At 40.4% G+C, this 125,969-nt stretch overlaps 5 protein-coding genes across 9 annotated transcripts; 4 read left to right on the top strand and 1 right to left on the bottom strand.

Annotated features, from left to right (window-relative positions):
- The first annotated feature begins 7,430 nt into the window (after positions 1-7,430).
- Positions 7,431-29,885, top strand: LOC137278715 (uncharacterized). The gene is made up of 24 exons (XM_067811231.1): positions 7,431-7,515; positions 7,953-8,164; positions 8,472-8,549; positions 8,933-9,182; positions 9,659-9,728; positions 10,045-10,123; positions 10,433-10,516; positions 10,760-10,896; positions 11,291-11,319; positions 15,935-16,083; positions 20,922-21,033; positions 21,309-21,520; positions 21,812-21,889; positions 22,418-22,655; positions 24,218-24,287; positions 24,578-24,656; positions 24,903-24,986; positions 25,351-25,487; positions 26,464-26,607; positions 26,900-27,058; positions 28,243-28,372; positions 28,672-28,797; positions 29,220-29,271; positions 29,695-29,885. Exons 1-24 carry the CDS (start codon positions 7,431-7,433, stop codon positions 29,883-29,885), a joined length of 2,985 nt encoding a protein of 994 aa, XP_067667332.1.
- A 10,656-nt stretch (positions 29,886-40,541) lies between these two features.
- Positions 40,542-57,813, bottom strand: LOC137279242 (uncharacterized). The gene is made up of 15 exons (XM_067811745.1): positions 57,732-57,813; positions 54,519-54,727; positions 54,140-54,217; positions 53,772-53,955; positions 53,204-53,309; positions 52,514-52,592; positions 50,255-50,332; positions 49,335-49,498; positions 49,000-49,040; positions 48,063-48,177; positions 46,290-46,448; positions 44,583-44,721; positions 42,899-43,024; positions 41,694-41,745; positions 40,542-41,191 (listed from the first exon to the last, which is right to left on the bottom strand). The coding sequence occupies exons 1-15, from the start codon at positions 57,811-57,813 to the stop codon at positions 40,668-40,670; spliced, it is 2,136 nt and encodes a 711-aa protein (XP_067667846.1). The 3' UTR covers positions 40,542-40,667.
- A 5,229-nt stretch (positions 57,814-63,042) lies between these two features.
- Positions 63,043-79,216, top strand: LOC137277502 (E3 ubiquitin-protein ligase TRIM56-like). 2 transcript variants are annotated; one of them, XM_067809257.1, is made up of 5 exons: positions 63,043-63,136; positions 66,455-66,605; positions 74,236-74,373; positions 75,919-76,290; positions 78,341-79,216. In XM_067809257.1, the coding sequence occupies exons 2-5, from the start codon at positions 66,470-66,472 to the stop codon at positions 78,898-78,900; spliced, it is 1,206 nt and encodes a 401-aa protein (XP_067665358.1). In that variant the 5' UTR covers positions 63,043-63,136; positions 66,455-66,469; the 3' UTR covers positions 78,901-79,216. The 2 variants fall into 2 exon arrangements, with proteins under 2 accessions (XP_067665358.1, XP_067665359.1); XM_067809258.1 differs by lacking the exons at positions 74,236-74,373; positions 75,919-76,290; positions 78,341-79,216 and adding exons at positions 68,169-68,543; positions 69,239-71,763.
- A 5,482-nt stretch (positions 79,217-84,698) lies between these two features.
- LOC137277501 (E3 ubiquitin-protein ligase TRIM56-like) lies at positions 84,699-103,901 on the top strand. Of its 4 annotated transcripts, none has more exons than XM_067809254.1 (4): positions 84,699-84,775; positions 85,788-85,936; positions 87,904-88,281; positions 89,636-91,678. In XM_067809254.1, the coding sequence occupies exons 2-4, from the start codon at positions 85,801-85,803 to the stop codon at positions 90,178-90,180; spliced, it is 1,059 nt and encodes a 352-aa protein (XP_067665355.1). In that variant the 5' UTR covers positions 84,699-84,775; positions 85,788-85,800; the 3' UTR covers positions 90,181-91,678. The 4 variants fall into 4 exon arrangements, with proteins under 4 accessions (XP_067665355.1, XP_067665354.1, XP_067665356.1 ...); XM_067809253.1 differs by lacking the exon at positions 89,636-91,678 and adding an exon at positions 102,660-103,289 and having other exon boundaries at positions 84,712-84,775; XM_067809255.1 differs by lacking the exons at positions 84,699-84,775; positions 85,788-85,936; positions 87,904-88,281; positions 89,636-91,678 and adding exons at positions 98,662-98,749; positions 99,952-100,097; positions 101,371-101,739; positions 102,660-103,901.
- Positions 103,902-110,256: 6,355 nt separating this feature from the next.
- Positions 110,257-115,675, top strand: LOC137279241 (E3 ubiquitin-protein ligase TRIM56-like). Its single transcript, XM_067811744.1, has 3 exons — positions 110,257-110,343; positions 112,027-113,633; positions 114,483-115,675. Exons 2-3 carry the CDS (start codon positions 113,456-113,458, stop codon positions 115,037-115,039), a joined length of 735 nt encoding a protein of 244 aa, XP_067667845.1. The 5' UTR covers positions 110,257-110,343; positions 112,027-113,455; the 3' UTR covers positions 115,040-115,675.
- The last annotated feature ends 10,294 nt before the right edge of the window (positions 115,676-125,969 follow it).

Raw genomic sequence — 125,969 nt, 5'->3', positions numbered from 1 at the left:
AATCAGGCGTTTTACTTTGAATTGGTCATTAAAATGAAACGTTTGTGTTGAGACTAGGTGATAGCTGATATTACGTCATACCCCGAGGCTTTTCTTGTTTTACAAACCTGACTATTAGGGTGTGGGTTCGAATCCCGGATGGGACTCAACTGAAAAAAGTGCGAGAATGCGTACTTTACCCAAAGTGTAATCCCAAATATAACATATGCTACATTTGACCAATTTCTAAATGGCATTGTGTAATCATTACACGAGTTGATTGACTGTAAGTACAACGATGATGCTATGAGTCCTGATAATCCGAGGTATCGCATTGATTAGTCAAGGTGCGGGCATACTTCCTAAATATTATATTTTCTTTCAACATAATGGTGTGCATGCGACCTCAACACCTATATATCTGGTACAACTCTGTCAACAAACGAGCGACGAGCAGGTCATAATGACTAATGGTGATCAGCAGTGTGCAGCACTGGTACGACTAGAAATTATTCAGAATTTAAAGATAGTCAGTTTTATATTTTTGTTTCACTTATGACTAACGTATAAAATGTGAATATTAGCAGAACATAAGTCCAGATAAAAAGACAGGTGAACATTTAGTATTTTGTCAAGTCACAATGGGTAGGAATGCAAGTTTCATTGCGGCTTGGCATACATCTGGTGAAAGAAAGTCGTGGTCCATCCTGTCCCAATAGCTGACCACCTCTTCTTTCATTTCAGCAATATTTGTCAGATTCTTCTTATTGACACTTTTCTTCATAAGTCCCCAAGTATGTTCTAGTGGATTTAGGCCAGGGATACAGCTTTGCTAATCTAACAATGTCATATTCTGGGTCCGAAGCCAGGCCTTTGAACGCATTGAACGATGTTTTGGGTCGTTGTCCTGCTGGAAATCCAAACATTGAATGGAACCAAGCACTGGATAGCTGGTCAAGGCTTTTTGCACTAGAAATACAATTAAACATACATGTATTCCTAAAATTCTCAATAATTTCTGGTCGTGCTATATACACCTATAGCTGGCTTCAGATATTGCCAGAGTAGGTAAACAGCAACCGGATATTTAAAAGAATAGTCGTGGACAAATATCAACAGAAATTGACTTCTGCAAATAATGTGAAAGCGATTTGCATCCTAAATATGATAAATATCAAAACCTTAAGCAATTAAGTCTTCAATGCGTCACTTACAGTTGTCACTTGTATTCCTACCATAACAGCAAGATTATAACAAAAGGATGGACATGACATCAAGGAATAATTGTAAGGTTTTTGTAATACTGACTTTTCCCCAATATTGCTAATTGTACTACCTGAGAGGCCTATTGCTGATACAGATGAAATGTATTTGTATAGAAACACTACTATTTGTGATTTATCTTCATAACAAACAAACACAAAAAGATCGTTGTTTGATGGAATGTTGCTCTCTGTACTTCCAGGATTCCTCGGCTTACGAGAATGGAACCAGTTCGATCTGTCATGTCATGTGGTATTGAAATCCCGTGTTTTGGGTTGATTCCTTTAGAACAGACATCATGTGGCGATAAATAGCTTAGCTTAAAATTAGCCACTGAACTGGCTGAATTTGTAATGGTTTGACATACAATGCTAACTATAGGCACGAAGATTTAATTTGAATCTATATTTCACAATTCTCGCCAACAAAAAGACATGGGATAGTGTTATTTCATCATCCATTACAATGGAGCTTCAAACGAAATGTGCATATCCTTAGATATATTTATTTAAAAACCCAAACAAACAAAACAAGAGAAAAAAATAACACATAAAAAAATAAAAATACCCCCCCCCCCCCACACACACACACAAACCAAACAACAACATAACAACAACCCCAAACCAACTCTCATGCATGCAACAAAAAGTATTTTTCGCTCTATCTTCTGTATACATTCATGCAAAATTGTATCAGACAAAACACTGATGTCGACTTTGTTGTATCGGGTACTTCCAATTTATTATGATAAAAAATACTTTACAGTGACCCCATGTAAGTAGAACATTGTCAAAACTTCCTGGTTCTCAATAATAACTCGTCATTCAAAAACAGAAAGTACAGCATCGGTTTATGCTGACAATTATTGTCCATGATTGCATGTAGGAAGCATTATATGCACAGGGGTTGACACAGAACATATGGTGCCATACAATAGTAGGTGGGAATATACAGAACTGACAAGATTCTCTCAGACTGTTTGTTTGTGTCACAAACAAGTGTTTGTTGCTGTCTGTACCCGAAGTATTTAAGAAACGATGTTCCATAAAATAAATTTATTTCATGTACATGATTCCAGCAAAATGAATAAAGATATATCAAATGAAAAGCAATATTATAACAAAAATGTATTGAAAATAATTCATTGCTGTTTCTCTGCAGACATGGAATTCTGAATTTCTTGTTCAACCCTTGTCGTGGCGATCTAAGGCGCAAGTGGACAAGTGGACCTTACATGATGATTGGCTCTTAACTACTTCCTTTGCAGTAATGTGAAGTAACGGTGTGTGTCCACAATGCTGTTGCAACAGCAAAATCAGGTAATAATCCAGTAGTGTCTGAGACGTGGTGCATTAGGATCAAATAGATTTTTGCTCTTAAAATCGCCACAAAAATCTGAGAAAATGGGGCCATTGTTTTTTTCAAAGGTTAGAAATTTTAATATATGTACAACATGTATGTTCATGATGTGAGGGATGCAACTAGCTCTTGTTACCAATCTCATTCTCTAAACCAATCCTCCTCCTCGCCCATTCTATCCCGTGGTCCACCCTCCTAAAGTTGTAGCTACCGTAAATGGTCCAAAATGTCCGCAACACTGTATTGCAGGGAGAGAGTGTAACAGGAAGATGAATAATGTGACTGGAAATGGGTTGTTTAGTTTAATATTTAATATCTGTTTTAATGACTACATAATATCGAACTGTATCGAGGAAAGCCAAAAAATGATTTCTCTGGCACATGACATGTGTCATCCATGTAAAGGAATCCCTCAAAGTGTGAAGCCCATTTGTGGTGTCCTTAGGTGTATTCATCTGTACGTCTTTGTAAATATGTTCATGGTGTGAGTATATACAGAACCTTAAAGGAATTTTAAACGCTAACCTTGTAGTGGGGTCTCTTGTCATTATTGAATATCTAAACCTTCTACTGAGTGAGTGATTATGGTTTTACGCCGTTTTCATCAATATTCCATCAATATCACAGCGGGGGACAACAGTAATAGGCTTCAAACATTGTACCCATGTGGAGAATCGACCCCGCGTCTTCGACCAGGCGATCCCACCGCCCCTTGAATATTCGAATTCATGAGTTATACTTACGTTTGTGTCCTTCCTGACACCAGAGCCTGCAATATTTCAGCTATTTGATCTGACATTATTTGAATAGAAAGAGCAAGGTGAGTGACTGAGCATAGTTGTACGCCGCACTCAGCAATATTTCAGCTATATGGATGCCTTCTGTATGCGCGCGCGCGCGTGTGTTTGTATGCATAAAACCGTAATAAATCTCACCTGTGGCAGTACGATCACGCAAATGTAGGAATCGGATGTACCGGTCTTGGGCTGCAGTGGTAACTCGAGGTCTGCTTAATCTATAATTAATATATTTTTAAAAACGTAAATCGCCTATGCCTGTCTGTTTTGGGATGGTATATTAATTCGTATAAATTCGACACGGGCAACATACACTGGAAGTAGTTTGGAAAGAATCTGCTTAACTTTAAATAGTGATAACAACCAAATGCACAACGCCAGCAATGAGTCAAGTGCATAGAATTAGTTCGGCATTTTAGTGTAACATCAGGTTGATGTCATTGCAACTCTCTACATAGTAAATTGTCATTAATTGTACAGATGATGCCCAGCAACAAGTACTGGAGTTTTAATGATAGGTAATTATAATACATAATTCACGTTCTATACAACCCTCTACAGACCCTACAACATGTTGTGCTTTTAGACACACTCTTCATTCACCTTCATTTTCATTGTGATCTCTGCATATGTTAGGTGAGTAATATCTTATATTTTTGGATGACAGATTATTAGGAAGGACAGACTGTAATACTTGTGCGTTTTGAGAACCGTCCAGGGTGATTGACGGATTAGTTCGCTAACTTTGGAGTGGACAGCATTTCGGTTGGGTATTTGAGGGTGGTAGTCCTTCTCTGGTATTTCACGCCGTGGAGGTTGAGACCGACTGAACAGTCCTTGTAAATATTTGTAAAACACATAGGACAGGTCTGTTATTGGCCACAGAGAGAGAGAGGCCTTGAATTGTTTGAGTAATTTCTGAGCACGAGTTGACTGACTCTCTTCCAAATCATGGTAAAATATGCACGCTTGAAAAGCACAACAGAAAAGAAAGTGTAAACACGCGGAGCTGTTTGAATATTGATCGATATGAAAGGAAAGTCGACTATTGTAAAAGTTGAAATTTTCTCTATGGTCATACAGCCTTGTTGAAAATGTTTGGCACCCTGAATCGTGATGCAGAGATCTAAATATGAATCAGTAGGGGCGATTTCATTTCAGGTGGAACATACTAGTAAGTGGTACGGAAATGACCATGTGATGGGTGGTGAATGATAAACTCTTCAAAGAAGAAAATATGCCCCAAATAGGAAAATTCATCATGTCAGAGTACTTAAGGCGATTAAGCTTGAACATAGATGAAGAAAGTTTGACACATGGATTAACGTTCCACTCCATGAGAACTATTTTATTCTATAGTCTTTCTATCTATTTTATTCTATCGTCAAAATTATTGACGTTTTGGTGTGGTTGGTTGAAAAGCTCTCGTTGAGCTCTACACTTTAGAATTCATACCAGCAAGATTTCCACAATACTAAAGCTATCAGACACAGAATCATTTTGTTCTGATAAAGACAATTCAACTGATTTCAGTTCTATACAATTCTATAAATTTCATAAATCAACTGGGCCAATTTGCATCATGTGATCAAAAGTTTCTTTGATGTTTTGCATGGCTCGGCACTGTGAATATTATTTCAACTCGGGCATATTTCCCGTAATCGCTCGTACCTCGTTGGTTATTCTCTAAAGTTTCGCGATGTATGTCCTTTTGATTCAGGCACTTCCGGGTGTAATGTTTAAATCTTTTTCATCAGGCCAATTAAGTTTGTGTTAATGTTCACAAGCGATGGTGTTAAAGCCTGATCTTTTAAAATGTTTTCCTGATTTTATCAATTTTGTCTGTTAAGAAATGTTCATATCAATAATGTTCATATTAATACTGCCAGCATTGGCACAGTAATTAGTTCTTAGTTCGGTTGACGACCATGTTCTTTATTGTGTAGAAATGTTTATAAGCCAAGGCTGGCTTTCAAACATTTGGCATACTTATTTTTATCCTTTCCATCGAAACGGAACCAGTTTGCTGAGGTGAGATTATTTTTATAATGACTTGTATTTGAGTTGTGTTGTTTACATAAATATTTGTTTTTATAATTAAAAGTATTCACCAAACTTGACTTACATGTTTCTCTTTTAAAAACATCTCTGGATAAAACAACAAATCCACGCAATTCTCATATTCATTATTTCGTATGCTTTCATTGTAGTCGATTGTTTCTGAATTACAGATTGCAAAGAAAATGAAGAAACAATGGGACACTATAAGACTTAAAATATGCTTTAAAAAGTATAGAATAGCATAAGACTTTAGCTCAAGCGTTCTGTCTCAGGCATAAAATCCTCATTTTCCCTTAAATGACGTTTAAATGAGGGTTTAGATGATTGGTTTTATTAAAGTCCCACGGAATATATACCAAAAGAGATATTTGCAACGAGATAATATTTCATAACACCATAATGCCAAAATTGCAAACACAAATTTCCACATCTAAAAATGTCAGATAGTACAAAATGTTTTTATGGAGTGATATTACATGTATGTACTGTTGTCATTGTCAGTGTTAATTCCGTCCACTCACTGTGTGGACACAGGGAGGCGTGCAGGTCAGTACCTGGTGACAACAATTTAGCAACTGTCACGGCTCGATACCGCCCTGGAAGGGACTGCACAAGTCAACGGATTTATAGATAAAATGAGTTTTCATTTCATGAGAAAGCGATATGAATGCAAGTATCACCCAATGTTGTTACTCGAAGGACTCTGTAAACTTAAACATGAGCTGTGTAAACATTATTATTGATTAGGGCATTCTATTTGAATAAAGTTTGTATTTCTACACAGTGATATGTGTTAGTAATTTCATTTTCTTCTTTCGGATAAAGCCAGTATGATTTTCCGTTTAAATAATTTTTTTAGCCATTCAAATGTCACATCAATGTACTGACTCATCAGCATTAAGTCAGTATCTCCACGGCAACATTTTAAGAAATGTTTTCGTGTGCAACTACTAAGCACGATTTTGCATTGACCTACCGGAAAGCGATATTTGTACAAACCGACGTTCATTAAAATACTTTGGTTGATAGTAATATATTTTGATATTATTCCTGTTACACTTTGGCGTCCCGTGACTTGGAATGGTTAGTGGCAAGCAATGATTTTAATTCATAATTTTACACAAAGACAATTGCCCAATTCATGCAGAAACGAAATCTGAATACACTGTTCGTAACGTACGAATTAATCTATGAATAACAGGGATATGGTTATTCCTTTAACACACTTGGTCATTCCAGTTGCCTTTATTTCTTTCCCATAACAAACTAAAATTGACAGTTATACATTTTGGAAAGTTGCTAGTAAGAAATAGTGATTATCATCATTCATGTTATTTGAGATAGTTTACCCAACTCAGACCGTATGGAATCTTTCAATGTAGGGACCATAAGCAGATTCAAAATGTCAAAATGTCTTCAGATTTTAAGAATTTAAGAATGACTCACGTCTCAAAAAAAATAGTTCTGACCCACATGTGTAATTTGTTAGGTGGATGTTGGGACACCCGGAAGAAATACCTTAAGCATCAAAAAACTATTTTGTTTGTTTCATCACAGCCACCATAGAAAGGCACACGTGTATACGGTCTTTTGCCTGTCACTTTGTATCAAGCGATGAGCGTATAAGATAGATTATACACTAAGTCATGTTCTTGAGCCGCCAAGATAATGCATGATAAAACTGAGGTTGATCAGGTGATACTTGATATTATCTCGTACCCCGAGGTCTTTGATATGCTGGAAGTTACTGACCGTGGTGACCAGGAAAAAAGGCCGTGAGCAAGGAAAGAACAACAAATAATGACCATCACACAAGTTGATTGGCTGGATATATCCATGATGATTATACATAGTGTCCGGTGAAACATTTATGAAAGGTCATCATGTTACAGTCACCGCACAAATAGACCTCAAATAGGTCCTTTCTCCATGGAAAGGATACAGATGTTCACCGCATCTAAATCCGCTGAGATGTTGTTGACTCTCATATTGCTTGGAATATCAACTTCGGCTGATTCACTCTCCATCATGGACGAGTCGCAATATGGCGTTTCTGGTAGGTGGTGTTTACATTTCGGTTTAACACATGTATGTATATGTTTCAGTTATTTCAGGGTTATTACGAACATCCATTTACCAAAAGTGGATTGGACCATATTCCTAATTTTACGAGGATAATTTTGTGTGGATCTTGAAGTACATTATAACAATATTGTTCATGTGATTCGAATATACCTTCTGACAGAAAAGCTGGTTCGCTCGGATGCATTGATACATTGTATAAAGCCTGCTATTTCTGTCCTTTGCTGTAATGTGACTTAATCTCGCTGAAGGAATAGAGACACATCCTCTGCTACACATCTTTAAGTTTGTACAAGTCCATATATTCTGGACTTATTATGCTACCTGGAAGCGTTCAATTATGGGTCCTTTTCATTATAAAGATAACAATACAATTTCTTGAAAATGTAGACAAGACACGTTATCTCTCAGATACGGTGGATCCAGTGTTAATCCATTCCGCTCTCAGTCGTCATGGAAGATCCGCTACGCATATGCCTGATGTTCTTCACTTCCGGTTGGAACTGTCTGGCTCAGATGTTTCACTTAATTTGACACGGAGTGAACGAGACATAGAGAGTTATCCTGTCTATGTGACTGATGAACGTGGGCCAATGCTTCAAACTGACCTCCAACAACATGAGGTAAGTAGCGCCCGAAAGTGTATGTGTTAAATAACAAAACATATTGAACAAACAGTACTGGGATTAAGGTTGCAACACTGAGATTTCTTTGTTGTTTAGAATTTCATATTATATTTCATACATAATACAAACCGTGATCCTTATGATTTATGTTCAGTACACAGCATTGTGTCACCGACAGCAGCACAGATGGATATTCGAATGTTCGATATGGTATTCGAAGACAGAAAGAAAACCCTGATTTCATACATATATTTGCCTACCACACAAAATCCTGTCTTTGACAAATTGTTATTTGTTGAAACAGAACACTGCTGTTTATCGAAACAGTGCACAGAGGTCTGCCGCCATCATTACTCGAAAAACTCAAGATGTATATCAACTGGTAAGAAAAGATCACACTAGTTATTATCTTTCGTGTGGCTCTTGTGCGTGACCTGAACTAAAGATACCCATCAAGCAACACGTGGACCTCTACAACCGATTTCCTGATCGCAGAGTATCACAAACAGATTAAAGGGTTTACAAAAGAAACAATTTCAAAACATTTCTGTCTGCACAGCTAAATCCGTGTACATTATGATCCATGGGTAAATAGTTAACTTGCGGCTTCGCTGTACAGAGTATCAGATCCGATGATCATGCATTCGAACAAAATAGTCCGTGCTGATTTGATGGTTAGTTTGGGAGCATTATACCAGTCTTCTTTGACAAAGATATAATTTAGATAATAGGTACATATATGCTGTCGATGGTATGCTTCTTTAGGCTGGGACGATCTATCTCAACAACCAGCTGTACAAGATCTGGCCAAAGAAACATCACGTGGACAAGCGCCAGACGTCAGCAATCAGCGCCAGCAATGAGCACGAACTGCGCCAGATTGTGTCCATAGATATGAATAATGACACAGTGGACCTACAGTTTGAATTTTCTTCCTTTAAACAAGCAGTTTCATCATCAAGCAATATTCAAGACATTCAGTCAAATGTACAAGGTATTCCTTCATACGTACAAGGCATTCAATCAAAATGTATAGCTGAATGAAATATGATAGCATACAAAATACATTAAATATACAAACCATTCTATCAAACCTTCCATGGACGCGCAGAGTTTGGGGGCAGCGTAGTGGTTAATGTGTCTGTTCGTTGATTCAGATGGTTCTTCTTCTAGCTTCCTCATTAGAACAATGTGGATAGAGTATGTTGTCATGGAATAATGATACGGACAATGTAGAGAAATAAACACTTACTGTGAGAATTTGCTTCGAATGAGAAGACATTAGGTGATTAGTCCAAATGAGATGAACTATTGGTGACAAATAAGGTAACACTACAAGTAATAATAATGTCATATGAGAGCAGGTGATGAACATTATTGCAGTAGGACAATGAGTGACGAAGGAAATATAATCACATATTCGCAAGGGTGTTCTATTCATGTCTCAGACAAAAATGTGATCACCTTGTAATTTTGTTCATTATGTTCCAGGCATGTCAAACGATCAGGTTCACTATACTATCGAGATGGGCTTTTTCCCTGATTTTTCTGACTACTCTGCGTAAGTCCAACTACATTGTGGTGAGGTTTAACGTGACTTTTTGTCCCATTAAAGGCTTGTATAAAGTCAGTCAGTTCCCGTTGAATCTCTTTAATACCGAGAACATGTCAGGGCACCAATTATTTGGGCCTCTTGTCTTTTCTGGTCTTTTGATATAGCACCATAACATATTTGGGCATACGTCCCATTCACTGAACCTCGGAACCGGTTGCTACTCATGTCACTTACAGGTTCTGTACACATACATTACAATTGCCTAAATGCCTACATGTGACACTTATGGTTCCATACAATTAACACGTGTCCTTTGTCACAGCTTTCGTGAGGAAGCCGAGGGTAACACTACGGTCACCATCTCCAACATGAGACTATACTATGCCTTCGTGAAGGAAATGGTAAAAGTGGCAACCAGTGGACGGATTTGTTTCTCATTATAGCATGTATGCGGGCAGCACGTTGCCATATGTTACAGAGAACAGGGCACATCATTTATCATATTTTGTATGTATAACTTGCTAAGTGCATGATCAGCTACTGTTGTTTGAATAGTTTGCAGTGCATGGAATCTTTAAACACATCGTTTAATCTGATTGCAATTAAAACTTTATGAAAGATCTGTATAAAGATCTGTATAAAAGTCTTTCTCATCACGTTGTTTGCTATTCCTAATTACCTTGATCCTAAAGCGAAACTTGACATGGCAGATGCAGATACGATATGACACAGTGAATGAACGGGACCCTTCCATCTCCATCACTATCTGGATAAAGTACATCAACATTGCCACTGTGAGCAAGAGAACAATTATATGTCTATCACTATCTGGCTAAAGTATTGTAACGTTGTAAGTGTAAATCTACAATCACAGCATGTTTAGATATAGTTAATATTATAATGATTACAGTTGGCCATAAAACATACGATATTCTGAGCAACAAATAATGACCCGACCGATAATATGAAGAGTATGCCGGGATGATTTTTTGAGGTTGAGGTTGAGTATCTTACAATAAACTGTTGTGTTACGTTAGTCCGCGTCTGAGTCTCCTTGGACTGAAACCACAAGGAACGGAACTTTGGTCCCTATACTCCCGGCTCTCCAAAGTCATGCAGATTACCTCTTTGCAAATGCTCGTAGATCAGCCGACGCCTATATGATCTTCACAAGGTAAGGTGCATGAGTTATATATGTGGATATATAAGACTTTACACACCTAGCTGATGTAACTATCAGCGAAGCGGTTTTAGAATTCATACGCCAGGTTCGCCCTTATCAATCACAGAATGGCCTGTCGCTGGACGGACGTAAATATTCTTCTTTACCCATTTTGGTCAGATGGTGGGCGAACTTTGCCACATGTAACCGGTAATGAGAAACTGGGGTAACGAATTCACGGAAACATTGGGTATTCCTACTGCGATCTTGACCAAGGGACGAAGCTCTTCCGAGAAAATGCATCTTTTATTTGTGCTCTGCAAACCTCATATTAAAAACAAAACACTGTGATCATAGGATGTATGTGCAATGTATATGATCATTGATTTCACATCTCTTGCTACAGGTACGGCTTAGGAAATGGGAGAATCGCAGGTGGGTTTACGGATCTTGGAGCTGCCTCAAAGTCTTCCTCCCCGTCTTCTCCATCATCTTAAAATTCTTTTCTTCATTCTTGTTTGGCCCTAATCTCTTCCCTCTTCCTTCTCTTCTTTAACTGTAACTTCGTTTACAAGCCTTTCCTGTCTCCAATTCTTTTCAAATCTCCTCCCTTCCGTCTTCTTCCCCGACTCATTCCTCTTCCTCTTATGCTTTTGTGATAACATATTTAGAGATCACCAATGGGGATTCACTGGCACTTGTACTCAAACAAACAAACACTCTATTCACAAAATCGATTGAGATAAATTAGAAACATTGCGTCCCTTTGTCTCTCCCGTAAGATGATAGTGATTGTATATTTTATGTATGAAGTGGTTAGATGTCAGCATTCAGAATGTGGCTATCGTATAACATGTAATCTGAATGTTGCATTTTCCACACCACTTGTTCCATGTGCTGGACCGGCCGTTATTATAATTTATATATATATAAAACGTTTCTGTTCAAGGTGTGGCCACTCTTAATACTTTGTGCACGGACATACCCGTAAGCATTACCAGAAACTTCCCTGATGGTATTGTTGGGATCATTGCTGCTCATGAGCTTGGACACATGTAAGTATTTCTGCTGTTACAAGAATATCCTTTCACCGTTCGGGATGTTTTGTTAGTACAGTTCGTTTGAGTCAGAAACGGACCGATAAATTTTATCATTGTACATTTGTCACATAAAGATAATAGTACACATGTTTATCATTTACTAATACTTAACAACTTTCTGATATATGGACATTTTCCGGACTCCACCAAAAATAGTTTAAGAAACTATCATCACTGAAAACATAATAGTTGTTATCTGTCGCGGCGGGGTGAAACCGCAGAAACGGATCAGCCACTATCTCGTCGTGCACTGGATACACCTGCCTCATGAAAAATGAAGTTAAATGCTGACGTGAAACAGTTGATGATTAAAGTGTACGATTTTTCCCGTGCTGAAGCTGAAACGGGCAAAGCATTTTATGCCATTCATGAATTCCGGAAGCGGGCATCAAAAGCTTGGGAGTATCAGCACGGGTACTGAGAAATGTTCTGGAACACAAACATTGTGAGGGTGATGCGAAGCAGGCAGAGGTCGGGTCAAAATCACACAAGTTAAATCATTTTGACAACTTTCAAAAAAAGCCTTTTAAGGCAGTCTATCAACAAGCTCTATTCTGAACACAACGTAGAGGTTTTGGTTGAGGAATCCCTTAACAAAATCACGACTGAAACTTGGCAAAACTGTGTCAACAAGGTAGCTAACGTCATTGAACAAGGTCTCGGTATGGCTTATAACAGGCAACTGTGGCACCATTGGGCATCGCTTTAAGTCGTGACTATGACACTACGACAGACGAGGAACCGACAGGCCTCCCGGAATAGATTTCAAGATGCCCCCCACCGTGACTGGGTGTTCTGTTTCTGCGGTTTCAGATAACAACTTTGGCGTTTTCAATGATGATATTTTCTTAAACAACGTTTTTGGTGGAGTCAATGCCCAGATGTAAGAAAGCTTTTGGATATTAGTAAATGATAGACATGTGTACTATTTATGTTTATGTGGCAGTATTGTACAATGATAAAATTACAATTCTTCGGTCCGTTTCTGACTCAAAAGGACTGTAGCAGAAGTGGCATGACGTTTATATTTCCTTGGGAGATAAATGAATACTTTCGCGTTGCACTGGTTTTCAGTATTTACACATAATGCATTAATTTCAGGTAATTATATCAGAACCACAATTACTAACAATAGCATATATTTTGACTTTTGTTTTAGCTTGGGTTTAAATCACGACTCCGACAGTGGCTGCAACAATACCGACCTGTTTGTAATGACATCTGCATTAGATTTCCCCTCTCCACTTGCGCCATCCAATCCCTGGACCTTCTCACCCTGTTCTGTGGCGACTTTAAAGCCTTCTCTATCTGCTCCAGAGTAAGTGTGCATGCGTATGTATCAAGTGATCAAGGAGTTGGTTTGGTGTTGTTACTTCAAAGTGAGGTTCTTGAGGGGCATGTAGAAGTTGGTATTCAGGAATGAGACAAAATTGTATGGATGTCAACCTCTTCTTAAAACTTCAAAGTGGATAACTCACCTGTGGGTCCTGAGTGAATGGATTTACTGATTTACATGTTTGGAAGATTAATTAGCAAAAAGAGTTTACAGGAAGAGAGGTATCGCAATGTGTACAAAAGGAGGATATAAGAATTTGCTTCGCGGAATATCATCTATCTATTTTAAGTTAAAGTTTTAGTCTCAACATGCACCAAACCATTTCCTCAGATCTATATCTTTACCTGGTTGATATATCGATATATGCGTTGTGCGTGATGCATGAATTCTATCACTGAAAAAAGGACTCAGGAATTACGTTGTGTTCTGGCATGGTAAAAACCCAATATGACGACGAACCTCCATATAGATATACACATGGAACTTGTCATAAAAGGAAGTTAATTGTGATCAGTTGATTTTGACTCTCCATCACATAGTGTCGAAAAGGTGAACAATGCTGTCCTGCCTAAGGTCTGACATTCTTTACGAGCACATACAAAACCAAACGTTCAGCCGACAAATACAAACACAGGAACATGTTGTCGAAATAAGGAATTCTATCGAGCATAATTTGTGTCATTGATACGAAACATTTGGAAATGCCTTCTCAGGTGTCATCTTTGAACCTTACACTGATGGCTTAAATTTTGTTGATTAAGCAATTTTGGAGCAAAAGGAAGATCAAGAAGGAGAAAAATAGAATGTACTTCAGGAAGTGTAAAAAGAAACAAAAGGCTGGAGGTGCTTGTCAGTTGCTCACAATTAGCAAATAGACTGTCAATGAAGTCATCCATCTTGTCGATTCGTCTAGTGTTTTTTTTCTGTACTGTTGCTACACAAACAAACTGGTGACCTTGATTACTGTTTCGGTAGGTAAATTAGCGTCGAGAAGTTATTTGACCGTTATTGATGGATCACTTTAACTTCTTAGCGAATGCAGACATAGTGTTCTCCTTGACATGGTAAAGGACACAACGAACATCGACGTCTTCCATTCTGTTTTTATTTGGTAGAAGGTCATGCGCTCTCAACACCACCATATCCGAATCGATTCTTTCAACAAAGGGGCAACGCGCAGGTCAGACGATTAATGGCGATCAGCAGTGTGCAGCACGATTGAGATCTGAATCGTCATTTTGCAGAGTATGTACACAGTGAACGAAAGTAAAATGAATCCTCACTGACCACCGTATTATCACATGCTGGAATTTACATATGATGTTTAAGTAAAAAGTTTCCCAAATATGATAAAAGATGAAAACTGTAATATACAACACACAAATGCTTTGTATCATTTTGTAACATTGTCAGATATTGCTGATATTGTAACTTACTTAAACGAAAAGTTGGAAACAGACTTCATAGCAGTTAGGGTGCATAAAATAGTATTTTTAAAGAATATTTCAGGTACTTCCAACATGATAACCTAACTGTTTAGATGTTAGTTGCTGATACAGATGAATTTGTACAGAAACAGGCAATGCATATTGATTCTCTATACTTCCAGGACTTTCCAACTTATGAAAATGGAACCAATTTTCAGTCGATGTGTCGGATAATGTACTGTGAGCGTAACGCAAATCAGTGCTTTAGATCGATTCCTTTAGATTACACATCATGTGGCGATAAGAAGGTGAACGTCGTTATAAGTTTTACATTAACTTCTCAACTCTATCTGAACTTTGTAATTTGTAATGCTTTGACATCCAGTGTAATAAATGTTAACTAGAATCATATATCATTCGACTGATACTGACAAAAATACTTCTGATACACGTGGACCTTATAAGTATAATCACGGACTGTTAATTATCTCTTTTGCAGTGGTGTGAACGTGGTGTGTGCGTCTACAATGATGCTGCACCAGCAAAGTCAGGTAATAACGTGATGGAGTGTAAGACATGATGTATCAGTGGACCATGACAAAACTATTCATGCTATGAATATGTAATGTCGTAGCCTTCTGATATGATGTTGATATGCTGATACTGGTTATGAGATACAAAGATATCGATGCAACTTAGGTAAGTCTTACAAACACAGGGTATTTTGATTTCATCCACGAAAACGTACGAAAATGAGCCGCAAGTTTATTTCAGTCGTTACAGATTGACTTTGCGCATTCTAAGACATACATGCACACACGCACGCACGCACACGCACTCGTGGACAAAATGCACCGATCATCACATATAAACAGGACGTATTTTATTGGGAATCGGAAATCCAGATATGTAATTTTGCACCATACACTCCTTAAAAATACAGCTAATGAGACAGGACTTGCTGACGTTATTGATGCTGAATATGGCATCCCGGTTGTTTGCAGCAGTGCTTACGTAACTCCATTGTTTGATCCCGACACGATTATTTTCAGGCCTACCACAACAATTTGTAATGTTGGCGAGTGCGGTATTAGGCAAATAAACAAATATACAACTAACAATTTCAGATGAAAACAAGAAACGTAATTGTAAGTAAACATTTGTAAGTTTCCCTGTATCATATCCAGCCGCCATGTTTCTTCCCCCAGCCAAGTGTCCACAAGGAGATGATCCGCGGTTTGGCTGTCAAGCAGCATCATGCATGACCTACTCATCATCACATCTGCTGTCGTGCTGCGCTACATGCGCTGCACAAATTCCACAGACAAAGACCACAGTGAGATTCATCGTTCTCCAAACCTTGCCTCCGTTCATATTCTTTGGATAGACAAACCAATTATCCGGGGGACATTTGCTTTGTTTTATCGACTGTATTTTCATATTGATAACTGAAACTGGTCGAGGTCAAGACATGACATTTTACCCAAAACATCTTCCCGATATTGTACAAGGAGTATATATACAGGTATTCCGATGATTATAAGCAAAGAAATAGCTTCCTGCTTCTTCCACACTTGAAATAAAACATACATTTCGGAGCTGAGATGTCTCCCTTTGGAAACGTCATAACTTTTTGCACATGTATATACATTGATATATAATGATATATAATTATATCTGAGCAGTAAAGGATCGATCATACAGCAGGAAAGTTATAACAATGGCCGTTTTGCCAAGCTAAAATTCGAAAAATACAAAGTTCAATGCCTTGGTAAATGACAATTCAATAGTTATGCTCATCTGTAAGTTTAAGAGACGTACTTTTGTAAAACCATTCGAAATAGCCTGTTGACTGACCATTAGAAGGTAAATGCTCTTACGTTTATGATCATATCTTTCAGTTTTTGTTAACATTTTAACCTCAGACCAGAAGTTTGCAAACAAAGCCATTATTTGCCCATTATCAAAATCAAACGCTCTGTACATGTAAGTCAATGAATGAGACATAAAGTTTTTGTTTATGTTTCAAGGGATATTTCTGGGCTCCATCATACGATGTAAAATGGGGCTAGTGGGAAATATTGTGGGCATCAAACCCAACTGCGGCCCAGTGTAAAAACCCTTAGAGTCAACTTTGTGAGTTGTCTTTCAGAGTTTTCAGAACACCCAGGGTACAGTGCACAACCCTGTGCACTTAACTAAATGATCAGATGGCCGTTGAGAATACGTGCAAACACCTAGTTCCGGGTACAGCAACATGCAGTAAACTTAGACAAAGTACTGCGACTATGTGCCCCAGTCCACCCAGCTGTGAATGGGTACCTTGTAAGGATGGGACAGCCACATCAATCTGGTGTGCCTAAATGGCATTTCGGCAAGAGCATGTGTCCCCTCACACTATACAACGGCTTCATATCATTCGTAAATCTTGGATACAAATATTTCCATGATGGCTGTGTTTATGATGTAGACAATCGCGTCTTAAAAGGATTAATAAATTTTATCCCTGTAGTGATATGTCTGTTGTTGGTTCAGAACAATCTTTATTGTCGTCAGTTCGTTTTGTTTATTTGTTACCTTACGCCACAATCAGCAACGTTTCTCCTATTTGAAAGTAAATTGATGGAAAATATGAGTAAGAATGAAACTGTTGGGTCTCAATATGTAACTTGATGTGTTGACTTGTTATTCTTTTATGTCTGGGCGAATATACACATTTACATATAGGCAAATGTGCTTTAGGTAATGTTACAACATTATGCTGAATTCAATAATGCAACTTCAACTCTTCACGTCTAAAATGACAAAATAAAACAACAACAACAACAAAAAAGTGTACCAGAACTGATAATTTATCAGGTGCTCATAAACAAACTAACTAACAATTGGGAACCGATGATATGTGTTAAGCAAGTCAGCAAGCCTGTCCTCCCGATCCCGTTAGTCGCCTCTTACAGCAAGCACCGTTATATGGCAAGCATGGGTTGCTGAACACCCATTCTACCCAGGATCTCCACTGATCTGTAAGATAGGTTAAGTTTGGCAGGTCTATGCAAAAGCGAACCACCATGAAGTTCATACTGGTCCTTTAATGGGCAGATAATGGCCTTTAATACTGCATAGCCCATAATAGTTCACCTCAATTAGTGGAGCGTCACTGACAAATATATGGTATGATTATTACAGCATATATGATTCACGTTTGACACAACCAGCTGGATACCCTACAACACGTTGCGCTCAATTTTCATTCACTTTCATTTACATTCTCATGCAGTTCTTCATATATCTTTCTAACTGCCTGTGACAAAGGTGGCACGTTAAGCATATTGCACACGTTTGGGTCAACGACTATACCAGTTATAAATATAAAACACCAATTTGAAAGTGGTCAACGCTGGCATGTGTTATATTTGGGATTGTATGTTTTGGGGTGAAATACAGGTTATATCACTGTCTGGGTTTGAGTCTCAAATGAAAATGACTATAAATTGGCACAACTCCCATGGTCGAAAAATATGTTTACACCATGGCATTTGTAATATAGTGAAATATAACAAGTCTTATATTTGACGATATAGAAATGTTCTGGAAATAGGTACTTTTTTCGGTTCGACCTATGATGTGAACCCACACTCTCAGACTTTCATTATGCGTGCCGCCTCAGAAGCGGATTAGATCGCTAACTCTGACGTGAAAAGCCTCTTCTTCGGTAGTTGTGTACCTGGACTGTCCTAATGAAATCAATGAATTGAGTACAAGAGTAACCAGACGAATCGAATGCAACACACTTGTCAACAGCCATGTGTATGTTTCTAATTATAGACAGGACTACAGTAGCTGTGGTATAGTAATGGGTGTATGTACTATAAGATACTTAAGTGTTTGGAAGTGTTTGTGTACACTCACACCTGTCTTCTTTGTTTCATTGTTACTTGACCTTAACGAAACAAATTCCGCTCAACTCGGACTAAGGACTATGAACACATAGCGGATATAGTAGTAAGAAAAAACAGATTCTGTAGAGTTGAAATCACAAAGGGTCTGGTATCTTCACATCTCGATTTTCATGTCAGCTACATCAGGTTCTTGCATCTGCTGTTTGAAATGATAGTGATGTTGCATTACATAAGCAGTGCTCTCTACAGAAACTGTGTTTAAAGAGAAACTAACCTGCTAGTTTACTGGCCAGTGGTAAAGAACAATGCCAGTTTTGAATGTATGTTTGTGTCAAGATCTGAGTGAAAGTATCCATAAAAGTATCGGGTGCTCTTCTGTCCTGTTCTGCCCTTGTATTATTAAATCAGGGAAAAGCTTACGCTAAAAGATGTCCAGTCGGTCTGGTCAAGGGGGTGTTCTTAGCTTGAACAAAAGCTTTGTTAACATGGATGTTCTAACACACTCTGTGGAGTATATCTATATACGTCCATAAGAACGTATGGAATGCTACAAGACCTGCAACATGAAATATGTTTAGCTTGTGTATCACTTTTTACAAAGATAAACCCAATCAACTTTGTACTACTTAAGCTGGCAGATGAATTCCACTGCATTACCATTTGAAAAGCAGACACTTTAGTCTTACTTGTATTGACGTATAAATTCCAATATCTACAGTGATATTTTGATTAATTAAATCATGCAGATGCTTTTTTGCATAAGGTATCCTCTCAAGAGAAGAAATAACTGTATAATTTCCGAGTGAGCTGGATGACATCTGAGTAGTTTTGCTGGGATACGGCATGTGTCATGTTAGCGAGTGTAACCACCCTTACATCAAGCATGGGTTACTTATAACTTCTTTGAGAGGCATTTATAAGTTGAGTAGTCGCTCTCATAGCAATAAACAAGTTGTTTATCCACATATTGTCATTTTTACACGGGTTACTTATGTTGTTTTTCGCATCTTTGAACAGAGAGAATATGTCCTCATCACTCTCAACATCAAGTGGACTGTCAATATCAACGCTTCAAAGTGATCGTGCCAATGTTCCATGCTTATGTCAATTTGCAGGGTTTTTGCTTCTTTGAGTTGTAAATATTATAATTTAAATATTCCTGTTTCACTCCATAATTTGAGTTTTCTAAATGCTTTTCATAGTAATCACCTCATCAGGCTGCGATGGTTTGTTCACATAAGCTTTTGTCAATCACATTTAATCGTTTTGCTTGTATAAAACATACTTAAGTACATCGCGAGAGGGATGTGTGAGCACTAACACAGATGTCAGTACTACTACAGATGTCGAGCAACTCAGATGATTATCTAATATACAACTTTTCGATGCGATCAGACAATGTATGGTGTTATTATGATGTTATTGTTATTCTGGTTATGAGGGTTTCGAACTCAGAGTTATAAATATTTTTCGTTTTCAGTTTGTTTCTTGTTCGTACGGGGGATTCAATATCCGGTGATTCAGTGAAACAGACTTACACCTTCTAGATACATTCAAGAATCTATACTTCTTTCTCTAATGATTCACGGTAAATAACTCATACTATAATGCGGTTTGTTTTCAACTTCTTTTCTTTTCGCGTCTGATGCAGTCATATGAAGGACATCTATGATAAATTTCACACAATCCACAAATTCTGTATACATAACATTTTCGGATAAACTTGTTGCATTTTCTGTGTCTGATGATACGGTGTGTGCACATATATACACTTTGCCGTAAACATGCAACTACAGATATGAAGTAGCCCAGATGATTGTGCTATGTAATCAGCCGCATCTTCCATTAATTATATGGATTTTAGGACACCAAATTCAAACACGACAACCATTGAATAACAATTTGTTGTTTGCATTATTATAATAACATATAGATACGCATGCAAAGTTTGTTTAGACTCAGAGATTATAATCAAGCGATCAGCGTATTACGTGGATTACACACCAAGCCATACTGGTTAACGGACATGTGATGGACAGTTGATACTATCTCGTACCCCGAGGCTTTTAATATGTTGAAAGCTAGTAACCATGATCAGCGGTTCCCACCCAGATAAAACCGTCCCCGCCCCAAGCAAAGAACAGAATCATAGATAATAACCATTGCATAGGTAGCTGGATTTGCAATGATGATAATACTCAGGGTCAAATGTATAAGAGGTCATCCATACCACAGCCACTGCACAACTAGAGTCCTGTCCTTTGAAATGATACAGTTGATGACCACATCTAATTCCGCTGTGATGTTGTTGACTCTGATATTGCTTGGAATTTTAACGTCAGTTGATTCCCTCGCTTTCATGGACGAATCGCTGTATGGTGTTTCTGGTAGGTGATATCTGTATAACATCTTTTATTATGCGTCTGTCATATCAGCCCTATTTTGACACAAAGTTGATGGCACTATATTCCAAATCCTACGATATGGACTTAGTGTTAAAATCACCCTGGTTCTGGCGGATGCATGGAACCATTCTGGTTATTATGCTTCATAAACGCCTTCAATCGCTTGGTTTTCATTGCAATCAAAGTAAACTTTTCTTGTAAACGTCGACGAAATTTGGTGGGTTTTCTTTGTAAATCACATCGGCGTTATTTCACAGATACGGTGGATCCAGTGTTAATCCATTCCGCTCACATTCGTCGTGAACGTTCCGCCACGCACATGCCTGATGTTCTTCACTTCCGGTTTGACCTCTCTGGCACAGAAGTTTCACTTGATTTGGCACTGAGTGAACGAGACATAGAGAGTTATCCTGTCTATGTGACTGACGAACGTGGAACCGTTTTTCAAACTGACCTCCCGCAACATAACGTAAGCAGTAACCCTAAATACATTTGCTAAATGGCATATATTAGACAAACGGTTTAGGATTACGATGTGTAGTTTTTAGGTTTGTTTTTTTTACATTATTCATATTTCACATATTCATAGACATCATGATTATAAATATTTATATTCAGTACACAACATCACTTCATTTTGACAATGTGTTCACAGCAAATTTATAATGAATGATTTATGATTTCATAAATACGTATGTATCTACTCGAACCTGCTACAGACAAAATAATGTCTTTGACAAAACGTTGTTTGTTGAGATAGAACACTGCTGTCTACCGAAACTCTGCACAAGGGTCGGCCGCCATCGTTACTCGAAAGGCAGAGGATGTTTATCAACTGGTACGTAGTGATTGCGAGTAGTCACCCAATTCACTTGGTTATATTTCGCAGCTTTCGTGCTGCCTCTATGTGCGAAACGGGCTTAAATGTTCCGCTTCTCACGTGCAGTTTGTAACTCATGTTATCTCCTAATCTATTCTATCCCGGATCTTCACGGATCTAACAGCTTGAAGGGCGTACACAACAATCCATCTTAAGAAATTTCTACCGTGTGCGTCTTGGTCCATGTACTTGTACACGTACGGGTGACATTTTCCCAGAGGATTTGCAGTACAGAGACATGTGTCAGGATCCGATGAGGTGCATTCGAACATGATCAGATATTTAGTTTGTTAGGATTCTGTCACTTCTGATGAGGAAACGTCTTGTTTGACAAAGATGATATGTCTTATAATGACAATGAATGTGAGTTAATGGTCCAAGTGAACTACCCAAGTGAAACCGGAGAAATTGGAGAAAGTATATCTGTACAAGGGTTCTTAAGATTTTTGTCTGTTGTGTATGTATATATTACGTTACGTTCTTCAGGCTGGGACGATCCATGTCAACAACCGGCCTTACAAGATCTGGCCGAAGAAACACCACGTGGACAAGCGCCAAACGTCCAGAAGCAGTAATCAACATGAACTGCGCCAGGTTGTGTCCTTAGACATGAATAATGACACAGTGGACCTTCGATCTAAATTTCCTTCCCAGAAGCAAGCTATTGCGTCAAATATTCAAGGCATTCGGTCAAATGTTCAAGGGAATCAATCAAACATACAAGGTATTCAATGAAACACTGAAGGGTTCCAGCAATTACAATCTCATACAAAACATTCCGTTAAATGAACAAACTATTCTATTATCCTGAATATTGTGTTTGTTCGTTAATAAGTGGCACGTTTTCAGTCCGTTCTGATTTGAATATCCCATATCGTGACTAAAAGCAAGTCATAATTTAAGAAAGATAAATTATTAACACCTATCAGAGAAGGACATTATGAACAATTAGAGTAACAGAGATAGGAATATATAACTGGTATGTAAATCTAGAATATTTTAATTACAGAAGACAATTAAACAACAGCAGCAACAACAACAAATAGAACCGTCTATATGTTACCAACACCAGAAGGACCGTACTGTGGTCAATGGGAATTTACAGTACATTAACTTTCTGCACGGATCCTAGCTCGATTTACACCATAACTTCAGCTATCTGCAGTTTACATAATTTATCCATAAATTCGAATATAAATATATACGACCATTAAAAGAAGTGGTAGGTTTATATTTACTTTGAAGGTTTTGGGACGTATGTACCCTCCCAGGAGGACAATAAATGTATATTACTCCAACACCCTTTCTGGATAAGGCTACTAACAATCTCAGGTACCAATCTTAACTTCCAGTCATAAAAAGTCATCTATATACAAAACATATCAATCAATGTGTTTTTTTCAATTAACTATATATCTTTTACTGGCAGTTAATATTGCTAAAAAGATCCTTCAACGTGTTTACATACAAAAAAAATTAATCCAGCCCAGGGAGACATGTTTGATGATGATTCTCTCATCACAAAGGATGCATTATGAAGGACCTTCGCCTTTTAACAAATACACACCGGTATACCTGTTGTGGCCAATGATACATCGTCGAATGATGCCCACGTAAACTCTGGACTGACAACCACGTCGGTGTAATCAACTTGGTGCTTAATTGCATGTAATGTATTGAATCCAGCTTGAGTATTCCACTTCATTGGCATCAGATGACGGATAACTATTTACTGATACATTTGTAATCAGAGTATGGGATTAGAAGCGGTGTCACAGATTTGTTGAGTGCTGCCTTAGCATCAAAATCGGCCATTGTGTTACCAGAGATTCCCACATGGCTGGGTAACCAACAGAGGACGATGACGTACTGGCCAGTAGCAAGATCATTATTTAATTCATACTTTTTCTATTGAATTCGGTGTTTGCAACAGAGATTATTAATAGCCTGGAGTCACGAAAACGAATCTGAAAACAATAAACTGTGTTTTAGATATATTAAACCCTGTTAATATGTCATATACCTCGACAGTGGAAATTGGGCTATCGTCCCCATCATTGGAACAGTTTACAAATAGTATTTGGCCGTAATATTGTTGGTATATTGGTAAAAGCGATGTAAAAAATCTATACTCACTTACTCATAGAACTGCGTTGAATAACAAGACATTTATTGATGACACCTTTCTGAGTACTCTCAGGAAAACTGCCGAATAGTGAAAGGGAAATAATCACACTTTTCAAATGTACTTCTGAAATACGTGCAGATATATACATTTCTTTCCAGGCATGTCGACCGGTCATACTCACTATACCATCGAGCTGGCTTTGTACCCTGATTTCTCTGACTACTCTGCGTAAGTCCTACTTGTATGTTCTAAAATACCCTAAAGGAAGTGGAATGACGTACCATGTCCCGCTAAAGTCTCATTAAAAGCCGATCAAAAGCTCCGTTGTGAACCCTTACATAGAAAGATATATTAATAGTTTAATGCAGGGTAACATCTTTTCTAGTTTCGTGGTAAAGAACCGTAAGGTGTTTAGGCAGCGGTTGCAACACATTTGGATACCTAAACTCTAACATGACCTATGCACATGTGACTGTTACGCTTTCACCAAATTAACACGTGCCTATTCTTTAACACAGTTTTCTTCAGGACGCCGCGGGCAACACTGCGGTGACTATCTCCAACATGAGACTGTACTATGCCTTCGTGGGAGAAATGGTAAAACCGACGAACAGTATACAGAATTACATGTGTCACTATATCACGTCAGTGCGCTACACGTTATCATGTGTTACAATGGACACGACACAGTAATTACCATAACTTTAATTGTTTTAAAATGCATAATTAAATATCCTTTCAACAACTTGCAGTACCTTTTTATGAAAATGGTAAGTCTCATTGCTTTGTTTGCAAAGTTTGCAAACAAGTAGCGTGTTCCTAAATGGAGGCTCGATATGACAGATGCAGGTACGATATGACACAGTGAAAGAACAAGACCCGTCCATCTCTATCACCGTCTGGATAAAGTCCATCAACATTGCCACTGTAAGTAAAATAAGGATTATATCTCTATTATTATCGGGATAAAATACTGTAACATTCTCAGTTTAAATCTACAATTACAACTTGCATGATCATACAAGAGGTATTCAGTACCAGTTATTACTCTTGTTTATAACACATATGTGATCTAAAATTAAGATCACTTCATTCACAATATATGCTTCCATGTCATCCACGATGTATTGTTATTGGTATAACAACACGCTTGCTGGTATCACACACGGTGTATAGACAAAACTCAGTCACGTTCTGAGTCAAAAACAGAATGACATTTGAGTAATTTCGCTGTGATATCACTTCTACCGTGAGGTTCAGTATCTTACAATACGCTGTTGTGTTACCTTAGTCCGCCTCGGAGTCTCCATGGACGGAAACCACAAAGAATGGAACCGTGGTTCCCGCAGTCCCGGCTCTCCAAAACCATGCAGATTACCTCTTGGCAAACGCTCCAAAATCAGCCGACGCCTATATGATCTTCACGAGGTAACGTACATGAGTATCTGGGCATTTATGAGCGATTATACACCTGGTGGATGTAAGGATCAGCCAATGTCGCTTTAAGTATGCGTGAGCCAGGTACGCCAGGACTTTCTATTTATCTTGCTGATGAGTTACTGATTGGTCTGACTGGCGTATATTCTTCACTAATATTTGTCCTCACACATAATGGTCACATAGTCGGCAATATTGACCAGACATGACCAGTGATGAGATACTGAAGTAATGAATTCATGGAAAATTGGAGAGATAAGATAATTCTTGCAGTGAGATCTGCATACGTGTGCAATGTCTCATACACCAGAACACTATGACCTCATTGTGTAAGTTCAATGTATCTGATCTTTGATTTCACATCTTTGTACAGGTACTCCTTAACAAATGGGAATATCGTAGGTGAGTTTAAGTTTACTGGTCTGAAGAGCAAGGATTTGAATTGTTGCACATATTCCTCTGACTCACGTTACTCGACTCCGCCTAAAGTGGCGCCTGTCTCCTGCTTCACTGCCTTCTACCGCTCGACTTATATTTCATCATATCATTTTCGCCTTGTCTTCTTCTCTGCTACTCTCTGCTTACCCCTACCACTTTTTTTGCCATTTTCTCCTCTTTCCTATTCACCCTCCCTTACTTTTCCGCCTTCCCCTCCATTTTCGTTTACACCGTACTCTCCTCCGCTCGCCTTCTCCTCTGCCACTTTCTGCGCCTCGCTTTTCATCTCCGACATCTTCTTTTGTTTTTGTGATATCGTATTGAGGGACTGCTAGTGGTGAAGCTCGGGTATTTGCATTCAAATCTAAAAACTATGTCATGTACACCGATGTAGATGAAGTGTAGTGTTTCCGTTGTTCCACCGTAATAACAATTGTAGTTTTATGAGGTTGTAAGGTTTCATACATTTATAGTATTGCGCATACTGTAATCATAACACAGTATTGTCCGTGTCACGTGTTCACTACAGTATTCAAAAGGCTGTTATTGTACGTGTTTCTGTTCAAGGTGTGGCCACTGTTGATACTTTGTGCTCGGACATACCCGTGAGCATTACCAGAAACATACCTGATGGTATTGTTGGAATCGTTGCTGCCCATGAACTTGGACACATGTAAGTGTTTCTGATGATATCTGAATAACATTGTATTGTCTTTAGAGCTTTCTTAAAATAGTGACGTTTAGCGTTCGTTGAGATATGGTTAAAAACCCTTGGTTTAGTAGTAAGGATCCTGCTACTGTTTGTGATACTTTATTGATAGAGCAATTGATTTGGCTTTTATTACGCGGGCATAGATAGATCGATACCTGTAGCGTGGCTGTCGTAGTCAGTAATGTAATTTATAACTTTCTGATACCCACATCAGTACCACAGTTACTAACAATGACAACTATTTCTGTTTTAGCCTGGGTTTAAGGCATGACTCTGACAGTGGCTGCAGTAACTCAGACCTGTTTGTAATGACATCTACCTTAAATTTCCCCTCTGCATCCACTCCATCTAATCCTTGGACCTTCTCATCCTGTTCTGTGACGACTTTAAAGACGTCGCTCTCTGCTTCCGAGTAAGTGTCACAGTGCATCTGGATGTAGCAGATTACTGAGAGGTCGAGTTGTGAGTTTGATACTTCTAAGTAATCTTTACACGTCAACGGCTGACCCTGAGTAGTGTTTAGCACGCTTCTTGCAACTACTGTGAAGCTTACAACTGATGTACCTGTTTGAAAGGTAATAAGGCATACCTAAAGCAGAAATGTACTGCAGTATGTATGGATCTTGCAATTCATTTTGAACAGAAATATGTAGGAATTGCTAAACGGCATTGATCTACCTATAAAAGGTAAGCTTTTAGTATCAACATTCACTTTTTCATTTATTAAGACCAATATCTTTTCCTCAATGAATACAGCATATACATTGACGTTCTGAGTTTTATAAAGAAACACTTCACACTGGTAACAATTACTTCAAAATACCTTCATAATACATTACATGATTTTCTGGTATGCGAAAAACAGTAAGATAAATGCGACGGAACTTGCATGAAATTTGTCATAAAGGAGAGTGAATTGTGAGCATTTGATTTTGAGTTTCAATCACACAGTGATGAAAAGGTGAACCATGCTATCCTGCCTAAGGCCTGACATCCTTAACGAGCACATGCAAAACCAAACGTTCACCCAACAAACACAAACACGGGAACATGTTGTCGAAATTGGGAATCCCATCGAGCATCATTTGTGTCATTGATGAGAAACATTAACCAGATGCCAGTTTTGGACCTGATAATGATGGCTTAAATTCTGTTGATCAAGCAATTTTGGAGCAAAAGGAAAATCAAGAAAGTGAATGATAGAATGTGCTTCAGGGAGTGTAAGAAGACACTGAAGGATGGACGTTCTGGAGTATTGCTCATAACTGGCAAACTAACTGTGGTAAATGGAAGTCACGAGAAGGGTTTTTGTCACATTGAACTTTTATGCAGTACCCTTTCCAAAATGAAATCAAAGTAATATTCTCAGTGGTGTCCTTTACCCAGGTAGTCGCCTTTATTACTCTTTCGGTTGGTGAATTAGCCTCAGTGAAATAGTAATTTCCCTTTTATTGAACGATGTATGTTCGTCGACATACTTGTAAGTGAATGTAATTTCATGGATAATTTCTTTAGATTTTCCTTTCAACTCATGCAGATACCCCTTCCCAAAAATTGGTTAAGAACACAACGTTTTCCATTTTGTCTTTTCTCTAGAAGAACATGCGCTCTCGTCACCACCATATCCGAATCGGTCCTTCCTACGAACGGGCGACGAGCAGGTCAGACGATTAATGGCGATCAGCAGTGTACAGCACGTCTGAAATCTGAGTCGTCATTTTGCAGGGTATGTGAACAGTAAACGAATGTAACATCAATCGTCGCTGATCAATGTATTATCACAAATGGAATTATCAAAATCAGGTTAATATATTTCGTTTCTGTGATAAAAGATGAAAACTGCAACATAAGATGACTATATCTCAGCTTTGTGTTATATCATTGTAATATTTCAGGAACTGAGAGTAGGTGTTGATACACATGAAATGGGACTCATTTTATTGTTTTACCATTTTAGATAAAACAAACAAACAAACAAACAAAAAACAGCAGAAGCCTTCCTTAATTTGTTCTCCATAATTGCAGGATTTTTCAACTTACGAAAATGGAACCAATTTTGACTCGATATGTCGAATTATGTACTGTTCAAGGGATGGAAATCCATGCTTTAGATCGATTCCCTTAGACCAGACATCATGTGGAGATAAGAAGGTGAGCGTCGTTATCTTTCGAACTGAGAGCTAAATCCTAACTGACCCGTGAAGGTCCGGGTTAGAATATTGGCCTTCAGCAACAAATGCTTGTCATATGAAGCGACTAACGGTGGTCAGGTTGGCAGACTTACTTGACACATGTCATCGTTTCCCAAAAGAGCAGATCGATGGTCATGCTGTTGATCACTGGAATGTCTCGTCCAGATTCCATTATTTACAGACCGGCGCCATATAGCTGGAATATAGCTGAGTGCAGCGTTAAACTGAACTCACTAAATCGTAACTGAACTAGCCGAGTTTGTGATGCCTTGAACCGTAAAAATGAACTATATTACTCAATTCTGTTTTTGTTTCGTCATCCATAATTATTCTGACCGTCTATTATCACTGTCATTTACAGTTAAGATATGTATTTTGCAGTGGTGTGAGCGCGGGGTTTGTGTCTACAATGCTGCTGCGCCAGCAAAGTCAGGTAATGTTGCATTAGACAAAATGCATTTTCAGTGAATTATGATTCAATATCCGTGATACGATAATGCCACTGTCGAACAGCTGCAGCTGTTGATCATTTTGTTAATGTTTATCAGTTTCAAAGATATACTAGTATCCGGGAGTAAAAGCTAGTTTCTATCATACATGGAGTGAATACATTATAAGTGAATTATGATCAAATATCCATCATATGTCTCTTAAAATATCAAATGTTGATAACGCTGTTCCACATTTTACATGACTTGCTCACTTATTTCGATAGAGATAAATCCATTTTATGAATTCTGGAACACGCACTCACTCAAACAGGTGCACACATGTGATTTTACGTCCTTTCAAATAAACTAAAGGTTTTTGTTGTTTTTCCCTGTATCATATTCAGCCGCCATGTTTCTTCCCCCAGCCAAATGTCCACAAGGGGATGATCCACGGTTTGGCTGTCAAGCAGCATCATGCACGACCTACACACCATCACAGTTGTTGTCGTGTTGTTCTACGTGCGCTGGACAGATTCCACAGACAAAGACGAAAGAACGATTCATCGTCCTCCAAAATTTGCCAGCGTTCATAAGGTTTGGACAAGACAACCAATAAATCGGATGACTTCACATGGTTTTATGACTGTGTATTTCTATACAAATAAAGGAAATTTGGGAATATCAAGATGTGTCGTTGTACTTTATCAGCAGCGAAAGTAGATGACTTAACATGGTCGAGCTGCAAACTATACAACTGTACAAATTGTGCTGCAAGCTGTGTGTATACAACTATTGCCGACATAGTGCGTTGTGAGCAAACAGTGTTAACCTGGTTTATATTGTTTCTGTCGTTAGATTTCAAGTGAGATTTTACATGGTGGACAAAGGATAAATAAACACAGTCGTTTTCTTTTGTCAGTTCAAATGACCCTTGCCTTGTTGTTGCCATTTCTGAATTTCGGAACCTTCCAATTCACGAATGACTTACATTTGTGTAGTTGTTTCTTAAGTCCACAATCAGCAATATTCTAGTCATTTAACCTAGTGCTATTATAATTTGAAACGGAAGAAGCAAAGTGCAGTGACTGACTCTGGGGACAAATTAACACTGCTGAACCTGACCATCCTGTCCATTAAGTCTTACGACCAGTACAGTACAAGGTTTCACTTAACATGAAAATATATGCTGGTTGAAATTTGGTGACGGTGCGTGTGTTCCATTGTTTGACATAGCAGTCCTAAGCGCACTGGGTAAAGAGAGAGAACAATGAGCTGAACGGGAATTGCATCGTCTGTCTCACTGGTAGTAATGAAACTTCCATATCCACATAGTACGTGATAGAATGTCATCAGTTGAAGTCGCCTATGTCACTGAATAACATAGCTAATTGATAATGACTAAAGGCCAGTCTTACCGCTTTTGTGCGTTATACACTGAACTACAAAAGAAACGTCGTACATGTATGTATTGCAAACTGTTTTATTTATGTGGAAACATATTTCCTATTTAAGGTTGAAATTGAAGGAACTGTTTTGTCCTGTTGATTAACAAGTACTCCAGAAACAAGTCTGACAACACATGGTGCCACATGCTGAGGTCATGTCCTTGCCATTCAGGGTTGAAGTCAGTAGCGTGTGTGGCCACCATTTGCGTTGATAACTGCCATGCAACGCCTATACATGGAGTGTATCAAGTGGTTGATGAAGGCCATGGGGATAGCATTCCACACCCTGAGAAAACCTGCCGTGAGTTCTGCAGCAGTTGTCGGCCTTGGTCGAAGGTCATTCATCCTTCTCTGAATTTCATCCCATAGGTGCTCAATTGGGTTTAGATCTGGACTTAGAGCAGGTCAGGGCAATGTGCGGATGTTGTGCTGTTGGAAGAAGTCCCTCGTTATCCTGGCTGTGTGAGTACGTGCATTATCCTCTTGAAACACGTGGTTTAGATGACGGGCGAAATGTGGCACAACGTGCGGTCTTAACACTTGATCCATGTAACGGACAGCAGTCACTCCATTTCCTCGACCTGGACCAATATTCTGCAAGACCTGGGGTCCAAGTTTGTGGTTCAGTCCAATGCCACCCCAAACCATGATGCTTGGTCCTCCCCACGAGTCCCTCTCCATAAGACATGCATCAATGTACCGTTCACCCCTCCTTCTCCAAACTCTAGCTCTGCCATCTGCCACGGATATGCAGTAACGACTCTCGTCTGAAAAGATGACAGTCCCCCACTGCTGATAGCGCCAGTTCCGATGTTGTTGGGCCCACAGACGACGTTCCCGACGATGTCGAACTGTCAGGACAGGACCCTGAGCAGGACGTCGACAGGCCAGGTTGAAAGTTCTCAGCCGACGACGAACTGTTGCTGCAGAAATGGGTCTGTTGTGGGTTCAAACAGTCGCTCGAGCCGATTCTGTCGCTGTGCGGAAGCGATCCTGCAAGTGCTCCCGATGAAGATGACGATCTTGACGTGCTGTTGTAACCCTGGGATGGCCACTGCGCTGACGATCGTTAGTGCTGTTGATTGCATTGTACCGCTCCAGCAGTCTCTCGACTGTCCGAACACTACAGTTGAAGTCGTTGGCAATGACCCGTGGACGTTGACCAGCGTGAAGACGTCCGATGGCTTGTTCCCTCTGATTTCGAGTCAAACGTGGCATAGTGACAGTGATCAGGAATCGAATGACAGGATGATGGTTTGGGGTCCTTTTCATACCCACTAGACCAGGGATTTGCACGTGCATCATGCTTTTCAGAAAGTTGCGTTCGAGAGCGTTACCATGTTCACGGAAAGGGTATGAGTTTGAATCCTACTCAGAAATCTCATTTCTTTAAAATGATGTGTTATGAATGGTCAATGTCATATTTGTAATGTTACAATAGCATAAACTCCACATCAGGTGTGAGTAAAATGACTTTGAAAAGTGCGACGTTTCTTTTGTAGTTCAGTATATATAGTTAATTGGAGGCAACTCTATATTGAATTTAAATAGTGCGCTTTTACTCTTCATGAAATAAACATTTTCTCGATTTTAAGACAGTGACTGCCTGCTTCGTTAGACCTCTACTGTCTGCTTCTTTACCCCCTTACTGTCTGCTTCTTTACCCCTCTACTGTCTATTTCTTTACCTTTCTAATGTCTACTTTTGTTACCCTTTAATGTCTACTGCTTTACCCCTCTATTGTCTACTTCCTTAACCGTTTGCTGTCTGCAACCGTTTGATTCTACATCCTCGCCCTCAGACTGTAAATCAAACAAGGCGTTTGTTATTCGCCGTACTACGGCGAAACTGTTACTTTCATCGTGCTTACTTGCCGCTCGTTTGAAAATGGAATTGCAATAACAACGCCACGTTTGAGTCGTGCAAGTGCTGTTTGAAAGAATCTTAGGGTTATATCAAATAATTATTGCTTTCTACAGAAACGGTGCCGGATCAGTGACAATTTACTGGGCAGCGCTAGAGACCAAAGCCAATTCTCAATGTACAGGTGTTTCAGGGTCTGTGTAGAAGCCTGCAAGAAATGATTCTGCTTCCTGTCTTGTCTGTCTATTACCTCAATCACCTGAATACAACTGGTGACTTTACTGTAGATGTACACTTTGTGTGTCCTTCATGATGATAGAGCAAGTACATGATATGGCATGATATAACATGTCTTTTGATATCTTGTTCCTGGCATGTCTACTAATTTAATCCAATATTGTATAGTCTTCATCTTGGCACAACAGTTCATGTTTATCTTTCATTAATTTAGATGTATTAGGCTTCAGACCCAGGACATTTATACAGTCCAACCCCGGGGTTTATTCGGACGTTTTGGTTTCACTCGAAAAGCGTCCGGATAGCGAGACGTCCGGTTAACTGGATCATGTATACATGTATATAGATAAATAATATTTACCGGGTGATGTTGGATGCCATCGAAGACGTTGCTGAATTTGACGAACTAATTCAATGATAAATAAAAAAGTATTATTGACATGCAGCCAAAGCTTAATGTAATACACTACACTCAAAGATGTGATTTTTTAACAATAATTGTAAAATCATTACATTTAAGCTTATACATTCGAATTTCTGAAAAAGCTGAGGACTTTTAAGATGATCACACCATTTTACGATGAGTCTAGTCTGAGTATGGAGCGTCCTCCCAGGGATCATGTCATACTGGTTGACGGCCATTTGAAAAAAAAAACATCTTGCATGATAAGCATTTATGTTTTGAAATTAAGATCTAAGTGGAGAGTGACCAGGTTATCGTTGACATTATCACACACCCCGAGGCTCGTAAAATGTAGAGAAGCTAGTGACAATGACGATCAGCTCTGCCTTTCAGATAAAACCGTCCCAGCTCCAGATAAAAATAAGAATGAGTAGATAATATCCATTACACCTTGATTGGCTGGATATACCATGATGGTCTGACGTCACGTTTATGAGAGGTCATGATATAACACCATCAGCATGAACCCTGTCAAGCAGGATAGGTGGTCTTTGAAAGAATATTATGACACGTATTCCACATCAAATACTGAGATGTTGTTGACTAACAGTGCTTGGAATTTCACCGTCGGCTGAGACTGTCAACTTCATGGACGAGTCACAGTATAGTGTTCCCGGTAGGTGGTGTTATATTTCTCTTTAACATGCTTATGTATCAGCTATATATACTTATTGCATCTGGAGAAAATGGGTACCCGGTGGGATAAGTTCATGTGACTAACACCGTCTAGCGGTAATAATACCTTGATTGTGTGAAAGCTTCGAGCATGCATAGTGCATGGAAAAGGGCGCAGGATAAATGGATTATTACCATTATGTTTTTCAGATTTAGATAAATATGCAAGAGAGGTGGTTCGGGTGACCCTGGCAACGCTCATTATCAGCTCAGGGCTCTACACGCAGTCCATACTGCGAAAGGGACTTCGCCCTGGAAACACTGCCTAGTCGGACCCAACCAAAACGATTACAGATTTCCCCAAAATGTAGCTATATACATAGCCTTCTGCATTACCCAGAATGTCAGGAGTGCTGTGCTCCCGGTGGAGACCCCGGGCACACCCCTGATAAGGGGGATTTTATTAAATCGTCAAATAGATGTGTAGTTTTTAGTGTTAAAACTACTCAGACTATCGTTAGCGCGATACGTTATTTCTTGTCTTGTGGCTATTCGAGGTTATTTGTTCAACGTGGATTTACACGTCTTCAGTCAGGCAATTTTATGTTCACATGAAACCATTTTTCTGGCTGTTTTCTCTATCATCGACCCTCGAGCGATATCATATATATGTTCTTGTAGATGTGGACGCGTAAGTTGTTAGAAACTTTAAGCAATCAATGTTAGTTTTATTCCACAGAAGTTGTGAATCCAGTGTTAAATCCGCAGAAATCGATAGTAATGCTCGAAAACAGTACACAACTTTGTTTTACAATACACCCGTTTATGTATGGAATAATTTGCAGGACTGGCTGACAAAGATGAACACCGACTGACAGTTGAGGTGCGTTATCATGTATGAGTGCCGCCCACCGCCGATTGCCATTGTGAGCGGAGGGACCTCAGGTTGGCCGAATGTTACCGAGGTGCTACACCGACCACGTAAGAGTCTTATAGGCAAGGCCTGCGCAGCTACGCGCGCAATGACTTTTTTATCGTGACATAGTGCACGTGGCTACACCTACTCTACCTTTTACAAACCAAATGGGATTGCTCACTGCAGTGTACCGCCTGTGGGACGGTCTAACTGATCCTTTACTTGTCAGTAGTTTAGAACACTTGCCTAAAGTAGGTGGTTATATTTACATTTGTGAGTCTAAACTTGTGAACTTTTGTCAGAACCACGCCTTTTAACAATGACATGTATTTTGACTTGGTGTTTCAGATTGGGTTTTCAGCGCCGGATTTTCAAGTAACTGCAGCAGTGATGAGCAGTTTGTAATAGCTTCATCATAAGGATTCCCCTCTCCACTTGCTCCATCCAATCCCTGGACCTTTTCATCCTGTTCTGTGGCGACCTTAAAGCCTTCTCATCTTTACTCGAGTAACTGATCTTTTATCAATTATTGACGAGTTAAAGAGGTAACGTTCTATACGTCCTCGGTAAGAAACAGGCATGAAATGGCTTTGGAGTTCGGTAGGGGAAACTGAGTTTTTAGTATGGAGAATTCTAGAGGGAAGGTTAGACAGAGGACGGCGGTCTGAATCCTTTGTACTCAAACGTTATCACCTGTTGAACTTGACTGATAGTTATTAGACAGCGTGTACCCTTATGTGAAGCTTGCAAACGATTAACGATGAAACGATCACCAATCCTTAACATAACGAAAATATATTTTAACCTCTGCTTTCCCTCTAGAAAGGTATGCGCTCTCAACACCTCTATAACCGGTTCCTCTCTTTCAACGAACGGACGACGCGCAGGTCAGACGATTAATGGCGATCAACAGTGTGCAGCACGAATGAGATCTGCGTCGTCATTTTGCAGAGTATGTAAACTGTGAACGAAAGTAAAATGAATCGTCACTGGCCACCGTATTATCACGTGCTGGAATTTACATATGATGTTTCAGTAACACGTTTTCCAAATATGATGAAAGATGAAAACTGTAACATACAACAATCGCCTTCTATCATTTGTGATAATAACATTGTCAATTGCATCGCTGGTATTGTAGGTAAACAGCAGTTTAAAATTGAAAGATGTTTTATCACGACTTGCTTTTACAAATGATGTGAAAATCATAAATATCAACTCATTTATTCTTAAAAAATACTTCAGGTAAATCTTTGAAAGGCGTATAGAAGTGGGTCAGTTACTTCTTACTTCTTGTTGAGAGGCCAGTTGTTAGGCAGATTAAACGTATTCGTATGTGAACGTTTCTTGCTCTAGCCTTTCGAAATAAAATAAACAGCGTAATCAGTCTTTGATGGGTGTTCATGCTCAGAGTCTTCAATTCCAGGATTTCTCAGCTTACGAAAATGGAACCAATCTTGAGTCGATGTCTGGAATACTTTGCTGTACCAAGGTTGGAAGGCCATGCTTTGAGTTAATTCCCTTAGATCAGACATCTTGTGGCGATAAGAAGGTGATCTTTTTTCGATTAACTATTACTTTCGAAAAGTTTTTGAATTTGTGATGGTTTTACCTGTTGTGTACAAAATAAACATAACAATGTATCTTCTATTATTTTCGATGTAGCAGGCTTACATGTGAATAACATTTCTGTGTACCCCGCTGGGAATGCCCAACTCCTTTGGTACTTTCAATCAAGTATGATGTACGGACATTACCGATGTTTTGCGAATGCAAATCAATGGAAGGGAGATAACTCTAAATCAGTTTTTCTTGTCTGCAAAATCTAGAGATAAATACTCAGTTCACTGGTTCCTTGGGGCCAGTGGGGGATGTACCCTCGATGTTCCTTATGTTCCCCTCATTAAAACAAACATCGAGGATACATCAACCCATGTCCCCCTCCTGACCAGTGAACAGCTGATGATGGAACTATATAACACATGACATGGTTGTGACATGTTTTTTCATCTTTCATCGTAATTCTGACATACTGACATGTGGATACTGTTACTTTAAATAGTATAACATGTGAATGCAACATGAACTATGCAGCAGCAATATCATCTGCAAAATATTTATTTAAAATTATTTTAGACACAAACCAATATCATATTTATATTATATTTTCAAAACGGTTCCTCTACCGTTGTAACACACCTTCATACATAATAATAATAACCACACATCCCATATTCGCGTACGTCTCGCAAGTATAATTTGTACCACGTTAATTCAAATTTGCATAGTAAGTCCTCCGAAACAAATCTAAGACATGTAAAGTTCATTTGATATTTATTGTTCTGTATGAAAGATACGTGTATTGTGAAAGTAGCTATTGAAAAAAAACCAATCCATTATGTTGTAATATACAGGGAAGTGTCAGGATGCCTCAGAGAGTTTGTTTGGTGGACAAACAAGTGTTTGTTGGTGTTTACATCTGCATTTTTAAGAAAAGAAAAGAGGGTTTCAATTCGTAATGTTAGCTATATAGTTCCGGTAAAATGTATTGAAAACATATCGAATAGAAACTTGTTCGCTCTTTCATTTGTTCTGCAGACAGGAACTTCCAGCAATTCTTATCAACACTCCGCTTTATTTTTTTTAAAAAAAACTCAAGGATGTAAAGATAAAAAAGGACTAAAGGAGTCCCCCTGGAATGTTCCCCTTCTGACTGGAATAGATTGAACTATTCTGCTTCATTTCCGAAACACGTGACCCTTTTATCTACCATGCCGTGCTTACATTTCAATGTTTCTTTTGCAGTGGTGGTGTGTACGTGGTGTGTGTGTCTACAATGCTGCTGCACCGCAAACTCAGGCAATAACCCGATGGCGTCTTAGGCACATTTTCTCTTCTAAATAATTAAACATCCATGAAAATGTCACTTTCCTTAGTGACTGTTGATCGTGTTGGTGCTGGTTATCGGATCTATAGATAAAAAAGCAATGTAAAGCTTGAAACTAACTCATGTCTTTTTTGTTGTTGTTGCCTTTATTGAAACTTGAACTATATATCTGGATATGTAACTGCTAGAGTGACGTATTTACTTATAAAGTACTAATACTTACACACACTCACACACTCACACGCACGATAACCAAGCCGCGACTCATGTTTTTTGTTCTTGCCTTTACAGATACTGTAACTATTTGGATAATATTATTATGTAACCGCTTGAGATGTAGATTCACTTAAGAAGTTAGAATACGTACACACCACACTACCTCCCTCGCTCGCTCACAAGCATTCACACGTGTATGCACACAGTAAACATTACTTGCGATATCGCATCGGTTCCTGTGACCCTAGTCTTATCTTGACACAAACAATCAAACAAACATGTGAATGTTCTCCCATGACGTACTTAGCCTACATATTTCTCTCCACAGCCAAGTGACCACATGGGGATGATTCAAATTGTGACTGTCAAGCAGCGTTATGCACGTCAACGTCTCAGCTCTTGCCATGTTCAGCTACATGCGCTGCACAGATTCCACAGAAAAAGACCACGGTATGATTCATCGTCCTCCGAACCTTACCACCGATTATTTTCTTCGGTAGGCCAAAGAGTGAATCGGATAATATAGTACGGCCTCTTTGATTTTATTTCCATATAGGAAATTCTTAATTCTTTCATGTATGACACATTTACATGTCAAAACATGTTGCCTTCTGTATCAGCAGTTGCAATGTCTTATGATGGTAATAAATTAAGCGCACCGCATCGGTGCATATGGTTTCATGTCTTTAATATGTTCATTCCATCGGTTATTCTTCTTAATTTTATGCGTGCATGTAATAGAGTTCCATTACATTTATACAGCACTTTTTAACACCTGTAATTCTTGATACAAAATGTTTCATGAAGCACATGCCTGTGATTTACTCGAGAACTACTTTAAGGACTCGTGCATGGGGTCTCTGATGGGAAGTGCTTTCCAAAGTGGAATGGGTTTTATCCCTTCCATGTATCCGGTTCAAAATTACCCTTGCGTTGTCACTGTCAGTCCTTAATATCTAAACCTTCGAATTCATCACTAAAATAGATTTGGCTGCTTGTCATCTATGGAGACGTTCGGCAATATCCCGACCACATAACCTGTAATTACAAAATGAGTGGTTGATCTTGTGAGCACCAAAGAACACCGCTGCTCACAAAGCAGACCATCCTAACCATGAAGTCGCTTAATACGGCCAGCATATATTGCTAGGATTCTATTCGAAACTAGAATACGTTTATTCGTACGTTGACGCACCTATGGAAAGTTCGATCTGTTCTGAGCATCCTAAAATAAAGTGTTGCATGCATATCGCCATCGGTTATTTTGATATATCAGACACAAATCAATGAAAGTGCCTATATGTTAATGAAGTCGTCATATGTTTATGATGGGTGCCCCTATGGGGTTAAATTGGCATCAACACTATTTGATGGTGATTCATAATCACATGGTCTGCCATCGTATCTCATTGTGTTTAATCACTGGATTCTCTGGTCCTCACTGAGTTGTAGCTGTAATACAGCAGCTGTAATACTGTATAAAGCAGAGTCAAACCTCTACTGTCTTGTTTTGTAACAGCTATTGTATACTTCTATATTCCACTATCGTCTAGTTTTATGTCTTCCTACTGCTTACTAGTATTTTATTTCCCTACCACTCAATTCCGTACACCCTCTTCTCGACTTTTGCGTTTCTTTAATGCCCCTTCTGAAACCTTTGCGCTACATCTGTCCCACCTCTTCATCCTTCTATCGCCCAATTCTCTATTGTCGTACCGTGTACTTGTGTATCCACTGCCGACTTGTTTTATATGAGTCTGTTGCACAATCTGTCTACTTCTAAATTCCTCCTTCGTTTACTTCTATAGCCCTCCTCCGTCTACTTCTATAGCCCTCCTCCGTCTACCTCTATACTCTTCTTTCGTCTACTTTTAAATTCCTCCTCCGTCTACTTCTATAGCCCTCCTCCGTCTACTTCTATAGTCCACTTCCGTCCATTTCTATAGCCCTCCTCCGCGTACTGCTGCATCCATTACCCCCCATGTATTTGTGCCACAACATTTTTATCCCAAAACATTTTCATCCCCCTATATTGTGTTGAACAAATACGTCTTGTGAAGTGTTTGAAGTTTTTCAGTCGTGGTCAGTTCGATAATGCACTGAATTGTGTGCATGTCTGCACGTACAACGTGGAATGTTGTATTCATAAGCTTATGACGTGAATTACGACGTATGACACACACGCATATTGGATTGGAAACTGAACAAATATCAAGAGCAGATTAAGACCGCAGCCATAAAACTGGAATATTGCTGAGAGAGGCGTATAACCAAAATCACTCACTCGCTTTATGTCCCCTATGTTGTCACTTACTGTAATGTCATACGCATGATGACGACATAGATACTACGGCTGTGCGTAATTAAAATCATTAAAGCGTTATATACCGGGTGCGATTTCCATACGGGTACAATGTGTGAAGTTCTATACTCACAAGCTCACACTATTCTATATCGTCGTTGCTGGTACAATACCCGATGAAAAGTGTGAAATGCTCACACGGCCTTTCCTGGTCCTGATCTACGGCAGCATACAAAGAGTCACACAGAGATGGATACGCACACGCTCACACACATGCTCACACTTCTCCGGTGTGTTTTATCGTCTGTTCAAAGTGACATACAAATGCAGTTTCGGAATGACTTTATATAATCAGGAATATACACTCCGCAAATGTTTAGTTCATTGGGTTTAGCCGAATATGTGTCGGAGAAAAATGTAGACATTCACACATTTTCACAGCAACAGTTAAAACCTAGCACGAAAGTAAGAAAACATTTTCAACAGATGGCTGTGTCCCCGCAGAGATAGTGAAGGAAACTGTTGTTATTGATGTAGTAGTGGTTGTTTCAACGGTTGTAGAAGAGGTTGTTGGGGCAGCGGTAGTCACAGAAGTTGTTGACGCAGTGGTTGCGGGAGGAGTTGTTGGCGCAGCAGTCGCAGCAGTCGCAGCAGGAGTTGTTGGCGCAGCAGTCGCAGCAGGGGTTGTTGGCGCAGCGGTCGCAGCAGGGGTTGTTGGCGCAGCGGTCGCAGCAGGGGTTGTTGGTGCAGCGGTCGCAGCAGGGGTTGTTGGCGCAGCGGTCGCAGCAGGAGTTGTTGGCGCAGCGGTCGCAGCAGGAGTTGTTGACACAGTGGTTGCAGCAGGAGTCGTTGTAGAAGCAGTTGTTGATATGACGGGAGTGGGAGTTGTTTGACAGGTTTGACAGCATCGAAATGGTTCCGAGGCACAAAGGGCAGTGGTACAACCGATAGCCGGGTCGTCACCCTGGGGACAATTGGCTGGAAAGAACGCCCTATATAGCTTTGGTTCCGAAATGTAAACTACGCGTGGATTATATATCATATATATCTTATATATGATAATATAGTAGGGATTACATTGGTTACATGTATGAAACATCATTCATTTTTATTGTTTTTCTAGCGGTTGTCTAGGATTTTCAGTCATTATTTTCATAAGAATATGTACACTATCACTTCTTAACAATATTAAACTAAGCTGGTATAAGTACAGTGGCAGTTAGAAAGTGCGACATGTTATATGTTGACACGCCCCAAACAAACAAACAAACAGACAAATAAATAAATAAATAAATAAATAAATAAATAAATAAATAAATAAATAAATAAATAAATAAATAAATAAATAAATGTTTTATGTCATCGATTTAGACGCAAAACAAAAAAGGCGTAACGTTTCTTTTGTTCCGGTATATGGGATCACACTTTCTTAGTAATTCACAAATTCTACCCCTGTGCTCGAGAGTGAGAACAAACTTACCTGGCCTGGCAGGTGCTGCATTGTTCGTTACACACTGGCCTTGTACACACCACTGCAGAGAGAAAACTCACACATGGATGCAACGTAGAAAGTGCGTGTTTGGCTTGTATGGTATTGCTCGAAATGTTAATTGAAAAGACAATATCAACATTTTGTATTTTCACATTTATGGTACGGTTTAGCATTTGATGTCATCACATATCTTTCCGTGTTTAATGAGCGGTCAGGGCAGATAATGCACTCATAAAGAAACGTAGCATTACGCGGTGAAAGAAATTAACGAGATAAAATTTAATTAAACAACGTTTTTCTATCAGATGGTAGTACACTCTAACTCAATATGCGATGTCACTAGGGCGATGAACATGTAGGTATAGATTTAGTCAGATATGCTTGCAGTTAGGTGTTACAATGCGCTGAAACTCAACGTGGATCGGAACACAGATGCCCTACCATTTTCCCGAGACATTGTTTGTGACCGTTTAAGTTAGTGTTGGGGGGGGGGGAGGGAGGGAGGCTGGCGTTATCTCACTTTGTTAATTTTAAGTGAAATTTTACATGCCTACTGAATGCTCCGGGTTGTCCCATTGAGAGCCCTTCTCATCGTCATCGTAGTAATTTGATCATCAGAAAAATTTCACATATATTCGCTCTAGGTAAATGGACCTACAAAGCATCTAGGGGCGTGCCCCACCTTAGTATTTGGATCCTTATTGAAATTACAAAATTAATACTCTCTAATTATCGTAGCTGGACCACTCGAGAGCCTTATCCCATCGTGTTAATTGGGTCCTTATTGAAATTACAAATACTCTCTAATTACCGTAGCTGGACCACTCGGGAGCCTTATCCCATCCTGGTTACCGTAGCTGGACCTCTCGAGAGCCTTATCCCACCGTACTAATTGGGTCCTTCTTGAAATTACAAATACTCTCTAATTACCGTAGCTGGACCACTCGAGAGCCTTATCCCATCCTGGTTACCGTAGCTGGACCTCTCGAGAGCCTTATCCCACCGTACTAATTGGGTCCTTCTTGAAATTACAAATACTCTCTAATTACCGTAGCTGGACCAGTTCAGAGTCGTGTCCTACGCAGTAACTGGATGTTTATCATATTTTATATATGCCATCTGGTAACCATGTTCCATCATGTTGTGGTCGATGTTTCTCATGTTTATTGACTCCTTAGAGGAATTATGCATACCCTCCGGTCACCGCAGCTGGTTCTGTCAAGGGGCACCAGAAACTCGCACCTGTCACCGGGCCCAGTATTCGCACTACACCCAATCGTCTGACACATGGTGTCTAATCCTAGAAAGACGGCTAGTATCTGCGAAATCAATATGCATCAAGTTCATGGTTGTTACAAGTGAGATCATGAAATGAGCGTTCTCCGTTCTCCGTGCATCCATCCGCGTTCACCTGTCCTCAATATGAAGACCATTCCCTTTTCAAAAAGTCCCTCTATAATGTACTAAATTCCTCTCACTGCATGCTCAGATCACTAGATTATTATTACTAAGTTCAATGTATCACTTTGTAGTAAGATTTCATTCTCATTTCTCCAATGAACATTCAATTTATAGGTTGTTTGCAGTGAAAACGTAAAGATGAATTTCACTTCTTAAAAAGTTAGATTAAATAATATATATTTTTACCATGTCAACAGAACATTTAAATCTCATAATGTTATTCAGCTTAGGATAAAAGATGTTAAACAAACGATCAAACAGATTCAAACAGCCATTGTTGGTTGCATTACAAGGGGGTGAGCGCAGTAGGGGGAACAGTGAAACAAATGTACGTGATGGGTGTTAACTTGGAGCTACTTGTCCTCAGTGGTTCGTTTAAAACATACCTCACTTTATTTGATTTACTTTTTGAGTAAAGTGAAATTCATACGTACGTTTTCAGTGCAAACAGACTGTACTGTTACGTGTGATGTTCTTGTGCTGGCCCCGATGTCTCGAAACAAACTTGAGTCTTTTCGTGTTCTGACGTGAGTTTGAGTTTTTACTCAAATTTCGGAAAACGCATTTCACAAAATAAACTGAAATCGGTGTAAGACTCAAACTATAGTAGACAGGATGTTCAGTACTACCGGTAAACCGGTATATGCTAGTGCAGGATCTTGCGACACGGTTATCGCGATATGGCTCAGAATATATTGGGTTATCCAAAGTTAGTTCCCTTTGAATTATCTGCTATTATTGCATAGCAACAAAGGTGGTCTCAGAGTATTAAATTTGATTTTATTTCTGTTCGTTCATGTAACAACTTACGAGTGGAAGTGTCTTTATAGGTGGCTCGAAGAAGTGCCAAATATTCTAACAAGTCGACCCTAATAGCAGACAATTTGAGTTTGGTGGACAGAGATTAAGTTGTGTGGGTTTGTATGTTTAGAAACTGCAGTTGAGTGAAAATTCCAACTGCTTCAAACCGTGAAACTCGAAATTCGAGTAAAAATGTAAGTTACATCGTTGTGATTGCTTATAATCAAAGATGGAACGTTGTTCCTGTTGGCACAAAGTAGGGACTATATGTAGAGTGAGAGTTCTAGAAGGTACTACAAGGTACTACAACCGCATGGACATTTTCAGCATAGTCTCACCCAGAAACATTATAGAAACCCAGAACAGTTATATTATATATAAGGCGCGTGCTTTTGCCTCGGGTGTCTCACATCACAGTGGGATAGCCTAATAGTTGCAGCGTTCGCACGTCACGTCGGAGACCCGGGTTCGAATCTCCACATGGGTACGTAGTGTTAGTCCCATGCTTGGTAAATACCAATATTATTTGTTGCTTGGTGTCACATCAAAGATGCCCAGCTGATAGTTTTAACGTGGTAACCTGCATGTAACACAACGAAAGAAGTGCTTGCATACCCGACAAAACCGAGTTCCAGGCATGAACCTTGCACATTGAGCGTCAGCATCGGTACGCTGGCCTGCGATCGTTCCACCGGTGTCAAGAACTGGCCCTCCAGGAACATTCATTACCAAGGCGCAGTTGTTATTCCTAGCGCTTGAACAAAGTGAAAGAAGAAATATTGGCATATAGATGAGTTAGGTCTAACGCCATTTTGAACACACTTCCAGTTTCAGCATCGACCGTGTCAGCTTAATGCGATCTATCTATCTATCTATCTATCTATCTATCTATCTATCTATCTATCTATCTATCTATCTATGTGTGTGTATATATATGTACATGAGTAGCGGTCTTAGCTTTTATTTTGCGGTGAGGGGCAACAGGCGGGGGAATTTTAAAGCTTCTGCAATGTTTTGAATACAAGGGTAATTGTTGATGACTTCCTTCGTTGTTTTGCAGAAGTGGTGGACATACGTAGGGAGATGTGAATGGCGACAGGGTAGGTAACTTACTTCGGTATATTGAAGAAGTCTTTGAACTTACACGTAGTAGACTTACATCAGCGTGTTGAAGGAGGTAAACGTCGTGGACATTGTTCAGTGTTTTCAAGAAGGGGGTAAAAGTGACGGGCTTATTTAAGCGTGTTGAAGTAGGTGGCGAAAGTAACGGATTTACTTCTGTGTGTTGTAAAATGCGGCAGATGTGGCGGACTTACTTCACTGTGTTGAAGAAGGCGGTGAAAGTGACGGACATACCTCAGTGTGTAACACATGTTATATCTTGAATTATACTTTCTTAGTAAAGTACGATTTTTGTTGAGTCCTATTCGCAATTCGAACCCGCATCCCAACTAAAAAGTACTAGAACTGGTACTATACTTTAATTACATACATATGTAATTCCAAATTATCACATGTTACTTTTGACCACTTTCTGAATGCCTTGTGTAATCATTACTTCAATGTGTTGTAAAAGGTGGCAAACGTGACGGACTTACTTCATGAATTCACTGCGTTGAAGAAGGCGGTAAATGTGACGGACTTCCTTAAATGTGTTGAAAACGGCGGTAAACGTGGCGGGCTTACTTCATTGCGTTGAAGATGGTGGTAAATGTGCCGGACTTACTTCAATGTGTTGAAGAAGACGGTAAATGTGCCGGACGTCCTTCAGTGTGTTGAAGAAGGAGGTAAATGTGACGGACACATTTCAATGTGTTGAAGAGGGCGGTAAATGTGACGGACTTACTTCAGTGTATTAAAGAAGGCGGTAAACGTGACGGACTTACTTCGTTGTGTTGAAGATGGTGGTAAATGTGACGGACTTACTTCAGTGTGTTAAAGAAGGCGGTAAACGTGAGGAACTCACTTCAGTGTGTTGACGATGGCGGTAAATGTGACGGACTTACTTCAATGTGTTGAAGAAGACGGTAAATGTGCCGGACGTCCTTCAGTGTGTCAAAGAAGGCGGTAAACGTGACGGACACATTTCAATGTGTTGAAGAGGGCGGTAAATGTGACGGACTTACTTCAGTGTGTTGAGACCCGTGAAGGTCCCGGGGTAGAATAGGCCTTCAGCAACCCATGCTTGCCATAAAAGGCGACTCAGCTTGTCGTAAGAGGCGACTAACGGGATCGGACGTACTTCGGTGTGTTAAAGAAGGCGGGAAACGTGACGGACTCACTTAAATTTGTTGAAGATGGCGGTAAACGTGACGGACTTACTTCAGTGTGTTGAAGAAGGCCTGAAAAGTGGCAGAGGAGCAAGTGGAGAACCTGAAGAAGTTTCCCGGACTTGCAGCACTTGGGGAAGAGAAACGTGTTGCCATGATGAATCCATTTGCATCGTCACAGCCAGCATCCACGTCGTGTTGGGCATTGAGACTGTAACATGAATTTGTCATGATTTACATTAATTTATTTTAGTATGCGAAAGAATCAGTTATTCAGCTGGTTCAAAGTAGTGAAGGCAGTTGTTGCTTGTGTTAATACAACATCATTCTAGATGTAAAACGAGTCGAGGATGAAAACTATTATGAATATACAAGGTCATTCTTGCAGTGGAGGCGACGTTTCGGTGTAGACTCGAACACCGTTATCAAGCAAAAGATATGCACGAGGAGAAATATATACGTGGCAAGAATGTGAGTTTATACAACAGAGGAGGGTGAGGTACAGTGTGTTGACATGAGGCTTGTTGTGATAAGAGATGACGAAGCCAGTGGGCAAGGGTGGGTTATTCTTGATTCGCTTTGATTAGCTGTCGGACTATGATGGGGTTTTTGTGGACCTTGATGGTTGCTCGGTGTAGGGTGGTCTAGGATGAGGAGCAGCTGAAGAAAGACCCTACCGCCCGGCGTCAACGAGACCACAAACACCTCTTGAAAGAACTTTGGGACAAAAACGAGATCGCACTGACTCTACATAAGCAGCTCACAGTTCCCCATCCTAGACCACCATCAAGGTCCACAAAGACTCCATCAAAGCCCGCCTCCTCGTCTATTCCAGAAACACAGTCCTCTACAATACCGACAAGCATCTCGCACGCCTTCTCGCCCCATTAGGTAAATCAGTTCAGCCTTTATCTCAGACTCAGTGTGGAAAGCATCATCCCTCTCATCCATTCCTGTATAAGCTCAACATATTTCACCTAGTTTGATAAAATCTACCAACAAACCCATGGACTACCCATGGGCTCACCTCTCTCCCCCATCATCACCGAGATCTACATGACAGAACAGAAAGGCCCTCCTCCTCATCACACCAGTATGCTGGTTCCGGAAAGTGGATGACACCTTTGTCATAATCAACCCAGCTGGTAATCCTAGCTGCCTTGTCAGTCACCTCATTCCCCAACATCAATGCATGAAGTTTACAATGGAGCAAGAAACTGACAACAAGCTACCATTCCTCGATGCTGAAGCAGAAAAGGACAACAACAACAAACTCCACACAAGTGCCCATAGAAAGTCAATCCACAGGGATAAATATCTACAGTTCTTATCCCAATCACCCACACGTATAATCGCCACCCTACCAAGAAGATCAAAGAACATCGGCTCCACAACCCAAGCACTTGAAGTCGAGTTGGAACTTCTTCGTCATGTTTTCATAAATCTTAATCAGTACCCAGCTAACCTTGTCACTCAAGCAGTCAATCAAATGTTTATTAACGTCTCACCTGTATACGTAATAGCATATCCATATAACATCATAATGCACAGTAGTTGAAACACAAGTACACAGCCAATCGCCAAAGGCGATGAATGACAAGTATCTCATCAGTTATTGTCCTTGGTACATTTCAAGACAAGAAGACGTGACACTTGAATTTATTCTCTGTCTGTGATATTTTAATTGTTATATTGTCCTTCGTTGGAAGGCGTTACAATTTAATTGCGTTAGTTATAAGAATATATCTTTTGAAGTGACAATATGGCTGAAATATTGCCGATGTGACCATAACCCTCGCACTCATTCACTCTCTCTTCTACTCACGAGTGACCAAGTTCATGGGAAGCTACCAGACAGACTGATCCGTCTCTGTCATTCTCTACGATTGACACACTTAAAGGTGAACACATTGCACCTTGCAGAGCGATACCACTGATATCTGTAACAAAGTTACCATCTTAGTAGGTATGAATGTGTTTCATATATGCACAACATGGCATCCCTAGATGGACAATATTTCTCAGTTGCAACAAACATAGTCTGAGCCATCATTTACCATATACTGGGCAGAGCGAGGGAATGTGTTCGTTGGTGTTTAATCAGTCTCTGCTCTATTTCATTCACATTACGTAAAAACAAATTGGCTGTAGCTCTGTCGGGAATCGACCATGGACCATACCACGGAGCCAATAGCAAGATAAAGCCAAAGATAAACTGAAAATGGTGTCCGATGGGGGTCTTGTACGAACAAATATGAAAAATCCCAGAAAGGCCAGGTTGCTTCTACTTAAGTCTTACGAAGAGACATTGTGCATATCATGTTTGTTTGTGACGAGATTTAACCAGGGATCTTGATCAAATATGTTATTATTATCAGAAATCAGACGTGTCTGAGAGATTTTATAAGTTTTGGAATACTTGCTAAATCCAAGGTATATTTTTGACACAAGTCTTTTACCATTCCGAAACACTCGAGTGTAAACGTGCCATGCATTATATTATTCCACATAATTGAAATTTAACACTGTTGAAACACTTTCACGGTATAAAACAAATCCTTTCGTTCACCGCATGCTTCTCCAGTGTGTAAAACAAAATATCTTATTTTGACTTAACTTCTCCGAAATGAAAACCCTTCAATACAAAGAAATAGAACAGCGAACACACTAACATTATGTGAAGTAACTGTTATTTTGGTGTGAATTCGATATTCACTGAACGTGGTATCAATGTATCCAACGGTGCATATTCAACCACTTACCAACCATCATCGAAGCCTCACTCGAACCAAATAGATTCCGTCTGGAGAGAAATGTAGCCGACAGTTATAATTATTCACTCACGGAATGAAGAAATTTATCCATATATATGCAAAGAGTAAGTTTTATATGAATACGGAGAATGTTACTCGGTTAAGAACCTGTTTATAAGCTGAAGTATATGTATTCATTCCACGTTTTATAATGTATTCTGTACAGTGCGCAGAATTTAAGTGTCAGTATGTTTGTATTATGAACCAGTGGTATTTACACTAAATAAATATCTGTCTGTCTGTCTGTCTATACTATACCGTAGTTCTCAGTACATATTACACACCCGGTGAAAAGCATAAAATGGTCACACGGCCTTCCCATATTTTGATCCGCGGCACGTGCCGTCGTTCCTGGCGTCTCTCCCGACATCTGACGTATAGCGGCTGACGCGTTTACGGTACCAGCTGGGCTGACGAAGTCAAAAATCCAGGATGGTGTATTTGCCATCTTGAATGAAGTTTATACAGCATCAGAAATACAGTTGATTTGCGGGTCATATATATAGAGAGATATAATTATAGATATATTACATCTCTTAATGGTGTCTGGTCATAGGAAGTTCTCGTACATAAATATTGACAAATACGACATTCCCTTTTATCACTTCACTAATGATTATATCATCAGTGTACACGTTTGCTCAGGCTTGAATTTCAATTTTGTTTCTTCTTCTATTTTAAAATATCAGTGAACAATGTGCAGATTAATCTACTCGAAACGCTGGGATTATTGTTGACATGTCCCTTGTGAATTTATGCTGTTAGTGCCTCTGTAACGGCTCGGGATTAACACCCTCCAACTACTCGAGACACATAATCCGTAATTATCCAAAGTCCGTGAAGATCCGGGTTAGAATGGATCTCCGGTGGACCATCTCCAGCAACCCATGCTTGTTGTAAGATTCGTCTAACGAGATCGGAAGGTGAAACGCGATGACTGTGTGGACACATATCATCGTATCCTAATACCGTAGATTGACACTCTGATTACTTGATTTGGGGATCCAAAATCAATTGTTCAGATGCCATATAACGGGAATATTGCTGCGCGCGGCGGAAAACAACAAACTAAACAAACCATAGCTCAATGGTTAATCTAAACTGTGGTTTAAGATGAACTTTGACGCGAATGCTGTCACACGATATGTGTGTTTACGCATGACAAACATGCTGATTGTGAAAAAAAAAGAAATTAAGCACCCACCATGAATATATTCAGCCCCTTGATAACCACTTGGATGCAGACCTGGTCAACGGGTAGGTTCGCATACCGCACGTTCATCTGAAGACGCAACGACAGTGACAAAGGAGCTGAAGGGTTGAGATCTATTTATAATTTATCAAATACAGATAACTAACAGACTGATACAAAAAATACCGTAACAAGAAGTCCCACCTATTTACTGAGTGAGCGTTGTTCATCCTCTGGCCACCAAGAAGGTTATTTCTGGGTCTCTTCCTTAACGTTCACTTTAAATCGAATAAGATTCAAAATATATCACCAACACAAATACACCTTTACAGTGTATGTTTGTCATCTTTACGAAACTCAATGTGCTACGAAAATGACCTCTGAAGATTGTGTTCATCATAAATGTCGCCATTTATACACATAACGAAATTGCAAATCACGTTAATATTTGGTGTATGACTTGAAATGTAAAACTAATGTATCTGTGATCGTGGCTATCAGGTTTTCAATCAAAGAGCAGTGATGCTCCTGAAACGTTGCCTTTGGGACGTTTTGCAAAACACTCGAAGACGAACGCCTAAATGAACTTGCCGTCATGTCAGATAAAATGGTGTCATTTGTCACAGACGTTCCGTTACATTTGAAGATGAGACTGGTACTCAGTTAATAACATTAGTTAAACTGCATCTATTCAAGCAGGGTCAGGTTGGAATCCGAGAGGAAATTACATTCTGGGTAGGATCATCATTTCGCCATAAGGTAATTTCTCATGTTGTACAATTTCATCGTTTCTTGCAACGTGTGATACTATACTAAAACGTATCCAGTTGAAATGTAAATATTTACGTATAGTGGCCATCCCATTTTCCTCTTGTGACCTGAGTTACAATGACCTAGTATGCAGCAATGTTACCAAGAACGTACATTTCAATGTACCCCGCCGCCAATAGCAACTCAATCGGTACTTTGTGGTAGTACTTCTTCATCTCGAATAATATTGAATGATGCACAATGCACGGAAATTAGCCATGTTTTTTTGCGAATGCAAATCGATGGAAGGGAGATAACTGATTCTGTTGTGTCGTCTGCAAAATCTAGCGATGGCTATGAAATGATTTGCCTCGCATTCTAAAAACATAAACTTTGACAAAACGTTCAAATGTAGTCCCTGTATATATTAAGAAGTGGAATTTCACCGCAGCGACTTTACTAAGACAATACCTGCGGGAAAAACAGCAAAATGTAAGATTCGAATCCTTTGATTCACACAGGTTACTTCAAACAGTTCAAAATTAACATTGAGGTTTTCGGTAAGATAAATACGTTGTTCACTGGACCCTCGGGGCCCATTGATTGATGTCCCCTCGATGTTTGTTTATGTTCCCGGGTTCGGAGAACATAAACAAACATCGAGGGTACATCAACCCATGCCCCCCTCGTGACCAGTGAACAACTTATAGTGTTAGACCACTGTAAAAATATTGAACGTAAGACGATATACATAACCATATGAGTCCACGTGATATACGGTTATGTCCTTCAGCTAGGCAGTATTTTGTTTGCTCACGGTGTTCCTGAAAATGCCGCAAACACAAAAATCGAACCCTGCGTTTTGCTTACTATAAGACTACAAACAGAGACTTTTACCCTTTTTAATGTACAGCATTAAACAATTAACAATTAACAGTGTCTACTCTTCAAACCGTTTAAGTATTAGTACCATCGGATAGGAAATTGTATATTCGTAGGTGGATCCAGTACCACGAGAACATATTTCTTGGGCGATATTAACTTTTCAAATCTTACGAAAATGCGCATCAGAAAAAAACGAAATTAACAAAACAGATAGCCTTCAGCATACAGGGATTAACGCCGCTTTGAACACTATGCGAGTCATATCACGGCGTGCCAGTTCCATGTGGGCGGAAGACTGCAGGCAATGCAGGTTTCACACGTTTACTACAGTGATGAAAAAGACAGAAAGTAGGGTTGGTACCGACAAACTTTGCAACACTATCGGCGCCAACAGGAATTCTGAACCAGTGGCGTTAAGAAAAACATCTGTATATAAATAAGGATGTTTGCATGTTTGATTCATGTAACAAATTTGCAAAGTGATCATTTAAACACCGTCCCTTTGATAACATCAAAGTTTTCATGTGTATGCTATGTTCGTTTTTAATTTAGAGACAAAACTTCACGATAAATATGCAAACCTGTCATTAAATCCTGGGCGTGCCCAAAAAATTACTTTACAGAAAACAAACTTACCGCTTCCACTAAATGGGCATAGAACAGTCGAAGGTTAGACTCGGCTACAGTAGGGTTGCCGCCAGCTTCAGTCAGGAACCTACACATAAAATCAAAGCATTCGGGTCAGAAAATCTGACTTGACAGTTCCAGATAAGATTGCTTTGTAGGTTCGCCTCTGGAACAGCAAACCAAGAAAGCAAGACCAAGGGACCTGATACGAGGTGGCAAATGTTGTTTCTGCAGACCTGTGTAGTGTTCCTCTGTGCAGGTATATTTACAATAATATGTTGAATGAATACAGTCGGATTTAGTCTTTGTTAAAACAGAATCATCGAAGGTGTCAGTTAGATGAGCGTATTCTGCCTATACAGAATCGACTGGCGCACATGGTGGCACACTTGGTGGCACATATGGCATTATGATTCATTACAGTTTGCAATGCTGTCCACACAGTATGTGCCGTTATGAAAGCAATACTAAGTCAATGCCTACAGTAGTCTTGATCAAACAAGATACGTATTGAGATAGCAGGTGGGATTTTGTTTCCTAATAATGGAAAGTTGATTTTGGAAGGTGAAATAACCCATGATTAAATAATTATCCAGTTTGCTTTTGTAACATGAACATTTCGTCCATAATTATTGTTATGGCTATGAACCGTATCAGTGTTCAGTATTTCTGTTCGTTCAGGTCGTATACTGTTCTCACCTTGTCCAGTCAGCATTGTCAGAGAAAAAGCACAGTTCGACTGTGTGCTGCTGGACGTTGGATCTCTTTTGACGTCCAAAAGATGCTTTAAAACCTTTCAGGAGCGCTGCAGAACACAGATACTTCATACTTACTGTTTAAACTACTTTCTACTACTATAATCTATTAAACAAGGAATTTATGATTACCAGATGCTTTTAAAAGAATCGCATATACCTATTGACCTACACGCATGTACGTCTGACATGGTTTCTTCATGTGACAGACCCCTTTGAAGATGATGATGATGATCAGGTCCTTAGAACCTTTCGTTGCAATATAAGTGGTTGAAATAAACAGAATAAATTACATTCACATTTATATGTATTTACCGTCGCTTTTGCGACTTACCCGATGTTTCCTTATTCATGTTATTATATAAATTTTCAACTTCAACACACAGTGAGAGTTCAACCATGTATATTAAACAACTTTGTGGTATATGGCAATGTTTAGAATTTAACATTTATATTAACTAATGTTCACGGACAGCATAGTTACCAGGGCACACATTGTTTGAATATCTCACCCATCTGTCTGTCGAATTCATCCTTCCTCGACCAGTAGACGTCGTTGAGTTCAGCATCACCTCTGAAGTCGATGTGGAACAGGATGCTGACCGCGTGGGCTTCTGTAGTGTTTAGGGCGCTTCTCCTGTGTCGTTTTTCAGGCCAGATATTGTAAGGCGTCTCTCCAATGTTGAACACACCCGCCTGAATGTATAATTGCTTAATACATACCTCAGTCTGTTAATGCTTGGCATGAATAATAATTGTAGACAAGTGTCAAGAAACTATGAACTCACCGAATGTGAAGTATGGTGCTACCTTAGGCTGCACGTGTAGTAATCCCGAACTCCGTTAACTGTCCGAAGGTCATATTATTTCACATACTCACAGCTTTGTACTTATCCGTTTCTATCCTCTCCACCATCAGGGCAGCATTTAGTCTTTGGTCTTTATAAACGGCTTGATCCTACACAGATGAAGGGAAAACGTTTTTAATGATTTCACATATAGTTTTTGTAAAGCGTGTTGCATAATTATATTTTTTATAGTGAGATGGATTTATGGACCATTACTTCAAATGGCCAACTAGTGACGCATTCTCCTTCAACCGCTTTGTAACTTTACCGGATAAATAATACTTTTACTCAACCGAGACATCGTACACTTAGACATCATGTTGAAACATCAAGAGAAGCAAAGAAATGTCTACTCAGTACAGCTGATGCCATAGTGAATTGTCGGTGCGATGGACGTAAATATATACGAACATAATTCTCCTGGACATCTTTATGAATGACCTTCCCTCCTTGGTGAACTAGAACTGGAATCTCGTGATGGTCTCGCTCGGATCTTGTCAGATTAAAGACTACTCTTCCGTGGCTAAGTTCGACTTCCAGCACTATGCGACGCGGCATTCTGGGTGTGTCTCTCTCGACTTCGTCATGATCAGAGTGAAGATGTCGAATGGCCACAAACTCTGGGGGAAAATGTCTTTGTTTGAAAAGCCAGAAAACATGAAATACAAGAGACTTTATTTCCCTGATAATGTCTCTGCGGACAGGTGTTTCATATACGCATTGACAACATACTTTTCAGATTACTACACATTGCAAAGGAACTTCTTCAAACCAAAATTTCACTTACGTTCATGAAACACTGACTCTCAATGTTTGATCAAATGTCAAATGAAATCGCAAGAAAAGAAAATCTGTCTGTGCTGACAAGTATGGTCGTATGACGTAACTTAACAAGACCGGATATTTTCAAGATTCTGGCATACAACTCCAACAAATATTTATGTCAATATCTTGTGACGTCAGCCAGATGCAACAGCATCTCCAACTCTCCTCATTTTTATTAATTGTATTTGATGGTATATGTTACAATGAGGTATTGCGTGTAATGCTTGATGGAGGGATTGTTGCAGTACATCAATATTCTGTACATGAGGATTCTCTGGAGTATTCTGCGATCCATAATGTCCCATCCATTTTCAGTGTGGTTGAGATCTAGATTTCCAGCGAAGGTAGTGTAACGAGGTATGAAATGATTACACGATGAAATTTAGAAAGTGGTCGAATGCAACATACGTCAGATTTGGAATTTCTCTTTCTTAGTAAAGTACAAATTCTTGTACTTTGTTTGGATTGAGTCCCATCCGGGATTCCAAACTGCACCCTCAGAGTCAGGCACTTAATCCCCAGCACATAAAGTCAGCCGCCTAAATATGACATATGCTGAGGTATGAAATCACCAACGGCGCACACGTTGCGGTCTATCATGGCGACGAAGTTTACAGTCTCGTAAGAGACTCTCCAACACCATCAGTGGACCGCGGCGGAACGATACTTGCTTGTAGATATTCCGTTGTGGATTTGCAGTTATTTGCGGCACCAAACACAAGCTCGGTCATCAGTCAAAGAAACCGTCGGACCAGTGAACCCTTCCTTATGGCCTCAAACCATTTGACCTGTAACGTCGAGTCTGACGTCCAGTTTGCCGTGCTGCCTTCTAGTCGGGAAATAATGGACATATGATAGGTCGTCTGACCGATGCCGTACCGTTCTGATGGACAGATTATGTGAAAGGTACCTTGTTTTCAACATACCATTTCACATACCATTTCTTGTGATTCCAAGAAGGACTGCATTCTGTCTGGGTATTGTCACTCATAATCGACCCAGACACTATCAGTCCTCAACGTCATTGATTTGTCAATGTTTTCTGGCCAGTCGCCTATACACAACCAACACCTTTTGCAATGGCCCTCACTGATATTCCAGCACTCCGAACACCAATACCTTGACGCAAGTTGATTTGTCAAGATATCAAACTGTAAGAAGAGTTTACTGAAACTTGATATTTGCTTAATGACAGACACATGCATGCTTGCCTTTGACTGTGGCACGCGCCTGATCAAAACAATGTAAATGTGTCCGCAGAATAAAAATATCCATACAAACATATTTGTGATATGAAAAAAAGTGACTTTAGGGGGTTTGGATACTGTTTCCATGGGTATAGTTTTGCGTGATTATTGCCATCTGTCCTGTCATGCCAGTCCAAATACAAGGTGCCGTAACAATGGGGCAATCCCATCATCTGTAACGTATCAATCCCACTGTATCTCATTTGTGTATCAGCATTCACTCAGATCAGCTATGGCCCTTGGGGGAACTGTACAGAATGAATGACTAGCTTTAACTGACGTGTGTAATCGCATTGGGTCGCTCTTTTGGGCATAACAGATAAGCTGTGTTATGAAGCTCCTGGCTATAAGACTTGAAGCTAAACATTAAAATCTCTGCAAATTCACTTCTACACTCGCATTGCCTTCCTTCCGTTACTCTTTCAGGGGCATTTATGATCCACACACTTCTAACATTCACCTTTTGTAAAGGATAGGTTTATGCTTTGAGCTTTATGCCTTTTCGATAAGAAAGTATATTTCTATCAGATCTAGGTGGGTCAACTACATCCGCTCGTCCTGAGGATGTGGTGTTCGTTGCGGTTCGTGGAGACGACAGCATGTAACGAGTTATTCCACGTAATTACCCACAGGTGTAATAACACATTCAACAGATGTAGTAATATATTCCATGAGTGAAGTAATAAAGTCAGTCTAATGCAGTCCCTGCCGTATTGTCCCAAGTTAGTTTCGTATCATTGTGGAAAAGGCTGTATCGTCTTTGTGAACTTGTGACCTGAAAATGAATCTGTGGGCTTTGACTGTTTCATTACTGAGCATCGATATATCTCAAGCTTCAGTTATACCTTTGCGCAAATTACCTTGACTGGAATTTGCCAGCCAAAGGTAAACGTCTGACTCGACGCATAAAGAAACAGATCCGCAAGGTCTGGAATAGACTTGGTACCCTGGACGACGCCCATGACTTTTCTGTATACTCCCCAAGTGGAAGTCCAGCATTTCACACAATCTTTTGTTATGTGTGGTACGGCTGGTGGGGTGGTTTAGTGGTTAAGGCGTTCGCTCGTCACGTCGGAGACCAGGGTTCAATTTTGAAAGTGTTTGGGAATCCAGAACAAAAGAGGCCTAGAAATGTCATGAAGCTTTAGCGTCATACAATACAAGAAGGACATATTGCAAATGATGAAATTGAAGTTACTAGCGAAACAGGAAAATGTTCATCTTTTGCACAACATATGAGTTGACAGCATTTAATCTCTCGACAGGCATGTGTAGAACACACAAGCTCTAACAGATGTCGAAACGTCGCCTATACAGGATGAAGAAGTTGTACATCCGCAAAATCAGTCCTTTTACTTCATCTACCCTAATTCTAGGATGCCAAGACAGCAAATAATATCTGCGCTAAATAACAAAAATGAATTTTGTAAGTGAAAGAAACACTGAAGTTTTGCTACACCTGTTTTATAACTCCTTCAAACATTATTTGTTAAATTCGACACTAAAGGTGGTTATTCTTTCAGTGAAATAGAGAGGAGAAAAGAAATTTTACCGGTATCGGATCTGATCTTTCCATGGTAATTAGGCAGTCCAACAGCTGACGACACAAACAAGCAAAACACTAAAGCATACATCGTTACAGGTGGAATGGTGTGAGTGATCAGAGAAACGTTTGAAATCTTTTTATATGGCTTTAAAAAGACTGATAAGCTGAGCTCTTTAATATCAACCTCTGGCAATAGGTGTCCAGTGAACCGAGTAACTGAAGATAATGTGTGTCATATTGACGAAAAAAACTATTCTTCTATTAGTAATACTTCATCCTGCATATGTGTCACATGTTGAAGTAGAATTTGATTTTGAATACTTTGACTGATGTTAGCTTTGAATTGTAATAGTTGGAAAATGACTCTTCTAGTATGGTTGCAATATATAATTAATGTTATTCAACGAATTATTTTGATATTCTCTGTATTTGTTGTTACAGTTGTATATTCCTGGCTGTTGTTAAGCATTGATGCCATGATATATGTTTACTCCTTTAAGCAATCATTTCTTGATTCAATGGACCTATGAGGTTGCCTTGAGAAACTGAGAATTCGACTGCTGCGTGCGACAGGGCCATATTGACGGAATGACCAACGTAAAGACGCTGTTGGTGCCTCTAAATGATGACCATTGTCTGTTACGGCCACAGACATGGTCGCGGCAAAGGGCAAGCATAAATTTGGAAAAAAATGAGAGCTTCACCAACTACTGGGACTGTACAAAGTAAGAACAAGTATAGCCTCGTGTCTATAAACAGCAACAACAGCTGTTGATACCGATTGCAATCATTCGTGTTAACCAGAATGAAAACTAAAGCGTATGTTGATTGAATTGGTTTTCTGTAAGCAAAGGAATTGAGGCTGGACGTAAACAGTTTGTTCAAGTTTCAGGGAGCACAAACAGCATCGATTTTGAAACGAAAACACCATGTGAACCGATCTATTTAGTACTAGGAACGTGTTGCAAACTACGGCAACCATCTTGTGAGAGACACGATCACAGGTGCTTTCGTATTCACAAAACCCAAGGGTCAGGAGTGAATGCCGTTAGTATTATAGTAAACAAGTATAATTTCCGTATTACATTGACTATCGGAGTGACTCGAAAACAGATAGCATGTCCATTTCCTTTTATTGAATTCCAAAGCTATTACAAATGTGAGCTATGCTTAGATCTGTGCTGTATTCAGACGTTGAGTTCTGGAAGCACTATGAGATATTACAACGGCATAATCTCACTCATGCATCGACAAATAAGTGTACACGTTTACACTCACCTCATGCATAAGGTTAACATACATCACAGCTTTATGACAATGACAAGTGTGTGCGTGTTGGGAAGTCAGAAGACATGCATTATAGTTTTCCGGTATGTCATGATGGTTCTGATAGTAGCGTTTAGTTTAGCAGAACCAGAATCTAAAATGTCCGGAATTGCATTTACGGGTAGGGTATTTGTTTACAGTGTGGCCATCAAGTGTACGCGCAAAACGTTCCATAATAGATATCACTACCCAGTGAGCCCCCAAGAAGTACTGGACCGTGCTTGGGTGTGGTGCAATGATACGAAACCATGTGCAAAATCGAGAAACCTGGACTCTTCGGTGAATATGACACAATGCCAACATTGTGGGGCCGCGCATGCTTACATATGATGCGCAGTCATCCGTGACTGGGCTGTAAAACAGCTGCACCCGGTGTCATCAGTGCATCACCTGAGGCTGATAATCTTTGAACTCAGTGACTATACTTGATGATCTGTATCTCTTCCTTATCTGTACGTTATAGCTCTTATCTGACGTACTTAGCTGTCTGTACACGTTGACCATGACCATATCACAGGTCACAGTACTAGCTGCATTGATTACCTATACAAATTCTATAACCTCGGAATCACCCTGTGTGTCTTTCTGTCGTTATTTCTGAACCATCTGTTTGCATGTCGACAATTTTTACGAAAGTTACTGCTATGCTTTTGCCGAGCCATGGTTACTGTTATTGTTTTCAGCAATTTTTGATAATTATCTCACACTTGTATGTCGTTGGTCTATTTTCATTTGGCCACCATCCTGAAAAGGATTAACAACAACTGTGTCTATACAAGCACAGAGGTCATGCAATGTTGACAAAATCATGCTAGCATTATATAGTTAAGACAACACTGGAACACGGTTCGGTGACAGATGTGTTCTCACCCTTAGCCCGATTCTGTCAAAACTGGTTTGTCATATAGCCAGTGTGGGGTTTTGGTGACTAGTGTTTTTGTTTTGGTAAGATTTGCGCCAGTTGACCTATAGTCTGTATCAACAAAATGCTCAATTAGTGAGATTAGAGAATTTTGTATTATGGTGAGATACACTGATTTTCTATTACACGTATTTGAATTTCATTTTTCATATGCTCTTGTTTGCTTGAACATATTTATTCCGTACTGAAAGGGATTGGGAACAAGTTATGTGATTTATTTAAAGTCCGCCCCCAAAAACTGCATGTAATTGAAAATAGACAGAGGGCAAGGTTCCATCCGCCTACAGCAGTTTTCTGTTACAGCAGTTGCATAATGATAACAAGATGTTTATGTTGATGTACACACTCCATTTATTTTTATTACTGAAGAAATATTTTTCTGGCCATTTATTCAATTGGGCTAAATCATAGTTAAGATTAGCTTCTATCTAGTTTTAATATTTTCCCCGCAACACCAACTGATGTGTCATCGGCAAACATTAAGGTGATACTTAAATAATTTTCAGGTAAATCATTGATATATACATGGAATAAAAATGGACCAAAGACAGACCCCCGAAGAACCCTTGCACTAACATTTACTTCTTTTGATAATGTTCCATTCACAAAGACACACTGTGCTCAAGGCTCAGTATATATTATGCTGAATTTATATGATTGGGTTGGAGTAGGATGAGCAGCAGTAAAACCAGACTGAAATTTATATAAAATAAAATATGTTCATGGAAATGGAAATTTTCCGCATCGTAGAAAACATACAGTTTTTTTATGTTATACAACAAAGAAGCAAAATAATAAATAATAAATACAAGTTTAAAGCAAAAGATTTATGGCATTAAAATATTATGAAAACTGTTGGATAAAAATGTTCATGTATTAATAAACAGGTACAGACTATAGCCATTTGAACAAAGGCTTCAGTGGCTGTTTTCTGACATACGGTTGATATGATGGGTGTTTTACTGATAGGCTGTTGGTAGGTTCGTTCTTGGGTGACGTGCTGGTGATAGGTTACGTGTTTCGCTGATTGATTGTTTTGCTATTTGAAGGTAATGCGGTTTTCTGTCGAACGGCTTGTATGTCACGTGTTTTCTTGTGAAACTGTTGGTAGGCTGGATGTATTGATGATATGCATTTGGTGGGCTGGGTGTTTTGATGATATGCTGTTGGTAGGTTGGATGTTTGTTGATATACTGTTGGTAGGTTGGGTGTTTTGATGATATGCTGTTGGTAGGTTGGATGTTTGTTGATATACTGTTGGTAGATTGGGTGTTTTGATGACATACTGTTCGTAGGTTGGGTGGTTTGATGATATACTGTTGGTAGGTTGGGTGTTTTGGTGATATACTGTTGGTAGGTTGGGTGTTTTGATGACATACTGTTCGTAGGTTGGGTGGTTTGATGATATACTGTTGGTAGGTTGGGTGTTTTGGTGATATACTGTTGGTAGGTTGGGTGTTTTGATGATATACTGTTGGTAGGTTGGGTGTTTTGATGATATAATGTTGGTAGGTTGGGTGTTTTGATGATATACTGTTGTAGGTTTGATGTTTTGTTGACGTACTTTGGGTAGGTTGGACGTTTTGTTGATATACCGTTGGTAAGTTGGATGTTTTGATGATACTCTGTTGTTAGGCTGGGCGTTTTGATGATATAATGTTGCTAGGTTGGGTGTTTTGATGATATACTGTTGTAGGTTTGATGTTTTGTTGACATACTTTGGGTAGGTTGGACGTTTTGTTGATATACCGTTGGTAAGTTGGATGTTTTGATGATACACTGTTGTTAGGCTGGGCGTTTTGATTATATAATGTTGGTAGGTTGGGTGTTTTGATGACATACTGTTGGTAGGTTGTATATTGGTTTTGTTCTACTGTTGGCAGGCTTCAGGTTTCAAGAATATGTGGCTTGCAGGTAGGACGTTTTACCGATACTTGCTTGCAGGCGGTATACTGGATGCTATGCGCATGTGAGGTTAGTTGTTTGGAGCAAGTCAGTAAGTATTGCTTAACACTTCATCAGCATTTTAGGTTTGTTACTTTGCTGATAATAGATTGCAATATGGACCAAAATCTAAACATTCTCAGGCAACATATCTTAAATGGATTTAACCGAAATACCTTAATCTTGCCGAGGGCATGTTGATGTGATGATCAGATAAGCCTTCTTGCAGTTACTCAGCCAGAGAGGTTAGATCAGGTGCATATTTTATGATGGTAATTCAGTTTGTATCAATACGGTACATGACAATGAATGTCCTGTACCAAACAACATCACGCCATCTGTTGTTTGTTATCTTTATTCCCATCAGAGGGGTACAGTTGTTTATGAAATGGTCACGAGTGCAAGTTGACGTCTTTTACGGTTACAGCACAGCACGGACACCGTCAGCATCAGGTCAGTATTTGATAGTGATTCTTTTTTGTCTTTATTTCTGGGGTAACCCATTATTCCTACCGTTCATAGGTATGTTGGTATTGTTCATCTGGTGCGGGTCAGCCGTAACGATCGATATAGTTTCTCTCTTGTACATTTATGATTAGATATGAGGTCAGTGAAGCCATTAAGCAGGCATAAGAGCTGACTTCAGTATTATGTTTGCGTCATTGCAGCTGTCAATGCAAAACACGGTACGCATAATTGCTAGAATATTTGGCTTACATGCCACAATAAACGAAAACAAAATGAAGTCTGTTCTTCAAGATCTGGCATCTACCTATATCACCAATGGCTGCCATGTAATATAGTATAAACATCAATATTTAATAAAACTAGTGTTAAGTGAGAAATAACACTAAACGGCAACGTTTGTTTACACATACTGTATGGACACTCGGTAACTTGGTCAAAGTTGTATATTTACACACAAACACAATAAAAAAACAACACAAAAATCAAGCCATATTTGAGATAAATCTCCTTTCCAAAACTATTCTTCAGTTCATTGGTGTTGTGTGAAAAACTATTTCTTCATTGTTTTCGTCAATCAGAAGTGATTCGATCTCCTTCACACGTTGTATGCTTACCTGAAATATGTCTCGTATTGAAAACGTCAAGCCAGCTGCAGTTATCTCCCTTACCAGTACCCCTGATCTGAAACCAGGAAGCGTGTTTCCCTCACAGTGTTTCTCTCACAGTGTGGACGATCGTTGTGACTTCGAGGGTAAGGAACTTAGTTATTGGCATTTGTATATTACATATTGACTAATGTTACTGATAATTTGTGCTTCAAGGTTGGTCTGGCAACCGCATGATGCACAGTGTGAAACCTCAACCACCTGCTTGAACGCACACATCGCTGGATTCTGCAGAACACAGCCACAAACCGAAGTTAACCACTTTGCAACCTTTTGTGTCAATCAGTTCTATTACTCTGTATACCAACACACATTATGGTTAAGATGGAAAAGGGTTGTCCAAATGAAACAGGTTTTCTGTATAGAAAACATGAAGTCGAAGGATTACCTCCCTCCCCAATATTGATGAGTTTTGACTTAGCTCGAGAGTGAGGAGGTGTGTTCTGTTTTACGCCGCATTTTATAGTTAGTCTGTCAGTGTCACGACAGAGGGCACCGGAAAAGGGCGAGGAGCGACCCTACTACCCAAGAATTTGCTAAATGTGACCATATGCTCAAATGGCGATTTACATTATCTCTTACAGATCTTGTCCCATCTGAAAAAGATGAAACGTAAACGAATATCAGTAAGTTCCCTTGAAGTATAACTTAGCCTGAGAATTTTAGAGAGTGCTCAACAGATGGGCAGTGATATACATGGGCGGATGATATGCGTGTGTGTTAATTACGTGTATACACAATTTTGGAATGTCGTACGGAAGTGTATTCATTGATATTCACGGGGATGCAAGCAGAGCTCCAGATATTTTTTCAAACAATTGAGTATTTACGGCCATGTCTGTTTGTGTACGAGTAATTGCAATTTTTGATTAGTAACTAGCATTTTGCATACTCCCACTAGTTTAAAGAATTCTTTTACACAGAGTTTTTTATTCTTATTGGGTAATTAACTCTCCTAAATATGTAAATATAACTGCCTCTCAATAGACTGAAAGTTGTTATTAATTGTTATGTTGCCAACTAGTTGGCAGCTATTGTTAAATACTCAACATGGAAGTCAAGTGACTATTAGAGTAAACTCCGGACAGTGGCTGTAACAGTATATGAGTAATTTATATAGGCATCGCCTACCATTTGCTAATGCTGTTGTAGAGTCTGGGCGCCTGGACGAATCATATGCAAGCCAGTCTAGTTAATTGAGTAAAGTGCGCAAGGTATTACAGACCTATTGGGTTTAAGTGATTCTTATGTGTTTTTTTTTTTACTCCCAGATTTGTAATTAATTGAGTAAATGTGATTTTTATTGAATAAAATACGGAAACAGACGCATTATCTGGAGCTCTGATACCAGGTAAGGGAAAGTCAGCAGTAATCGGTCGTTGTCGTAAACACCAATCATGAAGCACAGTTTTTGTAAAATAATGGCTGGAATGACTGCTTGTCATTGTTCCCAGCGCTGTGGGTCGTTGCCGATAATAGACGTGACAAGAAGATATTTTATTTACGTGTCACACAAACAAGTAATCGCAAAGTCAGGATAATATAAAGTGTACACCACACGGCCAGTTGGTCTACAAGGCACGGGGTAACTGAGATATCGTGTATGTACTTACATCTTGGGTGAGAACAGTGTGGCAGTTACCAGGGGAGGAACGAACTATTTACGATGCAGCGGCTAGGGAAATAGCTCAACCATCATTATGTATTATGTCCACACGTTGTCCATATTCTGTTAAGCATTGCATCTCGTCCTTTATGTAGCAGCGGTCACAGGGCCTTCTGGCGAAGCTTGGCCAGATACAACCTTGTCCACATGGTCTAAAACCGAACGGACACAATTCGACGTACATATGTTGATATTATGGTAACACCGGTTTGCTAAGCGTAGAATCACACACTGAAATATAGTCCTGATATCCCAGGAATATGAAGTTCTGTCAATACGTGTGATTGCAATAAAATCTGCTGAGGTCAAAGTGCTCATTTGGAAAAGTGCTCAGCGTATAGGAAAAGGTATAGCATAACTCAACCTGCTGGTTTGCATCCTACCACAGGGACTTGTATCGCTTAGAAACAGCGCTCGAAAGACATATATATGTATAGACCATACCCTAGTACTATATAAAAGGAAAGGGATGTAACGAAGAAACCACCCCCTGTTCGATCAAAGTTACATGTCACCGCGTAAAATATTTTTAAGGCAACGTCGAGGCCAACGGATCGAACGCTAGATGATTTCCCTACAAAACGAGCCATAAATGGCCACAATCGGATCATTATTTCAAAAGTTATACTCCACGAATCATCGAAAACAGCTACCTCCGCAATTTCACGCCAAAATCATGGATCACCAAATACGGCGAAAACTCACCTTTTAAATTAGTTTATTAATTCCAGACACGTTGACAGCACCAGCGCTGGGCTGGATTCGATCGGCTGCGGCATTCCGTGGGTCGGAAAACTTATTGCAACACCTACATGTCATTTTCTCGACAGTAAGCAAACATTTTCACCAAAATCGCTGGCAAACCTACTCACTTGTCGGCCATACGTGACCTTGACATTCATTGAACTGAGCAGATCCGCGCAAACAGACTCGGGCCATCCGACTGGCCACTGCCACTGTATATTTTATTTCCCACCAATCGGATGGCCCGAGTCTGTTTGCGCGGATCTGCTCAGTTCAATGAATGTCAAGGTCACGTATGGCCGACAAGTGAGTAGGTTTGCCATACGTGACCTTGACATTCATTGAACTGAGCAGATCCGCGCAAACAGACTCGGGCCATCCGACTGGCCACTGCCACTGTATATTTTATTTCCCACCAATCGGATGGCCCGAGTCTGTTTGCGCGAATCTGCTCAGTTCAATGAATGTCAAGGTCACGTATGGCCGACAAGTGAGTAGGTTTGCCAGCGATTTTGGTGAAAATGTTTGCTTACTGTCGAGAAAATGACATGTAGGTGTTGCAATAAGTTTTCCGACCCACGGAATGCCGCAGCCGATCGAATCCAGCCCAGCGCTGGTGCTGTCAACGTGTCTGGAATTAATAAACTAATTTAAAAGGTGAGTTTTCGCCGTATTTGGTGATCCATGATTTTGGCGTGAAATTGCGGAGGTAGCTGTTTTCGATGATTCGTGGAGTATAACTTTTGAAATAATGATCCGATTGTGGCCATTTATGGCTCGTTTTGTAGGGAAATCATCTAGCGTTCGATCCGTTGGCCTCGACGTTGCCTTAAAAATATTTTACGCGGTGACATGTAACTTTGATCGAACAGGGGGTGGTTTCTTCGTTACATCCCTTTCCATTTATATAGTACTAGGGTATGGTCTATACACATATATGTCTTTCGAGCGCTGTTTCTAAGCGATACAAGTCCCTGTGCATCCTACGTTATAGAGGCCGCGAACAGGCATGTCAGGACGGGGCACATCTAGCAGGCTGAAGGCCCTCACAAGGTCTTCGTTGAAGTCCAAGGAAAAGTTCGCGGAAAGATCGCCGGCAAAACCGACTCCATACTCGCGCCCGAGGAGGCAATTCTCATCAAAAGGTATATACGCCGGGTCACATCTGTCATATATGATGTCATACCATACTATATATACTAGATATACGTTTCCGTGTCTGGAATACAGAAACATTCATGGGGTCTCGATCATTCAGAGATTTGAAAAAGAACTATTTTAATCAGTTTTATAACATTCAAGGTCTTAGAATAACTATGAGAAGGTTTGTGGTAGACTTGTAGTATGTATGGAGGACATCCACATTTAACGCATCAGTGACCAAACTTATGTCCGATGCAAGTCCCCATTTTAGCTGCCATTCTGTGCAGTGTTTAACATTAGCCATGTCGTTGCACGTAACAGCCACAATGTGCTGTGCATAGTCATGTGAAGCCGTTTTCACATGCATTAAGAAGTACTGATTTATGAAATTATTTTCAAGATATCTTGAATGAAAAAAGAGATATCGTCAAAATACATTACGAGACGAATCCAGGGTATCATGAAGCATATCAACGATATCTTGAATTGAATTGGAGATATCTTGAAGTGAATTAGAAGATATCTCCAAGTGGCTAGTAATGTAAATTTTGAAAAATATTTCTTAAAATGTTCAATGATATTTTGAATTGAATTAAAGATATCTTCAAATGACATAACAAGAAACGTGAAGAGATATTTTTCCGTTCATCTCTGTTACTTGTATCATAGATTTCAATAGTTGAATTAGAGACATCTATATTTGATATCTCTAAATGAGTTGCGGCGATGGGTTAAAGCGTTCGTTCATATCCCCGAAGACCCATGTTCGATTCCCACGTGGATACAAAGTGTAACTACGCCGGGATATTGCTAAACGCTACCTAAAACCCACCACACGTACCCATCCTAAGTCCGTTAATGATGTAAGGGGTCTAGGATAAGCCCCGAAACGTCGTGAAAATAAACTCAAGAAGTTGCTATCCATAAAATTGGTCCTGTATTATCCGTTAATGATACCTGTAATGTGTTTTTGGATATGAGCAAATTATTGCAAGAATTCTTGAGCTGGATAGAAGATGTCGTAAATCTGATTTCTTATAAGCTTGCAACAGGTGTAATTGTTATATAGATAGATGAAACATATTTAGAGATCAACAAATATGATGTCTTAATAACATTTGAGGTACCAATATTTATAATTTGGATATCAGAAAGACATTTTCAGTTATTTACAGGTCATATCTTTAACACAATTTCAGATATGTTCAATTTCTTAATAAATGTGAAAACGGCTGTGTATCAGTACGGTCACCTTGTCGCGGACAGGTTTCATTTTAATTGAATAACATAATTCATAGTCATCCGTTCATGATTCAGACCGAATCTTCCAACAACCTGTGGTGCTTTTGTCAAACATGGTGAACAATTCTGCTGTTTGTCATTTTATTCACCACGTGCACGCAATAACGAGAGAATAGGAAATATTCTGCCGTGATCAGTTAAGTGATTTGACATTTCCCCTTTTCCAAACATGGTCCACATTTGAAGTTCACAAGAATAAAATGACTGAATTAATCAAAGCGGAACATATTATCATTTTCACATATTCCCATACTCCCAAGCAGATCCTAAAGGAAAAGCCAGTAAGAAACCTACAGACACAAAAGATCAGAAGACCTCGAACTCGAGTGAAGGGAAAGGTAAACCGTTCGTCAAAGCGGTACCTGATGGACCACCTATTCAACCGATCATTCCGCCAGGAAGATCCGAACTGATAGAAATCATTGAAAATACTCCAGGGTGCCGATCAGGTAGCGAGTTAATGTTGGGTATCTTGGTCATGAAGCTCGAGGGGGCTACTGCTATACTAACGTCTGACAAGGTGAACAAATCTGTGAACGCTTTGTACAGGGAAAGTGGTGAGGAGAGGACGAGTACACTCTCCACGAGTGCTTCTCTAACGAACTTTACTATCATCGAGGACAACCTGGTGGCTGCTGGTACGTACCAACAATTAGTACACATGGGAAATAGTATCGCAACATCTACCATTTTAACCCCCTTTCAGTAAAATATTCAAGTCATAATTTTGTTTGTATGATTATTTTGACCCATACACTATGCACTGCTTTGAACAAAGATGGGTATTTCGTGTAATACGTGTGGCTGTCATTCAGGAAATATTTATTTTCGGAAAAGTGCGCTTACCGCTTGATAATTTGGAAAATATGTATATTTAGTTGTTGATTAGCACATGTGGGGCCTTCTCAATTGAAGGCTGGCCAAAGGGGGCACGTTACTGCTATGCTGAATGCTGGCATGTCACTGTGGGCTAATGCGAGAAACAGTTCACATAGTAATTTTACCGATCATACCGCTTCGTCATAAGTCCGTGATAATGTATGGTATGTACGATCGTCCAAACGCTGCCATCGTTTGGTATTACGAGACATTGGTCAGCAAGGTGTGTGCTGTTCACAATCGATGCGATGAGATATAGCTTTGTGATACTCGTCCTTGATCTCACTGATTGTCATCCATATTTTGTCAGTGGTATAATGCTTCACGTATGTAATTTAAGGCATTTCACCCAAATTAAAAAGTATAAAACTGAACATAAAATGAGAATTATTACACATGAGCAAATGCTGGAGCACTACTGTTCAAATTGTCTATGACTTTTGTTTTGTTTCAGGTGTGTGGTACCAAGACCAAATAATATTTTTTAAAGTATTCCCAGATCTGGATCTACAGCGCACCATTGACACAAAAACACGATACAGCTCTATTGCATTCATGTCCCCATGCACATTAGTTGGAAGTCGTGTCAGAGGGAACTGTGGAGTAGATGTACTAGATATGTCTGGGAATATTCTCAGGAAATTTGACAGTAGCCACTTCAGCAACCCGTACAGCGTGTGCACCTACAACGGCAAGTGTATAGTGGGTGATATGACGAATCACGCGATAATGTGTTTCAACGACATGGGTAATTTGCTGTTTAAGTTCAAACCTAGAGCCGACAGGAAGTTTGTAGGGTTTTTGACAGTGACGTCTCACGGAGGCTACATCTATGCTTCTGATAGAGAAGGCCACAGAGTAGTTCAGTTGACTTCAGATGGGGAGTTTGTGAGAGATGTCCTCACAAAAGAGGATGGTATCGAAGAACCACAAGGTATCTGTGTCACTGATGACAACCTCCTTTATGTCTCAGTGATCAACAGCTACATCAGAGTGTATCGTATTGAATGACATTGTGCTTAGATATGTTCACATTAACAAGACATTGTCAACACGCACCACGTATATATCGGTAACAGACAATGAGCTGTTCTCTTCATAATAACTTTCACCCCAGAAATCTTTATCACCCGTGCCTCTCCAGTGACCTTGCGCTTGCTTTAACAAGATACACATTGAGATAAACAGCAACATGCATGTGCACCGTGTTCGCCTACACGATGCTTGCATAAATCAGGTATACATACAGTTAAGGGAATGTGTCATGATACCACTTCACGTCAGACGCGGAACGAGTTTGTGAAAGAACATTCAGAGCAGACCATTGCAGGTTCAGATGCAGTTCTTTCTACTTGTCTGAAACATATGAATTTACATCATTATATTTCCAAATCGACATAATGTCACTCGATTAGTGTTGCCGCTTTTAGATACTTGGTGTATTTGTATATGGACAGTCAAGTTTGTGATTTATTTAGTAATTAAATCCATAATGAAGAATGTTGATTAGCGAAAACCGCCTTGGATTGAATGGGAAAGCACAATGATGTGAGCATTAACGAAGCGTCTGGAATATCATATTAATATAATATATAGGATGTGCGTCTCAAAACAAAGGCGAGTTGATGACACCTTCTTATCACTTGTAGCCATGGCCTCATAAAATGAAAGATACACCTCATTCTAAGTAAAGGATAATGAGTACTCATCACACGCGGAAGTGAGGTTGTTGCAAATGATATGCGCAGCAATGATCTTGCAGCGAGTTCAATGTAGACGTTGTTTAGTTTAACTTGGCATTGCCTAATGCCGCCACGATTTGCAATGCCTTCATAACGGAAAACAATAGCCAACAGGTCTGTTGGTAGGGGACGAGTGGTCCAGAATATCCTTAAGTTATATGACAATCAACACCTAGTTCCCAAGAATATCACTTACTTGTTATCCCCAGCAACGTGCTTTGCGGGGGTTATAAAAATGCAATGTTCGTCCGTGCACATTTATCTGTTCCGATACACAACTTTAAAACCGTTTAACATTTGTTCATCAAACTTGGCACATAGACAGTAGATAGATCTGTTAGTGTACTGGTGTACTGGTATTCTGAATAAAATATGTTTGGCGTTTCTATGGCAAAAAATTGACTTCGACTGAAGTTGATAGTAGTGCTCTCTTCCGGAGCTCTCTGTTTAATATTTCTTCACCAAACATAGATAGATCTAGATAGATCTAGTGGTGCACTGGTGACCTTTAGTAGTTTCGAAATTCTGAATAAAATATTTTTGCCGTGCCCATGGCAACAATTTTTTACTCCGAATGAAATTGGTGGTAGTGCTCTTTTCCAAAGCAGATCTCTGAATTTCTTCACCAAACTTGGTACACAGCGTGGTCTACCGGTGTCCTGGTGCCTTTTGGTAATTTGTGAATTCTGATTAAAATATTTTGGCATTTCCATGGCAACAAGTTTGATTTAGACTGAAATTGGCGGTTGTGATCCTTTCAGGAGCTGAACTTTTAAACTTTTCATTACTCTCCTTCCATTTTTCTTGGAAGAAAAGACATATTCATGAAGGATATTTGCCGTTGCGGGGGATATTGATGGCGTTGTCTTCTTCTTGTTTGTTGCCTTTATACCCATTACTGGAATAGTGTTGTTTAATAAAGTACCAGGCTTACAAGCTGAAACTGACAAGTACAATACAACTATTGGTATTTTCTGCAAATCATTGTAAGTCCAAAGAGTAATTATTACATACTATGGTTTGTATAACACTTTAATGTTCCATCTGTTGCCCATTATCATACATGTTATATGTATTTAGTGCTATTTGTACATCGTAATTTAAAACCTCACCATAATATGCAATGCTACCATGCTCCATAAACGGCTTGTGTGTTTTTTTACATGTCACTGCGTGTTTTATACATGTATCCTTTGTTACTCGTGAAAATGGGAAATAAAAAGACAAATAAAGAAAAGCGTACAAGTTGATTTCTTTATGGTTAGCCATAACGGTAGAAAGAAAGACACTGCGAACAACTGGTGTCTTCACTATTTGATATTGATTCTAAAACACTTGTCCATCATATAGTCGGATTTATTCAGTCGACTTTAGTCTAGGGTTTTTTGAATAAGGAAAACCTATGTCCTCTGTAGTTTATGCATGCTTTTCAATCATTATATTTACAAACAGTTGAAATATGTTTGTTGGAATAAGGACATCCAGTTTAGGTAAGTTTAGGTGTATTTAATTTATTATATCGGTCGTGTGGTAAATCGATCACTCACAGACCTTGGTTTGTTTCTGCTCATTTTGGGTAGTATTTATGAAGCCCTTTCCTGGCCAAACGCCGACGATTCCCCAAAATAATCTGTGCTTCACATACTCAATAACACCCGGAAATTGGCCACATGATGTGTATCTCTTAGGTGTACATGTGTTATATAGCTAAATATTGCTTCCGTTCATCGGTAGATTAGTCGGTGAGACAGTCCCTGAACCACATTATTTTCCCTACAACCTAGCCGTCCCTACAGTGCTAAGGCTCTAAATAAAGCAAGTCTAGATTTTTACAGAATAATCTCCGGTCGGCCTTGCGCTCCTTTTCAATTTAAAATATGTTTGTTTGTTACAGTCAAAATTATATATTCAGAGACTAAGCATTTGTCTATCGGCAGATCAGTAGTGTTCATCTGGTTGAGGTCAGCCACTACTGTCGATTCATGAATGCATAAGAGGTTCATGAAATTGTCATTGTAAAGGTAGTCATTCATTCATGGGAGCTGAGGCCATAGCAGCTATAAACGCAAAAACAATATTCAAAATTAATGATATTATTTGTATATTTTTTTTAGTTTACCTAATATGCACACAATAAACGAGATCCATGAAGGTCGGGGGTAGAATAGGCCATCAACAACCCATGCTTGCCACAAAAGGCGACTATGCTTATCGTAAGAGGCGACTAACGGGTTCGGCTGGTCAAGTTCTCTGACTTGGTTGACACATGTCATCCGTTCCCAATTGCGCAGATCGATGCTTATGCTGTTGATCACTGGACTGCCTCGTACAGATTCGATTATTTAGAGGCCACCGTAACATAGCTGGAATATTGCTGAGTGCGGCCTAAAAACTAAACTCATTCCCTCACAATAAACGAAAACGTATTGAAGTCTGTTCGTTAAGACCTGTTACCTGGCTTTATCCCATTCCCATTACTTTATCAATCATATATGTGTATATAAACTAATAATTGATAAATCTGGTATCAAGTCAGAAGTGACACTAAAAGACAACACTTGTTTACGTACACTGAATGGAAAATCAGTAACTTGACAAAGGCTATAATACGGTTACTATTTACACACAAACACCGTCAAAAGACAAAAATCAAGGCATATTTTCCAAACAAAATGTTGTGTAAAAGACAGTGTACCTGCAATCACTCGAGGCAAAAACCTATACGTTAATCCACTGAATAGCAAATGGGTTACCTGATCATATTTAATATCTATGTTTCGATTTCGGACAGTATGACAATTATGACGATGTGGGATTTGGAATTTGTTATAGTGGTTATTACAACCCTCAAATCATGATGGCTGAATAATCATCTGTGTGGTTCGATCTTCATCACAGGATTTAACATTACCTGAAACGTGGATAGTCCTAAGCCAGCTGTAGTTACCTCCCTTACACAAGCACCTCGCTCTGAAACGTGGTAGTATGTTTCTCCCATAGCGTGGACAAAGGCTGTGACTTCAAGGGTAATGACCTTAGTTATTGGCATTTATATTCAACCTATTGACTCATGTTAGAGAGAATTTGTACTTCAAGGGTTGCTCTGGCAACCAAATGATGTGCAGCGTGAAAACTCAAACGACATGCTTGAACGAACACATTACTGAATTCAGCCGACTTTGCCCACGAACCGACCCTAACCACTTTTTCACCTGCTATTCTGTTCTGTTACTCTGTGTACCAAAACACATTGTAGTAACGACAGCTTGCTTTCACTGATGAAAAACTTACAATCTTACTAAAAGTTTTAGCTCTGTAAAAACTCATGAAAATATAGTTAACTGATTACGTCCCTTCCCAATATCGTCAACTTTGACGACGTGCATCTTTGCAAGTGAGTGGAGAAGTATTGTTTTGACGCCTTTGTGCTCTGGCAATGTCACGGGGAAGGTGGTGATGGTGATTTGTGAAATGATTACTACAGTCATTTAGTGGCACTGTACCCATGGGGTCGCTGCTGATGTTATGAAATAATGGTGTGATTGGCCGAGTATCACGTATTGAAAGCTCGTTGTGATATTCCTGACACACTTCGTACTCTCTATACGTATGTTTGTATCAAGACCCACTGAAGTCAATGAATCCATTTTTTCCTAGAAAATGCTGCATGTACCTAACTGACCCAGATGATTTGTCCCCTACATTTTAGAGGCGAACTCAAGCATGTCAGGACGGCGCACATCTAGCAGACTGAAAGCCCTCAGAGGATCCTCGTTGAAGTCCCCAGAAAAGACCTCGACAAAACCGACTCCATACTCGCGCCAGGGAAGGAAATGCATATCAAAAGGTATATTCGACAACATAGGTTCAAACATGTGAAATCATATATCGTAGCGTAGCGTATCCTGTCCAGTCCAGTCCAGTCCAGTCCAGTCCAATCCTGTCCTGACCTACTGCCACATGCCATTCATCGTGGTCTCGACAGCGTTAGAAAAAATGTTGACCAAGTTTGCAGCATTCAAGGTATTAGGAAAACATCAGAATGTTTTGTGGTAGGCTCGGAGAGGACATACTCAAATTCGATGCATCAGTGGCCAAAATCATGTCCATATCTTGACATGACCAAATCATCTCCTTAATCTGTCCTGTCATACCGTGGTTTTTTTTCAGATTTAGCATTTGATGTGTAGCTGCCCGTAGCACGGACGGACATCCATACGCTCACCACGTTTTATTATAAGTTGACTGTAATTAATAAACACGTAATTCAGACATGATCGTATTTCACATTGTGATAATGTCAGAGGTCGCTTATGGTCAAGGTATAGGGTTGGTCGCATTTATTCACCACGTAGAAATGAAAGAAATGGATAGATTCTTCCATGATCGTCAGCGTATTTCTACACTTCCAAGCTTGAAGATCCTGATTGCAACTGGTCTTCAGCAGCCTATGCTAAATGTAAGAGGCAACGGAAGGGATAGGATGTTAGGCTGGCTAACTTGTATGACACATGTCTTCGTATCCAAGGTGTCTAGATCGATGCTGATGAAATCGTCCCCTTAATTGTCTGGTCGAGACCATTGTCATGCAGCACAAACAACATCTCAAACCAAGACTAATAATAAGACAATTAGATTGTGGCGTTTGGTTTTATGGTAGAGATGTGGAGGGTATTGTTAAGTTTGATCCTGCGGGGTATCGCTGGAATATTGCTTAAAGCGGCGTAAAAGCATACTCAGTCTAAATTTGATGCCTCAGTGACAAAAGTGGTGTCCTATGAAATTCCCTGTTTTGACTTGTACAACACGTTCCCGGAAGATTTAAGCTGAACAGCTGACAAGACTTTGCATGTGTTGTGACGAGTGCTACCTTTCTGCTAACACCTGGTATCATCACTATTCCGTGATGAATTATAAACACATGCTCTGTCATCGTATCGCACTACAAATGGATTGTCTAGTTCAGACACGATTTGTTCACTACGTACACCTGGAATATTGCTGTCACAAATATATACTCACAATATAGTCACACTTGTACAATCGACTTCTTTTATTAGAGATTTCTTATGGATGTCCATCATAGGGAAAGGTTTTGTTGGTTCTGCTCGTCAAGTCGTGCTGTTTTATGGTTTGGCGTATCTTAGCATCATGATAGTCTGAGGCACAAGCACCTAAAATTGTGTGAATCGACTCGAGTGAATCGCAAAATGAATCGCTGGATTATAAGGTGCAGACTTGATTATTTCATATGGCGCTAAAATCCCGTATTGTACTTGTAAGCAACACTGAATACTTTAACCCTCCCTAGAGCTGCAGGAACCAGGAAACCAGATTTTCTTAACTGAATTACTCCAACTTAATGAATTCTGATTCACTTACTCCCATACAGATCCTGATGGAAAGGCCAATAAGAAACCAACTGGCACAAAACATCAGAAGTCCACGAACTCGACTAAAGGCAACGGTACGCAGTCCAGCCAAACGTTACCTGTACCACCCATTCATCCAACCACTGTGCCAGAGAGATCCGAACTTGTAGAAATTATTGAAAATACTCCAGGATGCCGATCTGGTAGCAAGTTAATACTGGATATCTTGGTAATGACATTCCAGGGTGGTACTGCTATACTGACATCTGACAGAGACCACAAATCTGTGAACGCTTTGTACAGGGAAGCGGGTGAGGAGAGAACGAGCAGACTCCGCACGAGTCAGTGTCCGACGAACTTCACAGTAATCGAGGAAAACCTGGTGGCTGCTGGTAGGTACTGTTAAATCGCGAGTTTGAGGAATCAGCTCGCTTGGCAGCTAGGAGATGTAACTATACCAACCCACACACAACACGAGATCCTGAGTGAATAATCAAGGGGTTTATTACGCCACAGTCACAGGATCATTTGTTACACAATCATTCGATAATAGTGTGGGTACAATCATAGTTATCAATCAGCTTTCAAAGACTATAAACATCATATACAGATTCGTTTTACACTCTATATTAATAACGACACACATTCAAACGTATACAACGTAATCTCGTCGTTAAATACTGTATACATCAAGCCAGAGGGCGTTTTTACAATCTACATAGTACATAGTTACAAAACAGAATAGTATGCACAACGTAATACAATAGATAACATTTGCTAGACAGCCACACCCTGATTTGTGACTGTCATCCTCATTATATGCCTATTCCAGATATCTCGGATAATCGCGTTTACAGATAAAACTTACAATAATGCTGTTATTGTGAACCTTTGATTATGTCATTTAGAAGGACCATGGCATCGATGGCCAGTCGTGAGTATGCCACGAAGGCATATGTGGCACGCACGTGATTTGACCAGTGTGAACTGCAAACAGCCGTAGAGACAGATACATGCATTGCATCTTGGTTCTGTTAGCTTAAGAGATACTGGTGACGGATTAAGTTTGATACTCGTTATCACTGTGGCCCTTGACAGGTTTGACATTGCAGAATGTGCTCAGTTGGTCTGTAAATTTCCAGTTTTCAATAACACACACCGTTATAAAATATTGGTAAAATTTTGCCCAATTTTCCCATGTTAATAGTACCAACAATATTAACGACAGCAATCTATGTACACAGAAAAGGTTTTGGCAACATTGCGATTTTAACCCCCTTTCAGCATTTATGTTTGTATTGTACTATGTTTGTGTGATTATTTTGTGACGCACAATAAATGGATTTTAGGCATGCGTCAGATACAACCAAATATGAGCATCACGTGTAATACAAGTATCTGTAAATATCAAGTTTCAGAAAACTGAAAGTTGAAAGTTATTGGTATGTGGAATGGTGGCATGTCACTGAGGGTTATTGCAAGAGTTGCTCCTCCATCAACTATCAACCCTTCTGAGAATCACAAAACTTTATCCTCACATATCAAGTGGCTTGTTTAGCACAGAGTGGCCTTCAGATTGTCGTCTTTTTGCCCCAGACAACAAGGCAGAATTAGGAGTTTAATTGTTATCAAACACGATGTCACGGGAGGTCATGGAGAAAGGTCCACTGATAGGGCAAAAGTCGTTTTTTTTCATTCATGACTGATGACCGAGCCTCTGCTTTCGCAGAAATACAGCACGTGCACAACGGAATATCTTACTGCAAGTTCCGTTTGACCTGGTTCATTTGTGCACACGCTCAGTCATCATGGACGATAAAGCAGGGCCAACGTCCATGTGACGTTTGCCGCCAGGAGCCCGTAAGTGCAAGGAGCATATTTGAGGCATATTGAGGAATACGCAAGAGGGATTGAATACTGACTCGGGAATCATTGGAATCGGTTTTCCATCAAGAACAGAATGCATTACCTCAACAGCGAAGTCAGCGCCGGATAGTAACAGAGGAGGGTCACGTATATACATGAATTGCTGTTACATCATATAATGACACCGTGTTCAGTCATTGATGTTCATTTGGTATCTTTGCTTGTACCATGTTTGCTTCTCTGCACAAACTATATGTTTAAGATCATTCTGCTTTGTAGTTGTTCTTTGAGGGCAAGGGCCATCATATGTATACCGTTGCTGCAAAGCCAGGAACAGACGGATCATGGTTTGTCACCTGTAGCACGACCAGCCGCGGGTATATCAAACGGGGCCTTAATCGCCCTTATTCTGATTCATGGTTGGTCAGCAACATGCCCGTGGTACAATGCTAAACGAATTTCATTTAGGACTGTCTTACTGACTGCGTTAACAAGTAAATGTAAAACTACAGTAAAATGGGAATTATTACTCATGAGCAAATACTGGAGCACTACATTTCGACGTTTTTGTTTCAGGTGTGTGGTCCCAATCCAAAATAGTATTTTTCAAAGTATTCCCAGATCTGGACCTACAGCGCACAGTTGACACTCAAATGCAATACAACTCTATTGCATTCCTGTCTCCAGAAACATTGATTGGAAGTCATGTCATTGGAAATGGTGGTGTGCACGTATTGGATATGTCTGGGAATTTTCTGAGGACATTACAGTTTAACAGTAGCTACCTAAGCGAACCGTACAGCATATGCACCTACGACGGCAACTGCATAGTTGGGGACTTAAAGAATCACGCGATAACATGTTTCAACCAAACGGGGAATATACTGTTTACGTTTCAACCAGTCGACAAGAAGTTCAAAGGACTGCTGACAGTGAAGGCTCACAGAGGTTACATCTATGCTTCTGACAGAGAGGGCCACAGAGTAGTTCAGTTGACTGCGCATGGGAAGTTTGTGAGAGATGTCCTAACAAAAGAGGATGGTATCAAAGAACCACAAGGTATCTGTATCACTGATGACAACCTCCTCTATGTATCAGTGTTCAAGAGCTACATCAGAGTGTATCGTATTGAATGACATTGTGCTTACATATGTTAACATTAGAGAGATACACACTAGGACATACAGCAGCATCTGTGTGTACTCTGTCGCTTGCAATTGTGCTTGCATAAACAGGTTTACAGGTAGTTCAGGCAGTGTACCATTATATTACTGATTCGAGGACCACACGTTGTCAGATGCTGTACGAGTTCAGAACCGGCCCTATGTAGGTTCAGAAGCGGGCCTTTCAATTTGTCCGCAAAAATATGATTTTACGTATATTTCCAACCGACAGAATGTGACTTGGTTACAGTAGTGCAACTTTTAGATAATAAATGCAGTTGTATTCGGGCCGCCAAATTTGTGATTTATTCACAGTCATTAAATGAAAAATGTGGACTAGCGAAGAGCAGTTTATACATGAACGGGAAAATACAGTGAAGCATTATTGAAGCGCCTAGACAATCTAAAGGAGATACGACTCCAGACACAAGGGATCAAACTGATGACACTCGTACGTATTACTTATTAGGAAGCCAAGAGCCCACAATATGAAAATGTATGCCTCACGCCAAGTAAGGATAACTGGAAATAGATACACACTTTGCGCAAATGTGAGCGTTATTACTTTTCAGCATCCTAATAATGGTTGAATGATGGCCCAGAACCCAGAACACATTGCACACAGAAGCGAGGTTGATGTAGATGTTAGGGGCACCAACAATCGTAACCACGGGATGGGAAACTTCAAAGTAGACATTTCGTAAGGAGTCTCGTGTAATACCGCCGTGATTAGCGACACATTCATAGCAGCCCCAATGGCCAACAAGTATGTTTGTGGTTGAACAAGTGCTCCGTATTCCTTTTGCAAACGACAAAATGCTGTCCAGGTCCGTGAAAGTGCTAGAATTAATGATGATATCCAGTGCAATTGTGTGGCCTCACTTTGTATGACAGATGGATCGGCTGAATGTGTCTTGGCATGAGTTTTTCCAGACGCAATTGCTCTTAAATAGGACGTACAGCATCAATGTGTTGGGCGAATACATGGTGCGAACCTGTGTATTTCACGATTCACTACCCATTATATACTCGGCGTCATTAATAAAGGGTCAAACTATTAGTAACTCTATTTCCCAAAAGATTGAAAATTTTCGTTTTTGTTCGAAATATATGCAACTGAATGTTCTACAAACGTTTTAACAGGGTGGAAAAAGAGATCAAGCAGTTGAAATGTCATTATCCCGTTCTTTCTGTTACAAATGGCACAAATGGGTGGGGGCTACTTCATACAACTGCTCTTTGTTCGTGTTGTTTGAAGGTGATATCTGTCTGTAGGTCACGATGTGTGTGTGTGTGTGTGTGTGTGTGTGTGTGTGTGTGTGTGTGTGTGTGTGTGTTAATCTTTACATGTATAATGATGTCTAAAATTACTTCTTTCCATTATACCGAAGGTGAGGGTCGTGCTGATGATATAAACACTGGTTTGCTTGGCATATACTCACGTACGGAAAGGAACATGTAGTTAGATTATGGCATAGTGGTGGAGGGCATTTCGAAATTAAGTATAGAAGAGAAGATTTTGCCGAGAATACTACCCTATAAGTATCGGGATTATCAAAGTCAAAGTCCGATTGGTTTAAGGAGAACAATTGCATATTTGACGAGACTGTGCATATGTGTATGTCGCGAACATCTGATATCATCGACTAACGGTAAAGGTAAAACTTCCAGCAAAACCTCGCGTGATGTACCCCCTGTGCAACCCGGTGGCTGCTGGTACAAACTGTCAGAACACACAGCAAAACTCCTCAACGTTTAGAAATACATTCATGTTATAATTATGTTTCTTTGTATAATTACTTATACATTGCTACGAACAAAAGGTGGGCATCTTGCGCAATAGGAACGAGAAGGATCTGTGCACATAAACAGTTTAAGTTTAACTCCCTTTCAGCATTAATGTTTGTATGTTTGTGTGCTTGTGGTATTATTTTATCACCCACCATACGTGGGTTTTAGACATTCATCAGCCATGATCACAGTTCAGTATCATGTGTAATACATATCAAGCTTCAGTAAACTGTTCTTACAACTCGGTAACTCCATCGACTTCGTTGTTGATAAATACTAAGGGGCATACTCAACTGACAACTCAAATATAGAACGTTATTGGTATGTGCAGTGATGTCATGTCACAGGAAGTATTGCGAGAGACGTTGGTTGTCATTCATCAACTCTCAGGGGACTGGCCACAAAACATCAGTCAGTTAACGGATCGCCAGCGTACAGGCTGACCACACGTGTCAGCACTTGAGGACAGAATGGCCCGTCTCAGACTCACAAGACGTCCGTTCAGGTCAAATGTTTTGTTGTTTTTTTAAATCAGAGCTGCTTCCACATCGTCTGTTGTCCCAACAGAACGATCCGAAATTGCCTAAAAACATATCACAGGGGCCTTGTTCTCCCCAAAGCACAAGAACGTCACGGGGATTAGAGGTCAAGGGATAAGCTCCACTGGTTTGGCGAAAGACCGTTTTATTCATTCATGACTGATGGCCGACCTTCTATTAGCTGCTGCAGAAACACTGTATATATACAACGGAATATCATGATTGTAAACTTGACCTTGTCACGATCGGACAAAATCGGAATGGACAATGGTACATCACTGACACACAAGACACATCTGTTGTACCACATTTACTTTACCTACCTCTGAACATTCGTCATGGACGACGAATCGAGGCAACGTAACGTGTATGAGTTTTGCAGCTTCTTACGCCAGGAGTCCAGATCTTCCTTGCATGGAGCATATTTGAGACTTTTGGGGCCACAGATCTAGAGTACGCACGGAGTATAGATGAGGTGAGGTAAAATGGGGTTTAACGTCAACCTTAATTTCACACTTGAGAACATTTCGCTCATATGACGAAGTGCATGTGAGGCTGTGTCTACTTGCCCAGACTAGATCTGATTTTATAGAGCGAGCTCACTGAGATACCATGCCTCAGGTAAGCATGAATACCCCATTCAGACAACTCATAATGACTCCGAGGGGACCGTTCCTTTTTGAACCAATTGCTCTTACCACTACTGGGTGGAGGTGCTAGAGGGGGGTTGAGTACTAAATCGAGATGTATTGGCCTGGAAAAGAGGACATCATGATGCCATGACTGAGTATCGCTACTGGCCGCCTTGAAGCTGGGGAGTGTGTGAACAGGACAGTTGTCGCCCCTGTTTTGAGGCACTTCCATCAGCGCAATCGATTGGTCAGTGTCGTAGCGTCCGTGACTGGAACCTTAGAACTTGAGGCGTGTCTGGTTTAGTGATGACTTACGATTTCTTCTTCATCGACGAGACGGAAGACAACATGTGTACCGATGGAGATTTGAACGTTTTGCCAATGATTGCATTCTACAAGTGGGCAGATTCGTTGGAGCCAGTGTCATGGTGTGGGGAACAAATATCCAGCACACAAGGATCTGATTTAGAGGTGGTTCGTGGGAATGTTAGAGCACATTGGTGCATCAACGAAGCCCTTGCACATCACATACTTCTGATTATGGACCGACCGAAGGAGCTGTTTTAGACAGAACAATGGTTACGGTCTTCTACCGTGCCAATTCTAACGGAATTGCCTTGTCATGGCCTTCCCGATCATCAGATCCAAACCCGATAAAACATCTTTGGAATATTCTATGAGGGTATGATGATTCATAGAATAAGTTAAATCGGGGTGCCATATTCATAATATGAAAGCTATGAGATGTTGCGATTCATTTTTAATGTGTATTTAATCATTTATTCTTCACACCGATCCTTAAACAAAGGGCCATCATATGCATACCGTTGCTGCAAACCAGGATGAAATGCATCGGGGTTTCACACCTCCCGTACGACCAGCCGTTTCATTGTCACAAGGCCGAGAGATCCGTTCCACAAAATTATTTTAGCTCTTCGTCCCTAGTCCGTGTTTATGTATGGAGGCAAAAGGCCATTGTTCAGTCGACAAGCGATATGATACGACTCATTCTGATCCATAGTTTGTCAGACTCATGCCCTTGGAATAATGCTTAACATGTATGATTTAGGGTTTTGCTGCCGGATAAAAATGTGAACCTACAGCAAACTGAGAATTATTACACATGGGCAAATGCTGGAACATTACATTTCACATGTTAATGACATTTTATTTTTGGTTTCTGGTGTGTGGTACTAAGATCAAATGATATTTTGAAAAGTATTCATAGAGCTGGATCTGCAGCTTAATACTGACACAACAACTACATACAGCTCTATTGCATTCCTGTCCCCAGTCACATTAGTTAGAAGTCATGTTAGGAGGAATGGTGCAGTGGACGTACAGGATGTGTCTGGTAACGTTCTGAGGACATTTGACAATAGCCACTTCAGCCACCCGTACAACGTGAGCAGCTACATCGGCATTTGCTTTGTGGGAAACCACGCAAGAATGTTTTTCAACGGCATGGGCAGTAAGTTATTTAAGGAGTCGATGAGGAGTTCAAACGACCGTTGACAGTGAAGGCTCAGAGAGGCTACATTTTATGACAGAAAGGGTCACAGAGTAGTTCAGTTGACTTCAGATGGGAAGTATGTGAGAGATGTCCTCACAAGAGAGGATGGTATCGAGGAACCGCAAGGTATCTGTGTCACTGATGACAACCTCCTGTATGTCTCAGTGCTCAACAGCTATATCAGACTGTATGTGTGTGTGTGTGTGTGTGTGTGTGTGTGTGTGTGTGTGTGTGTGTGTGATGGAACTTGTGTGCGTACATGTATGATTATACGTGTGCTTCACCTGACCCTCCCCACCTCCCCTACATGCACCCCACACAACACTTCACCACGTACACCCTCATGATTGTGGCTCACTATCACTATCACTATATTTCTCTGTAACTGTGTCAGGCTTGTCTGTCTGTCCATACAGGAGAAATGGTTCGGTGGATTTATCGTACTAGCCTGAAAAGGGTGTAGCCGGGATGAAATAGCTTCATATCTGTCTCAAATAGATTCATATACGTCTCCAACGATGTCATGACTCCCGCAAATAAATTCATACCTGTGTCTAACAGTTATCAAGTGCAAAGTGTACATCGTTTACATTGAATGGGATTGCCACCCCATTTTAAGGGTAGATCTTGAAATGTTTTTTACGACAGATGGAGCTCACCACACCGTGAACACCTGATAGCAGTGCCAGTGTGATTCTGATGATAGAACCGTATTATGGATTATAGCAGTTATTTCTTATGTCTTGGGAAATGTGTTACAGTAATATCAATAGGAGGAGTGCCCCATACATGAAAGGTAGGGCTATGACAGTAACAATTATAATGAATACGAATAATAGTACGTCACGCACAGAGACACACAAGGAGCATAGCAACCAATCTAACAAATAAACGCTAGGGCGGCTTCAACCTTTGGACACGCATTAGTGTTCGAACAATCGGTGTGTCAGTATGTCGTTTTATTTTATAAGTCCCTTCTTATTTACTTGACCAGAAAGGTTGGATCATGTGCACACGTCATTGTGATAGTCTAGTGAATGTGGTGTGTCTAGTGGTCCATGAAAATATAGACAATGCACCCAACAATATCTCAATATGGAGTGTTTGTTATTTTTATACCCATCACTGAAATAAATTATTTAAGACGTGATCACGCGTACAATGTCATGTTGATGTCTTCACTTGTATAAAAACTACCTTTATATATGAGTCAGAAGGGGTTTGATCTCCCTGACATGATTTACCTTTACGTGAAACGTACATCATATTGAAAAATCCTAAGCCAGCTGCAGTTACCTCCCTTACACAAACACTCCGGTCGTATCAAGGAAGTGTTGTACCCCGCAGTGTGGACGATCGTTGTGGCTTCAAGGGTAAGGGCCTTAGTTATCACTAATTGTATACTTAGCATATATTGACTCACATTAGTAAATGTGTGCACTTCAAGGGCTGCTCTGGCAACCAAATGTCATGTGAAATCCCAAACCACATGCTTGAACATGCACAGCCGAATTTGACCACGAATCGACCCAAACAATATTCTCACGTTATGTCCTTCTATTCGATTACTTTGTAAATCAAAACATATTATGTCTAAGGTGGAAGAGGATTTCCCTGATGAAAAAAATAAATTCAAGCCGTTACTTTTAGAATATAGTAAACAAATGCTAATAATGCGAATGGATTACCTCCCTTCCTAACAATCCCAACTTGGACGACATTCGACCTGGATAGTGAGTGAGGAAGAGAGTATTGCTTCACGTTGGTTTTAGAAGTTTTCTAACAATGTCACGGCAGAGGGCACCACAAAAGTGCTTCACAGAATACACCAATGCGGTAAATCGAACCCGAGTCTTTGGCATGACGACTGAACGCATGAACCAATGCCCAAGAATTTTCTCCATATGCTAAACGAGCAATCCACAAGATGTCTTAGACCTTGCCGCATCTGTAACTCATGAAACGTAACATGGTTACTACAAGGTCCAGAGAAGTATGATTCTGTCTTGGAATTTGTAGATCCCACTACAGATGGCTGGAATATGTGACTGTTATTCAACAACTCCGCAATAATTCGGCTAAATCAAATCTGTAAAAATCGAATGTTGAGCAGGTAAACCCTGGGATTTAAGTAATCGGTGTTTTTCGTAAAAACAACAGCAATGTAACAGAGATTTTATAGGGTGTTATAGTACGCAATGGTGTGGGCCGTTGCTGACGATATAAAACACTGGTTTGCTTGGTGCGGTCTCACGTATTGATATTCAAGGCATATTTCTTACTGTCTATACGCATGTTTGCAACAATGCCCAGCGATTCCATTTACGAGTGAGTGACCGCTACACGTATCTAACTCATCAAGCTGGTATGTCTCCTTCATTTTAGAGCGAACTCAAGCATGTCAGGACGGCGCACATCGAGCAGGCTGAGGGTCCTTAGAAGTTCCTTGTTGAAGTCCCCTCAAAAGTCCTCAGAAAAGACTCCGGCAAAACCAACACCATATTCGCGCCCGGGAAGGAAATGCGCCTCAAAAGGTAGAAACACCTACACAGTGTCAAACCTGTCATACGCCCTGCCCTGCCCTGGCAGGAACACCCGGGTTCGATTCCCCATATGGGTACAATGTTTGAAGCCCATTTTCTGGTGTCCCCCGCCGTGATATTGCTGGAATATTGCTAAGAAGTGGCGTAAAACTAAACTCACTCACTCACTCACTCAAGGAAATGGAATTTTCAGTATGCTTTGTGGTAGGTAGACTTGGATAGGACATGCTCACATTTGAGGCATAATGTGAACAATGCAATTTCCATATTTTGACTTTTCATGTTGTGCCAGTGTTGTTTCAGGTTTAACTATTTACGTTGTAGTTGCCCGTGATGCCGACGGACACTGCCGTTGGGAAGTATACGATCACCATGTCTCATTATGATCTGATAATAATTAATAAAGATGCAATTCACGATTCAGATAGGATCGCATTTCAGACTGTGCGTTGGTCAGAGATCGATTATGATAAAGGACTATGGTTTGTCTTTCTTATTTACTACATGAAAATGAAAGAAGAGGACACATTGAAGTGTTTCATGAGTGTATTTTTCTGTAAGTGTATTTTCACTGTTCCACCTTCGAAGATCCGGATTATAATTTGTCTTCAGCAACATGTGCTAATGTCAGAGACAATGGAAGGGAAAATTTGGTTAAGCTGTCTGACTTACGTCACATGTTATCGTATGCCAGTTACGTATATCGATGCTGGTGATGTCAGCCATTTGATGCTGTTGAAATATCTGAAATACTACTGAATGCGGCATTTATCAAGTAACTACACAAAGAAAGGCTAATGACAGACAATTAGATTGTGGCCTGTTGGTTTTATGGTAGCCATGTGGAGGAGATTTCTAAATTTGTTGCTCTAGTGACAAAAATGGTTTCCGATGTAAGTTTTTATTTTGATTAAACGTTTCCGAATGATTTAAGGTGAACAACTGACAAGACTTGGTGTATGTATATGACGGGTGCTACCCATGGGGCAGATTACACTCGCCTTTTCGTGAACACCTGGTGTCATCACCATTTCATAGTGATTAGTAAATACAAGCTTCGTCATGTTATCGCACAAAGACAATCAGTGGGTTGTCTAAGGTCCAGACTCGATTTATTTACAAACACCGTACAAGTGCGATATTGCTGAAACAAACATATACTGATAATGTACTCACAACTGTATCCGCCATGTTTGTTAATGCTCTCTGAGCCCAAAGGGCAAGGGTAACATGAACAAACATGGAGGACACATCAACCCATAGGCAACAAAGGATCAGTGAACAACGTGTTTATCTTACCGAACACCTCAATGTTACTTTTGAACTGTTTTAAGCACCTGTATCGGATCGTACACTTCAGCGAACCCGTGTGAACCCGTGTGAACCCGTGTGAACAAAACAGTTCGAATCTTGCTATTGCTGTTTTTCCTACATGTAGTGTCTCAGTAAAGTCACTGCGTTGTCACCTTTCATGTCTTAGTATTCACACGGTCTAAGTTTGAACGTTTTGTCAAAATTTATTTATTGGAATGCCAGGCAAAATCTTTTCGTAGCCATCGCTAGATTTTGCAGACGACACAAGAAAAAAAAACAGATTTAGAGTTATCTCCCTTCTATCGTCTCGCATTCTCACAACGTCGGTAATTTCCGTACACCATACGTGAGTCAATGTTATTGGAGATAAAGAAGTACAACCACGAAATACCGAATGAGTTGCCACTGGCAACGGGGCGCATGGCAATGCACCTCGTCTTTAAGTGGGGTACACTGATAATAATAGATGAGCGCTCAGCCAGTCAGAAGGCGACATGTACGTGTGAGGTAAGATAAGTGGTAGTGTTCCATGGCTGGCGTATCTTGGCTTCTGGATCATGTGAGAAGCGGCCAACCAACTAGAGCTGCAGAAATGAGATACGTGATTTTCTGAACTGAAATCTCTTCCGCTTACTTCCATACAGATCCTGAAGGAAAGACCAAAAGTAAACCTATTGAGACAAACGAACAGAAGACCTCGAAGTCGACCTCTAAAGGCAATGATAAACAGTCCAGACAAGCGTTGCCTGATGTACCACCTATTCAACCGACTACTGTTCCGGAAAGATCACAACTAATAGAAATTATTGAAAATACTCCAGGGTGCCGATGTGGTAGCCTTTTAATAATGGATATATTGGTGATGACACTCGAGGGGGCTACTGCTATACTGACGTCTGACAGAGACAACGAATCTGTAAACGCATTATACAGGGAAGGGGGTGAGGAGAGGACGAGCACACTCCCCACTAGTCAGTGTCTGACGAACTTCACTATCATCGAGGACAACCTGGTGGCTGCTGGTACGTACAAACAGTATTAACGAACGCAGTCTACACAAACAGAAAAATGTATTGCAAGGTACGAGTTGTACCCCCTTTCAGCAGTAATTTCTGTTTGTATCATAATCATATATATGTATCACAATAAATGGGTTTTAGATATGTATCAGTTACGACCAATGGTGAGCATCACGTGTGCCGCATTTGGCCTTCATTAAGTAAATATCATGTTTCAGTACATTGATATTACAGTTCGATGACATGGAGAATTAATCGATTTCGTTGTTGATAAAAAATATGGGGAATCCTCAATGCTCCATGGCCAGGAAATATCACTGCATTTATTACACTAATGGCCGTCAGTGTTCAGGCTGACCACACGTTACAGATCCTGGGGACAGAATGACCCTTCTCAGAAACGTAAGACATCATCCGTTCATGTCAAATGGCTTAATGAAAACAGACCGGCTTTCACATCGTCGTGTGTCCCAACGGAATGGCACGAAGTCGTCTAAAAGACGATACTCTGTATTCCCAGAGCACAAGGCAGCATTTTAAGTTTGTGTCAAAAAGTCCACTGATCGGGCGAAAGACGATTTTATTCATTTATGACTGATGGCCAATGCTTGTGTTTGTAGCCACAAAAACACTGCATATGCACAATATCTTGCAGCAAGTCCCGTTTGATGGGGGGCATTGGTGCACACAAGCTCCGGTTTTCATGGACGACAGAGCCAGGCCATATTGTCCATTTTACGTTGGTGGCTTCTTACATCAAGGAGTGATAGCAACTGCACCTTAGCTGCCAGGAGACCAGTCCTTTATTGCATGGTCGGATGATATATAGTTTAGAATCAGTTGCAAAAGCTCCTTTGCTATTGGTAATGGTACCATATGGATCCTATGGCAAATATGGATTGTTTCGATCTTTTGTTTTGTGTGTGTGTGTGTGTGTGTGTGTGTGTGTGTGTGTGTGTGTGTGTGTATTTACTCATTTACACATCAGTCACTACGCAAATGGTCACCATATGAATACTGATGCTGCAAAGCCAGAAAAAAGCATATTTTTCTCACCTGTAGCACGACCGGCCATCACAAAGCCGGGAAATTCGTTCCACAAAACAATCTTAGCTCTCCGTCCTTATCATGTTTTGATGAGTGGGAGAAACGGGTCATTGTTCAGTCAACATTCGATATGATATGGAACGGAGCCGTATTCACACAGATTCTGATCCACGGTTTGTCAGCAGCAGCCTTGGAATAACTCTTAGCGTCTGCGTACTGCATTTACAAATAAATGTGAAACTGCATTGTGAATTATTCCACATGAGCAAATGATTGAACACTGCATTTCAAACTGTCATTTTTGTTTCAGGCGTGTGGTCCCATTTCAAAATAATAGTTTTCAAAGTATTCCCAGATCTGGATCTTCAGCGCACCATTGACACAAACACACGATACAGCTGTATTGCATTCCTGTCTCCAGGAACATTAGTTGGAAGTCATGTAGGTAGGCGTGGTGGAGTGGACGTATTTGATATGTCTGGGAATATTCTCAGGAAATTTGACAGTAGCCACTTCGGCGACCCGTACAGCGTATGCACCTACAACGGTAACTGTATAGTTGGAGATGAAAAGAATCACGCGATAATGTGCTTCAGCGAAATGGGGAATATGCTGTTTAAAACTGAAAAGATATTTCAAGGGCTGTTGTCAGTGAAAGCCCACAGAGGTTACATCTATGCTTCTGACAGAGAGGGTCAGAGAGTAGTTCAGTTGACTGCAGATGGGAAGTTTGTGAGAGATGTCCTCACAAGAGAGGATGGTATCGAGGAACCACAAGGTATCTGTATCACTGATGACAACCTTCTCTATGTTTCAGTGATCAACAGCTACATCAGAGTGTATCGTATTGGATGACATTGTGCTTGCATGTGTTCACATTTACAAGATATAAAAATGTATCCGTTGAAATACACAGCAAAATCCGTGTGTATCATATTGGACTACACATTTACCAGATACTGACATGTCGCATTAGTCAACATTGTACAAGATACCCTTTGAAGTATGTATACAACGACATCAGTGCCTCTTTTTCGTAAGACACTGTGAACACACACCATGTAGATATCAGCAACGCGTTTTAGCTGCTTAAGTAGTTTTTCATAGTAACTTATTGTATTTTTTAACGCTAGCGCCTCGCCAATTTAGTCTGATTATTAGGTCGGTTTGAATAACAGATGAACAGGTGCAAGTAGGAATGACAGCCATTCGCACTATATGTGTTATTTGTATAATCGTTTTTGTCAAACTTGCATTTATGTGCCCTTGCGTTTTACAGTACCTGTATGTCTATCATAACTTGTTCACTGGGCACGAGTGGGTCGTGGATTGATCTACCCTCGATGTTTGTTTATGTTCCATGAGCCCGAAATGTACCACGCTCGTAAGTGTAACGTGTAAATGTAACGAAGAGCGCTTAGCCAATAAGAAAAACGATTTTTATGTGTGAGGTAAGATAAGTGTATTTTACACTTGCCATACATCATGTAAGTATCATGTATCTCTCTTGTAGTGCAAGTATAAAATATTTTATGTATACATATTCAGTACCAGTAATTGACAAAGATTACTGAAACGACATAGCAAATAAGTCTTTGATAACCGTTTACACTGTGCCTTGTTGAATGTTCATCGTTCGTCAGCATGTCTGCTTGATGAGCCATGACTTTAAACATTAACTGACCAATTACGGTCTCGTTTTGGTTGGTTTTTTTTGTTGTTTTTTTTGGGTTGTTTTATTTATGCGTGTGACATAATGTGTATGCATGTATCTAACTGTTTCTTAATACGTGTCTGTGGTGGAATTGCTGTGCGTGCATGTGTGATTATACGTATGCTTTATCTACTCACCACCCAACCATGCACCCTACACAACACTTGACCACTCCCTCATGATTGTGGCTGACTGTCACTATCACTTTATTCCTCCGTGTGTCTCACTATTACTATATTTCTCCGCAACTGTGTCAGGTTCGTCATAACAACCCTGGGTGACTGGCCATACATGAGAAATATGGGAATTTCAGGGACCTTGTGACCCTGCCCTACATGCACAGTTTACATTGACGGACACACATACTACCTCCGGTAGTAGGGTTATATCTGGATCATGTTTATATCCGGTGCTTCTGACCTCATCCATCAAATACAGGTATTATGGGAACTATACCTTGTCATACTGCCAACATAGGGTCTAGGATGAACCCACCTTACAAGACATCCTAACATTCTATCTGCATTATTCTTTGATAAATGTCCCGGATATATTCGCTGCCACAGGGTTCCGGATTTCAATCCAGAGAGCATCTTTCATGCGCTACTCACATTTTCGTCAACATCACCCAAAGCCACAGAATAATTGACAGTTGTGAAAAGGTCCTAGTCTGATTGCCAGTACACTGAAACAGATACCCAATGTAATATCTCTCACGATAACGAGAGTGGTAAATTCTGTTTGTTATTTTCGTGGCATGTCTGTTTGTTGTACTCAGCGATATGCTCTAATATTCGAATTTGAACCAGTCAGTCTAGTGACTTGGATAATGAGCATCAATATACACGACGAGGACACGATGACGTACATCCAGCGATCCCGTTAGTCACCTCTTACGAGAACGCAGCATGGATCACTGTAGACTAGTCTAACCCGTTACAGGATGTTGTAGGAAGAGAATGGAGAGTCGACGATTATTGAAGCGCCTTGAGTATCTGAAGAAGATGCGTCTCAAAACACAAGGAGAGCTAAGTGATGACAAGCTTCTTGTATCACTGACCATGGCTATGGCCATGAGCCGACAAAGTCATGGGCCAAGTAGTGAATAACGCCAAGTAGTGAATAACGTCAATTAGTGAATAACGCCAAGTAGTGAATAACGCCAAGTAGAGAATAACGCCAAGTACGGAATAAGGCCAAGTAGTGAATAACGCCAAGTAGAGAATACCGCCAAGTAGTGAAAAACGCCAAGTAGTGAATAACGCCAAGTACGGAATAAGGCCAAGTAGGGCATAACGCCAAGTAGAGAATAGCGCCAAGCAGGGAATAACTAGAAAAATACGTAACACTTGCTAAAATGTAAGCGATATTACTTTTAGGCTGGTGATAATAGCTGCATACTAATGATAAATATATTGAAAGTAGTTATGACTGGCCCACGTTCCTTTGCAAATGCCAGAATGTTGAACTTAAAAAGCCCCTTGAATTCAGTCCAATTCAGTTCGACTATTTCAAGGTCTCATAAAGCACCTTGATGGTGGTATACATGTATACAAATACATATAAAATTCAAGGCGGCCGACAACCACAAGAAAGCAACAAACTGACATATTTTTTTCAGACAAGACATGATAGGTATAATATATTTTGATAAATTTTACTAAATCTCGAGATTTTATTGCAGATGGTGTTTTGTAAACATCGTTACATTAGGCAAAGAAGTTAGATGAGTGGGTAAATGTTGCTTGTTCAAAGTACCTAGTGCATTGCAATTAAACATTTAAATGTTCATCTGCGATGCACAATTGACACGTTTTATCATAAATCGGAACATTATACCAGCGACCCGTCTCAATGGGTACACTACGCTTATATGATCATAATCTCAACAGCGGGAAAGAAATACGTTTTGAAAGTATATGTGCATCAAAGTTTGGAAATGACTCCAGATGATGGCAATAAATTCCCTTGGGACTATAACTGATACTATTTTACAAGTTTGAGATAAAGTGATCTTTAAGAATAAGTTCAACTTTTGACACCAGCCGCTGGGTTGTACAAATTGAGGGATTTTAACAATATGCAAGAGTTCAGTATTGTTCTAATACTAATATATATTCAAAGAGCGAGATTCGGGAATTGCCTTTGAGGTGATAAATAATTGTAACTTAACTTGGTTAGTTTAAAACACCTTGGTACGATAATTTGTGCCAAATGTTTATTAATTGCCCATATATAGGAAATTGTCCTAGTTCCCCATACAACATCAAACGAGAGGTTTAATTTCGTAATCCGAAAATGAGTCTTCAGAATATTAATTGAAGTTTGTTCAAAATGTCAAGATTTTCGAAACACGAGACTTCTGCACCATAGGTAAAGACAAGTGTTACCATGAAGTGAAAGCTAACAATAAACAGTCTAACGGTAAGTCTAACGTCCTAGCTTTTAGGGAGTTTACTGTTTATTGTATCAAATAGGACCTCCATCATTGTAATACACATTTTGTCAAATAACCAATATATGTCATGATACTGTTTTCAAAGTGTAGGTAGAATAGCCCAAACGCTAAATATATACGTTTGTGTGGTAATCCGGTTGGTTAAGACTAGGAAAACATGTATACTACAGGGAAGGGTTGAAGAATCATATAAGCTCAGGCACATGTCAGTGTTTATGCCAAATTGGCCATGCTCTTGTTTTCGGTTTGGTGATCCAACTCGTACGCGTCCTCCTGCAGGAAGCAAATGTACTGTAAGTCTCCATGGTTCCCAGCATAGTAATCTACCTTTAGTTGTTGCCAATATAAAGTCTGTTTTGCCTTGTATTGTCATCTATAGTGAAACTGTTCTAGATCTAATTACTACTTTTAAATTGGAAGCTATGGCAATCTGGTTCTTTTACAGTCCTTCGTTGAGAGTTTTTTTAAATTCACTGTTAATTATTGCATCTGAAATTAATTGTTCTTGTCATGATATGGCTGCAATATTGCCTGTGTGACGATAGATTTTAGATCAGTCACTCACTCCTCTCGACCCCAAGCCTATATCCGATAAAACTGGCTAATTTTGATCATTTGGGGGCTATGAGTCACATTAACGTCACTGGGGAAACTGATTCGGACAGCTTTGCCCGATTGTGTATTTAGAAAGAGAATGTTTAGGTATTATACATTTTCAACACTATTCAGAACAGCTACCTCTACATTTTTACCTTTTTTGTAGCAACGTATAACATTTTGAAATGTCAATCTTTTTTGAAAAAAAACCCGTCTGTTTCAAAATATGCGCTGGCGCCTTCCGAAATAATTGCAAGCTGTATTTGGCTTTGTGTTTGGGTCCCGTGTGATGCAAATATATAATAATGTATGAAAATAAGCTAAACAGAAAACTCGTGATATGAGTCACCATCACGGCGCCAACACATTGTCACTTTGGCATCAGCATCACAAGATGAGGTCACCTTATGATTAACAGAGTGTGAGAGAGGTGGTAATTATATGGAACTGACTCACATGACATCATTTACACACTGTAAATTGATATCTAGTTGAAATGTGATATTGCACTATGATGACCATACTTCACATGTTTTTAAATGCATCGTTGTTGCCTCAGATATGAAAGGTGTAGGACATATCCAATAACCTTTACGTTTGTGTAAAAGGGGAAAATGTGAGGTTTGTGAAACAACTTTAAGGAAGAATGTGCGAATATGCTGGTGACGTCACAAATTTAAGCAGGCGGAACCAGGAGCCTGCCAAAGATTCCGAGTCAAAGCGCAGAACTGGCCTGAAAGAGCTCTTCACAGCTGCCTATTATTCTTTGGCTTTGGTTGATGTTGATGAAAAAATATACTGATTCAAAAAAGAAACTTCACATTCTTTCTTCAGGGCATTACAACAGAACAAGAGATGGTAAGATGGTTAAATTGTTATTATGGCATTGTTGAGATCTGTGTGATGAACTCGATACAGTGCCCCAATCAGTTCCATTAGGCTACACCGCCGTTCCTAAACATAAGTATACAAAATGTCAAGTCACAAGAATAAAATTTCGAATGGAGATTGGCTGCCCGCAACCGATTTCGAATGGTCTGTGAGGACAATTGACTTCTAAATACATCAGCCCTGGTTCGTGTAGCCGACAGAAATCTGTCACGTAGGACGATTTGAGGTGACGTAGGACGTCTTCTGCTCGTGACGTCACACGTGGACGACCCGACCTTGGGCGATCAGAAAGGGTGCCAGTTTGTTGTAGACGACCTCGCAAGTCATACACAGTACGACGGCTGCATCCCATTGCTTCATAACTGACCTTCCCGCTTGCAACATTCCAACGGCACATTTGACAATCGTGGCATTTAAAGTACCGTTAGAAATGTGGTTTAAAAGTGTTTTTTCAGTTCTTGAGGCCAATGCAAACAAAAACTTCGATGCGAAGATCACGTGATCGACTGCACGTGCAAAACCTGATTTGGCACTAACGTCATATGCACGACGAATGGATGGGTTTGAATGGATTTTGATAACGTTTGTCTAGAGTCGAAAGCTAGGGATCCCATTTCGGATACATAGATGTATCATCAGAGAAATATTATTCATTATTTTTAATAATTACATTTTGTGAAGTTTCCTATTGAATATATTGAGTATATAATAGTCAAGTACATCTCATAGATTCTCTACTGAATGAAATACGGGGCCCTTGGTGATGACGACAGCACATTTATGTTCAGATTCAATCAGTACACAGACGTTCTGCGTTGGGATTAAGATTGTTATGTTCGAAACGTGGCTAGTCAGACAAAGAAGGATAGACCTGCTCAAACCCCTTGAACTCAACCATCCGCTTTTACGCTCGTTTTTGACGGCGATATACGCCACAAATCTCTAAAATACCTGCTATAATGGTACTACATTGGGGTGTGGGGATGTTGTGCTCTGGGCAAAATCGAATTGTCTGACCACTGCCAACCAGACCCACGTCGACCAGTAGTCTCGTATCACACGTCGTTATCGAGTTTCGCAGGATGTTATTTTTTTCAAAATTCGCTTTCCTTACGGGATAGTTTTTGCAAACAATATGTAAAATATGTTCGGATAACGATACACGCAGGACAATCTATGACAAGCACGGACAATAGTTTACTCCACGGACCCATAGCAAATACAGTTTGAAGGAATTAATGAGCAGTGGAACAAGATCTCCTTTAAGTTACTCTTCAAATACTTCATAGAAATATGGGCACCTCATCATTGATAAGTACCTGACGTATTTTATAAATAGTGACCAAACTGAATATGAAACACCAGATTGAGTAATTTGGCAAGCCGTGTTTCAGATTGAGTGAGTGAGTTTTGTTTTACGCCGCAACATTCCAGCCATATGAAAGCGGTCTGTACATACTCGAGTATGGACCAGAGAATCCAGCATGAGCAGCGATCTACGCAATTGGGATTCGATGACCTATGACAACCGAGTTAGCGAGCCTGACTACCCGATCCCGTTATTCGCCTCTTTCCAGATTCAATGAACGACATGCCGCATGCCACATGATAAAATAGTAAGCTCGACCGCTGATATACATAAATATACATTACAAACGTTTCCAACGGTTGCATAACCTTAGCTGATGAGAATAGTTAGCTCCATGAATCATAATATCATGTTGCTGTCTTGTTTGCGAACGTCGAAACGAATGTGAAATGCAAAATTTCACGTTTCTCTGAATTGTTTTACTAACATCATACGTTCTCTACAACGGTCACGTTTTAGCGATACCCTGACTCATCACTAGTGTTTCTTCAACAAAATGATTTGGATCGTACAAAAGTATCTGATTTAGGTGAGCGAAATTAAATATACTGAGCAAAACTAAAACAAATGGCACTCATTATTTGTCCAATGTGTTTTGAAACTTTTCTTGAAAGAGTTCTTGTTGTGATTATGGTTAAATACAAGGTCATTACGTCACACATTCATTCTACTGGTAGGGCCTACGTAGCAAGGGGGAGAGCACTCCACGCTAAAATCACGTTTTCACGTGCAATTGATCTCACGGTAGCAGAGTAGAGTGTCATCTAAAAAAACCCATGTTTTTATGGTTAATTATTCGTTAATTTGCAATGCCACGACTGTCAAACATTCAGCGTGAACGTGCCATTGGGATGCTGAATACGGGAACGTCCGTCACTGATGTTGCGAGGGTTATGGGATCATTCGACAGACCATCCATTATCTCCAGAAACGTGCCCATCAAACTGGCACCACAACTGACTGCCCCCGTCCTGGTTTTGGTTCCTATCAACGGTCATGCTTGATCCTGACTCATTGTCATCCAGGGAAACCTTAATGCGATAGCATGCAGGGATCAGGTGCTCTTTCCAGAGCTGTTGCCATTCATGGCAGCTCATGGCCCAGGTCTGACTTTCCAACAGGATAACGCCAGACCTCATACGGCCAATTTAAGAACGAATTTCCTCAGGAACGCTGGCATCAATATCATGGAGTGGCCCTCAAGATCTCCCGACATTAACCCCATAGAGCATGTGTGGGATGTGTTAGGCAAGGAACCCTCCATAGAAATTGCAGGAGCTTTGTGCCATGTTGGTACAAATATGGCGGCGATCCCCAAGCTGTGTTCAGACGCATCATCCAATCCACGAGGAGACGTTGTATCACAGTTATGAACGCCCGATATTGACATGATTTCATTAAGTTGTGACTTACAGTTTTTGATCATGGACATTGTAGTTGTATTTCCGATTGCATGACAAACTTGATCTGTATGCTATAGCATCTTTAATGACAAGAGAATTGAATACAATCGTTATTTCAAACCCATTTTCCAAAATGTTCAAATTATTGACTTTGAAACGAGTATAAAGTTTTTTTTTATTTTTGTAGAGTTTAGTTTCCAAAGTTTACTAACCAGTCGGGCTAGCCAGCTTGAAAGTTACTAGCCCACAAAATTATTCACTTGTCCGAAATTTGAATGTAGGCACGGATTTCATAAATAAGCTCTCAATGTGATGAACATATTTATTTGGTCACAAGTTTACAGGATTTGAACGTGTGTTATAACTTAACAAGTCGGGGAGAGTGGTATATTTACAAAATAACCCCATGAAAAGTCCCTATTCATTCACGGCAGTGACTGAGAGATTTTCAGGCCAAACTGGATTTTTAACTAGCTACGGGCAAGCGGGCCAGTCCCTATTGCACACACTGCTGTAAGTAGATATTTTTTGTGTGAATGTAGCCACGTATCAGTATTTGCGGAACATATTAGATGAACAAAGCAAAGACGATATGGGCGACCCCATTCAGTCAGCAGCCTTCTTGCATAACCCAGACTGAGATGTGCCCGGGGGCGAATTTGGGAGTGGTCTCTAACAGGGAAGGCAAACTGATAGAAGGAACAGCGCAGGCAAGAGTGAATTCATAAATATAACACATACATCACATTTCTCCATTTTTCAATTCAATATTGTTGAGTGAAACATGCAATTCTACCTGAATGAACAGTGGTGCAGTCTCCTTCACACAATGATGCATATATGAAATCGTATTGAAAGAGGATCGTATTGAAAAAGTCCTAAGCCAGCTGCAGTTATCTCCCTTACACAGGCTACCCGACCCGAAACCAGGAAGTGTGTCACTCCTGCAGTGTGTTTCTCTCACCCAGTGGATAAACGTTGTGGCTTCAAGGGTAAGTACCTCAGTAATTGGCATTTATATATCACATGCTGACAAATGTTAGAGAGAATGTGTACTTTACGGGCTGCACTGGCAACCAAATGAAGTGCAGTGTGAAAATTCAAACGACATGCTTGAACGACATGCATCGCTTATTTTTAGCTGACCTTGACCACGAACCGACCCAAACCACTTTCTCCCGTATCATGTCATTGCCAGTCTATTCTATTACCTTGTATTCGAAAACACGTTATGGTTAAGGTAGAAGAGATTTTCCCTTATGAAAGGTAAGTTCAATCTGTGAAGCCTGTTCTATACAAAACAGATGAGAATAGTGTTAATGGATTACCTCCCTTCCAAGTAAAGATTATGGGACGACGTTGCACTTTGCCAGTGAGGGAGTGAGTGAGTTGAGTTTTACTCCGCATTCAGCAATATTTCGGATATATGGCGGCTTTCTGTAAATAATCGAGTCTGGACTCATGAACAACATGAGCATCGACCTGCGCATTTGGGAACCGATGATATGCGTCACCTAAGTCAGCGAGCCTGACCATCCGATCCCGTTAGTGGCCTCTTGCGACAAGCAGGACCGCCTTTCATGGCAAGCATGGGTTGTTGAAGGTTGTTCTACCCCGAACCTTCATGGGTCACTCGAGTCGGGCTAGTGAGTGAGAAAGTGAGTGTAGTTTTCCGAATGATTCCAGCAATGTCACGGCGGAGAGCACCACAAAAGGACTTCACACAATTAATATGCAGGAAATCGAACCCAAGTGTTTGCCATGGTAATATTTACGCTGAACCACTGGACTATCCCTCTACTCAAACATGTCCAAATTTGCCGCTAAAGGAGCGATTTACACAATCTTTTAGATCTTATTCCCATCTGGAACTGATGAAACATGAAGTAGTCTGTGTAAGGTCACGAGAAATATACTTAAGTCTTGGAATTCGTGGAGCCTTCAACAGATGAAAGTGATTATATTGATTATTTCAGTGGTGTGGAACAGGCACACCAGTAGTTGATGATATGAACGCGAGCATTACTTTGCGATCCATGAAGTAGACTTGTTCTCAAACCTTCGTTCCACGGGTGAGGAACTAAATGCAGAAAAGGTATACAGTGAGTGAGTGGATGTTTACCCACTGATGTCATTGAGTCCATTTACCCTGTGAGAACGTTACATGTGACAACAGGTGGTTTGCATCCTACAGTATAAAGGCAGAGAAAACGAGCATGTCAGGACGGCGCACATCCAACAGACTAAAGACCCTCAGAAGTTCCTCGGTGAAGTCCAAAGAAAAGTCCCCTGCAAAATCGACTCCATATTCGCGTCCTGGGAGGAAATGCGCTTCAAAAGGTATGTTTGACTGCAAAGGGTCAAGCCTGTCATATCATATCATGTCATATCGGACACATCATATCTCATATATGTGTCTCCGAGCCTGGAATCTAGAAACTATATGGTTACCAAACATTCCTCGGGTCTCAACCCTGTAGCACATGAAAAAATATGAGATCCTGGGAGGAAATGCGCATCAAAAGGTATGTTTGAGTGCAAAGCGTCAAACCTGTCGTATCATATCATATCATACCATATCATATCATATCATATCATATCATATCATATCATATCATATCATATCATATATCATATCATAGATATGTGTCTCCGTGCCTGGAATATGGAAACTATGCGATCACCAAAGATTCCTCGGATCTCAAGTCTGCAGCATGTGGAAAGAAAATTATCAGGTTTACAACATTCAAATCTTATGAAACTTTTATTTGAATTTGTGGTAGACTTGTAGAAGACATATCCACCAGCAGACAAAATGATGACCGACACGGTTCCATATTTTGAGCTGTGCCAAAGCTTGTTCGGGTTAACATTTCATTTACAGCTGTCACTGATCTCAACCTACGTCAGTGATAGGCAACATACGGTCTCACATTCGCGAACCCGTCTCACCATAATTTTCATACACACAAGGGTTCAGACAAAATTGTCCAACGGACCGTGCGTTTCTCAGAGACTGCAATTGCGGAAAGTGTGGTTTGTCGGTTTTGTTCAAAAGGCAATTAAGCCTGTAGACAGTGTATTTCTAAAGTTAAAAACGTTGAGAAGATTTCAGGTGCAACATTTAATCCAAAGACATTTAAGAGGCATTAACTCGTAAAGATCTTGGTTAGAAATGTTCTTCAACAATCCATGCTTTACATTAGACGATCAGGTGACTTCATGACACCATGTCATTGTATCCCATTTTACTTAGATCGATTCTAACTGTAACAGTAACTGGACTGTGTGGTCCAGAAACTGCGGGTTAGAATTGGTCTTCAGCAACTTACCCTAGTCGTCGCGTGGTTAGGCTCTATGAATTGTTAGCTTACGGCGAGGATCATTGCTGTCTATATGAATCACTGGATTGTCTGGTGCAGACTCGTTCATATACCCGTTAACGATTAAAAGTCATTGAACACCGTCTCATGAGCTGCAGAAACCAGACCGATGCGTGATTTCTAGCACACGTACCTTCAAAACTCCGGGCCTTCCCCCAAATGTAAGTTACTAAGTTACTAAACTATATTACTCTCAGTTGACGAATCCTCATTTACTTACTCACCTACAGATTCCAAAGGAAAGGCAAAAAAGAAATCTACTGACACGAAACAAAAGAAGACCTCTAACTCGACTGAACGTAAACCGCCCAGCAAAAAGTCACGTGACCAATCACCCATTCAACCCCTCGTTGCGCCAGCAAGATCCGAACTAGTAGAAGTTATTGAAAATACACCAGGATGCCGATCCGGAAGCAAAATAATGTTGGATATCTTGGTGATGACACTCGAGGGGTCTACTGTTATACTCACATCTGACACAAAGAACAAATCTGTAAACGCTTTGTACAGGGAACGGGGTGAGGAGAGGACGAGTACTCTTCCCATGAAAGAATTTGCAACGAACTTCACGGAAATCGAGGAAAACCTGGTGGCTGCTGGTACGTACTAACACTCAGTAGACACCTATCACTTTCTGACAAAGGTCACAATGTCATACCATATTTATGTTTGTTTGTATGATTAACTGGACCCTTTCTGACGTAGCATACTTTGCAATACACAATATGTGAGCATGTCATGCAATAACGACGCTTTCCATCAAAAATCAAATATTAAGTCTCAGTAAACTGTTCCAGCAGCTGGGTAATGGGAAACACAGTGGATTTGGATGTTGATTAGCAAGTATGGAACCTCTTCAAATGACGACTGACCAAAGACGGCAAGCTACCGATGTGCGGAATGCTGGCATGTCTTTAGGGGCTAATTGCAAGAGGTACTGCTAGTGATCGGTCGAAGATCAGTCAACGATTCTTGATATATATGATATTAGTAGACACGAGCGTGAGATTCTATTCATCATCCAAAATCATTCTTCATTAGTTTTCAATGAAAAACGTACATTGCATTGTGACGTCATCAAGTTCATGGCTTCATAGCATTGTCAGGACATTGTGCAAAATCTTCTGTCAAAACGACATTCTAGGGGATATCGTCTGATGCCACACAAGCGATGTCTCCTGTGGAACACGGTTTTGCACGGTAACTCTTTTCTCAGTCTATCTATTCATTTAAATAAGTCTACCGTTGCTACGAATGTGAGATCCGCCATGGTATGACACCTTCCATTCGATCAGTCGGGACCCGTTTCACACAGCGATGTCAGTGCTAAGACATACGTACGTGTTTATGTATGGCAGTTACAATCGTCTAAACGCTGCGATCACTTTTTGGAGCGAGTGTTCATCACGATCAAGCAAGCAAAGCGCTGTTCAGTTAACAACCGATAAGCAGTAAGTACTACACATATGCAAATACTGAAGCACAACGTTTCAAATTGTCATTTATATTTTTGTTTCAGGTGTGTGGTGCCAGTTCAAAATAGTATTTTTCAAAGTATTCCCAGATCTGGACCTACAGCGCACCATAGACACAAAAATGCGATACAGCTCTATTGCATTCCTGTCTCCAGGAACATTAGTTGGAGGGCATGTCATGGGATCTGGTGGAGTGGACGTGTTGGATATGTCTGGGAACATTCTCAGGACATTTGATGGACGTCACTATAGCGGACCGTACAGTGTGTGCACTTACAACGGCAACTGCATAGTGGGAGATGCAAAGAATCTCGCGATAATGTGTTTCAACGACAGGGGTGATTTGCTGTTTACGTTCAAACCTAGAGCCAATAAGAAGTTTGTAGGGTTTTTGACAGTGACGTCTCACGGAGGCTACATCTATGCTTCTGACAGAGAGGGCCAAAGAGTAGTTCAGTTGACTTCAGATGGGAAGTATGTGAGAGATGTCCTCACAAGAGAGGATGGTATCAAGGAACCGCAAGGTATCTGCATCACTGATGACAACCTCCTTTATGTCTCAGTGCTCAACAGCTACATCAGAGTGTATCGTATTGGATGACATTGTGCTTGGATATGTTCACATTAGCAAGATACTCATTGAGATATACAGCAACATCTTTGTGAACCGTGTTCATCAACAATAATTGTTCACCTTTGCTAGATACCGGTTGTATCGTATGAGATAACATTGTGAATGTATAGATACACCTTTGCAAGATACCGGTTGACATAAAGAGCAACATTCGGTTGTATCGTACGGGATAACATTGTGAATGTACAAATACACGTTTACAAGATGCATGGCAGCACCTTGGAGTGCCTGCTTTTAGGAGGACAGTGTCAATACGCACCAGGTATATATCGGTAACAGCCAATTAACTGTTTTCTTCATAGTAACCTTCACCCTTGAAATCGTTTTCACCAGTGCTTCGTCAGTTTAGTCTGAATGTTAGCTCTGTCTGAATAACAAATGAACAGATACGAAGTACGAACGACACCTAGTCGCACTACTTGTTACTATTATATTGCTTTAGTCCAATATGCACAATGTGCACTGCATGTTCATGTGTTTTAAGCATACCATATCTTAAGCATACCATACCTTAACGAAAGGATCATGCATGTACCACCTTGCAGTACATGCCTGAAAGTAGACTGCGCCAGTCTACACAATACCAATGGGTGACAGTGATGGATTAAACGATGTGGCAGCATCATGTCAGTCTTTGATAAGCATTGCCAGTTATTTTGTGTTGTGTTGATTGTACGGTCTTCTTTCGTCAGTACCGGTATGTCTACTTGACGAGCCACAACTTTAAACATGAATTGACCCAGGCCTTTAATTGACCAAATACTGTGTCATTTAGTAACTATTATTAGCGTATTGTGTTCCTGCGTAGCTTCTGTCTTGGACTGTGCTACTTCTGTGTTCGAAGTATCCTATACCGACACTAAGACAAGATGCCACCAGTCACAAGGTGCACCTTTTGCGTTAAGATATATCGATGTCAGTTTGTGTGCTTTTATGTGTGCGCGTGCGTGTATGTGCATGTTACATGTATGTGTGTGTATATGGCTGTTTTAATTGTATGGTGTCTTCGTATTTATATATTAGTGTGCATGCATTTAGATATACCGATGTCAGTGTTCGCTTTTATGTGTACGCGTGTGTACGTGTGTGTGTGTGTGTGTGTGTGTGTGTGTGTGTGTGTGTGTGTGTGTGTGTGTGTGTGTGTGTGAGTATGCGTGTGAATTTGACTTATATGTCTGTGTCTTTATACACTGGTTTGCGTATATTTAGATAGTATTACACAGTTACCTTGGTGGGGGGGGAGCAAGGATGTGTGTGAATATGACTGCGTCGTTTATGTGCGTGCGTGCTTGTATGTGTATGTGAAGTGCATGTCACACCCTCATGATTATGACTCATTATCACTATCTCTATATTTCTCCGTAACTGAGTGCCTCACTATCACCACTACTTCCGGTAGTAGTTGTATATCTGGATCATGTTTATATCCGGTGCTTCTGATCTCATCTACCAGGTACAAGCGTTATGCGAACTATACTTTGTCATGCTATCAACATAGGGTCTGGGATGAACCCACGTTACAAGTCATCAATCTACACAACTTGGACACGATGTTGTGCCTCAACATTGACAGACACGATGGCTTGCTGAACACAAGTACCCGTGTAGATGTTTCCCCTTTTGAAAGTTACGATAAGAAATGTTGCCCCGAAAATTATGTTACTTTCCTTGAAAGTGTTGCAATCAAGAATAACTGTTGGATTTGTGTTAGCATGACGATTTCAAGACATTAACGCTCCCAGATAGGACGTTCATCATAAAGATTCATCTTAGGTCTAATACTTGGCATCAACTAACATATGTCATGAGTCACTCTGTTTTTAAGGGATGTAGATCTGTTGTATGATAAATATATGAGTTTGCATTAAAGTTCCCTGTGACTACCACTGGAAAGATGAAACATACAAGCTGTGTTACAGGCACAACGACAGCACCAAATCTGCATCGCCATACAGACAAAATTCTCATCCTCCTGTCTTTTTCTTGAACGTGAACCCTCTTGCACTGCGTTTGTCCAGGGACGTACATTTAAGACCGTTCAGTAAAACACCCAAAATACAACACCCCTCAACGGAATGCGTCTTTAATGTTAGGGCCTTATTTAGCAATTTTAGTAAATAATATTGGTCATCAACCCTCAACAGTTGACCAGCAATTCTCAACAGATGCAAATCAACTAAGACGACCCTGATCACCCGACTGTGACTGTCTTCCGGGTTGCTTTAGTCTATTCCTGAAAAGACGCTACATATATATTAAGTCACTGATCTTTAGCATACTCACCAGACAGATGGGAATATTCATTTGTTGATCGTGGTGTTTGATAATAACCCCGAGTCCTGATCTGATAAAACTGGTCAGCCTTGTTAATTTGGAGGCAGCAGGGGTTCATGATTCACATTAACGTCATTGGGGCAACTGATGCTGATGCCTTTACTCGCAACGCCTTTCAGATGACACGAAGGAGGGAGTGACTACAGCTTCACCGACTGTGTATTTTGAAAGAGAATGTTTAGGTATTATACCTTTTGAACATACGGCAGAATAGCTACCTCAGCTACATTTTTACCTTTCTTTGTAGTATAAAGTATAAGTATAAAATATTGAAATGTCAGTCTTGACGTCTGTTTCGAAACATGCGCCGGCAACTTCCGAAATAATTGCAAGTATTTTAGGCTTTGTGTTGGGTCCCGTGTGATGAAAATAGTCTTAAAATTATAAAAATAAGTTAAACAGAAAACTCGGCGCCATCACGGCGCCAACACATTGTCACTTTGGCATCAGCAGATTGACAGAGTGTGAGAGAGATACTAATTATAATATAGACCTGACATGATTTACTCACTGTAAATTCTAGTTCAGGTTCTTCTGAAATGTGATACTGCACTAAAATGACCATGCTTGTCATGTTTTTCAGTGCATCATTGTTGCCCCAGACATGAAAGGTGTAGGGAGGTTTTCAAGACATATTAAAATACATTTACCTTTGTTTGAAAGGGGAAGATGTGAGGTGTGTGAAACGGCATTCATAGAAAGTGAAGGCAGAAACGTGCGAATGTGCCGTTGACGTCACAAATTTATCAGGCGGAACCAGGATCCTGCGAAAGATTTCGTGTCAAAGAGCAGAATGTTGGTCTGAAAGAGCTTTTCACAACTGCCGATTATTTTTTGGCTTTGGTTGATATTAATGAAATGCATTTTTTACATACTTATCAGGTAAGAAAGCCAACATTGCCCACTTGAGTGTCGCTTCATCAATTTCTCTCATAACACAGTCTACACAAAGTAGAGACGCGAGGTCAATATACGGGCAGTAGGTCACTCAGGTCACGACATGACCTGTACCCGTCATTCCTTTACTAGAGACGAGCGAGTCAGGACGTGTAGCTTGGCCGCTCTATCTTGTGCGCGTGAATAAAGTAGTGTACGTTGTTTTTTGCATCTTTCTCTCTTTCTACTATCTCCCTTCTAGTCGGTTTCGGGTGCTTTTAGTTACATGTGACTAGGAAGTATTTGCTTTAATTCTTGCTTGTTGTTGGTGTGTCTGCTGACGATTTCACTCCTCAGCCAGCGTCCCTCTTGCACGTGCTACACGGGCGTCCCAATTGTGTCTAGAATCGCCCTTGTGTGGCTCGTGCGCTCGAGCCCTTGTCGGACTGCCGCGTTCCTCGCTGGCGGATAGGTGGACCTTCTGCCTTGACGGAGAGATGGAGGACAGGCGAACCCTCCGTTAGTTCTCTTAGCTATCGAACCCCTCCGCTTCTGTGCGACGAGACGGAGGACAGGCGACCCCTTCGCCGGGGCGGACCCTTCGTTAGTTCCCTTTAGTATCGCACTCCTCCGCCTCTCTGTGGAGTAGGGGAGGACAGACGGACCCTCCGCCTAGGTGGACCCTTCGTTAGGCATTTCTTCTGTCGGAGTAGAGGAGGATAGGCGAACCTTCCGTTTGATCGGACCCTTCGCCTGTGACGGGTCTCTCCTGCTTGGAGCTTAAATGGACATCACCCGTTAATAGCGAACCCTTTCGTCCATTCTACCATGGTATTCGCCTCCTTTTGCACTCAGTGCGGCACTCGGAAGTCGGCTAAGTGGGACCCTCACACCTGTGTAGGCTTTGTAAGAGCCCCTGCGCCCCGGATAACACTTGCGCAGGGTGTGAGGTTCCATCTGAGCGGGGCTTCCGTCAGTACCTGGCAGTACTTAAGAAGAGTGAGAGGGAGTCAAACTGCCTTCCACAGGGCAGATCGTCCTCCTTCTCCGGGAGAAGGAAGAGGTCGCCGGGACTGGACATTTCGGTGCTGAGGGAACTAATCAAGTCTTTCCAACAGGCGGAGGGTCAGCACAAGCCGAGGGCTCCTGAGTGGTATTTGGCGGTGGTCCTTCACCACCTCAAGTAAGTTCCCCTCCTCCACGTCACTGTCGAAACCACCTTTCTAGTGGCCATAGCCTCGGCTCCACGCTTTTCAGGCAGACCTCCTGATATTCGAGGCCACAGACGGAGGGTCTGCGTCCCTTGGACTAGCCCCCGACTTCGTCTTCAAAAACCAACGGCAGACGTACCTTCTATATCCCTTCCTTAGGGCCGCTGGATATACCCGGCAGAGTAGGGAGCGCGCTCTCTCTGCCCGTCAGGGCTGTCCGAGTATATACCGACCACACCCGCTCCCTCAGACAGGGGCGACGGAGGCTCTTCCTCCCTCACTCCAGAGGAGGAAACGGGAGATTGACAGGAGAGCGCTTGGGGTCTACCTTCGGTCCGCCATTATAGAGGCCTACAAGAGTCAGGACAGGCCACTTCCGCCTCGAACTAACACACACGAGATTAGGGCCGTCTCGGCCACCATGGCTTATCATCACAACAGTGGCGTGGCGGACATCATGGATGGCTGCTTCTGGATGTCTGGCTTGGTGTTCGCCAACCACTATTTAAAAGCCCTCTCCATCGCGTTTCCAGACTAGGGCCCCAGGGTTTTGTCCAGCAAAGAACGGGGGCTTCTCACCCTTTGAGTCGACGCAGTGTTCATCCTCCTTAGGAGGGCAATGTTGGTTTTCTACCAGGTAAGTATAAAAGATGACTTTTAATAAAAAATGTTATATATTGGTCCAGAACATCTCATAGATGTTGGACTGAAATTCGGGGCTCTTGGTGATCACAGTACATTTATATTTAGGTTCAGTCACTACTACGTCGTTCTGTTTGGGGAATAAGATTGTCATACTGAAAACATGGCGATCTGTGTTTGCAGAACCAGACAGAGAAGGATAGTCCTATTCAAACCCCTTGAACTCAATCATCCGCCATTACGTTCCTTTTGACGCCACAAATCTCCAAAATACCTGCTATAGTGGTGCTATATTGGGATGTGGGGATATTGTGTCCTCGGCAGAATCGAATTGCCTGACCACTGATGCCTTCTAGACCCACGTCGACCAATGGTTTCACATCACATTGTTATCAAATTTCACACGACAAATATTATTGTTTTCAAAATTCACTTTCCTTATGAAATAGTTTTTGACAACAATATGTACAAATATGTTCGGCTAAGGATACACGGAGGACAATCTATGACAAGCACGGACAACAGTTTACACCACAGACCCATACCAAATACAATTTGTATGAATTAATGAGCAGTGGAACAAGATCTCCTTTAAGTAACTCTTCAAATACTTCATAGAAATATGGGCACCTCATCATTGATAAGTACTTTATAAATAGTATTTCATAAATAGTGACCAAACTGAATATGAAACACCAGATTGAGTAATTTGGCAAGCCGTGTTTCAGATTGAGTGAGTGAGTTTTGTTTTACGCCGCAACATTCCAGCCATATGAAAGCGGTCTGTACATACTCGAGTATGGACCAGAGAATCCAGCATGAGCAGCGATCTACGCAATTGGGATTCGATGACCTATGACAACCGAGTTAGCGAGCCTGACTACCCGATCCCATTATTCGTCTCTTTCCCGATTCAATGAACGACATGCCACATCCCATATGATAAAATAGTTAGCTCGACCGCTGATGTACATGAATATACATTACAAACGTTATCAACGGTTGCATAACCTTAGCTGATGAGAATAGTCTGCGCCATGAACATAATATCATGTTGCTGTCTTGTTTGCGAACGTCGAAATGAATGTGATATGTAGGACAATACAAAATTTCATGTTTCTCTGAATTGTTTTTCTAGCATCATACGTTCTCTAAAACGGTCACGTTTTAGCGAAACCCTGGCTCATCACTAGTGATTCTTCAACAAAATGATTTGGATCGTACAAAATTATCTGATTTAGGTGAGCGAAATAGTTTCCAAAGTTTAGTAACCAGTCGGCCTAGCTATGCTTGAACGTTACTTGCCCACAAAGTGATTCAACAGTTCGAAATTTGAAATCAATGTAAACACGGGTTTCATTACTAAGCTCTCAGTATGATGAACATATGTATTAGGCCACAGGTTTGCATGATTTGAACGTGTGGTATAACTTAACAAGTCGAAGAGAGTGGTTTATTTACAAAATAACCCCATGAAAAGTCCCTATTGATTCATGGCAGTGACTGAGAGATTTTCAGGCCAAACTGGATTTTTAACTAGCTTGGGGCTAGCGAGCGAGTTCCTATTTCACACACTGTCTGCCTTAAGTAGATATTTTTGTGAATGTTGCAGCGTATCAGTATTTGCGGAATATATTAGATGAACAAAGCAAAGACGGTATGGGCAGCAACCTTCTTGCATTACCCACAGTGAGAAGTGCGAATTTGGGCGTAGTCTCTAACAGGGAAGGCAAACTGATAGAAGAAGGAACAGCGCAGACAAGAGTGAATTTATAAATGTAACACATACATCTCATTTCTCCATTTTCCAATTCAATATTGTTGAGTGAAACATGCAATTCTACCTGAATCAACAGTGGTGCAATCTCCTTCACGCAATTTATGCTAAGATGAAACAAGGATCGTATTGAAACAGTCCTAAGCCAACTGCAGTTATCTCCCTTACACATGCTCACCGACCCGAAACCAGGAAGTGTGTCACTCCTGCAGTGTGTTTCTCTCACCCAGTGGCTAAACGTTGTGGCTTCAAGGGTAAGTACCTCAGTAATTGGCATTTATATATCACATGCTGACAAATGTTAGAGAGAATGTGTACTTTACGGGCTGCACTGGCAACCAAATGAAGTGCAGTGTGAAAATTCAAACGACATGCTTGAACGACATGCATCGCTTATTTTTAGCTGACCTTGACCACGAACCGACCCAAACCACTTTCTCCCGTATCATGTCAATGCCAGTCTATTCTATTACCTTGTATGCTAAAACACGTTATGGTTAAGGTAGAAGAGATTTTCCCTTATGAAAGGTAAGTTCAATCTGTGAAGCCTTTTTCTATACAAAACTGATGAGAATAGTGTAAATGGATTACCTCCCTTCCAAGTAAAGATTATGGGACGGCATGCGACTTTGCTAGTGAGTGAGTGAGTGAGGGAGGGAGGGAGCGACGTATTACGCCGCATTCAACAATATTTCAGCTATATGGCGGCTTTCTGTAAATAGTCGAGTCTGGACCAGACAATCCAGTGATGAACAACATGAGCATCGACCTGCGCAATTGGGAACCGATGACATGTGTCAACCAAGTCAGTGAGCCTGATCCCCCGATCCCGTTTGTGGCCTCTGTCAACCCCTAACTTGGGTTGTTGAAGGCCTATTCTACCCCGGACCTTGACGGGTCACTTTGCTAGTGAGTGAGGAAGTGAGTATGGTTTTCCGAATTATTTTAGCAATGTCACGGCGAAGAGAACCACAAAAGGACTTCACACAATTAATGTACTCATGCAGGGAATCGAACCCAAGTGGTTGCCATGGTAATATTTACACTGAACCACTTGGCTATCCCTTTACTCAAAAGTTTTCAAATTTGTCGCCAAAGGAGCGATTTACACAATCTTTTAGATCTTGTCCCATCTCGAACTGATGAAACATGAAGTAGTCAGTGTAAGGTCCCGAGAAATATACTAATAAGTCTTTGTCTAATAAGTAATTTGTCGAGCCTTCAACAGATGGACGTATTCTAAGTGATTTTATTGATTATTTCAGTGCATATCTGAAAAATCGAATGTCGAACAGGCACACCAGTAGTTGATATTATAGATGCGAGCATTACTGTGCGATCCATGAAGTAGACTCGTTCTCATACCTTCGTTCCACAGGATGCAGAACTAAATGCAGAAACAGTATGCAGTGAGTGGGCGAATGAGTTTTGTTTTACGCTGCTTATAGCAATATTCAGCAATATCACGGATGGGGACACCATATATGGGTTGGACGCTCTGGATCCATGTGGGGAATGAAGTACGGGATCTTCGGCCTGACGAACGAATGAATGCCTTAACCGCCCCAAACGGTGAAGAGATACACGTGGAAAAAACAGTTTTGTGAAACGGGTCGTCATTTTGCCCCTTCCTATGGATATCAGTAATCTGTCTTTGTTGTAACAAACAGCAACAACGAAACACTGATTTTATCAAATGATGACTTAAGTTACTGAGTGTCAATTTTACCAACGGTATGGTCGTTGTTCATGATATTAACACTTGGTTTGCCTAACACAGTCTCACGTACTGAATGATCGTTATGAACGTTAGTCCTGGACTACTTCGTACTTTCTACACGCGTGTTTGGCAACAGTACCCACTGATGTCATTGAGTCCATCTATTCCGGGAGAACGTTACATGTGTATAACAGCTGGTTTGCATCCTACATTATAGAGGCAGAGAAAACGAGCATGTCAGGACGGCGCACATCCAACAGACTAAAGGCCCTCAGAAGTTCCTCGGTGATGTCCAAAGAAAAGTCCCCTGCAAAACCGACACCATATTCGCGTCCTGGGAGGAAATGCGCATCAAAAGGTATGTTTGACTGCAAAGCGTCAAGCCTGTCATATCATATCATATCATATCATATCATATCATATCATATCATATCATATCTCAGATATGTGTCTCCGTGCCTGGACTATGTAAACTATGCGATCACCAAAGATTCCTCGGGTCTCAAGTCTGCAGCATGTGGAAAGAAAATTATCAGGTTTACAACATTCAAAGTCTTATGAAACTTTTATTTGAATTTGTGGTAGACTTGTAGAGGACATATCCACCAGCAGCCAAAATGATGTTCGATGTAGTTCCATATTTTGAGCTATGCCAATGCTTGTTCGGGTTAACATTTCATTTGTATTTGTCCCTGATGTCATCCAACGTCAGTGATAGGCAGCATACGGTCGCCTTTTCGCGAACCCGTCTCATTATAACTTCCATAGTTATTTATACACACAAGCTTAGGGTTCAGACAGAATTGTCCAACGGACCGTGCGTTTTTCAGAGATTGCGATTGTGGAAAGTGGTTTGACGCTTTCGTTCAAAAAGCAGTTAAGCCTTTCGTCAGTGTATTTCTACAGTTCAAAACGTTAAGAAGATTTCAGGTGCAACATTTAATTCAAAGACACTTTATAAGGCGTTAACTCGTAAAGATCCTGGTTGGAACTGATCTTCAACAATCCATGCTTTACATCAGATGATCAGGTGACTTCATGACACCATGTCCTTCAATCCCATTTTACTTAGATCGATTCTAACTGTAACAATACCTAGATTGTGTGGTCCAGACTCGAATAACACACCGGAAATACGTGTTAGAATTGGTCTTCAGCAACTTACGCTGGTCGTAGAAATGCTTGGAGTGGTCCGACTCGATGAATTGTTAGCTTACGGCGAGGATCATTGCTGAGCCACTGGATTGTGTGGTGCAGATCTAGACTTGATTATTTATACGTTACCAATAAACTGCATTGACTACCGTCACATGAGTTGCAGGAACCAGACCGATGCGTGAGTTGCAGCACAATTCCTTCAAAACTCCGGGGCTTCCCTCAAATGTAAGTTACTAAGCCATGATGTAACTATATTAATCTCAGTTGATGAATCCTCATTTACTTACTCACCTACTGATTCCAAGGGAAAGGCAAAAAAGACACCTACTGACACGAAACAAAAGAAGACCTCGAACTCGACTGAACGTAAACCGCCCAGCAAAAAGTCACGTGACCAATCACCCATTCAACCCCTCGTTGCGCCAGCAAGATCCGAACTAGTAGAAATTATTGAAAATACACCAGGATGCCGATCCGGAAGCAAGGTAATGTTGGATATCTTGGTGATGACACTCGAGGGGTCTACTGTTATACTCACGTCTGACACAAAGAACAAATCTGTATACGCTTTGTACAGGGAACGGGGTGAGGAGAGGACGAGTACTCTTCCCATGAAAGAATTTGCAACGAACTTCACGGAAATCGAGGAAAACCTGGTGGCTGCTGGTACGTACTAACACTCAGTACACACCTATCACTTTTTGACACCCCAAAGGTCATAAAGTCATACCATATTTATGTTTGTTTGTATGATTAAATGGACCCTTCTGATATCTCAGTAAACTGTTCCGGCAGCTGCATAATTGAAAACTCAGTTGATTTTAAAATTGGATGTTGATTAGTATGGAACCTCTTCAAATTACGACTGACTAAAGATGGCAAGCTGCCGATGTGCGGAATGCTGGCATGTCTTTGTGGGCTATTGCAAGAAATAAATAGAATCTCACGCTCGTGTCTACTGATATCAATTCTATCAACAATCGTTGATTTTTATCTAAAACGTACATTGCATTGTGACGTCATCAAGTTCCTGACTTCATTGCATTGTCAGGGCATTGTGCAAAATCTACTGTCAAAACGATATTCTAGGAGATATCGTCTGATCTCACACAAGCGATATCTCGTGTGCAACACAGTTTTGCAGGATAACTCTTTTCTCAGTGTTCCTATTCATTTAAAACGAGTCAGATTCTTCACAGCAATCAACAAACAAGAGGGCCATCATAAGTCTACCGTTGCTACGAATTGCAAGATTGAATTCATCGTGGTAAGACACCTTCCATTCGATCAGTCGGGATCCGTTTCACACAGCGATCTCAGTGCTAAGACATACGTACGTGTTTATGTATGGCAGTTACAATCGTCTAAAAGCTGCGATCACTTTTTGGAGCGAGTGTTCATCACGATCAAGCAAGCAAAGCGCTGTTCAGTTAACAATCGATAAGCAGTAAGTACTACACATAAGCAAATACTGAGTCACAATGTTTCAAATTGTCATTTATATTTTTGTTTCAGGTGTGTGGTGCCAGTTCAAAATAGTATTTTTCAAAGTATTCCCAGATCTGGACCTACAGCGCACCATAGACACAAAAATGCGATACAGCTCTATTGCATTCCTGTCTCCAGGAACATTAGTTGGAGGGCATGTCATGGGATCTGGTGGAGTGGACGTGTTGGATATGTCTGGGAACATTCTCAGAACATTTGATAAACGTCACTATAACGAACCGTACAGTGTGTGTACTTACAACGGCAACTGCATAGTGGGAGATGCAAAGAATCTCGCGATAATGTGTTTCAACGACATGGGTAATTTGTTGTTTAAGTTCAAACCTAGAGCCGACAAGAAGTTTAAAGGGCTCTTGACAGTGACGTATCACAGAGGCTACATCTATGCTTCTGACAGAGAGGGCCACAGGGTAATTCAGTTGACTGCAGATGGGAAGTATGTGAGAGATGTCCTTACAAGAGAGGATGGTATCGAAGAACCGCAAGGTATCTGTGTCACTGATGACAACCTCCTGTATGTCTCAGTGCTCAACAGCTACATCAGAGTGTATCGTATTGGATGACATTGTGCTTGCATATGTTCACGTTTGCAAGATGCTCATTGAGATACACAACATCTCTTTGAACCGTGTTCGTCAACATTGTTGCCCTTTACTAGATACCGGTTGACATACACAGTAACATTCGTATCGTGCAGGATAACATTGTGAATGTACAACTACACTTTTACAAGATACTCATTGAGATACATGGCAGCACCTTGGTGTGCATGCTATTGGCCCATGGTGTGCCTGCTTTTAGGGCATTGTCAACGGGCACCATGTATATACATGCATCGGCAACAGACAAATAACTGTTTCTTCATAGTAACTTTCACCCTTGAAATCTGTATCACCAGTGCCTCGTCAATTTAGTGTGAATGTTAGCTTCGTCTGAATAAGAGATGAACAGATACAAGTACAGTCAATCCCAACACAAGCTATTTTTATGTTTGTTTTAGTCCAATGTGCACTATGTGCTCTTACATTTGTCACTAACTGCATGTTCATATGCCTTAAGCATACCATACCTTCACGAAAGGGTCATGTACGACCTTGCAGTACATGCCTAATAGTAGACTGCGTCAGTCTACTCAATATCATTGGTTGACAGTGATTAATTAAAAGATGTAGCAGCATTATGTATCGATCTTTGATAAGTATTGCCAGTTATTTTGTGCAGTGTTCTTTGTACGGTCTTCGTTCGTCAGTATGTCTACTTGACGAGTCATACCTTTAAACATGAATTGAATTGACCACATACGGTGTCATTTATTAACTCGGAGCGTATTGTGTTCTTGTGCAGCTTCTGTCTTGGACTGTGCTACCCCTGTGTCTGAATACAAGTATGCTATACTGACACTAAGACAACATGCCACCAGTCACAAGGTGCACCTTTTGCGTTAAGATATATCGATGTCAGTTTGTGTGCTTTTATGTGTGCGCGTGTGTGTATGTGTGTGTGTGTGTGAGTATGTGTGTGTGAGTATGACTGCGTGTTTATGTGTGTCTTTTTTATATATTCCATTTGTGTTCATTTAGATATTCTGATTTTGTTTCAGCTTACGTACGTGTATGTGTATGTCACATGTATGTGTGTGAATATGGCTGTGTTTTAATTGTATGGTGTCCTCGTCTTTATAGATTAGTGTGCATGCATTTAGATAAACCGACGTTTGTGTTTATGTGTACGCATGTGTACGTGCGTGTGTGTGTAAGTGTGTGTGTGTGTGTGTGTGTGTGAGAGAGAGAGAGAGAGATTGTGATTGTATGAATGTGAATTTGACTATATATGTCTGCGTCCTTATACATTGGCTAGCGTTCATTTAGACAGAATGATGTCTTTGGGGGGATTTTATGTGCGTGGGTGCTTACGTGCAAGTTTGTGTGTGACATGGATCTGTGTGAATATGACCGCGTCTTTATTTCTGCCTGCGTCATTATATATTTATCCATTGGTTTGCGTGCTTAGATATACTGATGTCATTTTGTGTGGCTTTATGTGCGTACATGATTGTATGTGTATGTGATTTATGTATGTGTATTTATATATTGGTGTGCGTGCATTTAGATATGCTGATTATGCATGCGATTACGTGCGTGCAAATCCCCACAGCACCACCATGTACCCAACACAACACTTGACCACACCCTGATGATTGTGACTCATTATCATTATCACTGTCACTGTATTTCTCCGTATCTGTGTCAGTCACTATTACTATATTTCTCCGTAATTGTGTGACTCACTATCACTATATTTCTCCGTATCTGTGTGAATAACTATTACTATATTTCTCCGTATCTGTGTGAGTCACTATTACTATATGTCTCCGTATCTGTGAGTCACTATTACTATATTTCTCCTTAATTGTTTGTCTCACTATCACTGTATTTCTCCGTAATTGTGTGACTCACTATCACTATATTTCTCCGTATCTGTGTCAGTCACTATTACTATATTTCTCCGTAATTGTGTGACTCACTATCACTATATTTCTCCGTATCTGTGTGAGTCACTATTACTATATGTCTCCGTATCTGTGTGAGTAACTATTACTATATTTCTATGTGTCTGTGTGAGTCACTATTACTATATTTCTCCGTATCTGTGTGAGTCACTATTACTATATTTCTCCGTATCCGTGTGAGTAACTATTACTATATTTCTATGTGTCTGTGTGAGTCACTATTACTATATTTCTCCGTATCTGTGTGAGTAACTATTACTATATTTCTCCGTATCTGTGTCAGTCACTATTACTATATTTCTCCGTAATTGTGTGACTCACTATCACTATATTTCTCCGTATCTGTGTGAGTCACTATTACTATATGTCTCCGTATCTGTGTGAGTAACTATTACTATATTTCTATGTGTCTGTGTGAGTCACTATTACTATATTTCTCCGTATCTGTGTGAGTAACTATTACTATATTTCTTTGTATCTGTGTGAGTCACTATTACTATATGTCTCCGTATCTGTGTGAATCACTATTACTATATTTCTCCGTAGGTGTGTGCCTCGCTATCACTTTATTTCTATGTAACTGTGTCAGGTTCGTCATAGTTGCCCTTAGTGACTAGCCATGCATGAGAAATGTGGGAAGTTAGTTGACCTTTCTTACTGCGTCCTTCATTTACAATTTAAAGTGACTGAAAATCGTACTACTTCCGGTAGTAGGTGTATATCTGGATCATGTTTGTATCCGGTGCTTCTGACCTCATCTACCAGGTACAGGTGTATTGGCAACTATACTTTGTCATACTACCAACATAGGGTCTAGGATGAACCCACGTCACAAGACATCCTAACATTCTATCTGCATTATTCTGTGACAAATATCCCGAACACATTTGCTGCCACAGGTGTGTTTAGGTGTCGGATTGAATTGAAGTATGCTGAATCAGTCATCCAATGTAACATCTCTTATGAGCGCAGCAAATTCTGCTTGGTATTTTATTTTTGTTGTTGTTGTATTCGTCTACACGAGGGAGGTCTGTATGATATAGAATCTGCACCAGTCAGTTCAGTGATCGACATCATGAGCATCGACCGCTGACGGAAACGATGACTTGCTGAACACAAGTTCTAACCCGTGTAGGAGATGTTCATAGTCAGAGTAAAGTAAAGATGATACACCAGTGATGTTTTACCACACCTGACAAAACGATACCCAACAAATCACGTTTACATATCGAAGTTGTGGCAGTTTATCAAAGATGCAGAACGACTCTAGGAACGGACATTCAGAACAGGCTTAAATAGCTTCGGATGTAGTACTTACTATTTGTTTTTAGGAATATGCTTTATGTTTTCCAGATCAACGAAAGTTCACAAATACATTGATTTGGGCATTAATGAAGCGCCTGGAATATCTAAGAGATGCGGCTCAAGACACAAGGGTGCTAACTTAAGACACTCTCTTCGTATCGCTCATCGTGATGCCAAGTTGGGTAAAACTAGGAAATATGTTTACAATTTTGTGAGTGATGTTAGTTTTACGATGGGTACGATATTAATAATTAAGAAACTAATATTAGTTAGGACGAACCGAGAACACATTCCGTCAGTCAGGTTGATTTTACAAAAGGCGAGATGGGAAAGTTCAACGCAGGCGGCTTTTTTGCCATTGTTTGTTTTGTGTATGTGTTTTATTTTCACTGGTATTGCGTATAATTGCAAACTTCCCTTTTGAAAGTTACAATAAGAAATCTTGCCCCGAAAATTATGTTACTTTCCTTGAAAGTGTTGCAATCAAGAATAACTGTTGGATTTGTGTTAGCATGACGATTTCAAGACATTAACGCTCTCAGGTTGCATGATAAATATATTGCATTGAAGTTCCCTGTGACTACCACTGGAAAGATGAAACATACAAGCTGTGTTACAGGCACAACGACAGCACCAAATCTGCATCGCCATACAGACAAAATGCTCATCCTCCTCTTTTTTTTTCTTGAACGTAAACCTTCTTGCACTGCGTTTGTCAAGGGACGTGCATTTAAGACCGTTCAGTAAAACACCCAAAATACAACACGCCTCAACGGAAGGGTGCATGCGTCTTTGATTGTTAGGGCCTTATTTAGCAATTGTAGTAAATAATTCTGGCCATCAACCCTCAACAGTTGACCAGCAATTCTCAACAGATGCAAATCAATTAAGACAACGACCCTGATCACCCGACTGTGACTGCCTTCCGGGTTGTTTTAGCCTATTCCCGAAAAGACGCTACATATATATTAAGTCACTGATCTTTAGCATACTCACCAGACAGATTCATTTGTTGATCGTGGTGTTTGATAATAACCCCGAGTCCTCATCTGATAAAACTGGTCAGCCTTGTTAATTTGGAGGCAGCAGGGGTTCATGATTCACACTAACGTCATTGGGGCAACTGATCCTGATGCCTTTACTCGCAACGCCTAACAGATGACACGGAGGAGGGAGTGACTACAGCTTTGCCCGTTTGTGTACTCTTTCTTTAACCGATGTCCATAGCTGGCTAAGATTGAAGCGAAGTTTAGACGTCATTTTCTAAGAACACCGTCTCTTTCAAAATATACACTGGCGTTTTACGAAATAGTGAAAGGCTCTCTTTGCTTTGTGTCGTGTCCCGTGTGACGTAAAAACAGTTCATGAAATAAGATAAACAGGAAACCTGTGATATGCGTCCCCATCATGGCGCCAACACTTTGTCACCAGATGAGGTCAACTTTTGATGGAGAGAGTGTGAGAGAGATGGTAATTACATGAAACTGACTCACATGACATCATTTACACATTGTGAAGTGAAAGTATTACCTAGTTAAGGTTCGTTCTGTTATAAATCCACGTATATCTAATAGTGACTCTACTTCACATGATAATCTATGCATCATTACTCCGACAGATATGTAGTGATGTCAGTTGTTCAGGACAGTTGTTTTTAATAAGGGCGACGTGTGAAGTGTGTGAAACATCATTCATCTAAAGTAATGATACAGATATTAGCATGTGCAAATCACCATTTCAAGTATGGCAGGACCAGGAAGTCTGCAAATGATTCCGTGTCAAAGCGCACACGGTCATTTTCGAATATCTACCGAACATTCTGTGGCCTTGTTTGGCCCGCGAACTTCTCACAGATGCTCACTGTGATTGTCGTGTTGAAACTGAGCAACCTCTTTGTAGAGACAGACAAGATAAGGACACCCTACTTAAGCAGGTCACCATGTTCCGATACTTTCTTTTCCCAATATGTCAACCTGAACAACAACATCCGGTTTAATGCTCGTTTCGTCGCCGATACACGTGAATCCGCCTATCTTCTGTATTGACAAGGATATTGTATTCATCTCTAGTTAAAACGCTACGCCAAAGCTGAGTAATCCCTGATGACTGATCTACAATGAAATAGTACAATAGTATAAAACATAGGTCTTTCTTGCTTCCATTAAGTAAATCGTAAACAGTTAGGGGCACACTTGGGTCGTTGTCAAGGAATGTTGTAGCGAGTGTCATGAGATAGTGAAATATATTTGTGTAGCGATCACAGATAGCTGTGGTGCGAGGTCTCCCTGATATTGGATTCTCAATATTGGTGTCCCATTGGCAAAGTCGGAATATCGTGCTCCTGGGAAAGTCGAATCAGTACCACATACGTGAGCGTATTAAATAGGCTATCAGGTGTTGCATTAACTTTAGCTGTTGAGTATAATCTGTAGCATAAATTATTAGTATCATGTTGCTGTCTTGTTTGTGAAGGTCTACATGAAAGTGAAGTCTATGGAAAAACATTTGGTGTTGTGAAACGTGAGCCTATGGTGCTCTCCCTCTCTAGCACTGTTAGCCGTGGCATAATTTCGGCGTTTTTCTATCAGCTGAGATGTATGGCCACCAATTCGCTGCCTTTTCATACCAGTTCAAATCATTTTGAAAAATCTCCAAGATGAACCTTTTGCCATTTTTCGCAAATTCACGTGCTCCTACCCAGCTAACATGCTGCATTTGGGTGCATGATTAGTCACTGTGTTGGCGAACACTTGAACAACTTAAAGTGGCCAAAATTCAATTTACAAAGAGTGTTCACTCTTTTTGCCCATGAGTTTACTTTTACCCTAAGCTCCATCTATGTATATGTTTTACCGATCTGAATGTGTGTTTTTCAGATATGCTCGTCTAATATCACACTGGGACGTTCTTTCCGTACCAAAACCATTCATATCTCGATTTTCTAATAACCTTAACGCTTAAAAAATTCCTAAATATTTGAAGCTGGCAAAGTTCAAATGTACTTTCAAACATTTGATGTCTTTTCAAAGTGTTAGTCATAAATTGAAACACTACATCTGTCATAACAAAAGCTCAGGTCGTCTTGACAACATAGCACGTATGCTGTTGTGAACCGAAAATAGATGTCCAGTGACGTCACAACGATGTCACTGATATCTCCTTCGGGTGATTCAAGCAGATGGCATCCTGTTTATGCTTAATTTGAACATATTATTGCCAATTTCTATTTGATCTATATGAGAAAAAGAGAGAGAAGAGTTCCAAACGTGTATGCTTGAAAGTTTATCTTATATTGGCTTATATTTCAGTTACCCATGGAAGGACATCACAAAACACAACGGTCTATTGATTTGTTTGGGTTTGGGTTTTTTTCTGCAGACTTTCAGTCGCCACAGGAAACAAACATTCACTCACAGTTTGTGTCGAGGAATAGAATTAATATTGTATTATACATGAAAAGCACGTGTGTTTACACAACATCGCACACGCGTCTATCACGTTAGCAGTTATTAAACGTGTCTGGAGCGAGTCATCAAATAAGGGTAGATGTACTCAGAATAAGTCTACAGTTGTACGGTGACACTTGAACGTGCTTTTGTTGTGTCCGTCTGAATACATCCGTCAACAGCACAATAACGGATTAAACTTTAATAATTCAGCCATGGAAACGCTATCAGATAAATCTTCTCACACGCGTGTGTGTTCCGTTACATTATTGGTTAGAACGACTGAACACTGCTTCACTAGGTACTAGGTTTTGATTCTTTTACAATGATCCTCTCTCCCTCTGTCTGTCTCTCTCTGTGAACATACGCACAGACGCACGCACGCAGCCACTTTTTTTCCCAAGGACACTCTTCACAATGAACGACGATTGGTATGTCATTTTGACGGTCATATAAAACACTGACATACATGACTAGAGGTTGGAAACTCTTCACATGAACGTCACGAGTCTCCTTTGTTTAAGTCAGCTCGAGTGAAAACATGCAAACATGCAAATTAACATTAACTGCCCCAAGGGTACTCGTCTCGTCACAAAGGAGTTCAGTCGAAAGTTGAAAGAAAAAAATGCACCTCAACAGGTGCTGCATAACGAGTAGGCCCTGGCTGCGCTTGACGTGCAATGAGCAAATAAAGGCAGCCTGAAAAAATTATTCCGCCTCCCAAAGGTATTAAGGACATCTGCACAATGCAGTCATCATATTTTGTGAAGTGGGGAACGTATATGTAGCATGTAGTAAAGTGCTCTCCCGTCTCACACAGACACGTGGATACAGCAGAGAGTATTCACATGTACGCTACTGAAAACATAATACATCAATACATCCTGTATCGTGTACTGTCATGTTGTGTACAGAATGCAGATGATACAAACAAATTCCAAAAGAAATATCTGACCCATACATAAATTACAAATGACAGCTACAACTTCAGCTGAGGTTAAACCATGTATTTACGTTTCTGGTTCCCGTGTGGGGATTTTCATTTTTCTGCCTTCAGGGGCGGGTAACTCTGACCTGCTTTCCCTAATAACGTATGTAAGTACGAAGTAAGTACCATGGCTGAAGTCCTGCAGGTTTCCTTGAGATGATTACTGAGTTTCAAAGTTAATTGCGAGAAATCTTGGCACCAATCTGTCTAGTGAGCCTTTATGAATCCCTGACAAAATACTACGTATTATCCCATGCAGATCCATAGGACCTGAAACATAATAATTGTTCCTGGCCTAAAACTGACCGTGACCGTGATCTGAAGATTGACCTTTCATACCAGTCAAACTGATGCAAAGTTGTTGGGACAACTTACCAAGGCTAAATATATTTAGGTTAAGTACCAACTCAAACAGGTCAAGAAAACAACCCGTCACTCATTAATACTCACAGCCAGATGACACTTGCTCGGTATAAATTTCCACTGACTTGGAAAAAGCTTAAGGTGTCAATTTAATCATTATGCAGTCACTTGCGTGACGTTGAATTAACCCTCTCAATCGTCGATGTTGATCATGATACCAGATAGTGTGAAATCCGATTATCCGGTCAGTGATTGGATGGATTATCCATCAAGCTTCATGGACGGAGAGTTAGTTGAGGGTTCATAGGAGTGTGTGCATGCATGTGTGCGTGTGGAAGTTAAGGAAGGGCTTTGTTGAAGTGAACCTACCAGCCATATTTTTGCGGAGCACTGAGATCCAAAAAGAAGTCAAGATATCAGAGATTATTAGTACATAAATTTATTAGAGGTCACATGCAACGTAAAACACAACTTTGCAGATTCTGATACCTTTTGGTATGCACTTACCGAAACAAATCATCAAAATGCCAAGTTGAATTCAACCTATAAAGTTGAAAAAAGTTCAAACGAATCACTAAATTTAACCCAGCGCTGGGAGAAAAAGCGGTTTCATCAGCTGCGCTGCGGCCATAACGCATGCGCAGTGAATAGCTTCTCGGAGCTTGAAACAGTATGCATGCCCGGAGTATCAGATCGTGAGCAGTAGTCTAATCTTGGTTGTGTACACAAACAAATAAATAATCTACTCATCACATAAAAAAACTTGTTGATTGTGGTGATCACACGTCGTAGGAGGTCAGGCACCAACGGCACTCTCCTCCTGTGTCAAGCGAATTTCCACGAAATGGTCTCAATTTGTCACTGAAGCAAAGTAATTCGCTGAAAGCTGTTCACGTCGCCTGTGTGTATCCATGTGGGTTCGTGGACCTGCCTGGAATGGGCAGTAAGCTGATATCGTGTGACGAACATGATAGGGGTGATAGGTATTCATGGTAAATGTTACAGTATATTACACCATAGCTATCAAAATACTTTTGCTGTTTAAGTAGTAACGTCATACATTATATCTGGTTTTTAAGGATGAACCTAACTGTCGATGCCGCCCATCAAGAGTGTGGTTTAAGAAAAGATGGGAGATAGTATGTCTGCTTGCGTGTGACCCAGGTAAGACGAGAGGGCGGATGTCAAGGACCCCAGACCTTAAATGCAAAATTTAGAACAAACCTTGATACGTTTACCTTCTCCCACGACTAACTGCCTTCACGTTTTTCTCCTAAAATAGCCCTCTGGTGTTTGTAAACAACTGATTAACGTCATAGTTATCATGGGCGGTGACCATTGGACAAGCTACTTGCTACAAGCTATTTGACAAGATCTTCTTCTCATATCGAAATTTCGTTTACATATGTTGCTCTTTATATCAACCACTGTTTTCTAGCCAAGATCCGATTGACAAAACATATTGTTGTAACAGTTTTACTCACTATTAGTAGTGTTTTAGAAGCACAAGACCAATGCTTGAAACCCATTTCTGGTCTCCCCTGCCATGATATTGCTGGACTATTTCTAGGAGCGACATAAAATTCACTCACCCTAGGCCGTTCATCCATACCCACCAGTATCTGTGAGGCGTAGGCCATCGCCATATACGGGCGCTCATTATGCATCGCTCGCTAACTTCAATATGTTATTCTGAAATACGTTGGAGCAGTTACCTAACACCAATGACAGAACACGGGTAGGAAATGTCAGACGTGAGCCCCCATATGCAGGTCACGTGTATCGCCACGTTTATAGACAGCTCCGAGCCTTAAATGATTTGGGTTGCGAACGAGAATAGGTTCATTTCATGCAAATACATCACAATCATGTCAGGAATGTGGCTCTTCCGGTCTGAGGAATTAAAGCCTTACAGAATCGTCGGGTCTATAAAATGGAGAATGACTTGATTTTGCATCTTTCAGTTCCTTATCATATCGTGTTACATACATTTAAAACTCTTCTGAGGCATCATCTATCGCATCTTCAAAACTGAACTGAAATCAAGAGATTTAGAAGTGCTTCACTTGTCCCTCCAATCCGACGAAACTGGTTTAAGAACAACTGTTTACCGCACGCAAGTACACAGAGACCAATTATCTGTTACCACTCCTGACACCACCTTTAGATAAAAAAAGCCATCATTGCCACCCACATCCGACGTGCCAAAGCGATTTCATGCCCTCAGCAGCAAACTGACATTCTGATGAACACCTGCAATGGTTACCTCCCGTACCTAATCCTACCATTCATCTACAAGACCCTCACGACCTCTATACCAGGATCCGAAAGAACACCATCGCGCAAAAGAATAACCATTCACTATTGGGACCTTCTCAGTCACAAGATTCCCAGCCTCGTAAAGAACAAAGCTAACACTGAACAACGTGACCTTGTCCAGCAGCAAGATCATGAGACCATCCTGCAAGCCATCGTCAAAAGCAGTATAGTGTAAGGCACCAGAGGATGTGTACATCAGATCCTCTGCAACTGTGGCGACACATACATAGGCGAAACCCTCAGGCCCTTCATAACCAGACTCAAACAGCACCAGACATGTCAACAACATCAGTACTTGGTACTAGGGGACCCTCCAATCAGCATTTACCCGTGACACAGCTGGGAGTTGAATCTATAATTTAATTATCTGTGCTGGTTTCCTTGTCTTCGCTAGCTCCCATCATTATTCATATGTGGCGTATTCTACCAGTTGTGTCTGGATAAACCCAGTGGGAATTTTATACGTTGTAACAACTCGTCTTTAATGCAAAGGATATGTTTACATAATGTACGACTGGAGAAATATTTTTATTTGAAATAATTGAAAAAGGAACCCAGGTGCT

The sequence above is a fragment of the Haliotis asinina genome, chromosome 3 (genome assembly GCF_037392515.1).
Source record: "Haliotis asinina isolate JCU_RB_2024 chromosome 3, JCU_Hal_asi_v2, whole genome shotgun sequence".
Taxonomy (NCBI): domain Eukaryota; kingdom Metazoa; phylum Mollusca; class Gastropoda; order Lepetellida; family Haliotidae; genus Haliotis; species Haliotis asinina.
The sequence above is the reverse complement of the archived record's forward strand: the minus strand, read 5'-3'. Positions and strand labels throughout refer to the sequence as shown.

Excerpts from the sequence above, each read along its gene's own strand:
- LOC137279241 (XM_067811744.1), top strand. The coding sequence starts at position 113,456 with ATGTTGGATATCTTGGTGATGACACTCGAGGGGTCTACTGTTATACTC. Across the intron at positions 113,634-114,482 it reads GGAAAACCTGGTGGCTGCTG|GTGTGTGGTGCCAGTTCAAA; the intron begins GTACGTACTAAC and ends TTTTTGTTTCAG.
- LOC137278715 (XM_067811231.1), top strand. The coding sequence starts at position 7,431 with ATGTTGTTGACTCTCATATTGCTTGGAATATCAACTTCGGCTGATTCA. Across the intron at positions 8,550-8,932 it reads CTCAAGATGTATATCAACTG|GCTGGGACGATCTATCTCAA; the intron begins GTAAGAAAAGAT and ends ATGCTTCTTTAG. Across the intron at positions 29,272-29,694 it reads TGCTGCGCCAGCAAAGTCAG|CCAAATGTCCACAAGGGGAT; the intron begins GTAATGTTGCAT and ends TTCTTCCCCCAG.
- LOC137279242 (XM_067811745.1), bottom strand. The coding sequence starts at position 57,813 with ATGTATGCTTTAGTGTTTTGCTTGTTTGTGTCGTCAGCTGTTGGACTG. Across the intron at positions 49,499-50,254 it reads AGGGGCTGAATATATTCATG|ATGGCAAATACACCATCCTG; the intron begins GTGGGTGCTTAA and ends ACTTCATTCAAG. Across the intron at positions 49,041-49,334 it reads CATTTTATGCTTTTCACCGG|ACGGAATCTATTTGGTTCGA; the intron begins GTGTGTAATATG and ends ATTTCTCTCCAG.
- LOC137277502 (XM_067809257.1), top strand. The coding sequence starts at position 66,470 with ATGTCAGGACGGGGCACATCTAGCAGGCTGAAGGCCCTCACAAGGTCT. Across the intron at positions 74,374-75,918 it reads AAGGAAATGCATATCAAAAG|ATCCTGATGGAAAGGCCAAT; the intron begins GTATATTCGACA and ends ACTCCCATACAG. Across the intron at positions 76,291-78,340 it reads GGAAAACCTGGTGGCTGCTG|GTGTGTGGTCCCAATCCAAA; the intron begins GTAGGTACTGTT and ends TTTTTGTTTCAG.
- LOC137277501 (XM_067809253.1), top strand. The coding sequence starts at position 85,801 with ATGTCAGGACGGCGCACATCGAGCAGGCTGAGGGTCCTTAGAAGTTCC. Across the intron at positions 85,937-87,903 it reads AAGGAAATGCGCCTCAAAAG|ATCCTGAAGGAAAGACCAAA; the intron begins GTAGAAACACCT and ends ACTTCCATACAG. Across the intron at positions 88,282-102,659 it reads GGACAACCTGGTGGCTGCTG|GTGTGTGGTGCCAGTTCAAA; the intron begins GTACGTACAAAC and ends TTTTTGTTTCAG.